This window comes from Apium graveolens, chromosome 2 (genome assembly GCF_009905375.1).
Source record: "Apium graveolens cultivar Ventura chromosome 2, ASM990537v1, whole genome shotgun sequence".
In the NCBI taxonomy this organism is placed as follows: Eukaryota; Viridiplantae; Streptophyta; class Magnoliopsida; order Apiales; family Apiaceae; genus Apium; species Apium graveolens.
This window is the reverse complement of record NC_133648.1, coordinates 138,703,334-138,847,512: the sequence shown is the minus strand read 5'-3', so window position 1 is coordinate 138,847,512 and position 144,179 is coordinate 138,703,334. Positions and strand designations below refer to the sequence as shown.

The following is a 144,179-nucleotide window of genomic DNA, read 5'->3' as shown; positions in this document are numbered from 1 at the left end:
GTACCACTTCATTAGGGAGCATGTCATGAATGGTACAGTGGAACTACATTTTGTTCCAAGTGAACAACAAATTGCAGACATATTTACCAAGCCACTTGATGAATCAACATTCACAAGATTAGTAAGTGAGCTAGGTATGCTTAATTACTCTTAAAATTCATGTCCTTATTGCAATTTGAATTGAAGCCTGAAATATATTAGTTGCTAGAACAAACTTGACTTTTAACAAAGTTTATACCATCAACGGATGTTTCCTATCCGTTGAAAGTCAAAATTGCTCTATCAACGGATATTCATTATCCGTTGAAAGACAAATACATTTCTGGAATTTTTATCCGTCAACGGATAAAACTGAAGTACCTTTCAACGGATGACAATTTGCCTTATCCGTTGAAATGTCACATCAGTCAATTCAGGTGTTTCACAGCCGTTGATTCTATTTTCTTAACCGTTGATACTCATACATACATCTGTATGTATTGGTTTTAAAGGTAGTTGTTAGAATACTTACAGTTTATTCTTAAACGGCTGAAATTCACTAACATATACTTATTGATTAATCTTTTACTAATTTTTTTTTTTTTTTTTTGAAAGCATATAAGCCCTTCTGATTTTTCATTTTTACTTTACGCTTTCTTAAAATTTCAAGCATTTACCATTTTCTCTCTGCAAAACCTTCAAGTTATTCTCTGCAATTTCTACTCACAACAATGGCACCAGTCGTGAAAATTATGTCTCAATCTGGGTTCATCTATGAGAAGAACAATTTCATAGCTTTGGTAGAAAAGAATGAAGCCCATTCAGACTATCACAAAATGATGGACTTCATCAAAAACTGTAAACTTAGCTATGCAATGCTGGAAGCCCCAACGATTTACTGTGAAGTAGTTGAGGAGATTTGGAAAACTGCTGAGTTCAACTCCAAAGATATGACTATCTCCTTCACTCTCAAAGGTAAAAATCACTGTATTAACTGTGATGATTTACAAGCATGTTTTAAATTACCTGAGAACAATGCCATGACACCACACACTGATAATGATGTATCCAGCATGTTAGATTCCATAGGTTATTCTCTTAACTCTGCTAGTTTAGGGAGTATTAGAAGAAAAGGCCTTAGGAAAGAATGGAGTTTTCTTGGGGATGCCTTTATAAAGGTTTTCTCTGGGAAAATTAGTAATTTTGATGCCATAACTTCATCTCTTGTTAATATGCTCTATATGCTTGTTTCTGATAGGTATTTTAACCTTAGCAACTATGTGATGCTAGAATTGGGTACTAGATTAGGTAACAAAGCTAATAGACCTAATAACATCTATTATGCTAGATTCTTTATGTTATTGGCTAACCATGTTGCTGAAGGTTTGGTCATAATCAATGAGAATAATAAACTCAAGTGCTGGGCACAAGAGAAAAGAGTTCTTGCAGATTTATTGAGAATGGATCTCAACAGCAGTGTGCCATTGGTATATTTACCAATCATGAATGCACCTCAGGTAGGTGAGGTAATTGCTTCTACAACTCCTACTTCTTCCAACCCCTCTATTTCTTTATCTTCTAGTGTGGCCATGAAATCTGTGACAATGCCCCAACAGATTTCTACCAAGGTCACCAAAACTAAACTTTCAAAATCAAAGACAAAGAAAACCACCTCTGTTGTTTCTCAAAAGACAACAGTTGTAACACCAACCATTAACCCTGAGGGGAGTGAACAGGGTGTGAGTGGTGAGGGGAGGGGTGAACATCAAAGAAACCCCCAGGATAAGGAAGGAGAGTTAAGTGCTTCCCAAGCTAGCCAAGCCACAGTTTTTCAAAAACCTGTGGTGGTTGAAAAGGTATCTAGCACATCCCTAGTTGCATCCTCCCAAAAGGATGTTACTATTGAAAATAGTTCCCAACCAGGAGCACAGAACAAACGAGGGAGGGACACTGAAGCCAAACACTCACCAACAAAAGCTTTTATTAGAAGAAAGAAGGCTAGAACCCAATCTTCTACACAGGGTGCACACACTGCACAGATACATCCATCTGTATCTATGCCTTCTCAAACTCAGTTTGATGTGGCTCCAATAAATGAGGAGTCACAGCCCCATTCTCTCACAATAATCACACATCAATCACCAAACACTTCATCACCATCTCCGGATGTGGATATGTTATTCCCATCAATTCCTGATTCTCCCTCTTTACAACTCAGGGAGGAGCCCCACTCAAATACAGGTGATCATCATCTCTTAGATGATTTGTTGGATCACCCGCAAATTCTTTCAGATATAATTGAAGGATCTGTGTCACCACATCTCAAATCAATCTACACAGATTCAACAGTTATATCACTTTCAATTTCAACTTCTTTTCCTTCTTCAACGGATATCACTCATCCGTTGACAAGTGGTTGCTCTTCAACGGATAAGCTTAACAGCAGTTATCCGTTGATAACATCAGTTTCACCTTCAACGGATATTCCACATCCGTTGATAGTCTCTCCACACATAACTGAATCAATTCCAAGTGTAGAAGACATGAATACTGTGCAATCACTCTTAGGATTGAGGGAAGGGGGTGAAAATTTGAGTGAGAGGCTGGGTTGCTCCCAGGCAAAAGGAGAGATTGAGAGCTCAAAAATGCATGCTATTTCTTCCAGCATGGCAAAAGTAAGTGAGAGGAGTACCACCTTAGTAGGTGAAGGTGAGGGAGTGAGTTGTGTGAGCCAGGGGGAGCCCCTGATGCAAGAAAATAGAGAAAAAGAGAGAAAGGCAGGTACAGTAGATATAAGGGTGGAACCAGCCATTGCTAGTGAGTCAATGATTGTGGATGATGCTGAAAAGGAAAGACAATTTCAGCAACATTACAAAGCTGTAATTGATAACATTTCCTTGGATGCTGACACTTTTACTCATCCTGTGTCAACCTATCAAATGTTGGCTGCTCAGGGCAATGAGGAGGCAGAAAAGACACTACATCTAGTACACACAACAGAATCTCTTCAAAGGGATAAAGCTGCTATTAACAAGATGCCTTCTACAGCTGGTGAGCCATCTGAGGAATTTGGAGTAAATTCTGATGATGATGACTCTGTTTCTTTTGATGGAAGCATGAACTTAGGGGGAGATGAAGGCCCTAGTTCAATTCCAAATCTACCTGAATGGGCTTTGACAAAGGAGTATAGATCAGGGGAATTCAATGTCTCCTTAGTCAAACAAATCAACACTATTCAACAGGCCATTCAGAACACTTCACATGCAAGTATCAAGGCTATCCTTCAAGCTCACCTGGACTCACTGCATCTCATGAAGTTGCAGCAAGTAAAGCAGAATCTGAGTATGGATGATCTCAGGAAGGATATTGCTGACTTGAAATCCTACAGTTCTGAAAAATTGGATTCAGTCATGCCCTATGGTACATTGCAGGACTTGGTTTTGAGATTAAAAAAGGAATCAGTTACTGAGAAAAGGCTGGCCAAGTTGGAAGACAGAGTTCAAGTTATTGAAGATTCTGTGGCCACCATTCTTCACAACCAACAATCTCAAACCAGTCTCCTAATGCAGCTGGCAAAAGCCCAAGGCTTGACCCCTCTCCTTGATGATAACAAAAAGGGGGAGAGTAAAAGGGAAGGGGAAGGAGAGCCATCTACAAAAATCAAAATATCTAAAGTGCTAGTTCCTGCCATCACTACTTCTCCAATCATTCAAATCAAAGGAAAGCCTGATGGAATTGATTTGATTCAGCTAGCAGCAGCTGAAATTCAAGTGAAAGAGCAAAGGAGGAGAATTGATGAAAGGTTGCAACTGTTGTTTGGCTCTACACAAGATAAATTAACATCTGTGAAATATAGCACAAAGATTGAACCAATCAACATGGAGCTCAAGCCAGTAGGGAGACATAAGGACGGAGAAGCTTCTTCCAAAGAACTACAAGCTATAATTCTCAAGCCCAATAAAAGATCCAATAAGGACTCTACAAAGAATCCTTTAAAAGAAGTGGACTTTCCTCCTCCAAAAGCTGATGAGAACAAGCTTTTAGGTAGGAGTATTGCTTATCTCAAAGAGACCATGGATGAGGCTGTAAGGAGAAATAGGGCTATTATCTCTAGAGAGGGAAAGAGCATATGTGTGATGCAAGGACATCCCAAATTCTCAATAGCCAAGAAGGAAGAAGTCAAGCAACTAAAGGCTGACAAAAGAGCACAAGCAAAGCTTGAACAACAGCTAAAGTCAAGTCAAGTTGAAGAAGAGAAAGGAATTGAAGTCAGGGGTGAAGACAAGATTGCAAACCTAGATGAGGTTTTTGGGAGTATATTTGGTGAGAGTATGGAAGAAAGAGAGGAATGGCAGAAGGGAAACAGAAGAAAGGCCAAGGCACATAGAAGGAGTGAAGATAATACTGAAGTAACCAAATCTATATCTAAACCACTACCTTCCATACCTGAACCTCTTGTTGCTAATCCCACTATAAACATCCATGGTGAACCAATCATTCCAAAAGAGGAACCTATTGATTGGGACACCATCAAATTGCCTACCTTTCTAACCACTCTTCCACTACCAAAGAAACAGAAAAGAAAACCCAAATCTACACCTCCCATAACCTCTAAGAAATTCACTCAAAAACAAAAGCCTAAGCCTAAGCCATCCATTTCTAAAGATGATTATGTTCACATCTGTGACATAAAAGAAATTTCAGACATTGAACTCTATCTGGATGAGCTGGAGGATGTAAGAGGAATAGCTGCTTACAGACAGCTACCAGAGAGATTAGTGTTCAGATACAAAGGAGCTGGGGAAAGAACATGGCCTCTCCACAGGATTCTGAATGAAGGCTACTCTACCTTGATTAGAGTCTTTTCAGCTATACAAAAGGATTCTGGCTTTACCAGAACTGCCAAGACTGAAATTCTCAACAAGATTGCCAATATAAGGAAAATTTGGAGGGAGCCCAATGCTTTACCCAGGACTTTACTCATTCAAGAAAGGGGAATTACAATTCACAAATCACCTCATTGGTTGATGGAATTTAGAGATGATAAAGGAGTCAGAAGATTTTTCAGACTTGAAGACCAACTCAAGATTGCCAGCAATGAAACTCTCAAGGAAATGCAATCTAAGTTGGATATCAGTGTTGAAGATGAAGCTGAATTCTTCAGACAACTCCAACTCCAAATTGAGGAAAATGACAAAGGGCTAGGAAAGAAAACCAGGGAACAAAGAAGAAAAAGATGATTTGCTCAGGCTAAAGGAGTATCCTTGGAAATACTGTAAATCTTCAATTTCCTCCTAGTACATACATTTTTGCAGCATTTTCAAATTTCTACTTAGTTTCAATTCATATATCTGTTAAGTGTTTTGTTATCATCAAGTTAACCCTGAATTTATGCCTACAATTCTTATAGACATAAATAGGGGGAGATTATTAGGAATATATGTGCATTAGTTTGATGATATGTTTAACAAAACACTTAAGTAGAAATTCAGTGTCTGTAGCCTCAACGGATAAGACCACTTTGGCTATCCGTTGATGGTGTAGCTTTACTTAGAAATAAGTCTAGTGTTGTAGCATATTTCAGTCTCTGTATTTAAGATGTAATTCTTAGAAGTTGAGAGAAACTATGAGTCATGTTGACTACTAGAAGATATGCAGATAGGAAGGCCAATTGTAAATATTTCATGCCTTGTAATTTTGTATAAATGAAGTGGTATCAACGGATGACTTAAAGACCTTCAACGGATGAGAAGCTAAGCTTCAACGGATGTCTCTAAAGCTTCAACGGATAACATCCTTCAACGGATGAGTGCATCAATGGATGAAAGCTTCAACGGATGTTCTGTTGATTAACCGTTGATAAGTGGTAGTTGTACCTACAAACAGAGGCACGTGGGTGAACAGAGATAACTGAAATGTGGCAGCCTAATTTCAGGAACATCAGAAAAAGCAGCCGTTCTACTCTAGTATAAAGAGACATTAAGTCAACAAAGTACTGGAGTGAACTGGAGAAGAAACAAGTGGAGATCTTACTTTATTATTTTATTATATCCTTGTCTTCACTTGTAAACTTGGTAATATATAAACCAAGTAGTAGCTAGTAATTAGATAAGAATTTTTCCAGAGCTGTTTAGAAAAATCTTGAGAGAAAAATTATCTAGTTTGTACTAGGATGCAGCTGTGATCAAATTCTTAGATCACAGAATTTCTGAAATACCATCTCTGGTGGAACAACAAATCCACCAGAAAAGTTTTTAAAGGTTTATTGTGTTCTTTACATTTGTGTTTGAATATATATCTGTCTGTATCAGCTTAAAGCAATTCACACACTTGTTCATCTTGAACACACAGTCTTTATAAACTGCTCAAAACTTGAAAAAGTTTTGAGATTTACATTCAACCCCCCTTCTGTAAATCTCATTGTTAGTTCTCTAGAAATAACAGAATTATTTCTTAAAAATTGTTGCAATTAAACCATCATACCTTTACCTCCACTTATGCCTTTTCATACTGAACTTCCTTCACCGGTTCGGTTATGAGAATCAAATTTGCTATAACTCATTTATTTAAGTGGGAAAACCCCACCATTCATTGAAGAACACCCTTGAAGTTTATTCGTAACTAGAATTTCTTCGATCTTGAATCTTCATGACAAATATCTCCCACATGGTTGAGGTATGCTTCATCTTCACAATGTATTAATCGATTATCTGGTTATTGTTAAGAATTTCTTCATTTGCTTCTGCTGTCCAATCAATCATTTGCCTTGTCTGATATATGCAGCTTTACTTTCTTATTTCTATGGTTAATTTACCTTATACTGTTCGCTAATTACTCTAATTCACACCAAATTTCATACTTGCAACGTATCATGTATACGGATTTCCACTTCTGAGTTGATGTCCTCGTAACAACCACGTTGTTGACATAATGATTCTTCTTTGCACGTATATGTCCACCATTTATTGGCTTGCCATTATCCATACTCAACATATAACTCCATCTGCTACACGGGATTATTTCATTTCCTCTTAAAAGATTCAAAGAATAGATCTTACACAAGAAGGGAATTTGTGTATATGATTATGATTGGAAACTTTTTGTAAGGGATAACAGTACAAGGAAACAATCGAAAGGATCCATGAATCAATAAATCATAATTGAAGAGGAAAGAATGAATGATGATTTGGATATGAGTGAGACAACCATATTTGTACTCAAGATGGCCAGTCTTTCATAATATATGGCATACAACACATGATTAGGTAGCGTCCCACCAGACTCTTTGTCATTTCGATAAAGCATCACACCATAATACTACTTGTCTCAATCAGAAAGCAATATTTTAAAGGAGGAATGATTTGAAAGGGATACAATAATTTTCTTATCACCTCATAGAGCTGATCATGAAAGAAGTTCATACTTTACTCGAGATTCATAAGAACGAATAGTATTATAGAAAAGAATGATAGCATTGGTCGCTATCCACATTTCATCTATTTACACCTTCAACGCTGATTCGATCAATATATCCCATTCCAAGTCATATATTAACTTTAGAAGTTCTCTGAAATGCTTTCTTAAATAGATCATTAGAATGAATTCCCATTTATTAGGTCTTGTATCTTTAGCATCGCGTTTCCCTGTTCAATATTTTTATGATTCGACTCTATTTCCAATTTTTACGAGATTTACAATCATAACTTCAAATTTTGATTACGCTACTGATCATTCAACATATCAACTTCTTTGCTAATAACATTCTTCCTTTAGAAAGTCTGAAGATTTCCTCAATCTTCTTTGCTCGTACTCGGCTTCTTGTAAATCGACGTATTCTTTGAACTCTAATTGTCTCAGATATTGAATGAACAGTTTCTCCATTCATTGGTTCCGTCGTCAAACAAGATTTTCACTCTTCTGTTAGGAACAATCAAATCTTCTCCAAAATAGTGGTCCACTTGGCCTTCTGAATGAACCATACTAACTTCTAAAACGGGTATTCTTTTGGATAATCTAAATCTTATAACCAACCAGAAACTTAAGTACTATTTTAACAACCAAGTTCTCAAAACTTGTTTTGTCGAAGGAACTTTTTAGAAAAATTTTGTTAAAAAAATCTCTTTTGAAAACTGGTTTAAAATTTTGAAATCATACACTTGGTCGTCATTACTATATGAGTTGGTTGTCATCCTTCTTAACTATCACAAGGAATTCAATTAGGAAAACAATTAGATAAGTGTCCATTCATTTCCATATATCTTCTACCCCTTATTGGGTCCATTTTGCTTTCATTAATCGACAAAAATTACAGTTACCGTTGCATATTATCTTATTTGTAGCCTCTCTTCATGTGTTCTATACTGGTAACACTCTCATCATCATCTCTTACGATTACTAAGTATAATAGGTCTATCAAACCTATTTTATAAAACAAGATCGGCTAATATCACATCACATGACTACTATACGCATCATGTTTGGTCACAACACCGTCATCTAATTCCAACAAAACTCTCTATCTTCAATCTTCTCAAATTCCTTTATAATCCATCTAGCCCACTCCCCAAGTTCGTCATGGGTGGCATACTTACTAGTAGCTTTATATATCCTGATAGCAGTTATTTTTCGGAACACACGAATCATCTCTGTAGATTTCTTCTCACCTTCTTTAATAACTCGTATACTTACTATATGCTGTAGCTCTCGAATCCATCCTCATAGGTGTCGTTTCTTCATAAGACGGGTTTTAAACTAATGGTATAGAACAAGGTGTAGGGTAGATAGAAAAGATGCACTCACGGCTTAATATCCGGTAGAACTAGAATCGGCATGTGGGGGATCCTCGAATAAGTAATCTCACATCAGGGGATGGGATAATAGCTTGAAAAGGTGCAACCGTCACAACAAGAGGTGATATGGCTAACATCAATTGAAGAGCAGGGCGTGAATCGAATGATGGTCCTCCGACTGAAGGCTCTGAATGATCAGACGATCTTGGGATAAAATAATCTGCCATTGCCGTTATTTGACAATCGCGCCGCTAGATACGAATCTCGAATCTCATCACGAATCATACCAAAACCTACTATTTAGTCGCACTCAACCTCTCGACATTCTATCTTTCTATTTCCTAACTTTTATGAAAACAAGCCACAACCGCAACCTTAACTTTTATTACATTGTACCAAATCCCAACTAGGTTAATTTACAACTGATAATAATATTGTTCTTACAATCTTGCATAACTCATCTAGAATATACAGCTCCTGCTAGCTCGATCCAACTTAACCGGGAATCATAACTCGCACACTGGACTGCGAATCCTTGTTACCAATAATTTCCTTTTTCAACTGTTGAAAATGTAAAGAGGTTTGCAAGAGTGAGCTAACTAGCTCAATAAGTCATAATAGCAATAACTGAGGTTAAACAATGACCAATTGAAATGATTCAGAAGAATCAAGTTTCTGGATAAACAAAGATTAGAATTGGATATTCACTTTTCATTTTAAAAACCAAGGTTAGGCTGCTGATCAGTCACGTACTAACCCCGAGGAAGGCTCTCAGCTTTGCTCTATATACTGGATCCAAGGCACACATTGGCCTATTATTACCACGAATCTGGTCCGACCACGAATCTGGTCCATATTTTAAAAACAATCCAATTCCAGAATAATAATATGATAAACAATGTAATTCAATAAGCTAAATCATAAACAATATTTATCTTGAAGCATTGGGTGATTCACAATACCATGAAGGTATAACAAGGAATTCAAAAAGATTGGCTTTCAATTAAGGAAAGAATCATAAAGTAGAAGACCAAGGGTTCAAGGGTTACAAGGATTGGTCTTCTGTTAAACAAGGCATAAAGGTAGGTATGTCAAGCAATTCAATATCAGAAATCAGTATGTGGTAGATATGTATTTGTGGAGTATTATCGTATATGTCTGGCTCATATCTGAGAATTCAACAATCAATGAGTTATGAATAATAAGGTTTATGGCTCAAGATCAATAAGAATCAGGGTTTAAGGTTGAATAATTTGAAGCGCTTGCAATATAAAACATGATTTATTTTAAATACTAGCAACATGTTATGAGAAAGTTCAAAATTTTTTGCAATATATCTTGACGAAGGTTCAGAAGTACTTGCCTTGTCACAGATGATTTCCAACTTTACTTATACTCATCTTACAGTTTTACTTTTCAATCATTTTCCTTCTTTTTCTATGCCTTGCCTCTATTCATCAATCACTTTCTTTCTTTTCTACACTTCAGTTCTATTTACTAATCCCTGGCCTTCTTTTCTATGCCTCGCTTACTCTGCTAGGAATCACAAGTTTCTATCAATTTTCAATCTCATATCATTCTAAACTTCACATAGACGTCATAACCATTTATCTACCCTTCGTTTTACCCGAATCTGATTTACGGATTGAAAGTTATAGCAAAAACCGTCGAACAGTAACCACATAGGCATATAACACATCAGTTAGGTAGCACGTAGCACATAGCATGCAAGATATTTGATCAAAATAATTTTTCAAAGAAGATTCGGGGTCAAAATGATCTTTTAGGTATTTAATACGAATTTTTGAACATTTTTCGGAATTAAAAGGGACTCCGAATCATTTTATAATTAAATAATAGGGTTCGAACACCTGAATCTGACTTTAAAATAATTTTGTAATAATTATCGATCCTTAAAAATAATTTTAAATAATATTTTAAAGCTTAAAACTATTTTTCAGAATTTTTAAATCCAAATAAATAATTAAATCTAATTATTAGATCAATTAAAATCAATTAATAATTAATTAAAATAATTAATCAATTAATTAAAATAATTAAAAACTAATTATAGTTAATTAATAAAATAAATCAGATTTATTTTTGAATTAATAAATAACTAAAATGAATTTTGGAATTAAAACTGAATTTTTAGTAATTAAAACTGAATTTTTAGTAATTAAAACAGAGGTTTTTTGAATTATTTATAAAAAGAAAATCCAGAAACATGATTTTGGAAACCAACTTGAGAAATCAGGATCAAACTTGGGACATGCAACTGGTCAAGGATCGGGTAATCGGGTCGCGAAGAATGCCGCCTAGACCCGCCGACCACCTGCAGAAAATGGCGAACCGCCGGAGCTCCGACGAGGCTCCGTTTTGGGTAAAAATAATTGATTTCAGACTGGTTTTTGCTTATAATCACAACAGAAATTTGATGGCTGCAATAATAACCACAGATCGTGCCCGGATAAGAAAATCCGGCGATACCTTCATTAAAACCGGTCAAAAATCCGGCCACCTCAACTGACAACTTCCGAGTATCATTCCATACAATTAAATACTTGAATCGAATATAAATGATTCCATAAATATTTTTACATCATCAAAACTAACCCATAACCCTCAAATCAGAAAATCCTAAATCCCAACTAAGAACATTCATCGCCTATAAACCCTAATTTAACAATCCGAGAATCGAACATCAATTTCTATATGTTATTGAACTCTATTTTTGACCTATAATATACCAAATTGACCAGGAAGAAAAGATCTACATGATTCTAGCATTAAATCATATCAACAACATCAAGAACAAATTTTTATAATTTAATCTTTAATTAATTCGAAATAAAATAATTAAATAAGAAAAATACCTTGATACTAAAATAGTGGATTGATTCAGAAAGAGCTTTTCGAGAGGTTCAATTTGATATGTGGCACGCTTGAATAGGAGTTCGATAACGCCTTCGTTTGTACGTTTGATTTTCAAGAACTTAACGTTTAATTAGGGTTTTCTCTGTATTTCACTGGATTTTACTGACTGATTATGATTATACGAATAAAATGAAATAATAAAAGGGCTATATATATTTATGGAATATTGGTTCGTGTTGGATCGATAAATTAGTTACTTAGCCGCTAAGTAACTACAAAAACGATCTGATTTAATACCTGTATTGGATAATTATCCAAACTGAGCTTCTTATAAAATACTTTATACGAAAATAATGTAATATTATCCCGTCTTTTGAGAATACAGGTTTTGTTGCTTTATCGAAATGATTATCGTATCGAAAATTTTGCGCCGGGCCGAGCACAGGTCAAACCGTAATCTAGATCAAAAAAGTCAAAACATAAAAAATCTGGAATTATCAGATTAGGTTAGAAAGGAGTTTTCGGAAGAGTTCGGGTTGTAAAAACGTAAATACGATTGATGTTTGACGATTCTCAGCTTTATAAAATAATTTTGTAATATTCAGAAAATAATTAATAAATTCATAAATCAATATAAAATCATATAACAGTCCAAAAATTACAAGAAAAATACCGTAATTATCTATATTTTATTCTGGTCATAATAAAATTAACATACTTATACTTTACCACATATAAGCATCAACATATCCACACCAATTATTAGATAATTCACCAAAAATCACATAATAATTATTTATCAATAAAAATAATTACACGCTATGTCCCGGATATTACATGGATTCTTTGGCCTTTTTAAGTTTGTTAACATTTGCAGTAGAAGACTTTGAATCGCAGTTTATGCTAACATTTTTTAATATCAGAGTTTACACATACAAAATTAACTTTTGATTTATTTAAAGAGGGTTTCAGTTCATAATAATCATAGTACAAACTGTGATACTCTTTACATGTGTAAATTGAATGCCAAACACTACCACAGTGAAAACATGGATTCTGTGATTTATATCTAATTGTTCTATTCCTAAAATCTGATGTTGACGGAGGAATCTGGTGACAACAAAGATTGAGGTTTCTCGCCGGAACTAAGATCTGTGACGGTGGTTCTTTATCGGAAAATTAAGCGGTGTATGGTGATTTGTGGTTATTTTAGGCTGAGATTGATCAGAGTAAGTGGTGGCTCTCTTATCAGCTCTTAACTTCTTACCCTCTCAATGTGCCTACGTACCCTTTATATAGGGATCAAGCCTGATGTAGTTCTCGTAGAACAAGAAATCTAATGGGCTTAGACTTCTTATTCCTAGGTCCAGTAGAAGCCCATCCAAAGTCCGTCTTCCGCTAGCTTTAGGAATGTTCAACTATGAGGCCCAACCGCAAAGGCCCAAGGCTCGTCCGTAATCGCAGGACTTCACGGATAATGCATCTCCCTGCGCAAGGATAACACTCCGCTACAGCTATTTCCCTTGATGTACAGATGCAGGTATAGCCACGGTTCACCCCAAGTGCCGAACGCATCCCTGTCCCCCGAATGAGGATAACCCACCAGATAACAGGACAGGTGATCCCAAGCTCTTGGGTGCAAAGTGCAGGATGACTCCAAAGTTCTCCAACGAGGACACTCGTTGAATGTAAAAATAGAGTTCCCAAAGCACACACCAAAGTTAACCCCACATCCCCAACGAGGACACCCGTTGAATACATGAGGAGGCCTTCAATCATCAGGCATACCCCTGGAGGCCTTCAAGCTTTTCACGGACATCCCCCTCCTTTCCCGTCTCAAGGAGGGAATTCTTCAAAGAGTACCTGCAACAAATACATTAGTAAAAATAACTTTCATTGCTCCTCTCCATACAAGCTTTGCCCTGAAGTCACCATCAAACGTATATTAACCAAACCCAGGACGCGTCCTAAGGATCTGGGCGCGTCCTCACCTTTATAAAACCAATCCTTATTTCTTCATCAATCGTTCCTTACAGCACGCCACATCCACAAGACGCGTCCTGATAGAAACAGGCGCGTCCTCCAATTTCCATTGCCACAAGATCACACTAGCAAGGTACTTTCACCATGATTGACGCGTCCATATAGCTTAGGTGCGTCCTTCCCTGATCATGCACTCCCATGCACCCTCATTATCAGACTAACATATCTTCTTACAAGTAGACGCATCCTGTAGGCTTGGACGCGTCCTCACTTCCACAATGCAATACCGAGTTTGACCGTAACTAGCCTGCGTTTGGCCCGAGTCAATTCAATGCCAAATTTTGGGTATAATAACTACCCCCAAATTCCATTTGCAGTTAAAAACAAAATTGGAATTTTTATCCTTGAATCCGAGCAACGAAATTTGGCTCAAAACAATTGGACGCGTCATGGCCGGAAGACGCGTCTTGCTTTCACCTTATACTTGTGGCATACAGCCACGCAGCCGTCCTTCTCCTATAAATCTCCTCCCAACTCACAATTATACCTTATTCTCTTTCTTCCCCAAAACCGCCATTGCCGTCGCTCACAAGCTTTTGGTCCAAAATCCCGACGATTTAACCGCATATTATTTGATTTCTTTTACTCAATCAACTCCCCACCTCAAAAGGTACACAAATCTCTTCTTATTTCTCTATTTGGCCGAATATATTGGTTTCAATGAGTAAAAACTGTTCATATGCTCCATGTTCATGCCAACTGTTCGTTATTTTCTTTTGTGTGTATATCTGTATGTATATGTGAAAATACCATATTTAGCCTCCTTAATTCTTTAGTTACATGTTTCTAAGATTTTAATTGGATTTCCCCAAACTATTAACAACCGGTTAAAATTCTATTGCGTTGCAACCGCATAGGACGCGTCTACCCGTCTGGGCGCGTCTTTTGTTCCCTTTTTAAGTCATATGTTTGTGCCGTTTTAACCAAAGGCCGCATAGGGACAACACTTTACTAGGACGCGTCTCTGTAGTACATCCCACAGGATAGATTCCTAGGACGCGTCCTTGAATATCTCTAGTATCTTCCTTCTTCATCATCACTCTCTCATTTTTTTTGTGGGCGCGTCCTCAAATGTTTATTCCTTCTTTTGCAGCTGGAGGACGCGTCATCTTCATCACCTTTTCATCCATTCAAGGTTCTCAATAAACGTCTTGGGATCTACTCCCCACACTTAATCTCTTTCAAACCCGATTTCCCTGAAATTCACAGGATGAGTCCCTTTCTTGAAGTAGAAAGACGCGTCTTCGACTCCCTCAAATCAAGGAACTCTATAATGTCTGATTCCAGTTCTGATTCCATTGATCATGTCCCCATAAGCTCAAGAATGAGAAAGAAAGGGATTAAAAGACAAAGAACTCCAATTCTCCACGCTAGGGCCGCCATCGAAGATTGGACAGATGATGAGATTATACCCACCACCAGCCAACAGCCCCAAGGAATGGTTGTTCCAGACGAGGACGCGTCCCCTTCTCAGGACGCGTCAGTTTCTCAAGGCGCGGTCCCTTCTCAGGACGCGTCCTCTCTTAGTGTAAGCGAGTTCGAAAGGAGGGTTCCAGAGCCCGATACATATCCCGTGTCCCACCAGAAATTTGATTCTCCTCTGGAACACTGGGAACCCTCAGATGTTGAAGTTGATTGTGACTGGGCAAGGATTGGTGCCAAAAAGAAGATAAGGTGGCATACGTAGCTCTTGATTCTACTGCAACTGACCTAGAGATCCAGTGGCACATGAAATATTACGATATGGAGGGCATCTGGGCGCGCCCTCTTCGAACCATGAGGCCTCACATCTTCAATATCGGGAACCAAAGGATCCCTAGAATGGTTCTTACTCCAAAATTGATTTCTCTAGGCGTGGGCGCGCCCTTACACCCATACATCAAAAAGATCTTAAAGTGGTATGACGTTGCCCCGATCCAATTGTCTCCAAACTCATACAAACTGGCTTGGGCTTTGTACATGATGTACCACAACCTCAGGCTGGGCGTGCCCTCTATGAAGGAGTTCAGCTTTTTTTACAGCATAAGAAAATCAATTCCTGGTTATCATTTCTTTGTAGTCAACAAGTGGCTAATAACAAGGGATTTAATGAGGGCAAGATCAGCCACAAAAGGGATTAGAAAGAACCTTTCTTTTATATCTATGACGTCAAGAGATGCCGAGTTCGTTTCAACCTAGAACCAAGTAAGTGATTCCCAAAGCATGACCTCATACACTGGACACGTCCTCTATAGAGGGCGCGTCCTCCCCTTGATTACTTTCTTTAACAAACTTTTCCCTCCCCTTTAAACAAATTATTACTATCTTTTATCTCTAGACAAAAGAGTTTAGAAGGAATTAACGGGGAAAAGGAAAAAGAGAGCCGATAAAGTTCTTCAGTATGCAGAAAAGCACTTTCACCTCAAGGATATGATTACAGAAGATAACTCAAGCTGGTGGGCACGTTATCATCCCGGGTCGGCTCTATCTGCAAGTTCTGTGAATTTCACAATGGCAAACCTGTTCTCACAACCTCAGAAAAAACCAGGGGCCTCAGCGCCGCGGAGGTGGTTGAGATTGACATTAGTAAGCAATTCAACTTAGAACAAGGTAAGTTTAAGTGAGGGAGGACGCGTCCTAAATCTTGGACGTGTCCACAGCTACAAAATTAGCTCCCCATTCAAAAAATATCAATTTACATAAGTTTTACGGGTGTTTCATACACACATATCTTGCTTTGGGGCGCGTCCTCCTTTTTTTATGTAGGACTTGTACTATATCCCTATGACTTATGCTTTTCCCATAACTTGTTATAGCTAATATGTCCTTAGATAGGGTGCACAATATATGTAGGACACGTCATCCTTTAGTTGACACATACACGCATTATTCATGTTTTACTCGGCATCTTTTCATGCACTTTCATGTCCTTAACTGTATGCATGTAACATTTGAATATTATAATATGGGCGCGTCCTCTATCTTGACGCGTCTACTCTACTCAACTGATACCTTTTTATGTTTATATCACATATATGGCCTCCCTTCCCAAAGGATTTGCCATTGGAGCTTCCAAAAAGCTAAGGGCCAGGAAACAGGCCCCTGCAAAATCTGACCCGAAGGCTAAAAACCCCACTCCTGCTGTGACCCCTTCTCCTCCACCAAAAACAATTGACACTACTGTGCTAGACATTTTTGAAAAGGAGGAGGACGCGCCCTCCAAACGTCAGAAAGTAGTGCCAGACGATCAATCCTTTGTGCTTCGATACCTGGGCGCGTCCTCAGCTGGAGATTTCTTCGAGGATGAGGTCAGAGGCTGGACTTTCAGGACAGAGCAGCAGACAGAAGAGGCTATGGTGAGGGATGCGGTTGAGCTTCATTTGTACGCCAGGCAGAGTGCTAATATGTCAGCAAGGCTCAGGGCGCGTCTTGCCGCCACTGATACTGCCAAGAGCCAAGCCGAGGATAAGGTAAAATCTTTGGAAAAGTATATCAATTTGCTTTCCCAAGAGAAGGATGCTGAGATCAAACGCCTGGAGGGGGAGAGGGCGCGTCTTGAGGCAGAAAAGGCTGTGTTAGAAGGTAATGTCTCCTCTTTGGAGAAAATGATGGACAGTGTTATCGTACTGAATTCCACCATGCAGTTGGAGCTTGACACCCTGAATGATGACAGGCTGCATGGATGGACAGAGGAGAAAAAGGTAGTTTACCAGCATGGCTTCCACGCTGGGTTTGAAGAGTGGTGCTCTGGGTTTATTGCAAATGACCCAGAGTATACCTTTTCAAAGTTTGATGCAGACACGCAGATATGGGTCAAGGATTTCAGGGTCAGGGCCGCAGATTCTATCATAAGTAAGAGGATTTTTCTGGGCTTAGAGGAAGAGGACGCGTCCCCTACTCCAAATCCACTTCAAAGTCAACCTCCTCCTGCAGGCGACCAAGACAAGCCACAGGACGCGCCTCCTGCTTAGGACGCGTCCTATGTTTATTCATGAAGTTATTTTTTGAACTACTTTAGGGTGCAGGCCCCTTGAAGCCTTGCAAGTTGTAATGATTATTTTTGAACTTCATTCGCTTGCACTTTTATGAAGTTTCTCTGCCTTAATTATGCAGATTTTTATTTAAGTATTCTATTCTGTCATTTATATGGGCGCGTCCTGTGTTGCAGACGCGTCACCTTTGACCTATTGTTATTTTTTTTTTATCACAGGTCAAGCAAATGTCCATTGTGGGCGCGTCCTCTCTAGTTGAACGCGTCTTTGTTTGTTTTGGAAAATACATGAGCATGGCACCATGCTGTACCTGTGTATTTAGTCAAGGCACAAAGCACAATGGGGCGCGTCCTAATATTTTGACGCGCCTCCCAAAAAATACTTCATCCTTCAGGCAGGACGCGTCCTAAGTAAGGACTTGTCTTCCTTTTTTAGTTATATTTTATCAAAATTAAAAGAGCATCAAACAAGATAACTTGGGCGCGCCCTTGGAAATAGTACACGTCTTAGTTCCATTTTTACTTGAGTTTTATTGTCCCGTTTGACAGCCACTACTTCAACTAACATCTGTGTAGAACTTTTACTCAGGGCGCGCCCTATAGCTAGGATGCGTTACGCAACCAAGCAAACCAAGCAAATAACTTTTGGAAAATTTCATAAATTTTTATTTATAATGCGCTCTGGTGTCAAAAGTGCACCAGTCCCACGGCTACTATGCTCTGTGGGGAAATTATTTCGAAAAAAAGACCCTTCAACTAGTTCTAAGGTAAGTAGTACATGCACTACCCCCCTAAGCTAGGAGGAATTTATTTAATTCTAGCCTATAATCCGGGCATAGCCCTAAATATATAATAAAAGAGGTACGTAAGGGGCCAAAGCCGCGCCTTACTGGTAATACTTTCGGAGATGTTCCGCGTTCCACGCTCGCGGAACCAGCTTCCCTTCCATATCTTCAAGGTGATATGTTCCTTTCCACAAGATGGCCTTTATTTTGTATGGTCCTTCCCAATTAGCTCCAAACACTCCATGTTGGGTGTTTCTCGTATTGGGCATCACTTTCCTAAGTACCAAATCTCCCACCTTCAGCAATTGTCCCTTTACCTTCTTGTTATAATACCTTGCGGTATGTTACTGATACGATGCGAGCCTTAGCTGAGAATTTTCCCTTGTCTCCTCCAAGAGATCCAAATGAAGCCTTTGATTAACCTCGGCATCTTCCTCTATGTACCGGTCTCTGCGAAGCGATCCCGAACCAACTTCCACGGGGACCATAGCTTCATAGCTGTAAGTCAGCATGAATGGAGTTTCTCCCGTAGTAGATCGTGGTGTAGTGTTGTATGACCACATCACCTTCGGGAGTTCTTCAGGCCAATTTACTTTGCGTTCTTCCAGTTTGGTTTTGAGGGTATGCTTTATTATTTTATTAACAGCTTCTGTCTACCCATTGCTTTGAGCATGATAGACCGCTGCAAACTCCTTCTTAATTTTCAACTCCTCACATAGTTGTCGCAACTCCTTGCTGTCAAATTGCTTTCCGTTGTCAGAGACAAGCTTGTAAGGAATTCCAAACCTGCACACGATGGAGTTGAAAACAAAATCTCTGATTTTCTTTGCGGTGATGGTAGCCAATGGCATAGCTTCCGCCCATTTAGTAAAGTAATCGACCGCAACCACTGCATACTTGACGTCTCCTTTAGCTTTAGGTAATTCTCCGATAAGATCGATTCCCCACATGGAAAACGGCCATGGGCTTACCGTAGATATCAAGAGCATCGCCGACATAGATGAGTAGTTTGCAAAGCGCTGGCAGCGATCGCTTGCCCTGACAAAATTTGTAGCATCCTCTTTCATAGTAGGCCAATAATACCCTTGGCGCAAAACTTTCATCGCCAACGAGCTACCCCCCGAGTGATTGCCACAGATTCCCTCATGTACTTCCCTTAAGATGTAATTTCCTTCTTCTTCATCAACACCTCTAAGTAGCGGTTGATTGAAACCTCTCTTGTATAGAACTTCGTCATATATCACATACCTTGCAGCCTGATAGCGGAGTCGACGAGCCTTAAACTTATCCTCGGGGAGTGTTCCCTCGCGAACATAGGCCAGAATGGGCGTCATCCATATTTCCTTGGGAGCCTCATCGACTTGCATAATTTCTATCTCTGGGATACTAGGAATCTCCTGGATTTCAAGGGGGATGGATCCTAAAAACACAGCCTCTTGTTGCGACCCCATTTTTGCTAGAGCATCCGTGTTACTGTTCTTCTCCCGTGGAACACATTCCAACCTAACTTCATTGAACATTCCAATCAGGCGTTGTGTGCATCTCAAGTATAATTCTGTCCGCGGGCCTCACACTTGGAATCCCCCGTTCACCTGATTCACCACCAGCTCTGAGTCACTTCTTGCAATTAGGTTTCAAACCCCCATTTCCAAAGCGATCTTCAGGCCATTAATCAACACTTCATACTCCGCATCATTATTCATTACATAAAACTTGAAATAAATTGCGCTCATCAGATGATGGCCTTTGGGAGACACAAGTACTATACCCGCACCTGCTCCTCCATTGTTAATTGCCCCATCCACATGCAAAATCCACCAGGGATGTGGAAACTCCTCCACAGACTCCTCCATATGAGTAGGATGTAGTGTCACTAAAGCTTTGTCATCAACTTCAGAATCAAATTCCAACAAGAAATCAACTAAGGCTTGCCCTTTAATCGCTGTCCGGGGCACATATTCCAAATCAAACTGTCCCAACTCCACAGCCCATTTCAGCATTCTTCCTGATGACTCTGGTCTATGAAGGACCTGTCGTAGCAGATACGCCGTACGGACTTCAATTCTATGGGCTTGGAAATACGGCCGCAATTTTCTTGATGCAAGAATCAGGGCATAAACCAACTTCTCCATGCTTGTGTAGCGAGTTTCAGCATCGTGCAATCGCTTGCTCACATAGTATACTGGTGACTGCTGCCCGTCTTCCTCTCTTTCCAAAACTGCGCTGATTGAGTATTCAGACACCGCGAGGTACAGTATTAAAGATTCTTCATCTAACAGTTTTGACAGCATGAGAGGGTTTCCCAGTTGCTCCTTGATTCTTTTAAAAGCCTCTTTGCATTCTGATGTTCATACAAAGTCTTTCCCCGCTAACTTAATCGCCTTGAAAAACTCCTTGCATCTATCGGACGACTTGGAAATAAATCGATTTAATGCGGCAATTTTCCCAGTCAGACTCTGCACCTATTTCACATTGGTGGGTGACTTCATATCCAACAATGCCTTAATCTTTGCGGGGTTGGCCTCAATTCTCTTATGGTTGACGATGAACCCGAGAAACTTGCCCAACTCCACGCCGAACACACATTTTTGTGGGTTTAATTTCATGCGAAACCTCCTTAGAATGTTAAACATTTCCATGAGGTGCTTGATGTGGTCATCCGCCACCTTGGACTTTACCAGCATATCGTCCACATACACTTCCATGGTTTTCCCAATTTGATTCTTGAACATCATGTTTACCAACCGCTGGTAGGTTGCGCCAGCGTTAATCAAACCAAACGGAATTCCTATGTAACAGTATAACCCCCTATAAGTAATGAAGGATGTATGCTCTTGATCAGGGCCATACATCGGAATTTGATTATAACCGGAGTATGCATCCATAAAACTCAGCAATGCATGCCCCGCTATCGCATCAACCAACTGATCAATTCTTGGGAGCGGGAAGCTATCCTTTGGACAGGCCTTATTGAGATCTGTGAAATCCACACATGTCTTCCACTTCCCGTTCGGCTTTTTCACAAGCACTGGATTTGCAAGCCATTTGGGGTAGAATGATTCTTTGATTAGTCCCACCTCCAACAACCGGTCTACATCTTCTTTTAATGCTATCGCCCTTTCCCCACTCACCGGGCGGCATTTTTGCCGTATGCCAGTACAATTCGAGAAAATATTCAACCGGTGACACATTACTTCTGGGTCGATTCCTACCATGTCCGAATGACTCCATGCGAAGACATCAAGATTTGCAATTAAGAAGCGGGTAAGACTTCCCCTCGTTTCATCATCTAACTGGGATTCCACCTTCAAAACCTTGTTCGGGTCATCTTTTTCAACCAGAATAGATATTGTGTCTTCGGCCGGCCCCGTCTTTTCGGCGGGCATGGGGACCCTGGGATCCAAATCAAAATCAAAGTTTCGGGGGTCCTCGACTTCCACTTTTACATTTGAGGGCGCGTCCCCATAAGCGGGAGCATCCACCTCAAGACAGGGCATAGTTTTGTGCAACGCAGATGAAGAGGGCGCGTCCTCATTTGGAGGAGCATCAACCTCAATTCCATTTTTATTCTTCAAGGGCGCGTCCTTCTTTTGAGGAGCATCCACCTTGAAGTTATTCCCGAGACCTTGCAAAATCTCACTTCTTCCTTCCAATTTTTCCCCGTTAACCTCCTTCTGTATGATCTCCTCTGCATGGTTCACCACCACTTCTTCCACGCTACAGATCTTCGAAACATTCCCCAACGTCCAAACAGAGTTCCCAGTGACATAGGTTTCTTCCTCTTCGGGGCCTTCTACGAAATAGTGGGCATGAACCTCTCTGCTCGGTTTTGTATGAATATCCTCTACATCCTCAAATGGAAGACCCTTTCCTTCGTACTTTCTCCTACGGAATTCTTTAACAGCCTTATGATAGCAGTCGCGTGACTCATATTGCGACCCTCTCAGACTGCCCACTCCGTTTGGTGTTGGGAACTTTATCTTCAAGTGATGTATCGAGGTTATCACCCTGAACGCTCGTAACCAAGGTCTGCCGACCAACACATTGTGCGCGGAATCCTGATCCAGCACTTTGAAGTCAACCATTTGAGTGACTGACAAAGCTCCTTCCCCGAGCATGACGGGAAGCCTGACCGAACCCATAACTCTCACTGCTTCCCCAGTAAAGCCATAGACGTGCGCATCTTCAAAATACATGTCGCTATCCGAGAAACCTAGCTTTTTGTAAGTGCTGTAGTACAGGATGTTCATAGAACTCCCATTGTCCAAGAAGACTAGATGTACATTCATTGCCCCAATAAGCATGGTAATCACCAGCGCATCATTGTGGGGATGATGCACCCACCTTGATACGTTTTCCTTGAATATAATATCGGCGGACTCTCCCTTAAAGACCTTCGGAGGTCTGTCTTCCAAGCTGTGAATGTTGGTGAGCGGTGGATGTCGCGCCTCTCTCGCGTTTCTTTTCAGTGCTCGATTAATATCTCCAACAAAAGGGTGTCCTCCAAAAATTACCCTGATGCTGCCAGCCCTCTGAAACTTAACTTCTGATATTTTTTCAAGATCTTCCGCCCGCGGGGGCTGTCTTTCATCCTTACCCTTGTCATCGATTCCCCTGCGTCGCTTCACCTTGTCAATCCACTCTCCTAGGTATCCAGTCTTGATTAATTCCTCAATTTTATCTCTCAGGTGATGACACTCATGGGTGTCATGGCCGGTAGACTCATGTTAGTCACAATACTTCTTTTTGTCTCTGCTCTGCCATGAAGTTAGACAGTCGGGATTTTTGAAGATTCCTCTATCCTTATTTACCTCAAAGACATGATCAATGGATGCCGCCAGCGGCGTATAATTGCTGACCCTCCTCTCGTAGTTCGATGGCAGGCTCCACTCTCTCCGCGTGTTCACGGTGTTCACTCTATTGGGGCTTCTGGCATTCCGCCGATAATTTGGGCTCAAGGATCAATCCCTTCTCTTGGATCGCCCCTTGGAGTTATGGGTGTTGTCATTCTTTTTTGTTTCTGCAAGTGACTGTTCAATTGCTTTGAATGATTCCGCATGCGCAAGCACATCAGCTAGTGACACAGGGTCTTTCCCTTGCAGGTGCTTCCAGAAATCCGTTCCCACACACAATCCAGCTATAAGAAGTATTTTCAGCGTCTCATCAGTTGCACCCCTCACCAAAGTGGATTCTGCATTAAACCTCTTGAAGTATGAAGTCAAACTTTCTCCTTCCTTCTGTTTCACATTAGCCAGGGTGGTAACAGGTGGTGTGTACTTCACTGCGGCTTGAAATTGTGTCAAGAACAAAGTTTTCATCTGTTCCCAGGATGTGATCACACCTGGACCCAGTTTTTGGAACCACTGCTGAGCGCCTTTTCTAAAAGTGGCCGCCAGAAGACGGCATCGAGCCAAATCAGGTACTTGATATACGTCCATTTCAATGTTAAAACGCCCCAGGAATTCCACAGGATCAGAGTTCCCGTGGAAACGCAAGTCATTGGTTGTGTTTCTGTATCCTGCAGGCAATTGCGCCTCCCTCACAACAGCAACAAAAGGAGAAGGAGTTTGTGCAGTCGCCATTACTCTTCCTCCCTCAAGATGGTTGAGCAACCTCTTGAGATTGTTCATATTGAACGTCCCTACTTCTGGAATAGTTTGAACATTAGGCTATTGGGGTTGCTCTGTGACTTGCTGTAATTCCCCTTGATTACCCCCTGGTGCGGTGGTGGATCTCGCCGCCCCTCACCCTGAGGCTGTAGCTGTGGCATGTTTTTACCTTGGTTTTGAATATTTTCCCGCACGCGAGGTTCCTCCTGACCGCGTCGCGGGATTTCATCATTATTTTGCATTCTTACTTGAATTCGTCCGCCGTCCTGGTCCTGAGGACGCGCCCTGGATCCATTGCCTGTAGCACTGTGGGAAGCTACGGGAATAACGGCAGGGGCTTCTTCAGCGTTGGGTACTTCATCTCTCCTACCATTGTAGAGAGCTCTTCCATATTGATATTCCATCCTTCCTCGTCCATTCCTCTGATATCCCCGATAGTAATTCCCGAGCTTTCCTCGCGGAGGGGCACGCTCGTGCTCACGGTGCCGTGCCCTGTCATTCCTTTGGAATGCAGGGGGCACACGCGTTGTGTCGCGGGGTCTCGCTTCTCCGGCGTTTCCTTCCTTTTTCCATTCTACCAGTAACATCCTCAAATCGTCATCTTCCAACTTTATGCCAAGCCTCCTTTTCAAGGTTGAAAGATCCCTTCTTTCCTCATCTTGATTTTGGGTATTCTCCGCACGACGACGCTCGTCCATCATACGCCCAGACCTATGTGGGTGTGGCACTACCTGGTTACCAAGGCGAGGCCTTTCCCTACCATCAGTGTCCTCATCAACAAGCTCCATAATAGGCTCTACATCATCAGAATATTCCAAGAGCCGCGGAGTGATTCACGGGTTTTCCCCGCTACCCTGGGTATCTCCTTCAACTACTGGCACTTTCCCCACAGTATGACCGTGACAGGGAAAATGACGACCTCTCCTCGTCCTCCGACGCTCCACCGTATTCAGTCTTGAGTGAAAACTGTTAAGGGTATCCCCCATGCGGTACAATTGCTCCAAGATATCAGTGTTGCTAATGAGAATTGGAGGTGTCCCTCCCACATCTGGAGCTCTTGGTGGATCCGCCATGTTTCTGGGAACGTAGGGTTCATGGCGAGTGTAGCATCCCCCTCCTTCTCCTTCAGATCTGCTGTCACTTCCATCATAAGAACTTCCATCACGATTACAAGATATCTTTTCCTCCTAAGATTACGACCTTAATTAGCACCCCTCCTTCTAGCACCAATTTATTGACGGAGGAATCTGGTGACAACAAAGATTGAGGTTTCTCGCCGGAACTAAGATCTGTGACGGTGGTTCTTTATCGGAAAATTAAGCGGTGTATGGTGATTTGTGGTTATTTTAGGCTGAGATTGATCAGAGTAAGTGGTGGCTCTCTTATCAGCCCTCAACTTTTTACCCTCTCAATGTGCCTACGTACCCTTTATATAAGGATCAAGCCTGACGTAGTTCTCGTAGAATAAGAAATCTAATGGGCTTAGACTTCTTATTCCTAGGTCCAGTAGAAGCCCATCCAAAGTCCGTTTTTCACTAGCTTTAGGAATGTTCAACTATGAGGCCCAACCGCGAAGGCCCAAGGCTCGTCCGTAATCGCAGGACTTCACGGATAAAGCATCTCCCTGCGCAAGGATAACACTCCGCTATAGCTATTTCCCTTGATGTACAGACGCAGGTATAGCCACGGTTCACCCCAAGTGCCGAACGCATCCCTGTCCCCCCAATGAGGATAACCCACCAGATAACAGGACAGGTGATCCCAAGCTCTTGGGTGCAAAGTACAGGATGACTCCAAAGTTCTCCAACGAGGACACCCGTTGAATGCAAGAACAGAGTTCCCAAAGCACACACCAAAGTTAACCCCACATCCCCAATAAGGACACCCGTTGAATACAGGAGGAGGCCTTCAATCATCAGGCATTCCCCTGGAGGCCTTCAAGCTTTTCACGGACATCCCCCTCCTTGACCGTCTCAAGGAGGGAATTCTTCAAAGAGTACCTGCAACAAATACATTAGTAAAAATAACTTCCATTGCTCCTCTCCATGCAAGCTTTGCCCTGAAGTCACCATCAAAAGTATATTAACCAAACCCAGGACGCGTCCGAAGGATCTAGGCGCGTCCTCACCTTTATAAAACCAATCATTATTTCTTCATCAACCATTCCTTACAGCACGCCACATCCACAAGACGCGTCCTGATAAAAACAGGCACGTCCTCCAATTTCCATTGCCACAAGATCACACTAGCAAGGTACTTTCACCATGATTGACGCGTCCATATAGCTTAGGCGCGTCCTTCCCTGATCATGCACTCCCATGCTCCCTCATTATCAGACTAACATATCTTCTTACAAGTAGACGCGTCCTGTAGGCTTGGACGCGTCCTCACTTCCGCAATGCAATACCGAGTTTGACCGTAACTAGCCCGCATTTGGCCCAAGTCAATTCAATGCCAAATTTTGGGTATAACATCTGACTTAGGAGGAACAATGTTTATCCCTTTATTCATCCTGTAAGCAATAAAAAGATGATTAGTACTATCACAATTAAAACATGCCTTTCTAGGTGCATTATGAATGGGTTTGTATTTGTTCTCCTTATTGACATCTACTTTCCCATTTCTTTCTTTCTAGGCTATTTTTTGTCATTTTTCATTTTGACTTCTTTCAGCTTTTGCTTAAGCTGTTTCTGAGTCATTAAACCAACATTTACTGACTTGGTGTAAACTAGTTCACACTTATCAGTTTTTAAGTTTGACTTAGATGCTGATGTTGACCCTTTTTTATTTACTGACTTAACAACATCACCACTTAAATTAAACTTGATAGGTCTTAACTAAGACTTATTCAGTTTTACCTTCTTATCAGTATTTATTGGTTTAATTTTCTTAGTTTCTTTTTTATTTAATTTATCAGAATTAATTCTATCAGCATATTCTAATCCTGATCCCCAACAACCATTTTCTATTAAACCCTGAGTTATTTTTCCTGAATTAGTCCAAAGCTTAATGACCTCTCTCTTTTTAGCTAATTCTTTTTCTAGATAAGCATGCTTTTCTAACAGTTTTTCCTTAACATACAAAGCATGATCTCTTTACTTCTGAGTTTTTAGCATGAAAATCAACTCAACTTCTAGGTGATCATTCCTTTTCTTATGATCATAATTTTCAATTCTAATTTTAGCATTTTTAAGTATTTGATCCCTATAACTGACATGTAGTGATTTAAGAAATAGCCTTAGTTCACATATATCATTAGTATCAAAAGCAAGTGTAGTTTGAGGTATCTTTATCTCAGTAGTCTCAGCCTCACTATCAGCATTTGACATGAGAGCATAGTTGACACCCTCATCTGATTCTGATGTATCATCCTAATTCTTCTTCTTGGTAATCAAGGCTTGTTTCTTCTCAGCCTTTGACATCCTGCAGTCAGCTGCAAAATGTCCTACTCCATTACATTTGTAGCACTTTGTCTTTGACTTGTCATATTTCCCAGATTTTGACTCTTTCTTATAAAATTTTCTTCAATAATTTCTCCTATCAGTATTTGAGGAACTGAGCCCTTCCTGGAAAACCTTTTTTGCTTTTTAAAGTCTTTGTAGATTATCCTCTTGAAACTTTTAACCAATAAAGCAGCCATATGTTGAATATCATCATCATTGCTATTATCACTTTCAATGTCTGATTTACTTTCATAGTTTGAGTCATCATCAGAGTTTGATGACTCAGTATTAGACTTTGCAATCATAGCTTTGCCTTTAGAGTTGCTTTTTCTCCTAGCTTTCTCTCTTGTTTTTTTCACCTTGAATGCAACATGTCTTGCTCTAGGTCCTTTCCTCTTACTTTTTTGCTCCATTTCCAGTTCATGAGTCTTCAATATACCATAGATATCATCTAGAGATGTTTCATCAATATCATAGTTGTCCCTAATTAATGTGACTTTCAAGTCCCACTTTTCAGGGAGAGCAAGAAGAAAATTCAAGTTAGAATCTTCTGGGTCATACTCTTTATCAACCAGTGATAAGTCATTCATCAGCTTTTGAAATCTGTCATAGATTTCAGTCAAGGACTCATCAGTTTTTTAGTCAAAGTGTTCATACTCATGAGAGAGTATAGCTCTTCTATTTATCTTGATACCAGTGGTTCCTTGACACTTAACCTCCAAAGTGTCCCTAATTTCTTTGACAGTTTTACGTCCAATAACCCTATTGGACATGACACTATCAAGACTGCTATGCAAAATATGTCTTACTTTTGCATCTTTCATAAAATATGAAAGATCCTCGGGAGAATGGTCATTCTTCTCTTTATCAACCATCTTTTCCTCTTGGCCAATAACAGCAATAGCTAGTTTCATTGGCCTGTGAGGACCATCATAAATCATGTTCAGGTATTCAGGATCTGTTGCTTCCAGATACATGGCCATCTTCACTTTTCAGATTAGATATTCATTAATCTTCAAGAATGGAACCTTGATAGCCTCATATCTACTCATATTGTGGCTGATTTGATTTGTGGTTGGTGGAGGTGGGGGATTTTGTTGTGCTTCTTTAACTGCCATTAGTGATTGTTATGTGGATCTTAAACTGTTTGTGTATCAATAGCAAGCTCTGATACCAATTGTTAGGCCTTTAATTAACTTTACAGGAGGGTGAATACAGTTAAACAATCAAATCGAAATAACAGACACGATTGAAAGAACAATTTTTATTATTGATGTATAAAAACTGATTACAATACACTCTCAAAGAATGAACAGATATCCTTGAGAGCTGCTAGATTATGTGAATAATATAACAATATTCGAGCACATCAAGTGTAACCTAACATGTGCTTATATACTGCACAACTACACAATTAATAAGGAATCCTAATATAATACAATAAGGAATCATAATATATATATCCATTTATTGATTGCTACAATAAGTAAAGTCATATACCGACATATTTCTGCAAATATTTTCTCCTCTGATATCTCCTGATTTTCAGCTTTACAATTACTGATGTGACTAAAAGTTGATGTTAAATAATGATCAGCAAATAGTGATGGTAAATACTGATGACGTCAACTCTATCAAACACTGATATCAAATGCTGAATAATAAACTCTGATAGTTTAAATAATGATATCATCAATTTCTTCTAATAACTTTAATCTTCTATCTTCTAATCTTCCAATTTTTAGGTCTTTAAAATTAAATCCTTTGACATTAATCTTGATTATGAGTGCTACTTAACGGTTTTTCAGAGAATAATACTTAGTTTCCTTTCACGGATCACTGATGCCTAATACAATTGGTATGATTCACAAACGACTAGTTCCGCTCTCAGCCCTTCGTATTATGAACTATAAAATCCACTATTAAGTCTTTTATATTATCCATTCAGCTTCACTTAGAATCTTTCAGATCTTCACACTAACCCTAACAACTGTTTCAAATGACTTGAACCTTATTCCTCCGCTGTCGTTTCAAATGACTTGAACCTTATTCCTTCGTTGTCTGATCATATTAATAAACTTCATACGGACTTCTGTTGACGTCTTCTTCACTGCAACTATCATGATCATTATGTATATACCAAATCATCATTCTGAACTGCTTCTAGTGGAACATAGATTATTTGCAAATCCTTTCTTTTATGTTGAATTATCCAAATCAACATTGTTGAGTTAAACATTCGGCTTTAAATAATATTATTAAATATTATTAAATAATATTATTTATTAGTCAATAATTAATGTAAATTTTTTTTATTTAATAATGTGAAATTTTGAGAAAATTATAAAAAAATTGAAACGATATGAAATGCGCCACCTCACCACCACCGTCTTCTACTTTACATCAATATAATATAATGATGTAATGATATTAGAAAATATAAAAAATATTGAAAAAATATATTTGTAGATACTTGTCTTTGTAGTATTTCATTGGGTAAAAAATAAAAATATTATATAGTAATTGATTTTAGGAGAAAGAGGATAAATGATATTACAAAAATAGGAGACTATCTAGATAGTAGGGGTGTACGCGGTGCAATTTAGTTCGGTTGGAGGGTAAAAACCAAACCAAACCGCAACTTGCAGTTTTCCAATATCTCCATCCGCAATAAAACCGTGGGTATATAAAAACCAACCAAATCGACCCACGTAATTTCGGTTGGTTGCAGTTGATTTTACGGTTCAATCGTTCAAATAATTAAAAAAAACTAACTTGAATAAATATTGCATATGCGAAATTATAAGGCTTTACAAAACAAATTCAATAAGTCTAAAAAAATTAATTAATAAGATTAAATGACAAATAAATTCAATAGTCTAGTGGCATATTACAAAAGAAAAACTAATCGTGTAATAATAAAGTTGTTGCAAAATTTTCCGGGATTTATTTATATTTGGCCAAGTCCAAATTTCAATACTTCGAGTAATTTTATTATTATTTATATTTCAAATATTTTTTAAAAATATATTAATTTATATAATTGTTGTTGCGGTAGAATTTTCACGGCTTTTAAAATAATGAAACTGCAACAAACCGCAAATTAACGGTTTTTAAAATTGCATCCACGACCACCCGCGTTTTATGGTTATCCATAATATGCGGATCGGTTGCAAGTGGTTTTCGCGATTTATGCGGTTTAGCGGATTGAATATTCAGCCCAACTAGATAGTAAGTTGATTTAAAAAGAAAATATAAGTTTTAGGAGAATATTTGAGATACGCCGCCTAAATATATAAGTGTAACTATTACATTTATCTTTTACGATAATTTAAATTATCAAAACTAAATTGTAAAATATTAAAATAATTACAAGTATCAAAACCAGTTATTTTTAAAAAGTATCAAAATCGTTATTTTTAAAAAGTATCAAAACCGGTTATAAGTAGAACTGTAAATTCGGATAACCGGGTCGGTCTCAGATCATATCAATTTCGGATCGAATGCACTTTTGGATTATGATATATTTGGAAAATCAGATTGGATTTGATTCAGTTTGGGCCTAATTCGGATTAAGATCAGACAAAATTCAGTTCGAATTAAATTCGGTTCAAATATTTTGGGGTAATAACTTATTCATTTTTCAATTTTCTAGACTCAAAAAAATACATTTTTCATTAAATATAGTATTTTTAATATATTATATGATTTTGATCGGTTCCAATTTATAATCGGATCTAGTATTTCAAATTATTTTCGGTAAAATTTTCACTTTGAGTAATTTTTGAATCTGATTAATTTAATTTTTAGATAATTATCAGATTATATGATTCAGATCTCAAATTAAATTTCGATTTCATAAATTTTGGTTCGATTATTCGGATCCATATCAAGCTACTGTAAAATGAAAGGGAACATTATTATCTTACGCTATTTCTCTGGCCTTTGCTAAAGCATTTTTTTAAATGATTTCACTAAAGCATTTGAAATGTATTACTTTAAATATAAAATATGTAAGAAAAGAATATTAATTTTTTTCGTCATCTCATTTGGTAGTGGCTAAAATAGATACTCGCTCTGTCCCGTTCATTTCTATACACCTTCCTTTGTGGATGTCTATTTCAATTTTATACATTTCAAAACATATCAAAAATAATATAAAAAATTATAATATAAAAATTAACTATACCCACTTACATCCACTACTTTTTCCAATACACTAACTTTATACATTAAATATTAATTGACCCAGCACTTTATCCTATTTTCTTACTTTTTTCTCTAAGAGCATCTCCAACGCTCTTCACCTGTTAGGTATAATATCTAGTTATTATACCTAATATGTAAAAAATGGAACACTTCAATGGGGAGACCTCTTAGGTATAAATTTAGATAACAAAAAATAAGAACGCCAGATTTGTTGATTGCTCAGCCATCATCTATAATACTCAACGTCATCTCCTGCCTATATTAACCCTAATCTAGCCTAAATTTTATTCTAAATTTTATTATTTATAATTTTTTATAACATGTTTAAGATTTAAATATATAATATTATAATATGAAAATGATGTATATATCTTCGTAATTATTATCTATATAGATGTATAGATGTACTGCTTGTATTTTTATTTATAAAAAAATGTTATGTAATATTAAGCATGATAAATATTTTATTGTTAACTCAATTTATAAAAATTCTAATATATTAATATATGTTTTAGTCATATATTTTATTTTATATGTAAGTAATGTTCATAATAATTACTCATTTTTATTTCATAATGTTTACTTTAAAATATTATTATAAATATAAAAATGTTATAATATTATTATAAATATCCTTTTATTAAATATATTATTTTATTTCCACTAATATAAAATATAACTAATTAAACTCCTTTTCAAAAAAAGAAATAATTAAACTTTTTTATTTATATATTTAAAATTAATTAAAAGAATAATATTATAAACCAAACCAAACATACCCACTAAATCCAGCATATCGCAGGGTCTGGGGAGGGTAAGATGTACGCAGTCTTCCCTTCATTCAAAGAATGAAGAGGCTGTAATATCCGGGACATGGCCTGTAATTATTTTTATTGATAAATAATTATTATGTGATTATATTGTGATTTTTGGTGAATTATCTGATGATTGGTGTTGTTATGTGGATGTTTATATGTGGTAAAGTATAAGTATATTAATTTTATTATGTCCAGAATAAAATATAGATAATTAAGGTATTTTTCTGGTAATTTTTGGAGTATTATATGATTTTATATTGATTTATGAATTTATTAATTATTTTCTGAATAATTACAAACTCATTTTCTAAAGCCGGGAATCGTCCAACATTAACCGTTTTTACGTTTTTACAACCTGAAACTCTTCTGAAAACTCCTTCCTAACCTAATCTGGTCATTCCGGACATTTTCCGTATTTTGACTTTTTCGATCCGGATTACGGCTTGACCCGAGCGCGGCCAGGCGCAAAATTTTTAATACAATAACCCTTTTCGATAACATTATCTTCGTACAAATCGTTTTATAAAAGCCCGGTTTTGATAATTATCCAAAAACGTTTAATGTTTATCCAAAACAAGATAATGCTTATCCATAATAGGATATTACTTATCCAAAACAGGATAATGTTTATCCAAAACATTTTCCGATCAGATCATTTTTATAGTTACTTAGCGGCTAAGTAACTTATTTTTCGATACAACACGATCCAAAATGTATTAATATTCCATAAATATAAATAGCCAAATACAGGATTGTATTTTGTACAGAGAATCATTTGTAAATAGTAAATCTATATAATTTCCAGAGAAAAACTTTAAAATTCATCACGTTCATCATAATCAAACGAGGATTCGAAGGCGTTATCGAACTCCGATTCGGGCGTGCAATATATTAAATCGAAGCCCTTGAAAAGTTCTTTCTGAATCAATCACCCATTTTAGTGCAGAAACCAAGAGTAAACGAGGCATAGAAAAAGAAAGTCAGTGATCCGTAAATAGAATTAAGCGTAGAAAGAGAAGGCAAGTGATTGATGAATAGAAGCAAGGAATATAAAAAGAAGGAAAGTGATGGTAAAGTAAAATTGTTAGATGAGTACGAGTAAAGTTGGAAATCATCTGTGATAAGGCAAGTCCTTCTGAACCTTTCCTCGAGATATATTGCAAATATTTCTAAACTTTCTCATAACATGTTGCTAGTATTCAAATTAAATCTTGTTTTACATTGCAAGCGCTTTAAACTATTCAACCTTGAACCCTGATCATATCATTGAACTTCAGATGTAAGCTATATTTCCTGTAAACCACCAATGATTGATTTCCCGATATTAAACCATACCAATACAATACTACTCTGCAATACATACACACCATAAACCAAGTATTTCAACACAATTTCTTGAGCATACAAAAACTTATACACCCCGGAATACCCTATCATATAAAAGATCAATACCCTGTATTAACATTGAACCATTATTCTTCAGATACTTGATTCTTCATTAGGCTTGAAGCCGTTCTTCATACCTACACCCTGATACACCCTGGTGATACATGTGAAATGTTTTATGCTCTGAGATAAATGCTTTATCAATGTTAATCATGATTATGTTTTTATTGAACTGTAATGGTTATCATATTGAATTATTTTAGAATTGGATGGTTTTATAAATATGGATCAGATTCATGGTCAGACCAGATTTGTGGTCATATTAGGCCAATGCGTGCCTTGGATCCAGTATATAGAGCAAAGCTGGGATCTTTGCTCTGGGTTAGTGCGTGACTGATCAGCAGCCTAACCTTGGTTTTTAAAATAAAACGAGAATATCCAATTCTATTCATTGATTATCCAGAAACTTGATTCTTCTGATCATTTCAACTGATCATTGTTGAACCTCAGTTATTGCTATTATGACTTGCTGAGCTAGTTAGCTCACTCTTGTAAATCTGTTATGTTATTTTACAGTTGAAAAGGAAATTGTTGGTAACGAGGATTCCCAGCCCAGTGTGCGAGGTAAAATTCCAGGATAAGATGAACCGAGTTAGCAGGAGCTTTATAATGTAGATGAGTTATATAATATTGTAAGAATGATATTATTATCAGTTGTAAGCGGAACTAGTTGGGATTTGGTACGATGTAATAATAGTTAAGGTTGTGGCTTGTTTTCATACTTTAACCTGTTGCGATCCATGGTTATGGTATGTAGGGTCTTTATATATATTTTACTTTCATAAGCAGGTATATATATTGAGTGTGTGTGTGTGTTGTGAACCACAAACTTCTGACTCGGGTTTGGAGGGAGTCACTGGTTTGGTATCAGAGTTACAGGTTATAAGTCACTTAAGCAAGCCTAGATTGTCGGGAATGGGTAGAGGGTAAGATTAGAATTAAGAAATAGAGAAATAGAATGTCGAGAGGTTGAGTGTGACCAAATAGTAGGTTTAGTGTGATCCGTGATGAGATTCCAGATCCTTATCTAGTGACGCGATTTTCAGATAGCGGTGATGGCAGATTCTTTTATCCCAGGATCGTTTGATCATTCAGAGCCTTCATTCGGAGGACCATCATCTAATTCACACCCTGCTCTTCCACCGATGTTAGCCATATCACCTCATGTTGCGACGGTTGCACCTTTTCAAGCTATTATATCATCCACTGATGCAAGACTACCTATTCGAGAATCCCCCACATGCTAATTCTGGTTCTATTGGATATTCAGCTGTGAGCGCATCTTTTCTGTCTACCCTATGCCTTGTTCTATACCATCAGTTTAAAACTCGTTTTATGAAGAAACAACCCCTATGAGGATGGATTCGAGAGCTAAAACATATGGTGAGTACACGAGGTATTAAGAAAGGTGAGAAGGAACCTAGAGAGAGGATTTAGGTATTCCGAAGAATAGCTGTTATCAGGTTATATGAAGCTACTAGTAAATATGCCACCTATGATTATCATGTGGAGTGAGCTAGATGGATTTTAAAGAAGTTTGAAAAGATCGGGAATCGAGAGTTTTCTTGGAAGTAGATGATGATGTTATGACCAAACATAATGCGTATAGTAGTAATGTGATGTGATATTAGTCGACCTTATTTTATAAAATAGATTTGATGATTACTGGATAGACTTGTTATACTTAGTAATCGCAAGAGATGATGATGGGAGTGTTACCAGTATGGAAGACTAGAAGTGAAGTTATGAATAAGATAATATGCAAAGGTAACTGGAATTTTTATCGACTAATGAAGGCCAAAAGGACCCAATAAGGAGTAGAGGATATACGGAAATGAATGAGCTTTTATCTGATTTTTTCCTAACTTGATACTTTGTAGTGGTTGAGAAAGACGACAACCAACTCATATAGTAATGACGACCAGGTGTATGATTTTTAAAATTTTAAACAGTTTTCAAAAGAGATTTTCTTAACAAAATATTTTTAAAAGTCCTTTGAACAAAACAAGTTTTAAAAACTTGGTCCTCAAACTACTACTTGAGTTTCTTGTTTGTTATAAGATTCAGATTATCCAAAAGAATACTTGTTCTAGAAGTTGGTATGGTTCGTTTAGAAGGCCAAGTGGACCCGCTATTATGGAGAAGATTTGATTGTTCCCAGCAGAAGAATGCAAATATTGTTCGATACATTTAACGACAGAACCAATGTACAGAAAAAATATTCATCCAATTTCTGAGACTATTAGAGTTCAAAGAATACGTCGATTTACAAAAAGCCGAGTATGATCAAAGAAGATTGAGAAAATTTCCATACTTTTCTAAAGGAATAATGTTATTACCAAAAGATTCGATATGTTGATTGAAGCGACATTTGAAGTTATGATTGTAAATCTCGTAAGAGTACAAATAGGGTCGAATTATTAAAATATTGAACATGGAAGCGCGACGCTAAAGATACAAGACCTAACAAATGGGAATTTATTCTAATGATCGATTTAAGAAGGCATTTCAGAGAACTTTCTAAAGTAAATATATGACTCGAAATGGGATCTACTGATCGGACAAGCGTTGAAGCTATAAACAGATGAAATGTGGATGGCGACCAATGATATCATTCTTTTTCTATGAAACTATATATGCTTATGAATCTTGAATAAATTATAAACTTCTTTCGTGATCAGCTCTATGAGGTGATAAGAAAATTGTTGTATTCCTTTCAAAATCATTTTCCCCTCAAGTCTTGTTTTCTGATTGAGACAAGCAGTGTTATGGTGTGACTCCTTAACAAAGAGTCTGGTGGGACGCCACCTAATCATGTGATGTATGCCATATAGTATGAAAGACTGGCCATCTTGAGTACAAATATGGTTGTCTCACTCATATCTAAATCATCATTCATTCTTTCTTCTTCAATTTTAATTTTTTGATTTATGAATCCTTCCGATTGTTTCCTTATACTGTTATCCCTTACAAAAGTTTTCAATCAAAATCACATACACAAATTCCTTCTTGTGTAAGGTCCATTCTTTGAATATTTCAAAAGAAAATGAAATGAACCCGTGTAGCAAATGGAGTTATATGATGAGTATGGATAATTTCAATCCAATGAATGGTGGACATATACATACAAAGAAGAATCATTATTCCAATAACGTGGTTGTCACGACGACATCAAACTAGGAGCGGAAATCTGTATACATGATACGTTTCAAGTCTGAGATTTTGGCGTGAATTAAAGTAGTTAGCGAACCGTATGAGGGAAATTAACTAGAAAAATAAGAAAGTAAAGTTGTGTATATCGGATAAGGAAAATGAGTGATTGGACAATAGAAGTGAATGAAGAAATTCTTAATAATAACCAGATAATCGATTAATACATTATGAAGATGAAGCATACCTCAATCATGTGAAAGATACTTGTCATAAAAGTTCAAGATCGAAGAAATGATAGTTACGAATAAACTTCAAAGGTGTTCTTCAAGGAATGGTTGGATTTTTCCACTTAAGTAAATGAGTTATTGTAAATTTGATACTCGTAACTGAGCCAGTGAAAGAAGTTCAGTATGAAAAGATATAAGGGGAGATGAAGATATAGTGATTCAACTGCAAGGATTTTTAAGAAGTGATGCTTTTTAACCAAAGGAATTCTTTCACAAGATTATAAGAGTGTTGGTTAAGACCATGTGTTGGTAATCAGAAGTTGAATGAGTTTACTAATAAGAACAAGTGTATATTGTCAAGGATAGACGAATTGTAAACGAGAGAGCTTGAATTGAAACATGAACTAGAAGAATTTTAGAATAATTTGTAATTGTACTCAGTAATGGTATTTTGTTATAATCAGAAGATATAAGAAAAGGTATGGTATGATAAGAATTGTTTGCTATAATCTTAAGTTGAACTAAAAATATGGGTTTACTGGTTAGTATTATATGTGATGGTGAAATGGTGAGTTAGAAGGTGGCAGTTGATTGGTACACTTGTGGATTGATTGTTGGTGTCGGCTTGAGTCCGACTATTAATCAATAATATAAAGGAGATGCTGCCCAAATTTTCGGAAAATACCCTACTCTTAAAGATAGAAAGCATACTTCCGTGTGTTATTGATATTCATGTTAATACTCCAAATGATTATGATCTCGGTTCTTGAAAGAGGTTGTTACAGCCAATCCGACTATATATAATTGGTCTTTGATTTCATTTAGCTAGTCATCACTTGGTGCAATTGATCAATTAAGTAAGTTAATTGGTTAATTTTACCAATTAATGGCCAGTTAGATGAAAATTGATTTCAATTAGATTAAGTTAGATTTTGATGTGACTTTAAAATCCGAAATCAAAGCAATGAGGAATTTGGAGAAGGTAAAGACACCAGTAGAACTCAGAAATTGCTACAAGTGTGTGAGGCTTTACTCGGATGAATATGCCCTTAGTAATGGACAAGAGAAATAGAAAGTTATTTGTATGGACAGGCGAGAAGAATGTTTTTAAGAACTAAAGATTTAAGATAGAGCAAAGAGAAGAAAGGAAGGAAAGGAAGAAGGGAGGGGAATGAAGAAGAGATTAGTACCTACACCAATATGGATTTTATTAGCTAATCAAAGAGATTTTATCATCTGCAATAAAGTTTTATTAAAGGACGTCTTGTTTCTAAATTGTTTTGATAATCTTACAATAAATGATTTATCAAGTATTTCTGTTTTGGATAAAATATGAGATACAGCTTTAATTCAGTTTCCGATTGATGTTGATACTTAGGTTGTTGTTAAATATCAAAAGTGGTATTAATATAGATGATTGATGTTTACTTCAGTATGGGATGTTGTGAGCATCAAAGTTCATATTGATATCTAATTTGATATGACATCAAAATGAGTATTAATATCAAGAGTTCGGTTGTGAATGAGCTATGAGAATGAAGAACGGAAATAAGAAAGAAAGTGGAATCAAAAGAATGATAAAGAAACTTTATAAAATGCCATGATATAGGTAAGATTTGGGTAATATGAAGGACAGAAGTAAGGTGAAAAATTTAGGAAACATTGGTAAATTGAGATAGGGAATGCATCCCAGGAGTGCAATCAAGTACTGAAGGTTAAAAGAAGATATCTAGTGACCAGACATGAAGAGGAAATGGGAGGAAATATGTAAATAAATGTTATACCTACCCAAGAATTAAGGCGGGACATCAAAGACTAGATGGATACATTTCGCCAGGAGACGTCGTAGTGAAGTCACCTGAGAGCCAAAGTTTGTCCAATAAGTGGGTTAGTTGCTGCTTGAAGAAATGGTGGTACGTCATCAGATCCAGAAATTGATTGTAAATGATCGATATTATTTGATTTGAGATTTGACAGGAGTATTCAGAATACGATGAATTATGTTGAACCAGAATAGTATATACCACTCCTAGATGAACGGGCAGTAAGTAAGGAAGAACTAAAGGATATGAATATTGGCTACGATACCTCAAAGGATTCAAGCTACTCCGAGAATATGATATGAGACATAGATGTCCAATAAGACTTTCTGATAATATGGCACAATGAAAGAATAAGCGTTATATGCGACTAGACGTCAAGGAAGAGCATTGCAGTCAGTTTCGTATTAGAACTCCCTCAAACCAAAATAAATGATAATATGGGTTAGAATATGCGGGTGATGCCTCCAGACTAGTGTATTTTCTTCTACGAAATAAGAGATTTTTGCTCGGAAAATATACTCGATTGTGATTCAAGGAAATTAAGGTATGATGATACGTTTGTGCGTCAATCGTATCCAGTCCAGATTTTCTCATTAATTCTTAACTCTAGTGTAATTTCGAGAACGTTAGAAATCGAATACGCCATGGTTTCAGTATATCATTCGCAGATAGACGAGAAGATTAAGAGAACGATTAAAGAGCCTTGAATGCGATTGGAAGCGATTACAAACTAGGTTAATTGAATAGAGAAACATGTGGAAATGGGGTTCAATAACCAGTAACTATTGCAAACGTTCATGAGCACGAATTACAAGAATTAGAAAGAAAAGAGAATTAATAGGAATTATGCTGGTCCTTTTGAAACAGTAAAATAGGCAAGATAAGTGTAAGTGAGTTGGTTTCACCGCCACACGTATAGCTAGTTCATATGTGGTAAAGTATAAGTATGTTAATTTTATTATGTCCAGAATAAAATATAGATAATTAAGGTATTTTTCTGGTAATTTTTGGAGTGTTATATGATTTTATATTGATTTATGAATTTATTAATTATTTTCGAGATAAATGCACTTTGCACCCTCAAACAAAGTTGAAAAAACAATTTTATACCAGAACTTTCGGAAATACAACTTGCACCCCTCAACTTCAACTTACTAATTCAGTATGCACCCTTTTGTAGATTATAATTAAAATAATAAGGGGTAAAATGGAACTTTATTTAAAATGTAAATAAATTTTAGTTAGAATTTCAAAAATAAGTTAAAATATTTTTAAAAATGATTTCTTGTATATTATATATTAATATTGATCAGAATATTTTCATTAAATGCACTTCAAAATCATACGACGTCAAAGACTTTAAAATGAAATAATTACATTAAATTAAATATATATAAAATATTTATAAAAAAAGTTATTTTGAATTTAATTTTGGTAGAATTATATAATTTTTGGCATTAATAATATTACTAAAATTCAAAACTCAACTATATAATATTATTCAAAAAATTTAAAGATATTATTTTATAGCTATAATAATAAATTCAATTTTTAATATAATCTAAAAAATAAAAAAAAATAGTTTAGTTAATATTTTACTGAAATTCCCATTCTACCCCTTACTTTTTTAATAATAATCGTCGAAGGGGTGTTTTCTGAATTGGCAGGTTGAAGTTGAGGGGTGCAAACTGAGTTTCCAATACTATTGATACACATTTATTTTTGAAACAAAATAAGAGGGTGCAAAGTGCAATTTTCTCATTATTTTCTGAATAATTACAAAATCATTTTTTAAATCCGAGAATCGTCCAACCTTCACCATTTTTACGTTTTTACAACCCGAAACTCTTCCAAAAACTCCTTCCTAACCGAATCTAGTAATTCCAGATATTTTCCGTGTTTTGACTTTTTCAATACGAATTACGGTTTGACCCGTGCGCGGCCCGACGCAAAATTTTCAATACGATAACCCTTTTCGATAACATTATCTTCGTACAAATCGTTTTATAAAAACCCGATTTTGATAATTATCCAAAAACGTTAATGCTTATCCAAAACAGGATAATGCTTATCCAAAATAGGATAATGCTTATCCAAAACAGGATAATGTTTATCCAAAACATTATCCGATCAGATCGTTTTTATAGTTACTTAGCGGCTAAGTAACTTATTTTTTGATCCAACACGTTCCAAAATGTATTAATATCCCATAAATATAAATAGCCAATACAGGATTGTATTTTGTACAGAGAATCATTTGCAAATAGTAAAACTATATAATTTTCAGAGAAAAACTTTAAAATTCATCACGTTCTTCATAATCAAACGAGGATTCGAAGGCGTTATCGAACTCCGATTCGGGCGAGCAAAAACCAAGAGTAAATGAGGCAAAGAAAAATAAAGTCAGTGATCCGTAAATAGAATTAAAGCGTAGAAAGAGAAGGCAAGTGATTGATAAAAAGAAGCAAGGCATAGAAAAAGAAGAAAAGTGATGGAAAAGTAAAACTATTAGATGAGTACAAGTAAAGTTGGAAATCATCTGTGATATGGCAAGTCCTTCTGAACCTTTCCTCGAGATATATTGCAAATATTTCTGAACTTTCTCATAACATGTTGCTAGTATTCAAAATAAATCTTGTTTTACATTGCAAGCGCTTTAAACTATTCAACCTTGAACCCTGATCATATCATTGAACTTGAGCTTTATTTCTTGTAAACCACCAATGGTTGATTTCTCGATATTAAACCATACCAATACAATACTACTCTGCAAATACATACACACCATAAACCAAGTATTTCAACAGAATTTCTTAAGCATACAAAAACTAATACACCCTGGAATACCCTATCACATAAAAGATCAATACCATGTATTAACATTTAACCATTGTTCTTCAAATACTTGATTCTTCATCAGGCTTGAAGTTGTTCTTCATACCTACACCTTGATACACCCTGGTGATACCTGTGAAATGTTTTATGCTCTGAGATAAATGCTTTATCAATGTTAATCATGATTATGTTTTTATTGAACTATAATGGTTATCATATTGAATTATTTTAGAATTGGATGGTTTTATAAATGTGGACCAGATTCGTGGTCGGACCAGATTCGTGGTCAGACCAGATTCGTGGTCATATTAGGCCAATATGTGCCTTGAATTCAATATATAGAGCAAAGCTTGCTCGGGGTTAGTGCGTGACTGATCAACAGCCTAACCTTTGTATTTAAAATGAAAAGAGAATATCCAATTCTATTCATTGATTATCCAGAAACTTGATTCTTCTGAATCATTTCAACTGATCATTGTTGAACCTTAGTTATTGCTATTATGACTTGCTGAGCTAGTTAGCTCACTCTTGCAAATCTGTTATGTTATTTTACAGTTGAAAAGGAAATTATTAGTAACGAGAATTCCCAGTCCAGTGTGCGAGCTAAAATTTCAGGATAAGATGGATCGAGTTAGCATGAGCTTTATAATGTAGATGAGTTATGTAAGATTGTAAGAATGATATCATTATCAGTTGTAAGCGGAACTAGTTAGGATTTGGTACGATGTAATAAAAGTTAAGTTTGTGGCTTGTTTTCATACTTTAACCTGTTGCGATCCATGATTATGGTAAGTAGGGTCTTTACATATATTACTTTCATAAGCAGGTATATATATTGAGTGTATGTGTGTTATGAACCTCAAAATTCTGACCCGGGTTTGGAGGGCGTGACAGAGGCTGTTTACCAAAAGACCCTCGGCTTATGTGTGTGCATGTGCAAAAAATATTAAAATGGTAGCAATTACAAATACACAAAATTTTGCTAGTATAAAGTACATATAGGTTGAAACAAACCTTAGCCCATGGTTTTATTCACATAGGACTTACCGGAATCAGATGCGCTTTTTTTTAACACGAAATTAGAGAATATAGTACCTTTAATAATTGCACTAATAATTGGAAGCCGCTACATGCAACGAATAAAAAAAATACCGTAATAACTGCCAGAACCGCCTTCTTGTATGCAACTTCAGCCCTCAACAAAATGTTGATCCATCTGCAATTGTTGATCCCTCTGCTGAAAAAGCTGGTGGCCACAAATGTCAGGCATCGACCATACTTTCTTGTTTTTATGAATGTTTTTCATAATAACCCGTCACACACTTTCAACGGTAGGATTCAAAGATTCACTCCACATCTTTAAAGCAGATACTTGTATGCCTACCCCACACGTCCACTTGTAGGAATCATCCATAGAAATGAAATTACGTTCAATAAAATTTTAGCTAACCATGTTTTAACTAATAACGGTTGGAAATGCTCTAACATTCCGCTTTTTATTATAGAGGCAGTAATATGCAAGTAGGATTCCCACTTTTTCTTAGGAATCTTCTTTATTTAGGTAGGCCGTAGGCATGATTAGTTTCACGAACATCCTCTCACATGCTCACACGTACACTGGGTCCTCACAATGAGTTTGAAGTTAATAGATTTCCCCCTAATCATACACTGATATATTAATATTTGTATCAGATTAAGTAATTATAAGAATGAGCGTCTCTATAAGTTTGTCTTTTTATAATAAACGTGAAGAAGTACGACTGCTTTAAGCCTTTGGTAATATTTTAAGGTGAACATACTTTAACGAATTGGAAAGCCGTAGTGAACGCCTTAATGCTTCTACTTTCAGACGTGGATTAATAATATATTCACATATTATATGATCACTCATTAGTTTTGGCGCTATAATCATTAATTTATATAGGCTGCCAAAATTAAGTGTTTTAGGTGTTCTACACAATTCTGCGGTTTGACTAATCATACCTAGGGTCGATTGCTTCGCAAGAGAAATCGAAATAAGGTGGTATGGTGTTGATAATTTATTTTAATATTATATTTTTGGTTTAATGTTGTAATGACATTTATTAAATTTAAATTATTTTTGATTCATTGACTGAATCAAATTTTTATACAATCTATATGTTGAATTTAAGTAATTAAACTTTTATACAATCTATATACAACTTAAAAAAATATAAGCGATTAAAAAATTAAAATCTTGAAATTTCAGTATTGACTAAATTTTTTTAAAACAAAGAAAATATTAATAATTATAAATATCAATAAACACAATTTATTTAAGATTAACAAAATGATATTTAAGATATATATTTTAAGATTGTATTTAATTTAATAAAAAAATAAAAAATAATAAAATTTAATTTATACCTTATATCCCTCTTTTAAACCCACCTCTCCTAGGTTAATTTTAAAAAAAGTCAACTAAATATCAGATATGAGTTTAAAATCAAGAAACTTATACACGATATCACAATACCAAAATAAGCCGAAGTAAACGTAGCAGAACTGATTTGAATATCGATTTTAAAATCATAAATACTGATTATGAAGATCCCTTAGAATGCTAAAGTAAAATCCCGAAAAATGGATTCCTCTGAAACTTTAATGTTCAACTGGATTTCTAACAATTAATTAATAAGTTATAAAGATTAAAGTCAAAATTATGTCTCAAATATCTGATCTATTTTTTGACTTAGAACTTTTGAGAAAGTGTTAGAATACTAATATAAGATCTTATAAAAGATTTACATCCATTCTTCGATCCACATATGAGCTTCTGAGTAAGGGAGATTGTTAAAATACTAATATATGTAAGGGAAATTGTTAAAATACTATTATATGTACAAATATTGTATATAATGACATGTGATATGTTTTAATTGGAATAATCCCCTATTTTATATCAAGAAAATCAATTAAAACACTTCACATCAAATGTCATGTAATTATATACAAATATTATGTACAAAATTCTGTACATCTAACACTACTGTTTTGAAAAATCACTTCTTCTATAAAAGCGCCACGAGAATAGGATCGGATTAGATTGGAACTTCGTTATATCGACAAGCCTAGCTTAATTAGAAGTATTTAGTTTCCAGTCTGTTGTAGCATAATATCTTCATATTGATTGCATGAAGTGGCCACCAAAGAATATTCAAACTACGGGTGTTAGGGAAAGGAAAGTAAATCTCACATGCAATTTCGGGGCTCCATGTAGCTGAAAGGAAGGAGAGAAATGCAAGGCTTTTTGATTGGAAATGGAGATGGTGGTGGGGAAATTCATTGGCGCGCATGAATTCATGTAATCAATCGATCATACCACCAGAAAGAAAAAAAAAGGAAGCAAGGCGTGCTCCAGAACCTGGTTTTGTAAATTAAATGAAACATGGTGTGGCCCTGTTTCATCATTCATATTTTTAATGTTGTGCAAGTTACAGGTTGTGTTTTTGTATTTGCTCTCCGGATATAACATGAAATTTACACTAGATACACTAGATATCCTGTCGTAATCGAGAAAGAATATTAACCTATCGATCACCTAATGTAATTCGTAAAATTATATAACTATAAAATTCAAAATAGTGGCAGCGGCAGCTTGACCAACAGTGTACAGGTGCATGCAGTGCACGTGTATGTATCGCCCGAGATGAAACAAGTAGAATATATATGTGGAAGAACATGATGATACGTGTTCTGAGCTACTTAGCCAGCTGCAGATCTTGTTGTTGGGACATGAATAATGAAAAGGTCAGAAACATTCTCCATTATTATTGTTGATGAAGCAAAGCGAAAGCATAATTTACATAGAAAACCGTCATGTAGATAGAGAGAGAGAGAAAGAGATTTGGTTCAAGACAAACCCAAGAAAAGATGATTTTGTAAACGTCAAAAATTGGGTCCAAATCAAAGGGAGGCAAAAAGTGGCCTCTAGGCAGGCAATTTCTGATTGAGAAGACTATCATTGCCTTTGCATGCCTCCCAACTCATCAATGCACTGCTCTTAATTTCTCTTCATATCATCATGCATGCCTTTGATTTATTTTGAATCTCTTACCTTAATTATCATGCATCTTTTCAGCTACCAAACTACTAGTTCATTAGCTTCTTAATTTTGATTTCATTTTCACTTTTCATTATTAACCCAATGATCAGAAGTCTCAATGTATCCGGGTTTTTGTTATGCCTAAATGTTGGTATAAACAATATTCAGATTAAGATTGATAAAATAGGTAAAATTGAAGGAGAAACGCCTAAAAACTAGGAAAAGATAAGATTAACTTTCCATAAACAGATGGCACGCTCTAAGAACGCGCTGCATTGGTTAAACAGTTGAGTGGCCCGTGACCGTTTTGCCTTAAAGGCGCGCCCTTGAACATGACGAGGCGCGTCCAATCGTTGAAAAAAGATAGATGAGTGGCTTAATTGGAGTCTGTCCTATAGTGAGCCTTAGGGCGCGCCCTAGGTAAGGAAGGCTCCTTGGGTGGATCATTTGGACATGATTACTTCGACATGTTCATACTGTGGCTTGGGCAGAATTAAAGTCAGCCCCAAAGATGAATAGTTTAGGGCGCGCCTTATGATGTAAAATGGTATGAGAAACCAAAAGCTGGTGATACAGGGCGGCGCCAACATACAGAGATGTTAGGGCGCGCCTTGAATTTCTACTTGGACATAAGTATAGCTTTTATGTGCTGATTAGGTGGATTCTCTAGAAGGATCAAGGAAGATGGAGATTATTATTACTAATCTACTTGATGCAGGTACTCTATTGAGGAACTCCTTCCTGTAGCATATCTACAGGAAAGGCGGTGTCCGTGGTCAGAGACCTCCAGGGGTATGCCTGGACTGAAGGCCTCCTCCTGTAGTCAATGGGTGTCCTCATTGGGGATGTGGGGTGAAATCTGGTGTGTGCTTTGGGAGCTCTGTCTCTGTAGTCAACGGGTGTCCTCGTTGGGAGACTTCGGAGTATCCTGCACTTTGCACCCAAAAGCTTGAGATCATTTGTCCTGCAATCTGGTAGGGGCTCCTTATCGGGGGACAAGGATGCGTCCAACATTTGGGGTGAACCACGGTTATACCTGCGTCCACGGACTAGAGAAACAGCTGGTAGCGGAGGGTTATCCTTGGCCAGGGAGATGCCTTATCCGTGAAGTCTCGAAGCCGCGGACGAGCCTTGGGCCTTTGTGGTTGGGCCTCATCGGCGGACATTCCTAAAGCTAGTGGAAGACGGTTTCCAGTAGGTTTCCTATTGGGCCTCGGGATAGGAAATCTAAGCCCATTAGGTTTCTTGTTCCCCAAGAACTACGTGGGCTTGATCCCCTATAAATAGGGGTACGTAGGCACATTGTAAGGGGTGAGAAGCGAGAGCGCAAAGGAGCCACCACTAACCCTAAGCAATCTCAGCCCCCAATAATCACCACCACCAAACACTGTTCATCTTTTCCGACGGATACTGTTCATCAGATCCACCGACTACTGTTCACGTTTCCGACAAAGAACCACCGTCACGGATCTTGTTTCCGGCTACGAACCTCAAATTTTGTTGTTACCAAATTCCTCCGTCAACAAATTGGCGCTAGAAGGAGGGGGCCTAACAAGATCTACATCTGGGAGGAAGGATGTCTCAATATCACGATGGAGGTTTTTACGATGGAAGTTCTGAAGAAGATACCGATCATGGCTATGAATATGAACCCTACGTTCCGCCAATGATTGACCGTCCCACACCGGACGTTGGAGGACAGCCGCCTGTGCTCATCAGCAACGCTGACTTGTTGGAACAACTGTATCGCATGGGCGATGCGTTGAATGGTTTCGATTCAAGGTTAAGCACCGTGGAACGACGCAAGGGCAGGAGAGGTCTTCGCCACAACCGAGGGGCTGAGGCGCCTGGAAAAGCACCCATGACAGACAGGGATGTCTCGGCCGGCCATGGCCACACTGAAAGAGGGCGCGTGCCGATAACCCTGCGACGCCTGGACTATTCTAATGACACGTCCCCGATCGTTGAGCTAGTGGAAGAAGATGCTGATGGACGGGAAATTCTACGAACAGATAACCGGGGAGCCACCCATCCACACCGTTCTGGACGTAGTCTCGAGGAACGCCGGCAGGCGGAATCAATACCGGAGAATCAGCCACGAGGCTTCGCAGTTCTGAAAGATCGCTTGGGGATTCGCTTGGGCGATGACGATTTGAGAATGGTGTTACTTGAATGGCAGAGAGAAGCTGATAACGGAGATGTGACGCCCCATGATACAACGCGTGTGCCCCTGAATTCCCAGGAAAATCGGGAGCGGCACCACGATCCAACACGTGTGCGCCTGAATTCCCAGGATAATCGGGAGCGGCACCGCGATCCAACGCGTATGCCCCTGAATTCCCAGGATAATCGGGAGCGGCACCGCGATCCAACGCGTGTGCCCCCGAATCCCCAGGAAAATCGGGAGCGGCACCGCGATCATGGATGTGGGTATGGAAACGATCGATGGAGAAGGCCTCAATGGAGGGGAAGAGGTGGAGGCTGAGGCAGATATTTAGACGGATACCGTCGTGACAATTACCGCAGACACCTCGATTCCCGCTGGAATAACCAAGCAGATGGCTATGATTATGTGGAACATGATGACCCCAGGAATATAGAAAACTATGACCGCGGTACGGTTCGAGGCCGCAGCCAAGGTGGAGAAGAGAATCAAGGGGGAAATCAGGGACGAAATCCTGAAATAATTGTAATACCTGAAGACGCCCAGAATACAAACCAGCAGCAAGCCCCTCCCGGAGGGAATCAAGTGGAAATACCTCCATTGCAACCCCAAGGTTCACAGACTCAAATGCAGACCATTCCCGGCATGGGAACTTTCAATGTAGGAGATCTGAAAAGGCTACTTAACCATCTCGAAGGCAGGGTGGCGGCTACAGCTGAAATCCCGTCCCCATTCTCGGCAGCAGTAAGGGATGCGCAATTACCGGCCGGGTATCGCAATTACCGGCCGGGTATCGCAACACTACCAGCGATCTCCGCTTCCACGGAAACTCAGATCCGGTGGAATTCCTGGGTCGTTTTAATATAGAGATGGATGTGTACCAAGTCCCGGACTTGGCTCGATGTCGTCTCTTGGCGGCAACCTTTAGAGAAAGCGCCCAGCAGTGGTTTCAAAAGCTCGGGCCAGGAGTGATCACCTCGTGGGATCGGATGAAGAATTTGTTCTTAACTAAGTTCCAAGCCGCGGTGAGATACGCTCCTTCTGTCACAACTCTTGCCAATATTAGGCAAAGAGAAAATGAAAGTTTAACATCGTACTTCAAAAGGTTCAACGCCGAGTCTACTAGCGTGAGGGGGGCCTCAGACGAAGCCCTAAAAAGTTTCCTGATCGCAGGATTAAGGGTCGGTTCAGATTTTTGGAAGCACTTGCAAGGGAAAGATCCGGCCACTCTCGCAGATGTCTTCGCTTTGGCAGAATCCTTTAAAGCTATAGAACAATCTTTGGCAGATGTACAACCAACTTCACAGTCGAGTCAAAGAAACAAAGGAAGGAAGAGGGATAGGTCACCAAGCCCGAGATACAGAAGGAATAGTCGAAGCCCAGACCGGATAAATATAACAAGCACAAGGAGGGGATGGAGCCCTCCCTCAAACTATGACTACAAGACAAGCCGGTACACACCTTTGGTCGCATCTATCAACCATATCTATGAGGTAAACAGAAATAAAGGGCTATTTAGGAAACCTGAAGCTTTATCATCATGGCAAAGCAAAGACAAGAAAAAATATTGTGAATACCATGAATCATCTGGACATAACACGCACGAGTGCCGACATTTAAAAGATGAAATCGAAGCGCTTATCAAGGAAGGATACCTCGGAGAATGGGTAGTCAAGGAAGTAAGGAATCACAAGGATGACAGGATAAGGGAAGAGGAAAGACGAGCCCCACGCGGGACAAACAATGATACCCCGGAGGAAAATAAATTTATCAGAGATGGCAGTATCCGAACAATCTACGGGGGAGATCCCGGAATGGAATGCAGCAACCGAGCCTTGGCAAAATACGCTAGGGAAGCCCGGTTTAGGCCTCTCACAGATATTCATAGGGTGGAAACCCGGCCACCCAAAGTGTTTAAAGGGGAGTCCATGGATATCACTTTCAGAGAAACAGATGCCCGATGGGTACATCACCCACACAATGATACGTTGGTTATTTCCATCCAAATCGGTACAAAGAATGTCCATAGAGCCTTCGTGGACAATGGAAGCTCCGCAAACATCCTCTATTACAGCACCTTCAAGAAGATGGGACTGCCTGATCAGGATATGTCGGGGGAAGATTCGTGGGTCTATGGTTTTTCAGGTGCAGGAGTTAGAGTCATGGGGTCAATTCGGCTCCCATGCACACTAGGGGAAAGCCCACAATCGGTAACAAAGATGCTCGAATTTAAAGTTCTGAATCAGGAATCATCCCACAACGTGTTATTGGGATGACCTTTTCTACGGGAGATGAGAGTCATCACTTCAATTCATCACCTAACAATCAAATTTCCAACGCCAAATGGAGTGGGAAATATCAGGGGTTCCCAATATGATTCACGGGAGTGCTACAGGCAAACAATGAAAGGGTTCAGAAAAGACTCCCACGCCGATGATACTCCGGACGTGGATCGAGAGAAAAGCATTGAGCAACCAACCGAGGAAATCCGAGTCCACTATTATGTTGAGCAAGAAGAAGAACATCCCTCTGAGTTGCCCTCGACAATGTTGTACCTGGAAGACACAATCAGAATTAAGATGTTGGAAGAAGAAGAGGAGGCGATGTATGCCATAGTCCAAGCAGATTTCCATGGGGAACGTTTAGAAGGAAGATTCGGTGTCTTGCAACGCCTCGAACAGGGTGACGTCATTCCTCTTGCAGAAGCACCCCCGCCCGCAAAATATACTGAAAAAATTGATAACTCTACTACGCAAGGCACACCTCCTGAAGGGAATGCACCCTCTCTACAAGATCAGGAGATCTATAATCCCCTTGACTTGGATCCCCGGATACCAATGCCGACGGAAAAGATGGGGCCAACAGAAGATACGATCAAGATCCCCGTTGATGAAAAAGACCCGAGTAAGGTTCTGAGAATAGGGTCCCAATTGACACCAAGGTTAAAGGAAGGTCTGTCAATATTTCTGTTATAAAACCTTGATGTATTTGCATGGAGCCATTCTGATATGGTGGGGATTGATCCAGAAATAATGTGCCATCGATTGAATATCGACCCCAAGCATAAAGGGGTTCGACAAAAACGAAGGGCCGTAAGTGGAGAAAGAGCTATAGCCCTAGCAGAAGAAGTAGAAAGGCTCCTAGACGTCGGACTAATTCGAGAATCTTTTTACCCAGAATGGCTAGCAAATCCGGTATTGGTAAAAAAGCCCAACGACAAATGGAGAACGTGCGTGGACTTCACTGACCTAAATAAAGCATGCCCAAAAGATAGTTTTCCCCTACCAAGAATTGATCAGTTGGTCGACGCCACGGCGGGGCATGCCCTGCTCAGCTTCATGGACGCATATTCCGGGTATAACCAGATCCTTATGTATGAGCCTGACCAGGAGCGCACCTCTTTCATCACTGATAGAGGGCTCTACTGCTATATTGGAATGCCATTTGGTCTGATCAACGCGGTGCCACTTACCAAAGGTTGGTAAACAAAATGTTCAAGAAGCAGATTGGGAAGACTATGGAAGTATATGTGGATGACATGCTCGTGAAATCGAAAAGGGCGGAAGACCACGTCGCCGACTTAACTGAAATGTTCCATATCCTGAGAAAATATAGGATGAAACTAAACCCGCAGAAATGCGTGTTCGGCGTAGAATCGGGAAAATTCTTGGGATTCATGGTCAATAACCGGGGGATTGAGGCCAACCCGGCAAAAATAAAAGCTCTGCTAGACATGAAATCCCCCACCAGTGTCAAACAGGTACAGAGTCTAACAGGAAGGATTGCGGCCCTAAATCGATTTGTGTCGAAGTCGTCGGATAGGTGCAAAGAATTCTTCAAAGCAATCAAAGGGAGAGGGAAGGATTTTCTGTGGACCCCTAATTGTGAAGAAGCTTTTCTGAAAATCAAAGAACAACTGGGAAATCCGTCGATGTTGACCAAGCCAGAAGACGGAGAAACATTAATTCTATATTTGGCGGTGTCAAAATATTCCGTCAGTGCCGTCTTGGTAAAGGAAGAAGCAAGCTACCAGTGGCCTGTATACTATGTAAGCAAAAGGTTGTTGGATGCAGAAACCAGATATACCAACATGGAAAAATTAGTGTACGCTCTTATTCTTGCGGCACGAAAGCTAAGACCGTATTTTCAGGCTCACCGAATAGAAGTTCGCACCGCTTATCCGCTCCGGCAAATTTTACATAAACCCGAATCGTCGGGAAGAATGTTAAAATAGGCCATAGAGGTAGGGCAATTCGATTTGGAATATTGTCCACGCACGGCAATCAAAGGACAAGCGCTGACCGATTTCATACTTGAGTTTGATGAAAAAATTGATGATAAGGCCATAGTACCGGCAGAACCAACCTCGCAAGAAAGTTATCAGGACGAAAAGAAACAGGAACTCCCCCACCCGTGGTGGACATTACATGTGGACGGGGCCGTAAACAACAGCAGGTCCGGTGCCGGGATAATCCTGATCACTCCGGAGGGGCACCGCTTGATGAGTGCTATTCATCTCAAATTTTATGCTACCAACAATGATGCTGAGTATGAAGCTTTGATTAACGGTCTGAAGTTAGCTCTGGAGGTAGGGGCCGTGAATTTGATAGTTTGAAGTGATTCCGAATTAGTTGTCAATCAAGTCAACGGAGGATTCCAAGCCCGAGGACCGCGGACAGAGCTGTATATGAGATGTGCAAGACGCCTACTGGGAAAATTTTCAAGGGCTAGACTGGAAAGCGTGCCACGAGAAGAGAATAGTAATGCGGATACTTTGGCCAAGATGGGGTCACAGATGGACAGCGTCCAACTTGGACAAATCCCCTTGGGAATCCAGGAAGTTCCAAGTATCCCAGAGGTGGAGGTGTGTCAAATGCAAGAAATCCCAAAAGAAAGCTGGATGACCCCCATCCATAACTATATTCAATCAGGGGTTGTACCGGAGGATAAACTATAGGCTCGACGTCTTCGGTACCAAGCTGCAAAGTATGTCGAGTACGACGGGGTACTATACAAGAGAGGATTTAACCAGCCACTGTTACGTTGTGTGGACAGGAAAGAAGGAAATTATATTCTCAGAGAGGTGCATGAAGGGATTTGTGGCAATCACTCGGGGGGTGGTTCCTTAGCATTTAAAGTGCTCAGACAAGGGTACTACTGGCCGACTATGAGGGAAGATGCTTTCAATTTTGTCTGGGCCTATGATCGCTGCCAACGGTTTGCCAACTATTCCAACATCCCGACAACCACCATTACCTCATTAACAAGTCCCTGGCCTTTTGCCATGTAGGGGATTGATCTCATTGGAGAGTTACCCAAAGCAAAGGGGGGTGTGAAATACGCTGTGGTGGCTGTGGACTACTTCACCAAATGGGCAGAGGCCATGCCATTAGCCATGATCACGGCAAAAAAGATAAGGGATTTTGTGTTCAACTCCATAGTATGCAGGTTTGGTATTCCTTACAAGCTCATTTCAGACAATGGGAAACAATTTGATAGTAAGGAGTTAAGGAAGCTCTGTGAAGACCTAAAGATTAAAAAAGACTTCGCTGCGGTTTATCATCCGCAGAGTAATGGTCAGACAGAAGCCATAAACAAAATCATAAAGCATACCTTGAAGGCTAAGTTGGAAGAAAAGAAGGGAGACTGGCCAGAAGAAATGCCCATGATCCTCTGGTCTTACAATATGACTCCTAGAACGACTACAGGGGAAACCCCATTTCTACTAACTTATGGATATGAGGCCATGGTTCCCGTGGAGGTAGGAGCTGGATCCCTCCGGAGAGATGTCTTTGTTGAGGAAGATGCAGAAGTTAACCAGAGGCTTCACCTGGATTTGCTAGATGAAGCCAGAACGAACTCTCAATTAAAGCTTGCTGCATACCAGCAGAGGGTCGCAAGGTATTTCAATAAAAGGGTTAAATCTGTACCATTCAAGGTTGGGGATCTTGTGTTGCGAAAGGTTATGCCTAATACTAAGATAGCTCAACACCGGGTGCTTGGGGCTAATTGGGAAGGACCGTACAAGGTCAAAGCTATACTCTGGAAGGGAACCTATCGCCTAGAAAACCTGGATGGTAAACTTATTCCTCGAGCATGGAATGCAGAACATCTACGAAAGTATTATCAGTAGGGTGTGGTTGTGCCCCCTTGTTTTCTTATTTGATTCTCATGTAATAGGCTAGTAGCAAATAAATTCCTTCTAGCCTAGGGGGGTAGTACATGTGATTGCGAACCCTGGAACTAGCAGAAGGAAGAAATTTTTTTTTTTTCAAATAACTTCCCCATAGAGCATAGTAGCCATGGGATCGGTGTAATTTGAACACTAGAGCGCATTATCAATCAAAAGGAAAAGTTACTTCAAATTGTTTTATCTGCCTAACATGAAATTACTCATTTGAAAAAACATCCAAGGCGCGCCCTGTCTAGTAATTGTTGATTCATAATCAAGATTAAATACAGTGTACGAGGGTGAAAGGAATAAGTGTTCATGGCCATCAAAATAAGCTAAGCTCCCTAGGTTAAGGCGCGCCCGTGGACTAATACTTGAGTAAAATATCGCAAAGGGATTACAAATAGGTGTCATTTGCAAATTCAAGAAATAAGGCGCACCCTATAGTCACAAAATCCATGGGAACGTAAAAAAGGCCAAGTGAAAAATCGAAATGCCTTAACAAAGTTTTTATAAAAAAGATATTAAGCCATGCAGAAAGTCACGATGCAAAAAGGAAAAGTAGCAACAAAATAAGTCATACAACTTTGCACAGCATCAAAAGAGGGCTGGCTCCTCATAAGTATCTGAAATTTAAAGACTATAAATGATTAAGGCGCGCCTTGGGACTGGTCTGTTGGAGGAATAGATTGGAGGGGGACAGTTGGATCAACTTCAGGCGCGTCCTTGGAGAATTCCTCTTGAGGCGCGCCCTCCCTCTCTTCTTCTTCTTCTTCTAATCCAAGCTCTATCCTCCTTGCCTTGATTTCAGCAGCATGCTCTTTTTTGAATTCCACCATCTCAGCAACAGTCTCCTCCCCAAATTTCTCAAAGGAATAGTCAGGATCATTGGCCACAAAGCCCACCCTGTAAAAATGAAAACCATTGGCAAATGCTTCACCGGTCATTTCCCTCTTCTCATCAGGCCAGCCTGTTTTCTGTTGCTCTTCGAGGTACTCTATCCTCAAGTTGGCACCAACAAGCTCAGTATGGAGAGAGGTAGCCTTCTTGTTGGCAATCTCTAATTGAGAAGTGAGATTGGCCACCTCATCCTTGAGGAAAGAGATCTCAGAATCCTTAGCTTTGATGTCTTTGGCATGCAAGAAGTCTTTATCTGTGAGGGTATTCTTTAGAATGTTGTTATCATCTTGCAGCCTCTCTAGGTGCGCCTTCTCCTCAAGTAATTTGTCCACCACTTGGGTGGAGTGGATGAACAGTTGGCAAGAAGCTTTTATAGAAGCACGGGCAGCATCTCCCAAATCCATAGCCTGCCACTGTTCCACTTTTTCATCTGAAACATGAAGGGCACCCATGGGGCCAAGAGCGCTGAAAGCAGCAGAAGAACCAGAAGGCGCGCCCTCTGTTCTATGTCTATTGGGCGCGCCCTGTTTTTCTGTAAGGTCAATTACGGGCCGTTTTTGAACAGGTGTTGTTTGGGGAATGGGAGCTGAAGTGGGGACGGATGTCTGTGCTGTAGGAACATCTTTCTTCGACTTCGGCCTAGGCTTATCACCAGGGCGCGCCCCAAAGGATTTAGGGATTCTTGGAGGGGCCATTTCTGCACAAAACATGGGACATAGTAGTTAAGCATGGCAGTTAAATATAATAATAATAATATTGACAAACATGTATAAAATGTTATGCCTAAGATGTAAAGGGCGCGCCCTGGAAGGTGGAGCTTAAATAAACAAAAATTTACATCTAGTGTGATTATTAAAGATGACAGAAGAAAAGGACGCGCCAATAGGATAAGGGCGCGCCTCTATATCCTACGGTTAGTTAACCTGAAGGATCCGGGCCTTGTAAAGAACCGTCCTCTGTTTCTTCTTCTTCTTCTTCTTCAGCTTCTTCGCTACCTAAGTCGATAACACGGGAAACAGGAGCACCTTTCCTAAATTTTACATATTTGCACTTCACTCCTACTTGGTCAGAAAGAATCCCTACTCGCATCAAGTTGGATCGAGTAACTAAGGATTTTAAGTTCCACCTGTCAGAAGCCACTCTAAGGAGGGCTTTAGCTCGTTTTTTGGGCTCGCCTTTAAGGAGTTTTGAAGATGGTCTGTCTGGAAAAGTATAAGAATGAGAAAAGAAAGAAAAAATGTAAAAGTAACATAAGGGAAAAGATACAAAGGCGCGTCCTTACTTGGTGACTTGTTGAATCTTATTCTTATCCTGGGAACGTCATACAGGTAAAAAAAGTTCTCTTTCCAACCTTTCTCGTGGCTAAGCTTGCCAGAGGAGAAACCCTTCTTATTATGCTGCTTATCCACCACCAAATAATAGTACCCGTGGTCAGACTTTCTTAGATTGAAAAAATAAGCAACTTCGGCCATGGACGGTTGGGAAAAACCCAAGTCCGTATAGAGGATGAACAAGGCCAGGACGAACTTGTAGCTGTTGGGAGAAAGTTGGAGTGGAGCTACGTCGTAGAATTCTATCACTTTCCTAAGGAAGGGATGTAATGGCGCGCCTATACCTAAAGACACCAGCTTGGGGCTGGTCACCATTCTGGGAATTTTAAAGTTTCTCCCATAATTGAAGATATGGGGCCGCATCATGCTCAAAGGGCGCGCCCATATGCCTTCCATGTCATAAAACTCCATGAGCCATCCTAGTTGTTCGTCTGAACAAGTCGAAGACAGGCCCACGCAGAAAAGCTTCCCATGTTCCTTCCTGAAACGTTTCTTCACAGCTTCATTACACAATTCGAATTCGTCCCAATCAAAATCCAATTCACTGTCAGAAACTTCCCAATGTTGGAAGGGAATTGGAGAAGGCTCAGGAGAGGTGGAAAATTGAAAGGAGTCTTCATCAAAGAAGTTTTCTTCATCACAGAGTGGTGATACATTTGCTTCAGGCGCGCCCTCGTGAGTAGGAGAGGTAGGCGCGCCCTTTGGTCGCTGAGGAGATAGACTTGGGGAAACAGCCTTGTAAAAAACCTTGGAAGGCCCAGCGTCTATATTAACACCCCTTTCAACACCCCTATACATGTCGGCATTTAAGCTCTCAAACCAATCATCATCGTCTAGCTCTGTACTAGTTGGGGCTGGAGACCTCTCTTTTTGGACTAATTTTTGTTTTCCGTGTCTACGAGATAAGGGAATGTTGTCCGTGGATGAGCTATCTGAAAAATCTGCCATTAAGGAACCCTTTTTGGAGTCTTGAAGAAGGCGCGCCACCCGGTTCAGGAATTCGGGAGTATGGTGAGCGTTTGGAAGCTGGGGGTCCAAGTAAGCGTTTGGAGGAGAATAGATTCCCAAGTTGGTAAGGAAATCCTTGAAGGGGTGAAAAGGAGAAGACGCGCCCTCGTCTTCCAGCTGCCAAGAAAACCAAAAATGTTGAGGGCGCGCCCAATACGAAAGAACGAGATACAAAAATATGAAGGAAACAGAAAAGGTAGGGATAGACTTAAAGGAAGGGTGAGGTGAGTCATACACTATGAAGGCGCGCCCTATTCTGTCCTAAAATCTATAAAAGACTGGAAGATTGGATGACATTGGCGTGGCTTAAAGTAAAAGGAACGCGCCTCGTATCGATAAAGAGGCGCGCCTTATCATGGGACGTATATTTTTAATTTTGAGGATAAAACGGTTGGGATTCCTAGAAACATAAAATTAAAAGCTAGACCCCATGATTTCAGATCTAGAGCAACAAAATTTGGAAGTATAAGATATACATACACAGATACATACATCGTTTTGTGTTTATCATCAAGAACAATTAAGGAAGTTGAAAAGACAATGTAGCATGCAGTATTATTTGTGTGATGAAATCCCGAGAAGAAAGAAGATTTACATACCTTTTCAAATGGAGAAGACGTTGACTGGAAGAAATCGAGAATACGGTGACGGAGAAGGCCGATTCTGAGCAAGAGTTCGTCGCCGGAGTTGAAGTCTTTGGTGAAGAAAGAGAAAATGAAAAGGAAGGGGAAAGTGAAAGTAAAAATGAAAATGACTGACGGTGACTTGTATTTATAGGTGAATTTGACAGCTGTTAAAATAAATCACACCAATCATGTCAGGCACGATTTCCGAATAAACAGGGGAACCATTTTAAAAATAATTCAAATTGAAGGACGCGCCCTCTTGAAGACGCGCCTCGTATAAATTAACTCAGTAATCCTGAATGCAAAATCCGAAACTTTAGGAATGCACACCCTTTTTAAGGCGCGCCTCATAAGTGTGATATTTGGGATGCGCGAAAATGGGAACTCTGAACAGATCAAGCCCTGTTGAGGGCGCGCCCCAGTAAGTAGTACTAGGGAATTGTTTATACAGATTTTGTTAAAGATAAAGAGAAATTCCAATCCCATTCTCAAATGACATATGGAATTTGGGGGGTAGTTGTTATGCCCAAATGTTGGTATAAACAATATTCAGATTAAGATTGATAAAATAGGTAAAATTGAAGAAGAAACGCCTAAAAACTAGGAAAAGATAAGATTAACTTTCCATAAACAGATGGCACGCCCTAAGAACGCGCTGCATTGGTTAAACAGTTGAGTGGCCCGTGACCGTTTTGCCTTAAAGGCGCGCCCTTGAACATGACGAGGCGCGTCCAATCGTTGAAAAAAGATAGATGAGTGGCTTAATTGGAGTCTGTCCTATAGTGAGCCTTAGGGCGCGCCCTAGGTAAGGAAGACTCCTTGGGTGGATCATTTGGACATGATTACTTTGACATGTCCATACTGTGGCTTGGGCAGAATTAAAGTCAGCCCCAAAGATGAATAGTTTAGGGCGCGCCTTATGATGTAAAATGGTATTAGAAACCAAAAGCTGGTGATACAGGGCGGCGCCAACATACAGAGTTGTTAGGGCGCGCCTTGAATTTCTACTTGGACATAAGTATAGCTTTTATGTGCTGATTATGTGGATTCTCTAGAAGGATCAAGGAAGATGGAGATTATTATTACTAACCTACTTGATGCAGGTACTCTATTGAGGAACTCCTTCCTGTAGCATATCTACAGGAAAGGCGGTGTCCGTGGTCAGAGACCTCCAGGGGTATGCCTGGACTGAAGGCCTCCTCCTGTAGTCAATGGGTGTCCTCATTGGGGATGTGGGGTGAAATCTGGTGTGTGCTTTGGGAGCTCTGTCTCTGTAGTCAACGGGTGTCCTCGTTGGGAGACTTCGGAGTATCCTGCACTTTGCACCCAAAAGCTTGGGATCACTTGTCCTGCAATCTGGTAGGGGCTCCTTATCGGGGGACAAGGATGCGTCCAACATTTGGGGTGAACCACGGCTATACCTGCGTCCACGGACTAGAGAAACAGCTGGTAGCGGAGGGTTATCCTTGGCCAGGGAGATGCCTTATCTGTGAAGTCTCGAAGCCGTGGACGAGCCTTGGGCCTTTGTGGTTGGGCCTCATCGGCGGACATTCCTAAAGCTAGTGGAAGACGGTTTCTAGTAGGTTTCCTATTGGGCATCGGGATAAGAAATCTAAGCCCATTAGGTTTCTTGTTCCCCAAGAACTACGTGGGCTTGATCCCCTATAAATAGGGGTACGTAGGCACATTGTAAGGGGTGAGAAGCGAGAGCGCAAAGGAGTCACCACTAACCCTAAGCAATCTCAGCCCCCAATAATCACCACCACCAAACACTGTTCATCTTTTCCGACGGATACTGTTCATCAGATCCACCGACTACTGTTCACGTTTCCGACAAAGAACCACCGTCACAGATCTTATTTCCGGCTACGAACCTCAAATTTTGTTGTTACCAAATTCCTCCGTCAACAGTTTTTTTAATGGGAATGAAGAAGTCGAGCCCGGGTCCCCCTTCCCCCGATTTTCTCTAATTTTCTTATCTGTCTGTTGATTAATAACTATGCCACATTCAATTGTTTGATCACAAGAAATGTAAAAAACGGACCAATAAAAAAATATGGAATATATTACAGAACACAGGATGAGATTGAGAGTTGCACGACATCAGGGACTAGCTACAGAAAAGTTAAACTAACCTCACGTTCCAGGGCGGCTAGGAAGGCTAGCTAATTTGATGGATTGTACATGAATGTGAACGACCACTATGTGAGCCCGTTTGAAATTTCTTAAAAAATGTAAGTTATCACTTAAAGTTGAAAAGTGTCGTATAAGTGTTATGAACATCGTAATTTATAAGTTATTTAGGTGTTTGGATAATTGTACTAATAAGTTGGTGACGTGTTTGCTAAATCATGACTTATAAATTATATTTTTTAAAAAAGAATTCAAAATTTAATATAATTATTTTAATGCATGTATATAAATTTCAAAAAACAAAATTTATAAGATTTACTATTGAAATATAAATTACTAAAAGCAATAAACAAGGTAAATGTGTATAAAAATAATATATATGATTTGATCGGATCAATCTTTTTCTTTATTTGTTTGAATTTAGAGTAGAAATTATGAAATAAGTTGAAGTGAAAGTTAGCCTGACCAGCTTTTCAGTTATGAATTATGATCATATATAGACCAAATATGATCGATCCATTTATTTGTCAATCAGATTTGTTAAACGGGCTTTAAGCCCATATATGATGAAATTTGATGTTCCCAAACATGCACAATGACTCTCAGAAGTCAGAATGTCCTGATTTTAGTGCTTGTTTGGTTTGTAATAGGAAATTATTTACTATGGAAGTTATATTTTCTAAGAAAATTAGAATAGCTAGAGAGTAGTAATTGTTTGTTTGATATATGGGTACTTACTTGTTATTGTGAAGTGTAAGTAATTATCAAGGGGAGGTGGGTGAGCAAGTTCCAATATTTGATGGGTATTCAATCTTCCAAGTCAGTTTAACTTCTATTACTTTTGTTAATCAAATAATTTTATCAAATAACAGTTCCCGATGTTTCAAGTTTGTGTGTGTTTTATTGTCAACCAAACGACCTCAAACTATATATTTCCTATATATTTATTGATTTACCTGGATTGAATTGCCCGAGGGCTTGAGCCGTTCCAGGTTTGGTGTTACCAACATGAACAATCGTATGTTGATCCATTTTATGTCGTATTTATTTTCTCACACTTGTATTCTTACTGAAAATCGATATACTCTTCACCTTATTGTTACATGGAGAAACTACGAGAAAAATGGTTAAAAATATAGATGAAACTAGTTGTTACTCAATTGCTATAATATACTATGAATCACCTTAACTATGACCATAACGGATCAATAATGTTGATTGTATTATAGTTTGGCCAAAATTAATATCTTAGACAAGAATGTATGTTATGACAATCGAGAAAAATCGCCTTAATTATGAACGTACCCTATCAATAATGCTTTTAATGTTAAAATGTTATGATCCTGCAGACGTTTCTTAATTAGTTTTCATGAGAGATTATAGTGTTAATAAGGTTTTATAATCGGTGCAGATACGGGTGTTGTCAATTGAGTTGCCGTAGGATTTGGTGTGAAGACTAATCTGGTTCAACTAGCAGTAAGTTAGTTAGCAAGATGAAGATGAATATTCAAGTAAATAAGGTCAAGGAAGGAGAAGAGAATAAAGGGAAGAAAAATGCAGGCACAGAGTGACACCCAGGTGACTCCAAAAAGGAGGTCCCCGCGCGCTCACCCCCTCGTGGGCACTATTATTACGACCAGCCAACCTTGATTCCTTCTCCTTATTATGCCCTCTACTTTTCTTCCCACCCCTCTTTTTCTATCTCATTTCCCTTTATTTGTCCTTCTTAATTACTATTTATTTATTTAAATGATTACTACTCCTAATTTCCTAATCAAGTCCCTCACGTTAATGGAAATCCTCGTTACAATCATCATGCATCTTATCAAACAACACTTAATTATATTACTAATTAATCACAACATTAAGTAATCTATCCTCTCTCTCCACTCCTCTATTTATACTTTCTAAACCCCTCTCCATCTACACACACAAACACGTACTCATTCTAATTTCTTAGTTTCTGCTTTTTCTGTGATATTCATTTTCTTTAAAAATGAGAACCATGATAGACTTGGGAAGCCAAAGAGGCCCAATAGTACTCCACATAATGGACACAGCCACCTCGGTGGACTGCGGTCGCGACGTCCGTCTCCGGAGAACATTCCGTTCACTTATCGAATGCATGGTTCCTGCATGTTGTGGCTTCCAGCCCACGTTATCTGACTACTCCTCTTCCTCACCTACTTCACTCTCTTCCACAAGCAGCATGGACTCCTCCTCCGACTTCTCTTCCAGTTTTAGTAGCTCAACTAGTACTCATGCATCCACAGTTACTGGAACGTTTTTCGGATTTCGGAAAGGCCGAGTGAGTTTTTGCATCCAAGAAGACACAAAAAGCTCTCCACTTGTTCTTCTTGACCTGGGAATCCCAACTTCTTATCTAGCCAAAGAAATGCAATACGGAGTGCTCCGTATTGCACTTGTCGAATGTGAACGTAGGCATCATGTTAAACAAGAAAATGGCCCACTTTTTAGTGTGCCTCTTTGGTCTGTGTTTTTTAATGGTAGAAAGATTGGTTTTGCTAACCGAAGGGTTGCGACTGAAAAAGACGTAAGAGTTTTGAAGCTTATGCAATCAGTCTCTGCCGGTGCCGGAGTTCTGCCGTCGGTGTCAACGAAGGGATATGATGAGGATGATAAATTACATGATCAGAGAATGTATTTGAGGGCTAAGTTTGAGCGGGTTAGCGGATCAGTGGATTCGGAGTCTTTTCATATGATTAATCCGGATGGGAGTTCTTCGGGCCAGGAGCTCAGTATTTTTCTTCTTCGATCATAGATACAATTAATTGTTTTGAAACATCTTGTGATAGTACATGATCAAATGTACACGTATCTAAAACAGTAATTTAGCAAATCACATGTATATATGAAGCTAGATTCTTATATTTAGTGTTAAAGTCGAACATGTTATCTCAGAGTACAGTAAGGACTTTTGTATTGAACAGATCGATGTATATTAAGCTTTTTCACCAGACTCAAATTGAAGTTAATTTGTAACAAAGTAATAGCTTTATTTGTATTCATCTTTGGATTGTTAACCAAATGATTGGCTATATACGGAGTATGAACACTAATTTAAAGTTAGGATGGTACTGGAACTCCATGCAGTCCTAAGTTGTAATTTGCGAACTATCTGATTAAGCATACTTGTAACTTGAAACTCAGACTGGTATATAACCAACTGGATCGAAAGAATTTCATGCATTGGTCTTGTTCCATGTCAGTTGGATTGGGGGTTGAACGGGGACGTTGAACCAATTAGTTGAGGTGATTGTAATGTACAATATGCCACTTCATTGTTGTCAAAAAAGTTTAGAGAAGTAATTGACACAATTCTACAAGTATTTAAATTTGCATACCATATTAGCTAGATTAATTCAAGTGTTTTAGATTGTCGAATGATTCAATATGCGTTATACTTATCAAGTTCTCATGAACTTAAACATTGTGATGATACAGTTTTAGCAATATATGGTAAAGAGTAAAGACTGGGAACTAGCTCCCTAGCTGCGAGTTTCAATGACAATTCATTTTTTATAACCCGATTCCTAGTCAGTTTGTTCCATTTTCTACACCAGTCTGGTATAACTGTATCCATAATTTAATTTGAAGTAATGAAGAGACCGGATTTCTTCTGTTTGCACAAAGAAAGAAAAAGAAAAGAAGAAACAACAGATTCAACCGTGAACCATACATTTTGAGATCAACTTAGATAATAGAGGAAACGAAGATGGGATTGCTTGGCAGGGCCGGCATATGTGATATGTTGGCAAGACAAGATTTATTGTTCTGTCTGTCTTGTCCCCCTGATTATTTCAGATCTACCTCTGAGAACTCAGATATATATGTTGATATTAATCTTAAAATTCTTTTACTATTCTCTTACAGTGATTATAAACTTGCCTAGGCAATTTGCATATATTTACATAATTGAAGTATGTTCCTTGACATTGTTCATGTATCTCACTCAATCTCAATCATAGTGGTGTTTGAGGATGGAATGGTTTTACACAACATTACAAAACTGCATAATACAGGCCTCTGTATCATGGCTACTTTTATGTGTATGTCGTAATGCAAGTAACGGCATCTGTAATACCTATCCTGAATTTGGGTGGTGCGTGTATACAGTCTTCTCGCCAACAGTTGACTGAGACCCCGGCATGCAGTATAATATCAGTGTCCCCTTTGCTCGTTGTCACATCTTCTCAAACTGCAATAATTCATTCTATGCCATTACGGTCATAAAAAATTGTGTAATATGCATGGTCTACATGGAATACATTCACTACAAAAAAATTAGGGTATTTTCAACCAATTAAATTCGACCGCGCGTAAATTCTACTATATTCGGTCGAATTTAGTAGGGGCGGCAAAATTCGACCGATATTCGGTCGAATTTAGCGGCGGTCGAAATAACCCGGTCGAATTTACGGTTATTTTCGACTAACTTCTCTTTTCGGTCGAGTTTAGCACGAGGGAAAAAAATGCGGGAACAATCCTGCCAAAAAAAAAATTCCCGCGTAAAAAATTCCCGCGTAAAAACTTCTCCATTCCAGTAGCCGTTTTCTCCATTGTTTCTCCCTCCATACTTTCTCCCCATTTCACTAATTTTTTTGCTTTTCTACTAAAAATTACTTCTTCATGTGAGCATCTCAAATCTCAAGTAAGTGTAATTCTTTTACAGTTTTTTGTTTTAAATAGTTTAATTGTGATAATCTTTATAAATTTGAGTAGATTAAATGTTTTTTCAAGAATAATGTGATTATTATTTGTTTATTTTTTGTTGACTAATATGGTATTTAATAATGAGATAATCTTAGTTTTCATAATTAAATTGGTAATTTATTTTTATTGATTATTTTGTAGATGACATCTGATCGTAGTTGAATTGGTCGTCATCGATTTAACGAGGCAAAATATTTAACGGAAGATTACAAAAATGGAGTGGATAATTTCATTAAATTTGCTATTGAAAATCTTGATCCCGAAGACAACGGTCTTATAAGATGTCCGTGCAAAAATTGTGGTAATGAGTACTACAAGTATCCTAGTACCGTGAAAGTTGATTTGTATCGACATGGTATTATGCAATAGTATACTAGATGGGATTGTCATGGGGAAAAAGATGTGTTCCGCAACGATGTTGGAACGAGTTTTGGCAATACTAGCTACAGAGATGATGATATGTATGATGCACATGATGATGATTTTGAGGATTGTGAAGATTTTGATGAAGAACCGAATGCAAAAGCAAAAGAATTTTACGAGATGGTAAATACCGCTTCCGAACCAATATATCCAAATAATACCAATTTTACAACATTGGAGTTTGTAATGGAGTTGCTTCGTTGGAAAAATAGGCATAATTGTAGTAATAATGGTTTTGATGACTTGCTACACCTCATTGGATTAGTATTGCCTAATGATCATAAGTTGCCTGAGAAGTACTACACTGTACGAAAGATGATTAGAGGATTGAACATGGAGTATGAAAAGATTGATGCTTGTGAGAATGATTGCATGTTATTCTACAAGGAACACAGTGAGAAGACCAAGTGTGATATATGCAAAAGAGACCGCTACAAAGTGCAAAAAGATCCTAAAAAATAGAAGATCCCGCGTAAGATCTTGCGTTATTTTCCTATTACCACGAGATTGCAGCGTTTATTCATGGCTGAGAAAACTGCAAAATGTATGAGATGGCATCATGATAGAGTTGTTGTTGAAGGTCAATTAAGTCACCCAGCAGATGGAGATGAATGGAAACAATTTGATCGTAGATTTACACGATTTTCAAAGGAGATTAGAAATTTTAGACTCGGACTCTCTACTGATGGATTTGATCCCTTTCGCGATGCTCATGCCAAGGAGTATACTGTATGGCCTGTGGTGATTGTTGTGTATAATCTTCCCCCCTCTATGTGTACTAAGGCTCCATACATGTTCATGCCTCTTCTTATTCCCGGACCAACGGATCCTACAAAAGACTTACATGTTTATCTTAGACCGCTAATTGATGAGTTGAAATTATTGTGGCATACTGGGGTGGAAACATATGACATATATTCACGTACAAATTTTATGATGAAGGCTGCACTTTTATGGACAATTAGTGACTTTCCTGCACTTGCCATGCTGAGTGGGTGGTCCACTAAGGGTACGTGTTTTATTTTATAAACACACACATGTGCACATATTTTATATAATTTCACATATGTTTATTTATTGAGTTTTTCACATATGTTTTAGGTAAGTTGGCATGTCCAGTTTGCATGGGAGAGGTAAAAGCTAAACAACTCAAACATGGTGGTAAATCTACTTTTTATGGCACTGCTCGATATTTTTTAGAAGCAGATGATCCCCTGAGAAGGAGTACAAGGTTTGGAATTATTGAGACCCGATCAGTCTGCGCTCGACATTCAGGATCTTTTGCAAAGACCATGTGCGAGCAGATACAATTCCCCCCTCCAGGAAAGTCAACAAAGAGAAAACCAAGGGATTATGGTGTGACACATAATTGGACTCACAGTGCTCCATTTTTTGAGCTTCCATATTGGGAGACACTTAGCCTTCGTCACAACATTGACATTATGCACACTGAAAAAAATATCTTTGACAACATATTATACACAATTCTTGATGATAGAAAGAAGTCCAAAGATAACACAAAAGCGAGGAAAGATTGTAAAGAATTAAGTGTGCATCGTGATTTGTGGATTCAAGATGATGGTACGGAACCACATGCGCCATACGCTCTTTCCAAAGAACAAATTCATAAGTTGTTCAAGTGGATTGAAGAATTACAACTTCCAGATGGGTATGCCTCAAATATATCAAGGTGCGTAAATTGGAAAAAAAATTGCATTCGCGGGATGAAATCACATGACTGTCACGTCTTCATGCAAAAGTTGTTGCCTATTGTTTGTCGTGACTTACTTCCGAAACATGTAGCTGATCCTATTATTGAGTTGTGCAACTTCTTTCAAGATTTATGCTCGTCAAATCTCAAATACTCAGATTTGGAAAAAATGGAGAAAGATATAGTGAGAATAATGTCAAAACTTGAAACTGTCTTCATTCCAGGGTTTTTTGATCCGATGGAGCACTTGCCACTCCATTTAGCTACTGAGTGTAAGTTAGGGGGTCCGGCTAATGGGCGTTGGATGTATTTTGTTGAGAGATACTTGCATAACCTGAAATTGAAAGTTGGAAACAAAGCTCGAGCAGAAGGTTCCATGGCACAACGCTATATTGAGGAGGAAAGTGTACACTTTTGCTCAGTATTTTTTGATTCAAAAGTTGTGTATGGTCAGTTACGTCAGAATGAGGCACCTCGAAAGTTTCATGATGTCGAATTGTTAGAAGTTTATACATATCCGACACATCCTAGTCTACGAAGTAGAGATAGAATCTTGAACGGTGATGAACATGAACTTGTGGCATACTATGTTCTTATTAATTCGCCGGAAGTTGGAAAGTACTTGCGGTAAGATTTTTCTAAACCCTCTTTACTTCAAAAATTAAGAATTGAGTTTACAACTTAATTTTTCTTATTTTTGAACAAAAAAATGTAGTGGATTCCAGAAGTTAGTGCAACAACATTACCCCCTTCTCAATGACGCCGAAAAAGAACAATACCAAAAAGAAAAATTTAAAGATTGGTTTGAAAGAAGGGTATGTGTTTTGATTTATATATAAACACTTATACACATATTATATATATTTCTCATGCAATCTTTAAATTTATTCTTATATTTATGTATCATGTCACACATGTTTTAGGTACAAGATGATGAAGAGCTCAAAAAGAAATTTGTAGACCTAATAAGATGTCCGATGTTTAAAGTGGAGTCTTATAAAGCGTGCAAATGCAATGGTTACAAATTTAGTTGCGCAAAGGATAAGGAGCTCACTTCACCAAATTCCGGTGTAGTTGTCATCGGTGAGACTTTTACTCATAATATTTGAAACATACTTTTTCTTTATCTTTTAATCCAAATTTTAAACAATTATAATTATAGGGACTTCTTACAATGAAAGTTATGGAAACTATTATGGAAGGGTGGAAGAAATTTTAAAACTCTTCTATCATAATGGACATCAAGTGATTGTCTTCAAGTGTCATTGGTTTGATCATACGACACATGTCAAAGTTGATAGACATCGGATGACTACCGTGGATGTCAAATCAAAACTAAATGCCGACGACGTGTTTGTGTTGGCTAGCCAAGCTCATCAAGTGTACTATGCACCAAATATTTTAAATACAAAATCATCATGGTACACGGTTCTAACAACAAAGAGTCGACAAGTTGATGAAAGTGTGTCAACCAAGAAAAATATCAAAATCATCGATAATGCTTTACAAAATGAAGTGTCAAATGCTTCATCTTCCCATGTCGAAAGTGTTACTATTCGTGATCCTTCAAATTTTTTATTGATTTAAGGATGTTTGAAAATGACTACTCGATACATCATGATGATGAAGAAGAAAGTAAAAACGATAAGGAAGCCGAAGATGAAGACGAAGAAAATGGAACGGAAAATAATGAATTTAGTGATGATGATGACTTGGTGTAATTCATTATTTTTAATAAAATTTGTATCAAAACAATTGCTACTTTATTTATAATTTTTAAATTTGAAATTTAATTAAATGTTTGTAAATTTTTGTAAAGTGGATGATAGTGTTTGTATTTTGGTTGATAACAGGAGGTTTTATACAGAAGCTTAACTGGGATAACACTCTGATTCATTTTTTTCAACCAAACAAGGTCTTATTGCACGACACGGCTAAATTCGACTATTATTAGCCGACTTAGTTTTTAGGTATATACTTTATTTACCCCCAAAATTTCATTTACATCGTTTCCCCTCTTTCTCTTCTTTCTTTCGCGGCGCAGCTAGGGTTTACAAACGATGGCTGAAAGCTCAAATCAGAGGCTGAAACTGGCGAGGCTAAGTACACAGGTGTTCTTTCTCTCTCTCTCTCTCCCACTCTCTCTCTGACTGTTTGTGTGTCTCTCGGACTGTATATATGTGTCACTTTGTTGCTGTTCTCTTTGAAAGAACCCCAAATTAGTATCTGTGTATAGTCAACATATACAGAACATCTGTGTATAGTCAAAGCTGTGGTGGTTGACTCTGTTTTGGCTGCTCAAAAGGCCTTTATTTGTTTTATTAATTGTTGATTTTGGTTTAGTTGTTGTGGTTTTCGAATCTTTCGTGTGGTTTTAATTGTGAATTCTTTAATGGCCATGTGTGATTTAGTGATTTTGGGTGTTTGTTTAAAGTGATTCTGTTAGCAGATATGTAACTGTTTTAGGGCAGACTAAAGATTTGTCAACAACTTTAGGAGTAACTTGTGATTGTTAGTCTGAATTACTGTTATTTATCTGAAAGAACAAGTATGGAGTTCCTCACCTGTAGAAAGGATGGCCATTGAGTATGGTTGGCGAACCAGAGGCTTGTTTGAGAGCTCTACATTTTGAAAACAAGCCTGTGTTTGTAGGATAGTTTTCCCCAAACATGATAGTAGAAAACACATGGCATGTGAAATCCCTCGCATAATCATCCACTTTTATCTCTACAATTTTCCCACTATCCCCAACCACATTCTCCAAAGATTTGATTAGTTTGCTCCCGGACACTAACACTATATTTAGCATGTCCTGCGACCAATTATTACATAACGTATATAATCTCAACTAGTCAATCAATAGATAATATAGCACTAAAGCTTATGAATAAGGAGTACCTTGACTTTGTCTACAAAAAGATTATGAGCAATGTTTTTTCTCTGGTAAGACCAAACTTCCCGATTTGTTGTAATCAGACCTTTGCCTAGTAGAGGCCCCCTATCCTTCTGTAAGTAAGCAGGCTTTCCCAAGTCTAATGTTTTGCTTATATTAATTTCTCTCACCAAGACGGGATCTGCAATATACAGAATTTGTACCTTACCAAGTGCAAAGGTGAAAGTTTTGCCTGCATTGTTGATTTACTAATATGAGTCTTTGACAAAGGTGTTAACTTGTGATTGTTGATTTTCTGAATACTTCCCAATTTGCTTTTGAGTTGCTTGTGTTTAAGAAAGGAACGAGCCCTGAAAACTGACACTAGTATCTATTAGTCTGAATGTTCACTATATTCTTTTTATGCTATAAGACGAGTTAACATGAGATCCTTGTTCCATTGTTATTTTTTTATAGGTGACATGGTCAGGCCCGAATTCGAAGAAGGGTATTGGAGACAAGGGTAAGGGAAACAAGAGGGTCAGGACCAATGAATGGGATGGTGAAGGGCAAAATGCTAGTGCTAAAGAGAGTGATGCAGAAGGGTCCTACAATCTGGAAGAATATATTGAAAAATGTATTAAGCAGAAAATTATATATGAGAGGAAAAGGCGCAGCTGTAGTGATGGGGGTTACAACACAAAACCAGCTCCAGACGCGAAGCCAACACTTCATTTGCTTAAGAATGGAAAAGGGTATTCCTCTCATTTCTCCGTTTTAAATTAATATCTACTTAAATAGTACACCTGAACTAACTCCCTGGAATAACCTATACGGTGACCTAAATATTAGACCTGAACTAAATCATCTCTGTTGTTAATTTATTTCTTTTTTCTTATTACTTTTTTTACAGGTTCATGGAGTCTAAACCCAAGCACCTTTTGAGCTACATTGTGAAGATTAGATTTGATGATAAAACCATTGATACAAAGGGTGCTCAAAGGGAAGCTTTTTTAGATGGTTGTATCGAAGAGTTTAAAGTAAGTAACAACTTGTGTTTTTTTAATTCTCTCATTTTAGTACTTCCTGTCTTGTGAACCGTTTTACAAAAGAGCACTATGGAACATAGGGGCTCTTAACTCTATTCAAGTAACACTACGCGTGGTCTGATTTGCAGGAATATTATAACTATCCCAAGGGTTGTGGACCAGAAACAGGAGATAGAGTTGTGAGAGCACAATTAAAGAAAAATTGGAAGCATATCATTAATCCAGAGAAGGCACGACTGATGGCGCATGTGAATGAATTATTGAAGAGTGGATATCGTGAAGAAGAAATTGATATTAAAGAGTTAAAGCCACATTACTTCTCTCAGCGAGCGTGTAATTCTCTCTGTGCTTATTGGGGAACACCCCGATTTGAAACGAGGTCCAAAAATGGAAAAAAGGGCTAGAAAGATGGTGGAATTTACCTCCCGTACCGGGGCCAAATCATTTGATCAAAGACGGGAGGTATGATTTAGTTGTCTCGTAGTATATGATAATTAGATATCAGATTGAATAACTGCATCCTATGTCCTACACTGCATGAAATATTATATCCCTACAAAATATATTACTTAATTTAAAAAGAAGGGGAAATATATAACATATACTACGTGATACTATCTGCTTAGTTGATTTATTTGTACTGAAATTGACGTTGCAACTTTGATTTATTTAATATTGGTTTGTTATATCAACTATAAGATGATTATGACCTAGGTTTTTGTAATATTAGCTTATTTATCTACATCATCTGATGGGGTTTTTACCTATCTTAAAGGAAATAGATGCTGAAAGAGAGGCAAGGGGCGAAGATCCAATTGGTGAAGAGGAATTCCTGGGTACTGTTTACGATCCTAGTGAACCAGTTGTGAAAAACCTCCAGGTTTCCTCCCATTTTACTAGATGTGTTTATTTTACTAGATGTGTTGAATATTGGTATATATTGATATGTTATGCTTGCCGTGTATTCGGTCGAATATCATCTTATTTGCGTAAATTATAAAGAAAAAGCAAGTAAATATACAGTGATAATAATCTTAATCATCTTTTTTGCGTTAGGTGTGGTTTCTTAAGTATATTTAATCAGGACTATTATTGTTCGTTTGCGTTAGGTGTGGCTGAAATATTACCTGTGAACTAACCAGACAAAGTATGTACACTAGTATGTCCTACCTTTGCAAACTGTTATAAAATGTTCATTGAATTTATTAAAAAAAATCACAAGTGGGCTGAAGACAATGCAAATAATGGCGTTAGAATTTGTTTGGGCAGTAGAAAGTTGCAGAAAAAGAACATAAAGAGGATGGTGCAATGAATTGTAAAGCATTTAGACTTAAAAATATTTTAACTATAAGAATATATTTATAGGCTTAATGTGTAAATTACTGAGGGTAATGTTCATTCTCAGCTAAAGGGTCATGAGATCTGTCCCTCCCTATGTTTATACTGAAAGTGATGCTACACCATATTTGGCAACTTCCTAAACCACATCTTATAATTATGTGTATTTACAACATATATCAGTGGGGCATCAGGGGGAACTTTGAGGGGAAAGAGTCGAAAGACTGCCACATGCATCTCTGCTTAGACACCATACTCTGCTTTGACCAGTTGTTCCGGTCATTAAACTCGTTCTGTGTTCATCGTCCCAGGACTCATATTTGCTATACTTGATTGTATTTGGTTCACGAAACTGGCCATCTACAATATTCATCTGATTGATGAGAGAGTGTCTCAATTTCAGACTCGGCATCCTCTTATCACTTCTGTTAAGGTTTACTCCGGGAAAGTTGCATGTTGCAACAGGGGAATTCGGATTACTTAAAACTTCTTCCTGCAGAATATCTCCTATCCTAGAGAGTATGCTGAATGCTAAATTTGCAAGAACCCGAGAATAAGCCTCTAGGATTGACTGGCCAACATCCTATAAACATGCAAACACATTGTTGTGCCTTAAGTATTAGACCCTCTGAATTATTTGTTCCTTGCATCTTGGCTCCATATATGTAGTTCGTAGTCTGAAACTGGGTCTTGGTTAAAACTTAAAATTCACAATACAGTTTGCCATTTTTGGTTGTTATTCCTAGTGGACTAACAATGAGATTTACAGAAGGGGGGTTGAATGTAAATCTCAAAACTTTTTCTAGTTTTGAGCAGTTTTAAAGGCTTTGTGTTCAAGATAAACAAGTGTGTGAATTGCTTTAAGCTAATACAGACAGATATATATTCAAGCACTAATGTAAAGAACACAACAGACCTTAAAAACTTTTCTGGTGGATTGTTGTTCCACCAGAGATGGTATTTCAGAAAATCTGTGATTCTAGATATTGATCACAGCTGCATCCTAGTACAAACTAGATAATTTTTCTCTCAAGATTTTTCTAAACAGCACTGGAAAAATTCTTATCTAATTACTAGCTGCTACTTGGTTTATATATCACCAAGTTTACAAGTGAAGACAAAGATAAAAATACAATAATAAAATAAGTTCTCCACTTGTTTCTTCTCCATATCACTCAAGTACTTTGTTGACTATTGGCTCTTTGTACTAGAGTAGAACGACTGCTTTTTCTGATGTTCCTGAAATTAGGCTTCCACATTTCAGTTATCTCTGTCAACCCATGTGCCTCTGTCTGCTGTTATAACTACCACTTATCAACTGCTATTTAACAGAACATCCGTTGAAGCCTTCATCCGTTGATGGCTTTATCCGTTGATGTGTTAGCAGTTGAAGCTCTATCCGTTGAAGCTTTAGAGACATCCGTTGAAGCTTTGTTTCTCATCCGTTGAAGGTCTTTAAGATATCCGTTGATACTACTTCATTTATACAAAATTACAAGGCATGAAATATTTACAATTGGCCTTCCTATTTGCATATCTTCTAGTAGTCAACATGACTTATATTTTCTCTCAACTTCTAAGAATTATATCTTAAATACAGAGACTGAAATGTGCTACAACACTAGACTTATTTCTAAGTAAAGCTGCACCATCAACGGATAGCCAAAGTGGTCTTATCCATTGAGGCTACAAACACTAAACTTCTACTTAAGTGTTTTGTTAAACATATCATCAAACTAATGCACATATATTCCTAACAATCTCCCCCTATTTATGTCTATAAGAATTATAGACATAAATTCAGGGTTAACTTGATGATAACAAAACACTTAACAAATATATGAATTGAAACTAAGTAGAAATTTAAAAGTGCTGCAAAAGTGTATGTACTAGGAGGTAATTGAAGATTTACAGAATTTCCAAGGGTGCTCCTCTAGTCTGAGCAAATCATCTTTTTCTTCTTTGTTCCCTTGTTTTCTTTCCTAGCCCTTTGTCATTTTCCTCAATTTGGAGTTGGAGTTGTCTGTAGAATTCAGCTTCATCTTCATCACTGATATCCAACTTAGATTGCATTTTCCTTGAGAGTTTCATTGCTGGCAATCTTGAGTTGGTCTTCAAGTCTGAAAAATCTTCTGACTCCTTTATCATCTCTAAATTCCATCAACCAATGAGGTGATTTGTGGATTGTAATTCCCCTTTCTTGAATGAGTAAAGTTCTGGGCAAAGCATTGGGCTCCCTCCAAGTTTTCCTTATGTTGGCAATCTTGTTGAGAATTTCAGTCTTGGCAGTCCTGGTAAAGCCAGAATCCTTTTGTATGGCTAAAAAGACTCTGATCAAGGTAGAGTAGCCTTCATTCAGAATCCTGTAGAGAGGCCATGTTCTTTCCCCAGCTCCTTTGTATCTGAACACCAATCTCTCTGGTAGCTGTCTGTAGGCAGCTATTCCCCTTACATCCTCCAGCTCATCCAGATAGAGTTCAATGTCTGAAATTTCTTTTATGTCACAGATGTGAACATAATCATCTTTAGAAATGGGTGGCTTAGGCTTAGGTTTTTGTTTTTTAGTGAATTTCTTAGAGGTTAGGGGAGGTGTAGATTTGGATTTTCTTTTCTGTTTCTTTGGTAGTGGAAGAGTGGTTAAAAAGGTAGGCAATTTGATGGTGTCCCAATCAATAGGTTCCTCTTTTGGGATGATTAGTTCACCATGGATGTTTATAGTGGGATCAGCAACACAAGGTTCAGGTATGGAAGGTAGTGGTTTAGATATTGATTTAGTTTCTTCAGTGTTATCTTCACTCCTTCTATGTGCCTTGGCCTTTCTTCTGTTTCCCTTCTGCCATTCCTCTCTTTCCTCCATACTCTCACCAAATATAATCCCAAAAACCTCATCTAGGTTTGCAATCTTGTCTTCACCCCTGACTTCAATTCCTTTCTCTCCTTCAACTTGACTTGACTTTAGCTGTTGTTCAAGCTTTGCTTGTGCTCTTTTGTCAGCCTTGAGTTTTTCAGCTTCTTTCTTCAACCTTTTGGTTTCTTCCCTCTTGGCCTTTGGAAATTTGGGATGTCCTTGCATCACACAGATACTCTTTCCCTCTCTAAAGATAATGGCCATTTTCATTCTTTCAACTATGTCCTTGGTCTCCTTGTGCTTTTTGATGTTAGCACCCAAAACTTTGTCTTCATCAGGCTTTGGAAGAGGAAAGTCCACTTCTTTCATCTGAGCAAAGTCTAGGGGGTTCTTTGTGGAGTCCTTGTTGGATCTAGTGTTCGGCTTGAGAACTATAGGTTTTAGATTCTTGAAAGAAGTCTCTCCAACCTTATTCCTCCTTTCTGGCTTCTGCTCCATAATGATTGGTTCAACCTTATGCTATGTTTCACAGATTTTGATGTATCTTGTGTTGAGCCAAACACTTGTTGCACCCTTTCATCAATTCTCCTCCTTTGCTCTTTCACTTGAATTTCAGCTGCTGCTAGCTGGATTAGGTCAATTCCATCAGGCTTTCCTTTGATTTGCATAATTGGAGAAGTAGTGATGGCAGGAACTAGCACTTTAGATATCTGGATTTTTGTAGATGGCTCTCCTTCCCCTTCCCTTTTTCTCTCCCCCTTTTTGTTATCATCAAGGAGAGGGGTCAAGCCTTGTGCCTTTGCTAGCTGCATAAGTAGACTTGTTTGAGATTGTTGGTTGTGAATAATGGTGGCCACAGAATTTTCAATAACTTGGACTCTGTCTTCTAACTTAGCCAGCCTCTTTTCAGTATTTGAATCCTTTTTCAATCTCAACAATAAGTCCTTCATTGTACCATAGGGCATGACTGAATCCAATTTTTCAGAATTGTAGGATTTCAAGTCAGCAATATCCTTCTTGAGTTCATCCACACTCAGATTCTGTCTGACTTGCTGCAACTTCATGAGATACAGTGAGTCTAGGTGAGCTGTAAGGATTGCCTTGGTACCAGAATGTGAAGTTTTCTGAATGGCCTGTTGGATAGTACTGATTTGTTTGACTAAGGAGACATTGAATTGCCCTGATGTAGACTCCTTTGTCAAGGCCCATTCAGGTAAATTTGGAATAGAACTAGGGCTTTCATCTCCCCCTAAGTTCATGCTTCCATCAAAAGAAACAGAGTCATCATCATCAGAATTTACTCCAAATTCCTCAGATGACTCACCAGCTGTAGAAGGCATCTTGTTAATAGCAGCTTTATCCCTTTGAAGAGATTCTGTTGTATGTACTAGATGTAGTGTCTTTTCTGCCTCCTCATTGCCCTGAGCAGCCAACAACTGATAGGCTGACACAGGATGAGTAAAAGTGTCAGCATCCAAGGAAATGTTATCAATTACAGCTTTGTAATGTTGCTGAAATTGTCTTTCCTTTTCAGCATCATCCACAATCATTGACTCACTAGCAATGGCTGGATCCACCCTTATATCTGCTGTACCTGCCTTTCTCTCTTTTTCTCTATATTCTTGCATCAGGGGCTCCCCCTAGCTCACACTCCTCACTTCCTCACCTTCACCTACTAAGGTGGTACTCCTCTCACTTACTTTTGCCATGCTGGAAGAAATAGCATGCATATTTGAGCTCTCAATCTCTCCTTTTGCCTGGGTGCAACCCAGCCTCTCACTCAAATTGTCACTCCCTTCCCTCAGTCCTAAAAGTGATTGTACAGTAATCATGTCTTCGACACTTGGAATTGTTTCAGTTGTGTGTGTAGAGACTATCAACGGATATGAAATAGCCGTTGAAGGTGACACTGATGGTATCAACGGATAACTGTTGTTCAGCTTATCCGTTGAAGAACAACCACTTGTCAACGGATGAGTGATATCCGTTGAAGAAGGAAAAGAAGTAGAAATTGAAAGTGATATAACTGTTGAATCTGTGTGGATTGATTTGAGTTTTGGTGACACAGATCCTTCAATTACATCTGAAAGAATTTGCGGGTGATCCAACAAATCATCTAAAAGATGATGATCACCTGTATTTGAGTGGGGCTCCTCCCTGAGTTGTAAAGAGGGAGAATCAGGAATTGATGGGAATAACATATCCACATCCAGAGATGGTGATGAAGTGTGTGGTGATTGATGTGTGTTAATTGTGAGAGAATGGGGTTGTGACTCCACATTTGTTGGAGCCACATCAAACTGAGTTTGAGAAGGCATAGATACAGATGGATGTATCTGTGCAGTGTGTGCACCCTGTGTAGAAGATTGGGTTCTAGCCCTCTTTCTTCTAATAAAAGCTTTTGGCGGTGAGTGTTTGGCTTCTGTGTCCCTCCCTTGTTTGATCTGTGTTCCTGGTTGGGAACTATTTTCAATAGTTACATCCTTTTGGGAGAATGCAGCTAGGGATGTGCTAGTAACCTTTTCAACCACCACAGCTTTTTGAGAAACTGTGGTTTGGCTAGCTTGGGAAACACTTATCTCTCCTTCCTTATCCTGGGGGTTTCTTTGATGTTCACCCCTCCCCTCACCACTCACACCCTGTTCACTCCCCTCAGGGTTAAGGGTAGGTGTTACAACTATTGTCTTTTGAGAAACAACAGAGGTGGTTTTCTTTGTCTTTGATTTTGAAAGTTTAGTTTTGGTGACCTTGGTAGGAATCTATTGGGGCATTGTCACAGATTCCATGGGCACACTAGAAGATAAAGAAATAGAGGGGTTGGAAGAAGTAGGAGTTGTAGAAACAATTACCTCACTTACCTGAGGTGCATCCATGATTGGTAAATATACCAATGGTACACTGCTGTTGAGATCCATTCTCAATAAATCTGCAAGAACTCTTTTCTCTTGTGCCCAGCACTTGAGTTTGTTATTCTCATTGGTTATGACCAAACCTTCAGCAACATGGTTAGCCAATAACATAAAGAATCTAGCATAATAGATGTTATTAGGTCTATTAGCTTTGTTACCTAATCTAGTACCCAATTCTAGCATAACATAATTGCTAAAGTTAAAATACCTATCAGAAACAAGCATATAGAGCATATTAACAAGAGATGAAGTTATGGCATCAAAATTACTAATTTTCCCAGAGAAAACCTTGATAAAGGCATCCCCAAGAAAACTCCATTCTTTCCTAAGGCCTTTTCTTTTAATACTCCCTAAACTAGCAGAGTTAAGAGAATAACCTATGGAATCTAACATGCTGGATACATCATTATCAGTGTGTGGTGTCATGGCATTGTTCTCAGGCAATTTAAAACATGCTAGTAAATCATCACAGTTAACACAGTGATTTTTACCTTTGAGAGTGAAAGAGATGGTCATATCTATGGAGTTGAACTCAGCAGTTGTCCAAATCTCCTCAACTACTTCACAGTAAATCGTTGGGGCTTCCAGCATTGCATAGCTAAGTTTACAGTTTTTGATGAAGTCCATCATTTTGTGATAATCTGAGTGGGCTTCATTCTTTGCTACCAAAGCTATGAAATTATTCTTCTCATAGATGAACCCAGATTGAGACATAATTTTTACTACTGGTGCCATTGTTGTAAGTAGAAATTGCAGAGAATAACTTGAAGGTTTTGCAGAGAGTAAATGGTAAAAGCTTTGAAGTTTCAAGAAAGCGTAAAGTAAAAATGAAAAATCAGAAGGGCTTTTATACTTTCTCAAATTAAAAAGCATAAATAAAAGATTAAACAATAAATATATGTAAGTGAGTTTCAGCCGTTTAAGAATAAACTGTAAGTATTCTAAAAACTACCTTTAAAACAAATACATACAGCTGTATGTATGAGTATCAACGGTTAAGAAAATAGAATCAACGGCTGTAAGACACCTGAATCGACTGATGTGACATTTCAACGGATAAAGTAAATTGTCATCCGTTGAAAAGTACTACAGTTTTATCTGTTGACGGATAAAAATTTCCAGAAATGTATATGTCTTTCAACGGATAATGAACATCCGTTGATGGAACAATTTTGACTTTCAACGGATAGGAAATACCCGTTGATGGAATAATCTGTGTTAAAAAGTCAAATTTGTTCTAGCAACTAATACATTTCAGGCTTCAATTCAAATTGCAATTAGGACATAAATTTTATGAGTAATTAAGCATACCTAGCTCACTTACCAATCTTGTGAATGTTGATTCATCAAGTGGCTTGGTAAATATGTCTGCAATTTGTTGTTCACTTGGAACAAAATGTAGTTCCACTGTACCATTCATGACATGCTCTCTGATGAAGTGGTACTTGATATCAATGTGCTTGGTCCTTGAGTGCTGCACAGGATTCTCTGTTATGGCTATGGCACTTGTGTTGTCACAAAAGATAGGAATTCTATCAACATGAAGTCCATAATCAAGGAGTTGATTCCTCATCCATAACACTTGAGAGCAGCAACTTCCAGCAGCAATGTACTCAGCCTCAGCTATAGAAGTAGAGACTGAATTTTGCTTTTTGCTAAACCATGATACAAGCTTGTTTCCCAGGAATTGGCAGGAGCCTGTTGTACTTTTCCTGTCTATTTTGCAACCTGCATAGTCTGCATCTGAATAACCAATTAGATCAAAGCCAGATTCTCTAGGATACCAAATACCTAAATTTGGTGTACCCTTGAGATATCTAAAAATCCTCTTGATAGCAATTAAGTGAGACTCCCTAGGATCAGCTTGAAATCTAGCACACAGACATGTAGCAAACATTATATCTGGTCTACTGGCAGTTAAATATAAAAGTGAACCAACCATGCTTCTATAACTTGTAATGTCCACAGACCTTTCAGTCTTATTCAATTCAAGTTTGGTGGCAGTGGCCATGGGAGTTTTTGCAGATGAACATTCCATTAAGTCAAACCTTTTTAGAAGATCATGAATATATTTAGTTTGACTAATGAAAATTCCATCACTAACTTGTTTAACTTGTAAACCAAGAAAATAGGTTAGTTCTCCCATCAGGCTCATTTCATACTTACTTTGCATTAGCTTAGCAAACTTTTTGCAAAGTTTATTATCTTTAGAACCAAATATTATGTCATCTACATAAATTTGAACAAGTATACTAGAGCCATTAACATTCCTAAAGAAGAGAGTTTTATCAATAGTACCTCTAGTGAAGTGATTCTCCTTAAACTCAGTGAGCAGGGAGAAATCTCCTGTCATGTGTCTTGAACAGCCACTGTCCAAGTACCATAGATCTCTTCTTTTTCCCTGCACACCATAAAATCAATCAAGTTGATTTTGGTACCCAAGTTTCCTTGGGTCCATTCTTGTTAGCCTTTCTCCCAGACTTCATTCCTCCTGCATCTTTAGACTTAGGTAACTTTGAGTCAACCTTGATCTTAGATGTAGTTGGTTGAGGTGTAGGGTTAGTCACAGAATCATTTAGCACATTTGGAATTTGATAAGGCATGGATTGTGCAAGCATGTTATTCCATATTGGCATATTGTATGGCATTTGAGGCATACTAAATGCAGCAAGATAAGGATTGTTAAAATATGGCATGTTTGCAAAATGTGCATAAGGATTCTGTTGAGACATAACAGGCATAACATGCAGAGGTGATGCAGACATATTAGGCATGGAAGAGGGCACAGGTATGGGAGTTTTCTTAATAGATTTGCAATTAGCAGATAGATGATTAACACTACTACAATGCACACAGCTTTTTCTAGGAGCATACTTATCAGGTGTGTAATTGTTATGTTTGTTAACCCCTACCTTCCCATTTCTATTAGATTTCCTTTTAGTTTCCTTTTTATCCTCAACCACTTTGAGCCTATTCTTTAACTGTTCTAAGGTCATGTGTCCTATATTCACCTTACTGAAATCTTTGGATGTGCTTACTTCTTCTTTGACAAAGTTCTTGGAAGTTGAACCAAACTTTTTGTTGAGTTTCTTTAGGTTTTCACTTTTAGAAACATCTGCCTGTTTTAATTGAGGAACCTTCAACGGATGCTCCTTTTCTTCCTTCAACGGATAACTTTCATCATCCGTTGATTCCACATCCGTTGACAGCCCATCAATTAATTCCAGTTTCTTTTTGTTTTTATCCCAGGCAGTCTCACAGAATGATTCAATTCCTTGGACCTTGGAAATTTGAGCACTAACATCCCTAGATGTCTTCCAGGCTTTAATCACCTCTTGCTCTCTCTCTAATTGATTGAAAAGTATTTCTACTTTCTTGACAGATTCAGCTAGTTCATTTTCAACAGATATACAATGTAGCTTAGTTTTCTCTAGGTCAATCAACTTATCTTCTAACACAACATTTCTATTACTTAAAAACAGATTGTTCTCTTTAATCCTACTATTTTCTTTAGCAAGAGATTTAAGAGACACACGCAAATGATATAATTCAGTAGACATGTCATTAAAAGCATTATTGCACTCTTCTTTAGTAAGCTGTGTTAAATCAGTAGTGATTACCTGGTTGCTTGATGAACTAACTTCATTTTCCTCAGAATCAGCCATGAGAGCCAAGTTGACATATTTCACATCTTCATCCTCTTCTTCTCTATCAGCTGCCCAGTCTTTTTCTTGAGTAATGAAAGCCCTCTCCTTTTGCTTGAGCAGATCAAAATATTTCTTTTTGTAATCTACTTGGTCAAATTTCTTTTTTTCAGAAGTTGGCTTTTTGCACTCACTTGCAAAGTGTCCACTTATACCACAATTGAAACACTTGAACTTGGATTTGTCCACCATGTTCTTATGAGGTTTAGTGGCTCTAGTGTTTTTCCTAAATTTCATCTTTGCAAATCTCCTGGACAGAAATGCAAGATGCTCATCAATACCATCAGAGTCATCTTGGCTGGAGTTGTCTTCATTCTCAGCAACTTGCTCCTTACCCTTGCTTGATTCTGATTTGCTTGTGCCATCTTTGGAGTTTGATGTAGATCTCACAGTTTCTTGTCTGCATTCTTTCTCATTTTCAGCTACCAAGGCAATTGAACCTCCTTTCTTTCTTCCCTTCTCCAATACCTCATCCTGTTCCAGCTCTAGTTCATAAGTCTTCAAGATTCCATATAATCTTTTAAGAGTGAAGTCCTTATAATCTTGAGAGTTTCTCAAGGAGACAGTCATGGGTTTCCATTCCTTTGGCAAGGATCTTAAAAATTTAAGATTTGAATCCTTCACCTGGTACACTCTACCATACAACTTCAGTCCATTCAACAGCTTTTGGAATCTATTAAATGTGTCATTTAAAGATTCATTTTCTTCAAAATGAAAATACTCATACTGTTGAATGAGAAGCTGCATTTTGTTTTCTTTTACTTGTTCTGTACCTTCACACAGTAGCTGAACTGTGTCCCAAACCTCTTTGGCAGTTGTGCAATTTATCACATTATCAAACATATCCTTGTCAAGACCATTAAACAAAATGTTCATAGCCTTCTTATCCTTGTGGAATTCTTCTGTGTCTTCCATTGTCCATTCTGCTCTAGGTTTTGGAATGGATTGACCAACAGCAATTGTGGCCGTAGCAACTGTGGCTACTTTGTGGGGAATGTGAAGACCATTCTCAATGCAGTTTACATAACCTTCATCTTGGGAGAGTAGATGAAGGTGCATTTTCACCTTCCAATGGTGATAACTGTCTTTGTCAAGAACTGGGATTTTTACTCCAATATCCTTCTTACTCATCTTTGTTAGTTTCCAAGATCTTTAAACTCTTTGTGTGTCAAGAGCTTGCTCTGATACCAATTGTTATTCCTAGTGGACTAACAATGAGATTTACAGAAGGGGGGTTGAATGTAAATCTCAAAACTTTTTCTAGTTTTGAGCAGTTTTAAAGGCTTTGTGTTCAAGATAAACAAGTGTGTGAATTGCTTTAAGCTAATACAGACAGATATATATTCAAGCACTAATGTAAAGAACACAACAGACCTTAAAAACTTTTCTGGTGGATTGTTGTTCCACCAGAGATGGTATTTCAGAAAATCTGTGATTCTAGATGTTGATCACAGCTGCATCCTAGTACAAACTAGATAATTTTTCTCTCAAGATTTTTCTAAACAGCACTGGAAAAATTCTTATCTAATTACTAGCTGCTACTTGGTTTATATATCACCAAGTTTACAAGTGAAGACAAAGATAAAAATACAATAATAAAATAAGTTCTCCACTTGTTTCTTCTCCATATCACTCAAGTACTTTGTTGACTATTGCCTCTTTGTACTAGAGTAGAACGACTACTTTTTCTGATGTTCCTGAAATTAGGCTTCCACATTTCAGTTATCTCTGTCAACCCATGTGCCTCTGTCTGCTGTTACAACTACCACTTATCAACTGCTATTTAACAGAACATCCGTTGAAGCCTTCATCCGTTGATGGCTTTATCCGTTGATGTGTTAGCAGTTGAAGCTCTATCCGTTGAAGCTTTAGAGACATCCGTTGAAGCTTTGTTTCTCATCCGTTGAAGGTCTTTAAGATATCCGTTAATACTACTTCATTTATACAAAATTATAAGGCATGAAATATTTACAATTGGCCTTCCTATTTGCATATCTTCTAGTAGTCAACATGACTTATATTTTCTCTCAACTTCTAAGAATTATATCTTAAATACAGAGACTGAAATGTGCTACAACACTAGACTTATTTCTAAGTAAAGCTGCACCATCAACGGATAGCCAAAGTGGTCTTATCCGTTGAGGCTACAAACACTAAACTTCTACTTAAGTGTTTTGTTAAACATATCATCAAACTAATGCATATATATTCCTAACATTGGTGTTATGCTCTATCAACACTTGAATTTTATGGTTGATCTTTTATCTTTTACAGATGTAGTGATATCTTGATAAGCAGATTAATTGTGTATTGGATATGTCTGCGACATTTTTGTATGTTACATATGCATGAAAGTTTTTTTTGGGGGGGGGGGATGATGATGAAGAATATCAATTTTAATCAAGCATTAAGTAAACAGTTTGTGGTTAATTTTTACTACCAATAAAATGTGAGATACATATAATAGTTTGTGGTAATAATTAACAGCTTTATGCAATTGTGACATAAAGTTGAGCGATTTTGTAATGATCACTATGCTATTTACAGTGAACATGAATCCTTATGCCCCATTAAAATATGTACAATATTATGTTATTGCAATTCGGGGTTAGGTTTGATTCGAAGTATTGCATATTTCAGGAAAAAATGAAAACTTTGCTTGCTGCTAAAGCTGAATCACCTGAGTTGTCATCTGGTGATCAACCGCCATCCCCTCGAACCAGAAAAGAAATTCGGAGGAAGAAAGAACTCGAAGTGTTGATTCAAGCTAAGCCTCCGAACAAGGGGATCGTCTTTCTTCATCCCCGTGAAACACTGCCAGAGCTTATTGGAGCAGAGAAAGCATCACAGTGGATCAGCAGAGAAATGTCTAGAAATTCTCAAGTTCGAGCTAGTGTTCCAGATGAGATTTGTTTGAGGATGGTAAAGATTTTAGATGAAATGAAGGAGATGGTCCAGTCCTTGCCTATGCGTGAAGTGAAACAATCTGTTTTGGATGAAAATGTGCGTAACTTAGCTGTTGCTGCATTTTCGGACCCAAGTCAACATGTATTGCAGGCATATTATGCACAGGCAGCTAACAGTTTGCTTCCTCTAGTGTTGAAGGACAATGATAAAATCATTGCGGAGGTATAATTTTACAGTGGTTATGTCGTATAATTTTACAGTGGTTATGTAGCATAATTTTCCAGTGGTTCTGATATGAAACAGTTTTTTAATAATTGCATTATTTTCCAGGAGAGTCTAGTAGAGAAGGATACTGCGATGGACGGCACAAAGGCTGTGAAGGTGGATGACATGGACGACTTTGAAAATGAAGATCCACTCGCACATATGTATCCTCTCCTTTAGGCCTTACTGCCTTATTTTGGACTTATCTTTTGCAAAATTCAGTTCAAGCATGTAATAAAAAATATTAAGCGGTGTATGTAATGAAAAGTACTGGGATGATTTAGCGGTGTATGTAATGAAAAATACTGGGATAATTTAGCACTTTTCTTTATTAATTGTAATTTTACTAATGGTTACATGTTTGTATTTTTATCATTTTTGAATGCTTACTTGGGGATTATAATTGCAAAATGAGATGTGAGTGGTATTACTATAAATAGGTAGCAAATTTGTAAGTTGCATATTTAATTTGATTGGAAAGCAATTAAAGCTTTAGCATGTTAAATACGACTGAACTTAGACTAATATAGCTTGAAAAAAAATCTGGTATATTATATTCGACCAGAAAAAGTAAATTTTATAGCTAAAATCAACCAAAGCTGGTCGGATTTTTAATGACAATATGTGGTCGAATATAGTGTGTGACCATATCAGGTCGAATTTATATTTAACCAAAGATAGTCGAATTTGGTATCTGACTATATTAGGTCGAATTTAGGTACGACCAGATTTGGTTGAATTTAGTATTTTGGCGGGATTTTTGATTTTTTTTTAAAATAATTTGAAATTTCATTCAAAAAATTGCAAAGTAAATTAACACAAAAAATAGTCGAATTTAGGGTGGTCGAATTTAGTCGGTCGAATTTAGGGCGGTCGAATTTAGATAAATTCGACCGGATTTGTCATTTTCGACCAGCCTCTGTTCGACCAACACAATGCCGGTCGAATTTTTCGGTCGAATTTAGCTAAATTCGACCGAAAAAATTCGGTCGAATTTAGCCGAATTTCTTGTAGTGATTGTCTATTTATTATTACAACTTATTTATGAATCTATTTGGAAAAATGATATCTAAAACCTATCAGACTGCAAGATGTGGACATGCACACGGTAGGCTCAGTTGTTATCAGGCGACACAGGGATCGCGGTGGCCACACCACACCCATTTGACTAATCACGCTCATGCTACATTTCAATCCTCTCTTCCATCCATCTCGTACACAAATACTTTCATCATCTTAACTTCATCTTCCCCGCTTTCACTCAAATTTCATTAAAGTCTGTTACAAATATTAAAGACAGGGGGGCCGGTTCTAAGAAAAGTTAGATGGAGCTTGACTTTATGTTCTGATTGTTTCGTTTAAACATCTACGGAGTGCCAAGTTTGTTACAGAAATTGCTTCTAGAATCTAGATATTAATCCAGGATTTGACTCTCCAATCGTGTGCTTCTGCTTAGCGCACTACATGGTTAAATTAAGGTCTCTGTTGTATCTACCACTAAAACAAATCTGGCCATTTACGACGGTTTTTTTTGAACTGAAATCGTCATAATTGAGTCATTTACGACGGAAAAAAATCATCGTTTTTTGTCGAGTAGTAAGTTCGTTTTTTCGTCACAAAATAAAATTGCGTCGCAAGTTAGAAAGTAGGGGCCCACATACTCAATAAAATAATAAATCTACTTACGACGGAATATTTCTTCGTAAGATACCAAAATACGACGAAAAATAACATCGTAAGTTTTGTACTTACGACGGAAAAACGTCGGATATTACTTTACAGGACCCACTTTTAATAAGATAAAACATAAGTTTACGACGGAAAAATGCGTCGTAAGTTAGAAATTTCCGACAGAAAAAACGTCGTATTTTAGAGGGTGGGGCCTACAAGCTTGGAAAATGAAAATTCAAAAAAATAAATATGAAAATGTCTACATTACGACGGAATATACGAAGAACAACTGTCGTGAGTTTGTTTTCCAGAATAACCAAATACTGATTTTCCAGTTTTCAGCCTTTTCGGATTTCAAATTTGATCATAAACATGTACAATCACAAATACCGATCTACATACAATCATAGCTCAATCCGAAACCAAAATCAAATAACAAGCAATCATCCACACAATTGAATAAATCTAAATTTAGAAACATCTATGAATTTTCTTCCGTAATCACAAATTAACTGGATTTTTACAATTTTTTTTTGGGTAAATGAGGTCTAGCCTCGTAAAATATAATAAGAGAAAGAATATACAAAGAGAAATGCTAGAATTCTCATCTCTCAGAACAAGCCTCTAAGAGACAAAAAACTAGCATAAAAAGAAAATAGATATACAACCAATAATAGAACCAAAAGAGAGGCCCCAAAACATAACCAAAACCATCTAAAAAACAAACCAAAAATGTCTGGAACTCCAAGTGTCAAGCAAAGAATGACCTCGAAATAAATCCAAGGAAATCAGAAAAAGACGGGAGCTCCACCCACAAAATCTGCAGGTCCAGAAATAAAATCCCCAGATTGTGCTTACTGGAAAACCAGTGAAACTCCAGGGCCTCCCAATCTGAAGAACCAAAGCCGCATAAGTCTTCAAAAACCCACAGAGATTACAGCACCACACCTTAGACACCAAGCAATCCCATCCCGAAAACCAGCTGCTCGCAAACTCTTGGAAACAAAACACACAGAACCCAGCTTGAGAGCTCCAAAAACTGCTACCTCCGACTCCTGCACCCGACCTAAAATTACCCTTAACCCTCAATCTCTTCGAACACTCAAACCAACCCCCCTCCTACGCAAAAAACTACCCAAGTCAATGCTCAAAAAACCCAGCTCCAGAATGCCTAAATCCACTAAAAACATTAAACCAAAACTCCCCCCTCGAAAACCAGAGACATCGCACCCTCCTCTCCTTACACCAACTAAATCAAACCACCACACACCCAACTTCCCAAGCAACAGAGAAGCAGACCCCTCAAAAACCCCCTTGGGAATCCACCAAACCCAATAATTCTACCCAAGAAAAAATGACCCTCCCAAGAACACACACACACACACCCACACACCCAAACACCCACACATTCACACCACACACACACACAGCAGAACAGAGAACACAGAAATATGCGACACCTACAGCCAGAACTTCTCCAACAACGCAAACATGCTTCTCGAAAACATTAGAGGCACGAATATTCCAGCATAAATGATCACACCCAATAATTACTTTTTTTGATGGCTAGGCTGTGAATTATATATACTGTGGCAATGCTAATATATACTCCTAGAAGGCTAGAAGTATTATGTAACTTGGGGACTTATCGTATATACGAATCGCAGTCAATAATTGTTGGATATATTTGAGAGATCTTTCTCCTCGACGTTGGGCAGGATATTATGTTTTTATGGTTATAAAATTTAATTCTTCATGTATTGATAACCAATAAGTACAATATAGTAAAGACATACTAATGTTTTCATCTGTCACTGTTGCGCTTGGCCGACGACATTTTATTCCCCTCTATTTTAATTAATTTATTCCTCAAGAAAATATAATAATGACTCTAACGTAAGCTACCCTACTAATTGACTACAGTTTGGTGACCTACATTTAAGCAAATTACGTAAATTACCTTAAAATCCCCAACTCCTTCAAGGCTAGGGTAATAGTTTCATTGGAAGCATTTTCGTGATTGAGCTGAGAGAGTGCATCCTCAATTATTTGCTTCTCTTTGTAAATATCGAGTCCTCCTTCTCCGTTAAGTGTCTCCCCCATTTTATACGGATCCTCCATTATGAGTCCACTTTTTTCTCCGCAAACATATGCTGCAACAATCATACGTTACATTTATAAATAAATCAGTCTCGTAAACTTTTTTCTAATTTAAATCAATAGGAGGACCATTAGTTACAATCTGCAGACCATCAATACAGGTATTTCAGATGTAACTCATTATAGGAAATTGAAAATTACTCATCAGACAGTTAATTACCAGTGGATACATGCAGAAGAAACTTCATGTTGCTACACTTGAGGGCGAAGTTGTATACATGTTCTGCTCCAAATGTGTTGAGAGCTAGTGAAATGTCATACCTATATCCAACATTTCAACAATCAAGTTAATAGTAATACCTATATACATATAGACTAGTGATTATTCGTACGTATATATTATGAAATTAAGCATCACATGTACGTCGACAAGGAAATTATAAGCTATTTAATATTATTCAGAGTAGTATAAATTAGTTTCTGAAATAGAAATAAAATTAATAAGAAATGGAGAGAGTAGCAATAACATATAATATATCTATACATATATTAAAAAAGTTGATAACGAAATGAGCAATATAGGTACAAGATAATAGAGACCTTTCGTCGAAGTTAGTTGTAGTAGCTATGTTAACAACAATATCAACGTCTCTCCACATTTCTTCGAGTATCGTCAAGTCTTCAACTCCCATGATCACAGAGATAAAAAGTTAAATTGTACTCATTCTGTTGACAAAAACAGCTATTTATATTCTGCGATAGCAGATTAATGCATCACATTAAGATGAAAATCAAAGAAAAAGTTGTTGAAACTTTCCTGAAACAATCTACATTGAATTTACATGCACAAATTTAAGTATGTAATTACCAATTGCCCTGAAATTTCTCTTAAAGCTTCTGCCCATCGGGATGTTGAATTTGCCATCATACGAACATTGTAATCCATATCTCTGAAGTATTCTGCTATAGTGATTCCTGAAATAGTTTATTTTCATGATTTAGAATATATTAGAGCTTAATCCAACCACCACAATCACATAGTCAACTGAATATTCAATTCAAATGATTTACTTCATCCAATATATAAATTTTTTAAAGACAATCTCTTCCCAATAATAAAAGTGGGAATGTTGTCACTAGAACAGCAGCGGAAATGCACTTGTTCTGCTTCTTATGATTAGTAATGCTTTTAAAAAAATTTTAGCTGCAGGATACTGAAAAGAAATTTTAGGCATTATTTTGATAAATTAATACAATAAATCATTATCGTTTGCTCTGTTTAAGCTTATAGCAGGCCTACTTAAAGATAGCCTTACAAAAAACTGACGATATATATCAAGAAAGCAAATCAGTACATTTTGAGAATGAAGATTCAGTACATTTATTTTGTTTCACGAGAGAGAGAGAGAGAGAGAGAGAGAGAGAGAGAGAGAGAGAGAGAGAGAGAGAAAGATAGAGAGAGAGAGAGACTCACTGTTAACCGTCTTAGCAGCGAGCTTGTATTTAGTAACAACTTCAGGAGAGGACAGATCCAACTCCACCTCCTCTCTCTCTTCATCCGACATCTTCTCCAAAACTTATCACACCTACAAATAAACAGACAAACACATCAATTAAAATCAGTATCAATTAAATTACAAAAAGTATAAGAAATGAAATTGAGAAAAAACAAACACAATTTACCTCAAATTCAGGTAGAATAAATCAAAATTAGGGCTTCGAGAATGAAATAGTGGCTTCATAAAAGAGGAGAGTGTGGCGATAGTGCTAGGGTTTGAAGACAGAGGCCAGAGTGAGGGTGAGAAGGCCTTCAGAAAGATATTAAAATAAATAAAGAAGATAAATAGGGGTTCAGGGAGAAGAAAATGAAAATAGTCAAATTAACAGGCACTTAGAAATTTCAAAATATTTACTCCTCGCAATTCCGTCAATGAAACTAAAATTATAGTTGAGTCTATATTTAAAAATACATAATTTTTTTTCTAAGCAAAAAAAATATTTACTCCCCGCAGTCCCGCCATTTAAAATTTTAATTAACTAATATTTCGTATTTAAGAGAGATCATTTTAAAAATAAATGATTAATAACACTTTTAAGAGAGTTTTGTTTCAAATTTTAAAAAATATATATTTTAAGAGAGTTCTTAATAGTTCTGCTTAAGAGGGTATTTTTATTTATTTTTTTAAAATATTTTATAAAGATCCAACTATTTGGATGTCAATATATATATATATTAGTAAGATAATAAAAGTTTTATATCAGAATAATTTTATTGGGTTTGTCATTTTAACATTGAAGCATGAGTTTGACTTGTACAACTAACTAGTGTTTAATCCTCAATTTGTGTTTCGATTATTTTAAAAATATTTTTCAACGATCCAACCATATGGATGTCAATAGATATATATATTAGTGATATAACCAAAATTTCATATAAAAATAATTTTATTCGGTTTGACATTTTAACAGTCAATCATCAGTTTGACTAGTACATGTTAACTAGTCTTGAATCCTGAATTAGTGTTTCGATTATTTTAAAAATATTTTTGAACGATCCAACCGTATGGATGTCAATAGATATATATATTAGTGATATAACCAAAATTTTATATTAAAAATATTTTATTTGGTTTGACATGTTAACAGTCAAGCGTCAGTTTGACTAGTACAACTAACTAGTGTTGAATCTTGAATTAGTGTTTCGATTATTTAAAAATATTTTTCAACGATACAACCGAATGGATGTCAATAGATATATATATATATATATATATATGTATATATTAGTGATATAACTGAAATTTCATATCAAAATAATTTTATTTGGTTTGACATTTTCACAGTCATGCGTTAGTTTGACTAGTACAGTTAACTAGTGTTGAATCTTAAATTAGTGCTTCGATTATTTTAAAAATATTTTTCCACGATCCAACCGTATGGATGTCAATAAATATAAATATTAGTGATATAACCAAAATTTCATATCAAAATAATTTTATTTTGTTTGATATTTTAACAGTCAAGCATTCGTTTGACTAGTACAACTAACTAGTGTTGAACCTTGAATTAGTGTTTCGATTATTTTAAAAATATTTTTCAACGATCCAACCGTATGGATGTCAATAAATATATATATTTTTGATATAACCAAAATTTCATATCAAAATGATTTTATTTAGTTTGACATTTTAACAGTCAAGCATCAGTTTGACTAGTACAACTAACTAGTGTTGAATCTTGAATTAGTGTTACGATTATTTTAAAAACAAATTTTAACGATCCAACTGTATGGATGTCAATAGATATATATTAGTGATATAACCAAAATTTCATATCAAAATAAATTTATTTGGTTTGACATTTTAACAGTCAAGCATCAGTTTGACTAGTACATGTTAACTAGTGTTGAATCATGAATTAGTGTTTCGATTATTTTAAAAATATTTTTCAACGATCCAACCATATGGATATCAATTGATATATATATTAGTGATGTAACCAAAATTTCATATCAAAATAATTTTATTTGGTTTGACATTTTAACAGTCAAGCATCAGTTTGACTAGTACATGTTAACTAGTGTTGAATCATGAATTAGTGTTTCGATTATTTTAAAAATATTTTTCAACGATCCAACCGTATGGATATCAATTGATATGTATATATTAGTGATGTAACCCAAATTTCATATCAAAATAATTTTATTTGGTTTGACATTTTAACAGTCAAGCATCAGTTTGACAAATACAATTAACTAGTGTTGTATCTTGAATTAGTATTTCGATTATTTTAAAAATATTTTTCAACGATCCAACCGTATGGATTCCTATATATATATATATATATATATATTAGTGATGTAACCAAAATTTCATATTAAAATAATTTTATTTTGTTTGACATTTTAACAGTCAAGCGTCAGTTTGACTAGTACATCTAACTAGTGTTGAATCCTGAATTAGTGTTTCGATTATTTTAAAAATATTTTTCAACGATCCAACCGCATGGATGTCAATTGATATATATATTAGTGATGTAACCAAAATTTCATATCAAAATAATTTTATTTGGTTTGACATTTTAACAGTCAAGCATCAGTTTGACAAATACAACTAACTAGTGTTGTATCTTGAATTAGTATTTCGATTATTTTAAAAATATTTTTCAACAATCCAACCGTATGGATGCCATTAGATATATATATATATATATATATATATATATATTACTGATGTAACCAAAATTTCATATCAAAATAATTTTATTTGGTTTGACATTTTAACAGTCAAGCGTCAGTTTGACTAGTACATCTAACTAGTGTTGAATCCTAAATTAGTGTTTCGATTATTTTTAAAATATTTTTAAACGATCCAACCTTATGGATGTCAATAGATATATATATTAGTGATACAACCAAAAATTCAAATCAAAATAATTTTATTTGGTTTGACATTTTAACAGTCAAACATCAGTTTGACTAGTATATGCTAACTAGTGTTGAATCCTGAATTAGTGTTTCGATTATTTTAAAAATATTGTTGAACGATACAACCGTATGGATGTCAATAGATATATATTAGTGATGTAACCAAAATTTCATATCAAAATAGTTTTATTTGGTTTTCCATTTTAATAGTCAAGCGTCAGTTTGACTAGTACAACTAACTAGGGTTTAATCCTTAATTGGTGTTTCGATTATTTTAGAAATATTTTTTGACAATCCAGCCATATGGATGTCAATATATATATATATTAGTGATATAACCAAAATTTCATATCAAAATAAATTTATTTGTTTTATCATTTTAACAGTCAAATATTAGTTCGACTAGTACAACTAACTAGTGTTTAGTTCTGAATTTGTGTTTTGATTATTTTAAAAATATTTTTCATCGATCCAACCGTATGGATGATAATATATATATATATATATATATATTAGTTATATAATCAATGTTTAATATTAAATTATTTTATCAAAATAATTAATTTTTTCTGAAATTCTTAAAATGACACCCAAAGAAATAAATGTTGACATTAATATGGTTTGATCAAGAAATATTTTTTTAAAAAAATTAAAATTATCAAAAATCATGTGCTAATTTACGACGAAATCCGTCATAAATTATTATCTGCAAAAAATTTGAGAAAAGTCAAATTTACCGCCAAAATTTTGGGTAAGAGGTTAAATTTTCCTCTTTTATAACTTACGATGAATTTTAATTTCCGTCGTAAATTGGATATTTAACTTACGATGAAATGTTCAAATCGTCACAACTTCAAGTGATTTTCATTTTCCCGCCAAATTTTTTTGGGAAAAAGTTAAATTTCCCTCTTTGATAACTTACGACGAATTTTAATTTCCGTCGTAAATTTGACGATCCGATTTTTTCCGACGCAAATATTTCGTTGTAAATTTAGATAAAATATTTTTTTATTCAATTTCAATTTAAAATTTAATAAAAATAATTAACTTACGACGAAATGTTTAAATTGTCGCAACTTCAACTATTTTTCATTTTTGTTTAATCGTGTCGTGCATAATTTTATTAATAAAATACTAAACTTATGACGGTTTTGGGTTTCGTCGTAAATAATTACGACATTTTATCTTTTTCCGTCGTAAGTTGGGCGCACATTTTTTTCCGTCGTAAGTTGGTCGTCGTAATTGACCTATTTTGTTGTAGTGTACTGGTGAGAAACATGCCAATGCTGATGTCAGCTAAGTTGTCATTCAAGTTAGTTACAATATTGTCAGGATGTATAAATATAGACTCTGTGTGTTCATTCTGTAACAACCTTTCATTATCAATACATTTTTTAGTTCTTCATCATTATCATCTGCAATGTAATCACAGTATACTCATCTTCTTCAATTCAACTTAGAGATATCTGTATAATTAGTTTGTCATGGTATCAGAGCCTTACATCGTTCCTTGTTGTTTATCTGCTGCTTACTGATCTTCATCTGTTGATTATCATCTTCCTCAAGATTTTGATATTTCATGATTTCAATCTCTTCTGCGATTTCGATCTCTCTCGCTGTTCTTATCTCTCTCGTGCTTACAATCTCTCTCACTGTGTTCATTTCACTTACCTCTTAAACTTGTCAATCTAAGAGCTGTTTTGTGTTCAGATCTATTACTGTGATGGCCTCTTATGCAACTGCTACAATTGGTACTACTTCAGGCTCCATCTCTACTTTATCATCTACGATCATTGATGCAAATCATCCTTATTTTTTGCAAACATCAGACAATCGAGGTACTCCTCTGGTTACTCAACTTCTTACTGATCAGAATTACTATCAATGGAGTAGATCTGTATCAATTGCGTTATCTGCTAAGATGAAATTAGGTATGATAGATGGAAGTCTACCTAAACCTCTTTCTACATCTAATCATTATGCGTTATGGTCACGATGCAATGACATGGTTTTGTCCTGGTTGCTAAACTCCATGACTACTGAAATTCGTAATAGTGTTGCATATTTTTCAGCTGCGAAGGAGATTTGGGACGATCTCGCTGTGAGATTTTCACAGTCAAATATTCCTCGTGTTTTTCATCTTCGAAAAGAGCTTAGTTCTCTTACTCAAGGCTCAATGAGTATAACTGCATATTTTATCAAATTTCGTACTTTACTTGCTGAAATTGACACTTTGAACCCTATGCCTAAGTGCATATGTGCATCCTGTAACTGTGCTTGTAACAGTGCTAAGAAACTGGACAACTATGCAGATATGCTTAAGCTCAGTCAGTTTCTTATGGGGCTTAGTGATGAGTACACCTCTGTGCGTGGTCAGCTTTTAATGATGCAACATATGCCTTCTCTCAGTCAGGTGTTTTCATTGCTATTGCAAGAGGAATCTCAAAGAGGATTTGCTAAAATTGGTCAATCTCCTCTAGCTGACAGTATGGCTCTTACTGTCAAGTACAACAATCTTTCCAAGTTTAGGAATAATACCGGTCAATAATCAGGTTCTCAGAAAAAAGCTAATACTGATGTAGTGTGTGATTACTGTCACACAGCTGGTCGCTCTAGAGATAAATGTTTTTGTTTGCATGGTTATCCTGATTGGCATAAGCTTTATGGCAAGCCCAAGCCTAAACCTCGAAAGAATGTTTCTGCTGCTGTCAAATCAACAGCTCAAGTCTCTACAATCTCTCATTCTTCAGAAGTGTCTACTGATATTTCTGAGAAACCTACAATGCTCTTCACAGATGCTCAGTGTCAACAATTATCAAAAATGATTCAAGACTCTCTTAGGCAAACAAATACTTGGAATACCAATTCTTCTGCAGCTCAAATGACTGGTACTGATATATGTCCATTTAATAATACTTATTCTTGTTCAGTTGTAACTGTGCATTCATTTGTCACTCCTGACAGCTCTCAGTTTACTACCTGGATCCTTGATTCAGGAGCCACAAATCATATTACTTGTCATCAACATATTCTGCATAACTTGCAACCTATGCAGGCTGACTTGTATTTACCAAATGAAAAATCTGTTGCCATTACTCATTCTGGAAATTTGCAATTATCCAAAGACATTTTATTAACCAATGTCCTTTGTGTTCCTGGTTTTAATTGTAATCTCATTTCAGTTGCAAAATTACTTTCTCATCCTTCACTTGCCATTGTTTTTTCTGATACTACTTGCATTTTTCAGGACCTTACTTTGAAGAAGGAAAGAGAGATTGGTAGCCTACAGGATGGTCTTTACAAATTCACAGTCCCTAGCTTGTTTCAGTATGCTGATGCTACTACTTTTAGAGTTCTTATTAATAGTGCTACACCTACTCTTAGTGCTAAGCCACTTTGTAATTCTGTTTCTGATTCTGAAATACAATTGTGGCATTTTAGACTGGGCCATCCCTCTGCAATGATTCTTAATAAAATTTCTATTATTCCTTCTCACTCTCATACATTTACTGATTGTGATACCTGTCATTTCTCCAAACAACATAGACAACCTTTTCCTACTAGCACTCATCACAGTACTACTATATTTGATTTAATTCATTTAGATGTTTGGGGGCCTTATAGACAAGCAACTCATAATAATTTCAGATATTTTTTGACAATTATTGATGATTTTTCAAAAGCAACTTGGGTTTTTTTGTTCACTTCTAAAACTCAAGTCCCTACTCTTGTTAAAAATTTTCTTGTCTATGTTAATAATCAGTTTACAAAATCTGTAAAAATAATCAGGTCAGACAATGGTAACGAGTTTACCAATACTGATCTTCAATCTCATTTTCAGTCCTTAGGCATAATACATCAAACATCTTGCCCTGTTACACCACAACAGAATGGTCAGCCTGAAAGAAAACACCAACACATTCTCAATGTGGCTAGAGCTTTAAAATTTCAGTCTCATTTACCCGCATCATTCTGGGGTGATTTTGTCCTTACAGCCACTCATATAATCAATCTGTTACCTGTCAAATCTCTGCATTTCAAAACTCCATTTGAATTATTGTATCAACAATCTCCTGATTACATGAAACTCTAGGCATTTGGTTGTTTGTGTTTTGCTACTAAACTAAATGTTCATGATAAGTTTGAGTCTAAAGCAATCAAGGGGGTGTTTTTGGGTTATCCTTTTGGGAAGAAAGGATGTAAAATTCTTGATCTGCATACCAAGAAGTGTGTCTACTCTAGAGATGTTGTTTTTATTGAAACAGTTTTCCCTTATGCATCTTTACCTCAATCTTCTGTCATTCCTTGTGACTCTCCCCTATTTTCTCCTACTTCTGACTCTTCCTCACCACCTTCTGTAATTCATGTGCCTTCTGATAATACTCTTTCCTCGGATCATTCAGATACTTCTGTTCCTCAGTTGTCACCTAATTCCCCTGTGCTTTCAGATGCATCAGTTCCCTCACCATCTACTCATGACTTACTTGATACTGAGAATACCAACCCTATTGTTCCTTTAGTCAGTGCTAGACCTCTCAGGACTAAACAATTACCTGCTCATTTTAAAGATTTCACTGGCTTACCATCTTCTACTGTAGGGCTTCCATCTCTGTCTACATCTTCACCTGCAGCAGGTATGTGTTCTGTTCCTTATCCTATCCAAAATCATCTTTGCTATACTCATTTTGCACCTAAATATCAAGCCTTCATTGCTGTTATTTCCACTATTCCTACACCCTATACTTTTCAACAAGCTGCCCCTCATGCTCACTGGTTTAAGGCTATGAAAGCTGAAATTCAGGCCTTGGAGGACAACCACACTTGGGATTTGGTACTAAAACCCAAAAATCAACATATTGTTGATTGTAAGTGGCTTTTTAAAGTCAAATATCACTCTATTGGAACTGTTGAACGTTACAAAGCTAGGCTTGTAGCTCGAGGTTTTACTCAAACTCTGGGTATAGACTATTATGATACGTATGCTCCAGTTGCCAAGATGGTCACAGTTCGTTTACTTCTCACCATTGCTGCCTCAAAACAATGGAATGTGTACCAACTCAATGTAAATAAAGCGTTTTTGAACGGTGATCTTCGGGAGACTGTGTATATGAATCTTCCTCCTGGCTACTCCTTTCTGTCCACTTTATGTCCGGCTAATCCTCAGGATTATGTTTGTAAGCTATGCAAGTCTTTATATGGTCTTAAACAAGCCCCACGGTGTTGGTTTGTGAAATTCTCGAAGGCTCTTAATAAATATGGTTTTCAGCAATCTCACAGTGACAATAGCCTATTTACTTTCAAGACTCCATCTGTGTTTCTTGCTGTTCTTGTGTATGTCGATGACATTCTCTTTACTGGTTCGTCTGAGTCACACATTACAGATGTCAAGCAGTTTCTTAACACACAATTCAAGATTAAAGACCTTGGACCACTCAAGTACTTTCTTGGCATTGAGGTGGCCAGGTCTGCTCAAGGTTTTTACTTGAATCAACGTAAATATGCTCTTGATTTGCTTCGTGATTCTGGTCTTACAACAGCCAAACCTTCTCTCATTCCTCTGGAACAGAACCATCATTTGCTGGATAATTCTTCAGCTCTGCTGTCGACTGCTAATGCATCTACTTATCGCCAACTAGTTGGTCGTTTGATTTATTTGACCATTACTCGCCCTGATCTTTCTTACACTGTCCACATCTTATCTCAATTTATGAATGCTCCTCGTCTGGATCATATGTTAGTTGTGTTCAAAACCTTGCGATACATCAAACAGTCTCCTGGCAAAGGTCTCTTTCTTTCTGCTCATTCCACTTTGTCTCTTACTGCCTTCTGTGACTCTGACTGGGGGAGTGATCCTGTTTCTCGACATTCCTTAACTGAATAATGTGTGTTACTTGGTCAGTCTCTTGTTTCATGGAAATGTAAAAAGCAGCACACCCTATCTAGATCCTTAGCTGAAGTGGAATATCGTGCAATGGCTGACACTTGCTGTGAGATTTTATGGTTGCTTGCTGTCCTTAAATATTTTCAGGTTGTCCCTCCTCTTCCCATTCCTTTTCACTGTGACTCCAAATCAGCTATCTATATTGCATCCAATCCAGTATATCATGAACGCATCAAACACATCGAAATTGATTGTCATTTGGTGCGTGAAAATATTGATAAAGGCTTGCTTCTTCCTACTCACATTTCTACCACTGCTCAACCAGCTGATATATTTACTAAAGCTATTGGTTCCGCTGCTTTAGCTGCTCTGAGTTCCAAGTTGCAAGTATGTGACTATTTTAAGCCTTCCAACTTGAGAGGGGATGTTATATCTACTGGTAAGAAACATGCCAATGGTGATGTCAGCTAAGTTGTCATTCAAGTTAGTTACAATATTGTCAGGATGTATAAATATAGACTCTGTGTGTTCATTCTGTAACAACTTTTCATTATCAATACATTTTTTAGTTCTTCATCATTATCATCTGCAATGTAATCACATTATACTCATCTTCTTCAATTCAACTTAGAGATATCTGTATAATTAGTTTGTCAGTCTCCTTCTGATACCCCAACGTTTTGGGAGAGTTGATCACTTCTGTCCACTCACATGAGCAAGGAAACTATTGGATATAATATATGAACTAATTAAGGACATATTCTAAGACATTTTAGGACACCATGAAACAAATATCTGTATATCTTTGTTGAATTAGCAAGGTTTCTGGGAAGAGTTTGCTTTCGTAGTTGCAAAAGCTTGTTATAGTAAGTTAGAGGCCTTGATCAGGATTTTGTTATAAGCAAATAGAAGCTTCACTGTCAAGTGCAGGGGCCGGCCCTTGGGTAAGGCGACCAAGGTGAACGCTGATAGTGGCACCATTTCAAACAAAAGGCACCGGTTTCAGAAAAAAGCTAGCTCTTACATTTCATAAAGATGAGCAATTTGTTTTAAGATTTGTTAACTTTAAACAATCAAAAGGCACAGTGTGCGTGACAGTGGCAAGCACTGCTAGAACCCTGTATAAATATTTTCAAATTACAGGACTTCAGCTCCAAAGCTACCAATAGAGTCTGCTCTGCATATATAGCAATTAACATAAACATTGCTTGCACAAACAATACCATGTTTACTTGTACTTATTGTTAGAAAATTAGGATTTTAGAACTTAATTTAATTATGTTCTTGATGTTAATCCTAAAATCTAATGATTGGAAATTGTTCAATGATATTTGAACTTAAATTTTCATGTATGGTTTTAAGAATTTTCTTAATGAAATCCATATGAAATGAGAGATGAAAGTAGCTTGGAAAAGCTTGGAAAATTTGAGAATGTTTGTCCCACATTGAAATAAATAAAGGGGGTTTTGTGCTTTATATGGTATTACCCACATGAGTAGTATACAACTACTAAGGTGTGTGATGGTCCATTGTGTTGTTGTGTGCTTCACGCGCACACACACACACACACGCGCCCCGCCACGCACCGCACCGCACCGGACCGGACCGGACCGGACCGGGTCGGGTCGAAGGGCGATTTGGGCGAATGTCTCGGCGTCTCGCGTACGCGAGGCGACCTGGGCGAGGATTTTATTTATTTGAGAATTATTTTAATTCAAATTTATTTATCGGTGATTGGATTATTGGGCTGGGTTCTGAAATAGGCTAAGTAGTCTAAATATATTGAACCTGCAAATAATCTGATCTGTAACAAGTTCTGATATAAGAATCAGAACTTAAGAACTGATGAATAAAATCAGAACTTAACAAGTTCTGATATCAGAATCAGAACTTAAGTACTGATGAGTCGAATCAGAACTTAAGTACTGATGAGTTAAATCAGAACTTAACTTAAGTTCTGATAATAATGTGGGTGTTAATGTGAAAAGCTGTTACAAATAATTTAAATTCAAAAGCTGATCAGTTTTGATTTTTTTCATTAATGAATTCAAAATCTGATCAGTTTTTTATGTTTTATTAATGAAGCAGTTTAATTCAGACATTAAGTGTGTTGACAGTTTCATTTTTCCTCTCCTATAAATAGAGGCTAAACTGAATGAATAAATATACAACACACTACATTCTCATCTCTTCTCTTCAACCTCTCTGCATTTCTCTCCCACAAGAACTGAAGTGCTGATATTTTCCGGCGACTGAGGTGCTGGTCGAAGTGGAGGTTTTGTTGCTGCTGTTAACATAAACTCCGAGCTGTTTTATCCTGGTGGAGATATTGCGTACATCCCAAACGCAGCAGGTAGGGGGCAATAATCTCTTCAAGAGCAGCCAGGACTTCGAGCAAGGCCTGGTGACTCAGCTGTGATTATTTTCTTGGCATTTTGTATCTGTAAACCTTTATTTCAGTCACTGTTGAAAGCTATGGTTTCGGGTACATCTTTCTTTCTCTCTTCGTTATTTCAGTTACTGATTTTGTTTACCTGCATGTTTTGTTTTGTTAACTGTGGTCTTGGCCTAAACTTGTTAAATTCTTTATACACTTGCCTCTATGTTGCTATACTTGTTAGTGAGATTCTCAACATTCTTGAAGAGATTATTGGTTATATAGAATTTAGCATAATGGTTAACGAAAGTGAGGTTATCGTTGGTGGTGGTAGCAGTTCGGGTGTAACTGCTGGGGCCATTGATTGGACCACCTATAGTTTCCCACAAGCTGTTGAACTAACCGGTTTACCGGAGAAATTCAACGGTGGCATTGGCTTTTCTCGCTGGCAGAAAAGGATGAAGTTGTGGTTGACTATAAAGGGTCTGTGGCCGGTTGTGGAATATGAGAAACCAGTAGTGGATCAAGAGAAGGCTGACACAGTTAAGGCTTTTGCGAAGTGGGCTGAGAAGGATGGAGTGGCTAGAGCGGCCATTCTGGCGGCACTAACAAACACTTTGTTTGATGTCTATTCTTCTGATGCCTACTCTGCAAAACTCTTATGGGAGAAGCTGGACCAGACACATAATACTGACTCACAAGGTCTAGAAAAGTATTCTGTGGCAAGGTTCCTCGAGTTCAAGCTGGTGGACAATAAGTCCATGACTGAGCAGGTGCATGAGTTCGAGATGATAGTGCATGCTTTGAAGGAGTCTGGAATGAATCTCCCGGAGAAGTTCAAGGTGATGAATGTGATTGAAAAACTCCCGAAGTCTTGGGAAGAGTTCTCTCTCTCCCTGAAAAGACAGAAAGGAGAGATCACCTGGACCAACCTTATGCTGGACATCTCGGTACAAGAACAACACAAGTCCAAACAGGGACATGTGATGCCAATTGAACACGGTACCTCGAAGGTAAACATAGCAACTGTAGGACAAAAGAGGAAGGCTTTTGCTAAGAAAGCTAATAGTAATAAACCTAAGAGTGACAAGGACAAGGCCAAGAAACCCAAGGCAAACAAACCATGCTGGTCTTGTGGGCAGGTTGGGCACTGGAGTAAGGACTGCCCTACGAAGAAAGCGAAGAAAACCGAGGTAGCACAAGCAAATGTTGTGCTTGGAACCGCAAGTGGGCCTGTAGTGAACATGGTTGTTGGTGAGGCTACGGCTTCTGAAACCAACGTTGACCGGTATGTATCCTACAACCCTGTGATATTTTCTACCTATCTGTCAAATGAATGGTTGATAGATACTGGAGCTAATGTACATATTTGTGCTGATATTAGTTTATTTGTATCTTATCAACAGAGTCATAGCCTGACTGTGAAGATGGGGAATGCTAGTGTTGCTCAAGTACATGGAGTTGGAAACGTGGATCTGAAGTTCCCTTCAGGACGTATTCTATCTCTGACGAGAGTGCATCATGTTCCCGACATGCGTAGAAATATAATAAGTGGAAGCTGTTTAGTTTCTAGTGGTTTTGAAATTTCGTTCAAGTGTAATAAAGTAGTTCTTATTCACACTGGTACATTCTTTGGCAAGGGTTACTTGTCAAATGGTTTATTTGTTATTAATGCGGATCCCGTTTTGGGAAGTTTGAATAATAATGTTATTCCTACTGTTAATTGTATTGAATCCTCAAATATATGGCATGCTAGACTAGGTCATTTAAACTTTGGTGCTCTTAAGAACATGATGAACTTAGAGTTGATTCCAAAATATACCATAGAAAAGAATTCTAAATGTCAGGTATGTGTGTCTGCTAAACAGATAAGGAAACCTTTTCATAACGTTGTTAGGGATTCAGACTTGTTAGATTTAGTACACACTGATATTTGTGAATTTGGTGGTGTGTTGACCAAGGACCAGTTTAGATACTTCATTACTTTTATAGATGATAGTAGTAGATATTGTTATGTTTATTTACTTAGACATAAGGATGAAGCACTTAGTAAATTCATTATATATAAAACTGAAGTAGAAAAACAAACTAGTAAGTTACTTAAAAGATTGAGATCTGATAGAGGTGGTGAGTATACGAGTAATGCTTTTAATGAATTTTGTGCAAACAATGGTATAGTTCATGAAGTTACTCCACCATACACACCTGAGTCTAATGGGGTTGCTGAGCGAAAGAACAGAACATTTAAAGATATGATTAATAGTATGTTTATTAACTCTGGGTTGCCTAAATACATGTGGGGAGAGGCTCTAAATACGGCTTGCCATATTTTGAATAGAGTCCCTCTGAAACACATGGATAAAACACCCTTGGAGTTATGGAAAGGCAGGATGACTAGTCTTAAGTATCTTCGTGTGTGGGGGTGCCTTGCTAAGGTGCTTGTTCCTGAACACAAGAGAAAGAAACTAGGTCCAAAGACTGTTGACTGTATCTTTCTGGGCTATCTTGAAACCACTACAGCTATGAGATTTTTAGTGTTAAAATCTGACATAGATGGTATAGTGGCAAACACGATAGTTGAATTTCGAGATGCGACATTCTTTGAGGATGTCTACCCTATGAAGACTGGAATACCTGAAACGACTTCTGAGGAAGATCCTACTCACACATCAAGTTCTATTCCTGATCATGTGGAAAAGATGACAAATGTGGGGGCGGAACCTAGTAGTAGCTCTATTCCTAAGGAATTAGAGGAACCAAGGAGAAGTAAGCGTGCAAAATAGTCAAGGATTTTGGAGGTGATTTCATCACTTACAATATCGAGGACGAACCTTTAACTTTCCGGCAAGCTATGGATTCTTCTGAGTCAAGGCACTGGAAGGGCGCTGTCAAGAGTGAAATTGACTCTATTGTTTCCAATGGAACATGGGAGTTGGTTGATCTCCCTCCTGGGTGTTCTACTATTGGGTGCAAATGGGTCTTTAAAAGGAAGTTGAACCCTGACGGCTCAATAGATAAGTACAAAGCTAGACTGGTAGCTAAGGGTTTTAAGCAAAAGGAAGGAATTGATTATTTTGATACATACTCTCCGGTTGCAAGAATGGTAACAATCCGAATGCTTATAGCATTGGCTTCAGTCCATGGTCTTATCATTCATCAGATGGATGTAAAGACGGCTTTTCTTCATGGTGAACTTGAGGAAGAGATTTATATGGATCAGCCTGAAGGATTTGTTGCATCAGGCAATGAAAGGAAAGTATGTAAGTTGATCAAGTCCATCTATGGCTTGAAACAAGCTCCCAGAGATTGGCATAAAAAGTTTGATGAAACTATATTGCCTTTCAGTTATAAGATTAATGAAAGTGATAAGTGTGTCTACACTAAAGTTAAAGGTAATGAGTGTGTTATCTTGTGCCTATATGTGGATGATATTTTATTGTTTGGAACCAATATTGAGATTATTAACGAGACTAAAGAATTCTTGAAAAGGCATTTTGAAATGAAGGATATGGGTGAGGAAAGTGTGATTCTTGGAATCAAATTGATTCAGTCCACTGAAGGAATAACCTTGACTCAATCTCATTATATAGAGAAATCTATACTTGAGAAATATGGTTATTCACAGTGTAGAATCGCTAGTACACCTTATGGTTCGAAAGTTGCCCTTGTCAAGAATACTTCAGGAGTGCCTGTGTCTCAGTTAAGGTATTCTCAGATTATTGGGAGCTTGCAGTATCTTGCTAACTGTACTAGACCAGATATTTCATATTCTGTGTCTAAATTGGCGAGATATACAAGCTGTCCAAACAGAACTCATTGGGATGCTCTTGATAGAGTACTTAGATATCTAAAAGGCACAATGTACCTTAGTTTACACTACAGGAGATTTCCTGGTGTGCTTGAAGGGTACAGTGATGCAAGTTGGATAGCTAAGAAGTCTGGTTCCAATGGAGTGACTGGATACGTGTTCACCTTGGCTGGTGGAGCAATATCCTGGAAGTCAAGCAGACAGACTATTGTTACTCGGTCTACTTTTGAGGCTGAGTTGTGTGCACTTGATGCCACAGGGACGGAGGCTGAATGGTTACACGGACTTATGTCTGCAATACCTGTAGTAAGCAGACCGCTCCCTGCTATTGCTATTCACTGTGATAGTCGAACAACTATCGACAAGATTAGCAGTAAAAAGCATAATGCTAAAACTAAGAGACACATCCAAGTTAGACTCAAGTCTATAAGGGGTTTAGTGACTGATAGGATCATAGCTATAGAGTTCATAGGAACTCAGAATAATATAGCTGATCCTCTTACTAAAGGACTGGAACCTGCAGTGGTCCTTAAGTCAAGGTTGGGGATGGGATTGTCAACCCATCATAATTCATCAACAGTGGGAACCCAATACACATGAGAGGAGATCCCTCGAAGTGTATTCAATGGGTAATAACAAGCTGTAAGGATGAGTTGGTAGTACCTTTGCTACATAGATGATACTATAGTATCTGAGTCTATCCCCTGTAAACCTAGAAGGTACTGACACTGCCAGAAAAGCAAGAGTGTTAAAACTCTGAATGGGATCAAGTCATTTGACGAGATAGAGGCAGTATATCTCTGGAGATGCCCAGCTAAGCGAATGTAATTGTGTGGTCGCAATTAGAGGATAGGGTTAATCCTTGAAGCATTCGACGAACAGGATCGAGACATGACCATTAATGTCTCAAAGCCGTAGATTGGCACCATAACCTTTGACTTGTCGTCGTCTATGGAATATGGTTATACTAAACGGATTAAGATTCAAGGTGAAACATTCCATCTGAGTCCGATAGCCATTGAAGTAGAGGAATTAGGAGGGTTCAAACCCGGAAGGGTACCGACTCTGAAAAACAAGTCATGATGGGAAATTGATCATATTTCTGTATGGATTTGTGGGGGATTGTTAGAAAATTAGGATTTTAGAGCTTAATTTAATTATGTTCTTGATGTTAATCCTAAAATCTAATGATTGGAAATTGTTCAATGATATTTGAACTTAAATTTTCATGTATGGTTTTAAGAATTTTCTTAATGAAATCCATATGAAATGAGAGATGAAAGTAGCTTGGAAAAGCTTGGAAAATTTGAGAATGTTTGTCCCACATTGAAATAAATAAAGGGGGTTGTGTGCTTTATATGGTATTACCCACATGAGTAGTATACAACTACTAAGGTGTGTGATGGTCCATTGTGTTGTTGTGTGCTTCATGCACACACATGCGCGCCCCGCCCCGCCACGCACCGCACCGCACCGGACCGGACCGGGTCGGGTCGAAGGGCGATTTGGGCGAATGTCTCGGCGTCTCGCGTACGCGAGGCGACCTGGGCGAGGATTTTATTTATTTGAGAATTATTTTAATTCGAATTTATTTATCGGTGATTGGATTATTGGGCTGGGTTCTGAAATAGGCTAAGTAGTCTAAATATATTGAACCTGCAAATAATCTGATCTGTAACAAGTTCTGATATAAGAATCAGAACTTAAGAACTGATGAATAAAATCAGAACTTAACAAGTTCTGATATCAGAATCAAAACTTAAGTACTGATGAGTCGAATCAGAACTTAAGTACTGATGAGTTAAATCAGAACTTAACTTAAGTTCTGATAATAATGTGGGTGTTAATGTGAAAAGCTGTTACAAATAATTTAAATTCAAAAGCTGATCAGTTTTGATTTTTTCATTAATGAAATCAAAATCTGATCAGTTTTTTATTTTTTATTAATGAAGCAGTTTAATTCAGACATTAAGTGTGTTGACAGTTTCATTTTTCCTCTCCTATAAATAGAGGCTAAACTGAATGAATAAATATACAACACACTACATTCTCATCTCTTCTCTTCAACCTCTCTGCATTTCTCTCCCACAAGAACTGAAGTGCTGATATTTTCCGGCGACTGAGGTGCTGGTCGAAGTGGAGGTTTTGTTGCTGCTGTTAACATAAACTCCGAGCTGTTTTATCCTGGTGGAGATATTGCGTACATCCCAAACGCAGCAGGTAGGGGGCAATAATCTCTTCAAGAGCAGCCAGGACTTCGAGCAAGGCCTGGTGACTCAGCTGTGATTATTTTCTTGGCATTTTGTATCTGTAAACATTTATTTCAGTCACTGTTGAAAGCTATGGTTTCGGGTACATCTTTCTTTCTCTCTTCGTTATTTCAGTTACTGATTTTGTTTACCTGCATGTTTTGTTTTGTTAACTGTGGTCTTGGCCTAAACTTGTTAAATTTTTTATACACTTGCCTCTATGTTGCTATACTTGTTAGTGAGATTCTCAACACTTGTGATATGCTGTAAATTGTATTTCAAATACAATAACAATTATTAATTCATGAATATGGAAGAAGTATATAATTGAACTAAACAAACATGTGTTATTGAATATACTCAAGCTACTGCTGCCACTTGCACAAAGAATCGTCCAAGTCTAACCACACACCCTCCACTACTTTAGCATTAGCTGGCATTGCAACATTGCAAGCTGTCATTTCTATTTATAGTAGTACTACAACAATTAGTTGTTGCTGGTTGCTATATATATAGAATATAGATTAGAACCTGGTTAGTGAGTTAGTTACAGATTGTAAAAACACATTTCATTTTCTACTGTATCTTCTTCTTCAAGCTATGAATATACATTGAACTTTCAGTTCATTCCTCCGTTTAACATGGTATCAGAGCAGTTTTATTTCACCACTGCTTAGTTGTTGTTTTACTGATGTTTTCACTGAGATTTTCATCGATGATTCACCGTTGATTCACCGTTGATTCGCCGGAGTTTCGATGTATTTCGCCGTAATTCATCGTTGTTTCGTTGCTGCTGTTACTCATCGATTTATCGAGATTTTCCATCAACAATCATTCTAGATCTATACATCGTTGTGATTACTATCAAGGTGTCATCTTCTTACTAACAATCTCTTCCGATTTCTCTGATAATTGTTTCTCTACTAGTTGTTGCTATCTTGTGATTACTATTCGTTGTTGTTTCTGATATGAAATTGTTCGATCTGCGATCGGTTATTTGTTATTTTATTTTGATTTGTTCATCTCTCATAACAAGTCAATATGACTACACAGAGCACAGAAAGTATAAATACTACTCAAAGTAATACTGATTCTTCAAGTGTTTACTACATTCATCCATCGGATGCTAGTATTACTCAACTAATTTCAGTGAAATTTAGCGGTGTGAATTACAATAACTGGAAACGTTCTATGATGCTTACTCTTGCTGCTAAAAACAAACTAGGATTTGTTAATGGAACAATTCTTATGCCTGCATCAACTTCGGTTGATTTTCCTGTTTGGGAACGCTGCAATGCTTTAGTCACATCTTGGTTATTGTTCAATCTTGATGAGAAAATAGCACGAAGTGTTCTGTTTCTGAAAAGTGCTCGCGCAATCTGGAAGGATCTCGAAGAGAGATTTGGTTGTACTTCTGTTACTGAATTGTATTCTCTGGAGATACAATTAGCTGAAATCACTCAAGGAAATCAGACTGTCTCGAAATTTTACACAAAGATTAAGACAGTTTGGGACAGCATTGACGATATTTCTTCGCTTCCTGTTTGTTTATGCACAAATTGCACTTGTGATTTAAGTCACAAATTTCATCAAAAGGTGCAAGATCAACGCTTACTGCAGTTCCTGATGAAGTTGAATGACAAATATTCTGCAGTCAGGGCTCACATAATGATGATGCAACCTCTTCCCTCTGTGTCTCAGGCATATCGTTTGGTAGCTCAAGAAGAGAATCACAAAGATATTTCTCAACTTTCTGCTCAAGTTGACAGTATGGCCTTCTTTGCAGACAAAAGGTTCCAGAGAAATTCTTATCCTGGTGCTAATTTTCAGAAACAATCTCCAGGAAATCAATTCTATAGACCTAATTCTGGAACAAATAATTCTACTAATTCTGGTTTCAAGAAACCACACAAGCCTGGTGCTAACTATTTTTGCACTCACTGCAAAGTACAGGGACATAGAATTGACAGGTGTTTCAAGTTACATGGCTATCCTGATGGTTTTAAAGGTTTCAAAGAGAAAAAGGTTATGCTAGCTTGTACTAATAATCAGGAATCACTACCAGCTGCTAATAATTGTTCAGAGACTACTTCTCCCATCTCCATGGAGCAGTATAACCATCTTCTGAGCTTGATTACTAATCAACTGAACACTACTACTGCTGCAAATTCTCATTCAGAATCTCATGCCTTGCTTGCAGGTCATTCATTACTTGCGGGTAATATCTGTCTTTTGACAATTTCAAATCTTAGTTGGATTCTAGACAGTGGTGCAACTGACCATATTTTCCCAGATATTACTAAGTTTTTGACTGTACAATCAGTTCTTGAACCTACCTTTATCAATATCCTAGATGACACTAAAGTATCTATAAAGCATAAAGGAACAGTTCAGTTAAATAACCACATAATCCAACAAAATGTTCTTCATGTACCTGATTTTCAATTTCAATTGATATCTGTACATAAACTTTGTAGAGATTTAAATTGCAAAATATTTTTTTCTGATGAAGACTGCTGTATTCGGGACCCTTCTCTGAGCAAACCTCCGACTGTTCTTGGTAAGCTGTACTCAAGCCTTTACACTGCTGCAAATCTACAGTCTCCAACTTCCTTGGCATGTCTCTCAGCAACTGATGAAACTAAACTTTGGCATACTCGAATGGGACATCTACCTTTCTCTCAATTGAAGCTTCTACAACCTAGTTGTGATGTTAAAATTTGTCAAGAACAAGTCATTTGTTCTATATGTCCACTTGCCAAACAATGTCGACTACAATTTTCTCATAGTAGTATAAAGACAAATGCTGTTTTAGAACTATTACATATCGATGTTTGGGGTCCGTACAAAGTAAAAACTCATTCGAATTGTAATCAGTTCTTAACAATAGTTGATGATTACAGTCGTTATACCTGGATTCATTTACTAAAACATAAATCAGATGTGCCTTCAATATTTGAAAAATTTGTGAGCTATGCAGAAACTCAGTTCAACAGCAAAGTTTTGTGTGTCCGTTCTGACAATGCCTTGGAACTTACAAAAGGGCGTTTAAAAGCTTTTTATACAAAGAAGGGGATAGTCAATCAAACCACCTGCAGTTATACTCCTCAGCAGAATGGAGTTGTTGAACGTAAATACCGTCATTTACTTGAGACAGCTCGAGCATTATTTTTCCAGTCCAAAGTTCCAGACAAATATTGGGGGGAATGTATTCTTTGTGTTGCCTATCTCATCAATAGAATGCCCTTACGCAGCATAGGTAATCTTACTCCCTACTTTAAAATTTACAAATCTGATTCCTCTTTGACTCATCTTCGTAATTTTGGTTGCTTGTGTTATATTGCCACTATTCCTGCTCATCGAACTAAGTTCGATCCCAGAGCCATTCCTGGTGTGTTTTTAGGATATACTTCTTCTCAAAAGGGGTATAAAATCTTAAATCTAAAAAATAACCAATTATTAGTATCTCAAGACGTTGTCTTCTTTGAAAATCATTTTCCATTTCATGTTAATGATTCTACTCCTAGCTCTATTTTTTTGCCTACCGTCACTAATCAGATTTTTGATGATGTTCCTCATGACATCACTGATAACACCATTTCTAATAACATCACTGATAGTTCTGCCTCAAGCCATTCTCCTTGCAATTTATCGCATTCGTCCTCTCTTAGTCATCCAACACCAATCACTTCCCCTCTTCCTTCTGTATCCTCCACATCTCAAACTTCTTTGAATTTTTCTGATAACAATTCTCACCAGAATGTTCTCAGTAATGACATTGTGGATTTAAGTATCCCTATTCCTATTCGACAGTCCACACGACAACGAAATCCTCCAGCATATCTCACTGACTACAAATGTAATTTCAGCAATTCTGGGTATTGTTCTATTCCTTCTACACTATTTAATACTGTGCATAACGCTCTACTTTCCAATGTTTGTCACATTAAAGAACCCCTCTCATACAAAGAAGCAGCAACTAATCCACTGTGGATAGAAGCTATGGAAAAAGAGATTAAGGCTCTAAATGATAATGATACTTGGGATATAGTGCCTTTGCCATCTAATAAGAAGGCAATAGGCTGTAAATGGGTATACAAAGTAAAACTAAAAGCTGATGGAACGCTTGAACGGTGCAAAGCTCGTTTAGTAGCTAAGGGTTTTAACCAAAAGTATGGGATAGACTACGAGGAGACTTTCTCTCTTGTTGTTAAGATGACAACTATTCGATGTCTAATTGCTTTAGCTGCTAGTAGGAAATGGGATCTCTATCAGCTCGATGTTAACAACGCGTTTCTTCACGGAGTTCTTAACAAGGAGTTTTATATGCGCGTTCCTGAGGGCATCACTGCTGCACCTAATATGGTTTGTAAACTAAGAAAGTCCATTTACGGTCTTAAACAAGCTTCCAGGACTTGGTTTGAGAAACTTGTTTCAGAATTACTTGATCAAGATTTTGTTCAATCAAGAAATGATTATAGTTTGTTCACGAAAAAATCTGGTTCGTTGATTACAATTTTTGTCGTTTATGTTGACGACATAGTTGTTACAGGGAATGATTTTCCTACCATCTCAGCTATCAAGAGTCATTTACATCAACTTTTTGGTATCAAGGATTTAGGTAAGTTAAACTATTTCCTTGGTATCGAAGTAGGTTATTATCCAGATGGCATAATGTTGACTCAATACAAATTCACAAGAGAGCTACTACATGATTGTCATTTTGATTTGACACCACCTGCTGTTACTCCTTTGCCTCTGCATCTCAAATTAACAGCTGCTGAAGGTGATATTCTATCTGATCCAGAAAGCTATCGATCATTAGTTGGAAAACTGAATTATCTCACAAACACAAGACCTGATCTAAACTATACTGTACAAATGCTTAGTCAATTTATGCATCAACCTCGCACCAGTCATAATGTTGCATTACATCATACCTTACGATATCTCCATCATTCCTCTATTCAAGGCATTTTGTTGAAAGCATCAGATACTCTCACCCTCCAGGCATATTCAGATTCTGACTGGGCTTCCTGCCCTGACTCTCGAAAGTCTATTACTGGATATGTCTTATTGTTTGGCCACTCTCCCGTTTCTTGGAAATCCAAGAAACAATCAACCATTTCTCGTTCCTCTTCCGAAGCAGAATACCGTGCTATGGCCTCTGCTGCATCCGAAGTAACATGGTGCATTCGTCTTCTAGAAGAGCTTGGCGTTGACAATCTCAAGCCTGTCAGTCTTCACTGTGATAATCAATCCGCATTGCATATTGCTCGCAATCCTGTCTTCCACGAACGAACCAAGCATATCGAAATAGACTGTCACTTTACTTGTGACAAGGTCTTGGAAGGATTATTACAACTTATATATCTTCCTACCAAACATCAATTAGCTGATATTTTTACAAAAGTTTTACCCTCACTCCAGTACACTCATTTGCTTTCCAAGTTGGGATTATCTTCCATACCTCCCAACTTGAGGGGGATATTGAATATACTCAAGCTACTGTTGCCACTTGCACAAAGAATCGTCCAAGTCTAACCACACACCCTCCACTACTTCAGCATTAGCTGGCATTGTAACATTGCAAGCTGTCATTTCTATTTATAGTAGTACTATAACAATTAGTTGTTGCTGGTTGCTGTATATATAGAATATAGATTAGAACCTGGTTAGTGAGTTAGTTACAGTTGTAAAAACACATTTCATTTTCTACTGTGTCTTCTTCTTCAAGCTATGAATATACATTGAACTTTCAGTTTATTCCTCCGTTTAACATGTGTTCAGAGTAGATGCAAGATGTGTGAGATCATATTTGGAGAACTGTAAGCCAACGCTACCTGAATTAGTAACAAAGAGCCAAAGCTAATTGCTCATACCGTTGAGTAGAAATGTAGCAGTATCCAGTATATACCCAAGTACTAATTGAATCAACCGAGGAGAATCTAAACATTTTAACCATACTCTTCAGTAGAGCAACGCTAACAATATTGTTCTACGTACTACAGTACATCAGACTTGGTATTTTTGTTACTCCGCAATATACAACCTTGCCAAGTAGCCCACCAAGAATCCTTCTGATAGAAGTAGCACTAGAAAATAGAAAACTGATAGAAGTAGCACTAGAAAATAGAAAACAAAAATAAAGACCAAGTAATATATGACCTCCTTAATAGTAGGCACCCCCGGTCCTCCTTAACAGTAGGTAGCCACGCTTGATCCTTAAATTTGGCATCAAGTTTCAACCTGGTTCGCCACTTTCCTCTCTAAAGAATCACTTGTCTTTGATGCCGTACTAGCTAATTACTATTTTTTTGTCAAACAAAAGCACATTAAAATATAATGGATGACAAAGACATTGCTCATGACATATCTCCATTTTTTGTAGTGTACAAAAATGGCAATATTAAGAGACTTATCGGCGGCCCTCTCATGATCCCCGCACCTGAAACTCTAGACGGCGCTAAAATAAAAGATGTTATCATTTCAGCAGAACCCAAAATCACCGTACGTGTATTTCTCCCGGTATCTATTTCCCCGGGACAAAAGCTTCCGGTGATTTTTTACATTCATGGCGGCGCATTTTGTATTGAATCCGCTTTAGGGCAAGGCTACACTTGTTACGTCGCAGCTGTTGCCTCCAAATGCAATGTAATTGCTGTTTCGGTTGATTACCGGCTTGCTCCCGAAGCCCCCATTCCCGCATGTTTTGATGATTCATGGACAGCTCTCAAATGGGTGGTTTCCCATGCAACTGGCTCAGGAACCGACCCGTGGATTAACGAACATGGTGATTGGGGACGGTTTTTTATAGCAGGGGATAGCTCGGGCGGAACTATAGCAAATACTATGGCCATATGGACAACAGTAAAAGGGCTGGAATGTGCTGTAAAAGTTACTGGTATTATTTTGCTATGTCCATTTTTCGGACATGAGGTAGAGCTTGATAAGGTGTGGAAGTATTGCTGCAACGAGGAAACGGGTGTAAATGATCCGAGATTGAACCCGGTTGCGAATCTGGAATTGTTGGCGAAGCTTGCGGGTGACAAGGCATTGATATTTACGGCGGAATGTGATGATTTGAGAGGAAGGGGAGTGAGTTACTACGAGGCATTGAAAAAGATTGGGTGGAAAGGGCAAGTTGAGCATATGGATACACAAGGTGAAGATCATGTGTTTTATCTCTTCAAACCGGAGTCTGAGAAGGCCGCGGCAATCATGAAACGCTTAAATTCTTTCATCAACAATAACTAACAAGTGCTATTGCTGGTTTTATTTAGATATATCTGGTCATGCTCGAGGTTTGTTAGGGAGTAATAAAGATATATATTGGTATCACAAAGATCTGGAATTTTGCTTATTGGCCTGATCTTCACATTATAGCATGACAAGATATTTATTATAAAACGTTAATATAAAAATAATCATAAAATTAGAACTTTAGAAAATAATGAAGTCAACAAATTAATTACTAATTCCACATATACAAAACAAGCTATTGAACAAGTTATGCAGGTGATTTTAAGCACAGCGTATCAAGTGCTACATCTATATGATTTAGAACTCCCCAATCCTCATGCACCTCTTTGGGGTTGGAGCTAAATTCAAAGTTGTTCATCATTAGTTGGAATGTTTTGTGCTCAACCAAAATCAATTTTCAAAATAATTCACGTGGTTTACAGCCTTACACACAAATTACATTTCCTTTTATCATCCTTGCTAATCATCCCGGCAGATAAATTTGAAGCATTGGGCATCACAGAAGCATTGACATTCTACTTTTAATGAATTTCACCCTCCTGCCCCAAGTTTAAGAGCTATAATTCACCCCTCCAAACCAAATTTCTTCTACTTAATGTAATGATTAATTTCAAAGCCACCAACACATTGTCACATATATTTCGACGCGAGATAAAGGCTTACTAGAACAAATTTGTAAAATCAGCAAACATAAACGGCCTAAAAAAATGCAAAAGTGCAATTGTTACATAATACAAATTGTAAAATATTTAAGAGAAGTTAAACTATTGCATTTGTTTCTGCACTACAGAGTACAGCCTACACTACAGGGACGAACGAATGAACTAACAAAAAACGCATGACCATGAGGTGAAGAAGGAAGGAAATCTGGAAATCCAAATAAACGGCTAAGATTGAGCGATGTCAAAGCATCATCAACCTAAACTCGTCAAAGTTGAGAACGCCATCACCATTGAGGTCAAACTTAGAAATAATAGCCCTACAACTCTCAACTGAAGTAGACTGTCCGAGTCGACTAAGCATCTTCTTTAAACTCTTGGCAGTTATAATTGTTAATCTGTGATTTCTGATGATGCATTGAAAAATTCTACAACAAATCACATTGTTAGTTAGTTAGATAAATATTAGAGTTTTGTTTAAATGTTAACTTAGTTAACTGGATAACCTTTGACTTATCTTTTCAAAACAAACTCTATCTTAGATAAACCCAACATATTTCAAATTGCTTATCTCTCTCAGGTTTATCTCTTTCAAGAAACAAACTAACGGATTACTTGTTTTACACATTCAAATATTTCAAACCTAATCTTATCTTTTATTATCTTTAAAAGAGTTTGAAATACATTATATCCATTACATGTTTTCTATATAAACCGACTTGATGTTTTTCAGAAACACACAACTCTCTGCACTTTCCATCTTATATCTTTCTGAGAAAAACATCCTCTTAATTACATTCATTGATTATCCAGTTAATTAAGAGTTTATAGTCGAGTTGTAATCTTTCACATTATTATCTTTGTCTTTGAAAGAAAGGTGTATTGTATCACTTGTCCCGGGTTGTGGGAATATTGATTACAAGATCAAGGCCAAGTAGCTGTGTGCTAGGTAGCTGTGTGCTAGGGAAAGGGTTCTTTCATTCAGGGCCAAGATTGTAATCAAGGAAAGTTTGTAAGTACTTTATTTAAGTGGATATAATACATTCTCTATGCTAGTTGGCATGGGGACTTGGATGTAGGCCATAGACTAGGTATAGGGGCCGAACCAAGTGAAAAGATTTGGTGTTCTTGCATTAACATATTTCCAGCATTACATGTTTATATTTCTGCAATTTACATTCTGCTAAATATATAGTATCTGTCTCATTTAGATTCAGCCTGTCTCATTTGCTAAGACAAAAGAGACTGTCTCATTCGTGAACAGTTGCACTTTAACTAATTCTGTTGAGCCTACGAATTTCATTTGGTATCAGAGTAGGTGCATTTAATTCTCTTTTTAGTGTTTATTTTGCTAGCGATCCATGGCTCAACTAGATAGGTATTCAAACAATTATCCACCACTGCTTCATGGTGCTGAAAACTACAATGACTGGAAGTTTCGGATGAAAATTTTTCTCCAGTGTGATGCATTTGAATGGGATGCTGTAAAAAATGGTTTCACAATTCCTATGAAAGAAGGGAAGCCAAAATCTCTCAAGGATCTTTCTCCCGAAGAAGTGAACGAAATGAATTCCATTGCTAAAGCTATGAACTCACTTCTCAATGACATGATAGCTACCGAATTAAGAAAAGTATCAGCATGTACTACTGCCAAGCAGATCTGGGATACGATCAAAGTCAGCCACGAAGGCACGTCTAAGGTACGTGAAGTAAAATTAAGTATGCTAATGAGTGACTATGAAGGTTTCAGGTTGGAAAGAGATGAAAGCATTCGAGATGCTCAAGGGAGATTTCTGACATTAATGAACTCTACCTCACTTCTGGAAAGGATCATTCCTCAATCTGAGATCAATAGGAAAATCCTCAGCTCTGAGGATTCGACACTACTTTCGACTATGGACACTCTAACATTGTTCAGTGAATTGGAAGAATTCGAAAATCAGCTACGCAGATATGATGAAGAAGATGAAGCTCCTCGCAAGAAAACTCTTGGTGTTCTGCATTGTTTAATTTCTTTATTACTGCATTTATATTTCAGTAATTTACTTTCTGCAGTTAAAAGAGACTGTCCCATACCCTGTCTCATTTGTAAAGGGACTGTCCCATTTGCATAAGAGACTGTCCCATTTGCCTTGACAGTTAGAATATTATTTTATCTATCGAGCCATCGACCTCCAGGTTTCATTCATGAAAAATATCCACACTATGTCTACAAGCTCAAAAAGTCTGTTTATGGATTAAGACAGTCCCCTCGATGTTGGTATGAGCGTCTCAGTCAGTTTTTGCTAAAGAATGGCTTCACTCTTGGTACACTCGATCCAACTCTTTTTATTTTTCATAAACGCCATCATTTTCTATTAGTACAGGTTTATGTAGATGATATTGTGTTTGGATCAACTGATGAATTTTTGTGTAAGTGGTTTTCTAACTGCATGCATAAAGAATTTGATATGAGTTTAATGGGTGAATTGCAATATTTTCTAGGCTTGCAAATTAACCAATCTGATGCAGGTATTTTCATACATCAAAGTAAGTATGTGAATGATTTGCTTAAGAGATTTGCATTAGAAAATATTTCTGCTAAAGCTACTCCGATGAGTACATCTGTCAAGCTCACTAAAGATGAACAAGGTACACCTGTAGACATTACTAAATATCGAGGTATGATCGGCTCGTTATTATATTTTACTGCTTCTCTTGAATCAATAAATGCTAAGTTGGAGATTTTACATATCCATGATAAGAAGGTGAGTAGGGCTATAGATTTTGAGTTTGGTGTGCTTCATGAGGGGATGGTTACCACTGCCAAGGCTTGGGAGGAAGAATTTGCCAAGCCAGTGGTGATATGACTCTGGCCGAGATTACTTCCCCTTTGCCCCTGCCTGCAGTTCCTCCACCCGAAGCTTTTGGGATGACTCGTGCTGAATATCGTTCGTATATTTTGGAATGGCTTCGCAAGAGGGATGGGAAAGCTCCAGATGAAGGCAAGTTAGACAAGCTGTTCTCCGAGTATGGTGCTTCTCCAGTTTACCACAACAAGGGAAAGAGAAAGACTCGAGATTTTGCTCCTGTCGATGTTGATGATTCTGACTAGTTTCTTTACCCGCCTTTTATGATGTTGAGGGGGAGAATTTTTAATGTGTTTGTTTGTTTAAGACGATTGCTTCTTGGTTTATTTATCTGGATGATTGGATGATTTTGGTTGGATAGCACTGGTTTATGTGCTGGATTAAATATTTAAGGTTTTATAACTTTAAGTACTGTTGAGTGCTTCTTTTTTTTAATCTTGGTTTTTAATCTTATTTGCTGTCCCATTTGTTTACCTGTCTCATTTGATTAGTCATATGTTTCATTTGCATATTCTCATGATTATCAACTGATTGTTGCATATATACACTGTTACTATCTAACATATTGCAACAGAAGATTAAAGTGTTTTTGATAGGGGGAGCGTAACACTTCTTTACCCTTGGCATCATCATAAAAGGGGGAGAATGTTAATCCGTGATTTCTGATGATGCATTGAAGAATTCTACAACAAATCAGATTGTTAGTTAGTTAGATAAGTATTAGAGTTTTGTTTAAATGTTAACTTAGTTAACTGGATAACCTTTGACTTTTCTTTTCAAAACAAACTCTATCTTAGATAAACCCAACATATTTCAAATTCCTTATCTCTCTCAGGTTTATCTCTTTCAAGAAACAAACTAACGGATTACTTGTTTTACACATTCAAATATTTCAAACCTAATCTTATCTTTTATTATCTTTAAAAGAGTTTGAAATACATTATATCCGTTAAATGTTTTCTATATAAACTGACTTGATGTTTTCCAGAAACACACAACTCTCTGCACTTTCCATCTTATATCTTTCTGAGAAAAACATCCTCTTAATTACATTCATTGATTATCCAGTTAATTAAGAGTTTATAGTCGAGTTGTAATCTTTCACATTATTATCTTTGTCTTTGAAAGAAAGGTGTATTGTATCACTTGTCCCGGGTTGTGGGAATATTGATTACAAGATCAATGCCAAGTAGCTGTGTGCTAGGTAGTTGTGTGCTAGGGAAAGGGTTCTTTCATTCAGGGCCAAGATTGTAATCAAGGAAATTTTGTAAGTACTTTATTTAAGTGGATATAATACATTCTCTATGCTAGTTGGCATGGGGACTTGGATGTAGGCCATAGACTAGGTATAGGGGCCGAACCAAGTGAAAAGATTTGGTGTTCTTGCATTAACATATTTCCAGCATTACATGTTTATATTTCTGCAATTTACATTCTGCTGAATATATAGTATCTGTCTCATTTAGATTCAGCCTGTCTCATTTGCTAAGACAAAAGAGACTGTCTCATTCGTGAACAGTTGCACTTTAACTAATTCTGTTGAGCCTACGAATTTCAATAATATCACTCCCTTCTGCCGCATACATTACAAATGCGGTGTACATTCCATTCTCCTCAGACCCACTCTCATTTTGCAGGATCTTCAAAAAGTCTTCCAAACCCAGCATCCCATCCCCGTCAGAATCCGCTGTTTCCACCGCCATCTCCGCCTCTAATAGTGACATTTCGCGGCCACCAACTGCCGTCATACATGTCATCAACTCGGCTGCCGTTATTTTTCCGTCTTCATCTGCATCGAAGTAGTTGAACACGCGCTGTGTTAGCTCCTCGTTAAATGCTTTTTGCGAGGATGACGATGATGATGATGCATTGCTAAGTCTAGGAGATTGTTTAGGTGAAAATACTTGGCATAGTCGTTTAAAAGCCGAAGTAGAAGGAGAAGAAGAAGATGAAGTTGACGAAGTTCCTGGAGACGACATGGATGACTAATAGATATAGTTATGAAAATATTTGTTAATGCTTGTATATAAATGAGAGAGTTGTAGCGTAAATGTATATATGTTTGTAGATGAATTTAGAGCTTGAGTTGGTTGAAGACCTGGGGAAGGAAGGAATCGTATATATAGTATGCGGTGTTATGATTTATGGATATGATGTATGTTAAAAGAGTGTTTCTCACGACTAATATTATGGATAATGCGCGTAAACCGACTACGGAGAGTAAACTCTTTTAAAAGACATGCGCGTTCAAACTGTTTGGTTATTTGTTTATTCATTCATTTGGTACAACGATGTGCTAAGTGAACGTTTAAGGTATTATTATTATTATGATTTTTTTTTATTTGATTGACCTTTTTTTATATTATTACTTTTATCGTAGAGTGAAGTCGCTATCTTTCGAGTACGCACTATGTAAACCCCACGGCTCACGTAATAGCCTGAAAATCCCGTGAATCAAGATAAAGCACATTTAACGACATGTTTTGACTGACGAGACATAATTATAAATTTGCTGTCTGTTACGACCAAAATTCTGATGAGGGTAGAACGTCCTTCGATCGTGTGGAGCGTCCTTCGGTCGGACCTGCAAGGAGAAGAATGCGAGGGTTTGTCCCCCGATTCACCTCCGGTGTGAGAATCAGTAATCGGCCTTTCATGAGTAAGATGGAACGTACAAGAGCTATGATTGTACCAAAATTATAAATGCCATTGTCGTTAAGATTGTGTATATGATTATGTGTATATATCAAACCTTGGGTATCAATGCTTCAGCCGTTACACTTGGAGGAAGATCAATATTGGAGGGGGGTTACGTTTCTGTAGTTTGCTAGTCCAACTGTCGGCCCATGACTGCTTAATGGGCCTTCGGCTATTGGGCCTCATAAATCGGACCACTATCACTAACATGTCCACGTCTATTGGGCGGACTAGTGTGTGGGCCATAGACAATATGTGTGGCCCATTTTTGGGTAGTAACCCTAAGACCACTTGTCGTATAATGCTCAATCAAGGAGATCGAAGACAAACGGAAGCTGGGAGAAAACTTGGAACAGACCGAAGAGTGGTGTTTCCATTCGGATTTGACTATGATGTTGACAAGGCTCGTGGTCCCGACTGGAATCCAGTCGGTCATGCTGCAGAAGAAGGTCCCCTTGTGGTTCCTCGGCGAGGATGAAGACTTTTATGATAATTGATTTTTATTTTATCAATCTCCTTCCTTCGAGCTTACAACTTCTGCCTTCGGGTTGTTTATGCGGTGTTTTTTCATATTTTTGGATGTTTCTTTATCTTGGCGCATAATTATTTCTCTTTTGCATTGCTTCTTCGGCTTCTTTATACCTTAGCAATTTTTGCAAAATTTTAGTATATCACATCTTTCGCTTTCACGTCGCTTCAACAATTGTGTCTTCGGCTTCTGCCTTAGTAATTTTTAATTTTCATCGCATCTTCGGCTTTTATTTCGCCTCAGCAAAGGTTCAGTTTTTATAGCATCTTTGGCTTTCATTTTGCCTCAGCAATGGTTCAATTTTCATCACGTCTTCGGCTTTTGTTTCGCGGTAGCCCCTAGATAGGTGTTTGTTCGCCCCCCTTTTTAGAGAATGTCTTGTGTAATGTTCCTTTCGAACGAAGGAATATTGTGAGGACGAAGGACTTATCTTCTTCGGATGGCCCCTGGATAAGTGTTTCGTTCGGGAGATAAAATTTTAAAGAGGGATGAACGAATGATCTATCATCTTAGGGTGGCCCCTAGATAGGTTTTCGTTCGCCCTAACTAGTGTAAAAAGCATATTTATCTTTAGATAATATAGATTTAATATGAAGCGACTCTATTTATGCCTTAGCATATTTCGAGGAAATTTTACGTTACTTCGACTATTTTCGTGCCTTGATAAAATTTTCTTCCTTTACGGTGCTTCGGCTATTTTGGTGCCTTAGTGTAATTTAGAAAATTTTATATGTGTCTTCGGCCTAGCCTTCAAAATTATCATTTTTGTCCTCGAGCTTTTAGGGGACCGAATAGTTCGGATTCAGAACTTCAATTTTTGACCTAGCATAATTTATTTTTATGCTTCTTCGGTCTCCATTCTATATTTCAATTATTTTACATTTTTCCGGTTTTAACATTACCTTAGCGTAATTTATTTGATTGACGCATCTTCGGTATGTGTATTAACCTTGACATAAATTGTTTATTTTACTCATCTTTGATATTTAATCTAGAGTATTTTTTAATTTACCCATCTTCGGTATTTTACGTGGCATAATTTTTAGTTTTCACATATTCGGTATTTTACCTAGCATAATTTTTAATTTACGCATCTTCGGTGTTTACCTAAAATATTTTTAGTTACGCGTCTTCGGTTTTTGACCTGGCGTAATTTATTTAATTTACGCATTTTCAGTATTTTACCTAGCAATATTTTTTAATTTATATATCTTCAGCTTTTGCTTCGCCCTAATAATGATTCAATTTTCATCGCATCTTCGGCTTTTATTTCGCCTCAACACTGGTTCTCTTTTGCATTGCATCTTCGGCTTTCGTTTTACCTCAGCAAATTTTCGAGGTTTTAGCATCCATCTTCGCCCCGAGTGTTTGAGGGACTAGGAGCATCGTTCGGAAAGGATGTTCAGCTTTGTTTGCCCTTTTTCCGAGGGATGGGTCTTGTGTCTTAAAGACTTACTAAAAATTACATGCAAAGTATAGCTGATATAGAGACGAAGGACCTATTATATTCGAGTAGCCCCTAAATAGGTATTTCGTCCGGTTTCTAAATCTTAGAAAGGAGTGGGGGAACGAATGAACTATTTTTTTCGGGTAGCCCCTAGATAGGTATTCGTTCGTCCCCTTTCTAGAGGTAATGTCATGCGTAATGTTCCCTCCGAACGAAGGAATATTGTGATTACGAAGGGCTTATCTTCTTCGGGTGGCCCCTGGATAAGTGTTTCGTGCGGGAGGTTAAATTTTAAAGAGGGATGAACGAATGATCTATCATCTTAGGGTGACCCCTAGATAGGTTTTCATTCCAAAGTTAAATAATACTAGAAAAGTAAGAGACGAACGACCTTATCTTCTTCGGGCGATTGCCTAGATAAGGTGTTTGTTCGTCTTTCCTAATCTTATGCATAACTAATCTGAACATAATTTTTAAGGGATTGAATACTTCGCCTTCGGGACTTATGTCGTCAATTTTTTCTCGAATTTCGAATGCAACAGGTCGGTGTCTTATAGACTTATTTTCTTTCGGGTTATTTGAGCAATTGTTTATCTTCTTCGGGATATCCCCCTAAATATTTCATTCATTTTTTTTAACCTTTCTACGAAGTAAGATGCTTCGTTCAGCCTTAATAATATGCATTTTCGGTGTTACCTCAGCATAGTCACAGTTTATAGTCTTATAGCGCAATAAAATGCTTTTTTTGGCTTTATTAATATGCATCTTATGTGTCACCTCAGCATAGTCAGATATTATAGTTACCTTCTTTGCGCCCAAATTTTTAAGGGACTAAGTAACTTCTGCTTTGGGATTTCAAGTAATTAGGTCGATTTGTTCTACCCAATCCCGAAGGAAAGATAATTAGTGTTTTAAATACTTATTCCGCTTCGGGGTAAATATTCCCCTTGGATACTTAAGCAAGTTCCTATATTATTTGGGATATACCCTAAATAGGTATTTTGCTAATTTATTTGCTATATTAACGTGCTAAATTCGGATGAATTTACTTAATTCAAATTAATGCACTTAAACAAAATAGCGTACTGCATCCGAAAAAATGTATTTAAAGTAATGTACTGAATCCGAGACATGTAACTTAGTCGGATCGAGGCTAGCTTTCAAGAATCTGGTTGCCTTGACCTTGTCAAACTGGGCTATGCAGTCGTTAAACTTTCATTCGGCCCTTATTTATAGATGCAGTGTATTTTCGCAAGTCTAGACAGCTTGACACCTACTTACTAAAATAGCCGTAATTTTCTGTAGAAAAATCATTTTCACGAACCGTTTTTTGCATAAGAAAGAAGACTCCAAGATCTTTCTAATGGTATGTAGCTTGCTGTCCATAAATGCCCAGAGGAAAGCAGTTTATTCTGCAAAATTTGACATTTCTGCAGTTTCTCCAGAATCTGGACAGCTTTACACCCTGTCACTAAAACAGTTATAGATCGCTGTAGAAAATTTTGATTGACAAACCGTTTTTTGCACAAAAAACTAGATTCAGAGATCTTTCCAACGGTATATAGCTTCATATCCAGAAATTTCCATAGAAAAGCAGTTTTTTACTTGAAGTCAGACCTTGTGCACTTTCCAAAATTCTGCGATTTTTTCAATGACATTTCTGGTCATTTTCTGCAGAATTTCTGGTTATTTTTCTGCAGCGCTGTAGATCATTTTTCAGGAGCGTTTCTGCTGGTTTCAGACCCTTTTTCAGCAGCATTTTGTGGTTGTGTTTCAGACCCTTTTTCAGCAGCTTTTAAAGTCCATTTCCAGCAAATTTTCTGGTGCTTTTATGCAGATTTTCTAATGCTTTTCTCAGCCCTTCGTCATAATGACCTTAGCAGCATCGGATTCAAGCATCCGGTATATTACATAGAGGAACCCCCTATTTTTAGAGTGAATTTTGTAACCATGCCTCGTCACTTTCTTCATTTCCAAGAGCTGCTTCCCACATGGAGCTTTTTTCATATGTAACTGAACTGGATTAAGTTGTCCAGACTTGTAGCTTTGTATCGTGATCGATCATCTTCTTGTAGTTAGATGATGCCTAGTTTCTTCCCTGATATAGCTTGTGAGCAATGATTGAGACTTCATTTGTCTTCCATGTTTAAAAGGACCTTTCAATTGGTTTTTATACATAATCGAGGGACCCTCAAGTTGTTCGTTTGCTTTGGTTTTACTTGTTCCGGGACTAGATATCATCATTCCGACATAACTAACTCCTGCATATCTTGGTCACAATGCATCATCTTATGAACATGGAAGTAACAAATTGAGTTTCACAAAATAACATGACCATAAATTTGATATCCGTTTATGATACGTCGAGTTTTATGCTTCACCCAAAGAGTCCATAAAATTTATAAAACAATATCATTTCTCTCATGGGGCACACTTATGCTTAACTTCATTATGCAAAATATATGTCAAGCATAAAAAGATATAGATATTTGGTTGTTAAATGCATAAAATTAACCAAATCCACACCTTTTCCCATAAAATTGCAGGCTAGACTTAACCATTATTACCTCTGGTTAAATCTTGAATTAATACATATATACAATGAACTAATTATCACACAATAATCATGTGCACGGTAATCAATGTCCTCAAATATTTGTCTAGCCACTTTGTTAGCACATCACAATAAATAGCTATCAGAAATTATCATTCCATGCCCCTGCCTTTAAATATCTTAAACGTGTATATGGCCAACAAAAGATAGGCTTGGAGACATATGAGTGATTGCAAAGATTACACAGAATAAATAAATAAATTATTATAAGGAAAGACTATTTCTCATCTGGTTGTTATTTGTTCAGAACAACCATGTGTGTATTATTTACACGCGACCATCAACCATCAGCCCTTCTCAACGCCGTTAATTTCAGCCGTTAGAGTTGAAACCAATTTTAGTTTATCTTTGACACAATCATCCTTAATTGTTGGATTTTCGATTATGGCACTTGTACGTTCCCACAGACGGCGCCAATGTTGTGACCAAAATTCTGATGAGGGTAGAACGTCCTTCGATCGTGTGGAGCGTCCTTCGGTCGGACCTGTAAGGAGAAGAATGCGAGGGTTTGTCCCCCGATTCACCTCCGGTGTGAGAATCAGTAATCGGTCTTTCATGAGTAAGATGGAACGTACAAGAGCTATGATTGTACCAAAATTGTATATGTCATTGTCGTTAAGATTGTGTATATGATTGTGTGTATATATCAAACCTTGGGTATCAATGCTTCAGCCGTTACACTTGGAGGAAGATCAATATTGGAGGGGGGTTACGTTTCTGTAGTTTGCTAGTCCAACGGTCGGCCCATGACTTCTTAATGGGCCTTCGGCTATTGGGCCTCATAAATCAGGCCACTATCACTAACACTGTCCATAAACATGTGATCAAGAGTATAGTTATCAACTGTTTAACCACCTTGCGGGCTTATTTGATTGACCTTGATCCTTATGTTTGGTCGGCCTTGATTGATCAATTATTTTAATACAAATAACTGTAACATCTATACTATATTATAATAATCGGAATGGGGTATAATTTGATATGCATTTTTTTGGTTGGTTTGGTTATCCCTTTTTATGACCGTCGGATCGTTTTGATCAAGTAATTAGGACCGTTAGATTGAAATACTAAAAGAAAATACACTACTCAAGCTCTCAGGTTCGAACCCCGTGAACAACAAATATATATATTAGTATTTATAAAATACTAAAACTCTCAGGTTCGAACCCATCAACAACAAATATTTATATTATTATTTATACACTACCCAAAGATTCAAGTTCGAATTATGTCAATAACAAATATTTATATTATTATTTATAAATATATTAATAAGGTAATGATCTAAAAAGAATTTTATATTAGGTTTATACAATACTAAAACTCCCAGGTTCGAACCCATCAACAACAAATATTTATATTATTATTTATACACTACCCAAAGATTCAGGTTCGAATTCCGCCAATAACAAATATTTATATTATTATTTATAAATATATTAATAAGGTAATGATCTAAAAAAAATTATTATAATTTTAAATAATATAAAAATATTAATAAAGATCCGCGCACAAGTTGTAAAGCTAGTATTTTTAATACTATGATTTCCTAGCTTTGATCAAATAATCCTCTATTAATGTTTCTAAATTATGTAGCAACTATTTTAAAGATCGGAAAGTATTTATTGATCTATATTTTTTTAACTTCTTATTTAATTTTTTTGTGAAGTATATATACAAGACAAACGCACTGCATCTCAAGAAAGTACCTTGGATAACGATGCTTCCTTTTTCTCATTGTTCTGGACCCATATGTTATTAATTTATTATTTATATTACCGGGGATTTTTGTCCGCACTAAGCACGTTTATTATCTGATATTTTAAAAACGTAAAAAATAAATAATCACTCTTCTAATTATATTATCGGACAACAAAAAATATATAGATGCACCGTATTCTTGAATATTCATGAAATAAATTGCTACACCGTATTCTGAAATGATCGTCCTCTTAATTCTTTGACCATACAATTAAAAAACATATATATGCACAAAAAAATATCATCGTGATAGGCAAAAAAAATATAGGAACTATTACTTGATAAAAAACTTGAATACAATTGAAAGAATTTTCTTCTTCAAAAAGGTTTGAGTGTTAAACAAAATATGTAATTAGATTTTTAATGGTCACATGTGTTCTTATGAATTATAAGAAGAGACCTCGTTTACAATTAGAAAACTTTGTTCAATAGTATAGCATGTATGATATCTCATTAACCTTGCTTAATTAACATGTATATTTAGTCGCGGAAATGTTTCATATGAATGAGTCATAAAAATTTGATATACTATTTAAGACCTCCAAAATTCGCTACACATGTGCCCGTGCTACGTAATGCACACTAACTCTTAGTAAATTTGTTTAACTTGATCAAAATTTTACATATTACATTATTTTACATTATTTAGTTTATTATTTGCAGACAACACTACGCCATAGATGGCTTTAACCAACACCAAAAATGTGTTGCTACAGACCCCTAAAAATGTTGTTGTAGGCGAAAATTGGTCTTTTGCAACACTTTTTCGGTATTGGGTCTAAAACCATCACTATAGGTATCTAACCTTACACCAGTGTCAATCTATAGCAACATAGCAAAATGGTTGCTATAGATATCAATTGTAACAGAATTTTCAGAGTATAGCAACACAGAGATGGTGTTGCAATAGGTATACTAACTGACAAAAAGTGGGCCCCATATGTGGTGTAATAACCCCAAAAATTTTGAACTTTTTGTAACCCTTATGAATAGTGATTTTGCTGATTATGCTGAATAAGAAAACTTTTCATGCCACACTTTGTAGAGGTTCTTTTATTGTTATTCTGAGATCTTATTAGTACTCTATATGGTATATAAGTGTATGTAAAGATCGTCAGAATCCAAATTCGAACACTTTGATTTTTCCCGAAAATCCACCAGATACCGAAAGAATTGAGTATAAGGTAATATGATTAAAAGGATTTAAATTCAAGGATTATAAGAGAGGATCATAAAAAGGAATATAAAATATTGAGAAAGGTTTAGGGGAACCCAGGTAATAAGATCCCGGGTATGATCCCTCAAACGATAAACGAGAACGAAAGTTAAGCGAATCGTATAACAGATCAGCGATCATTAGCTAAGTAATTAGGAGTTAATCAAAGGGGTTATAGTTAATGAAACTTAAGTATATTTAGTAGTTCATGTTTGTGGTTGATTAAATTGGAAAATCTTGAGGATATGGACTGATGTATTAAGGTTTGGATGAAGTTTGGTTGTATTGGTGGTTATGGGTTGAATTGTGGTTGAATTGTGGATGATTGGAGTAGTTAAACTTTGGTAATCGCGTAAACATAGCCGTCGTAATGCCCGATTTACCTTAGACTGCTTTTGTTCTTAACATCAGGACCCGTGAACTCACTGTTAGGTTTTGACCATTGCCATGATTAGATAGTTCATGTTACGAGCTTCATTTTGATATGTGGTTCGCTTGAATCCGATGTGCGGTTTAGGAGAAACGACCGTTTTAAGTAACGGCGTTTCGCGAACGAACCATTACCCCTCGCCTTACTTTGAAACCTTGGTTAAGGTCCTTAAATGACTAATTGGAGTATGAAACAATTATGTAAAGTAGATTAGGAAGTTGGTAGGGTACTCGCGAAAGAATCGCCTTAAAATTCTTAAATGTTAATTTATTAAAAATGGTGAAGCCGAGGGTACTCGAACGACTTATGTGATTCGTTAAGCGTAGGAGTGACCATAAGCGAATGTTAGGGTTCAATTGGTTAAATTCTAGTTTCTTAAGCGACCGGGGTTTAATTCTGACTTATGTTGTTGTTCATAGGTTATCAGACCCACTCTAAGCTTAAGTCTATCCGGGAACACTCAGGCAAGTTTTCTACCCGTTATACTGTTGTTGTGATGTATATATGTATATACATTATCTTGTGATAGATGCATGATGGTTAATTAACAAATTTTGCGATATATTGGAGCATGCTGATATGATATATATGCATGTATGTTTCGTAATCTTGATATCTAATTGTTGATTCAAATGCTTATAAGTTGCATAATACCTATGCTAGAGATAAGCAGTAGTTACGTATACCCTTAGTATAGGGGACCCAAAGGTGAACATTTTCTAAACCGAGAGTCGATGTTCCCGAGTATAATATATATATATATATATTTATATGTATATATATTGATATAGTTTTTAAAACTATTAATCGAATAAGGTTTATTCGATAACTTTATTTTTATTAATGAATATTACTTTGAATATTCATTCGAGGACTTATGACTCGGTTTATTTTATTTAATGAATATTATCTTGAATATTCATTCGAGGACTTATGACTCTGTTTATTGTATTTAATGAATATTATTTTGAATATTCATTCGAGGACTTATGACTCCACTTATTTACTAAATAATATTCTTTATTTTATTAAAGAATAATGTTTCGATAATCAATCTTATTTTCGATTATCCAAATAAAGATCGTACTTCGTATAAGTATACCTTTGGTTATTTATTATTCATTTCAAGTATGAGTTTTAAAACTTCTACTTCAAATTATTTATATAAAGATTATCCTTATGGGAATATTATTTAAATAATAATATTCAGATATTTTCTAATATATCGGGACTGATTTATTTCATTAAATCAGCATTACTCCAAATATTCTTAAAAATGTTTTCGAGTCTTCAAAATGATTTTAAAAGTTAGAGCGGATCCCAAAAATCATTTTTATATGTAAGTTCTTCCTTCAGAGGGGATTTAAATACTCGCTCAAAACCTGAGGGATCCGGCTCTGTGGTGTATTTTATATTCGCAACGAGGTTGCTGTTTTGATAAATGAATTGATTACTTACCCAACGTTCGGGAAGTAAGTCCATCTATTGAGTCGGCATAAGCAACATGGGCTCAGTGAGCGTCCATGAAAGTGTAAGTGGCTCAGTGGGAGTCCATCAAATACGTAAGTGGCTGAGTGGCAGTCCAGCATAAGGTCCTATTGCGGCCAGGGTGATGACCAGTGGGGAATTCGTCCATCTACTAGTAGAAAAAGTTACTTATTGGTATATTTGCCTGATCAGCAAGATATCAGGTTTATGCCAAGGTTTTCTCCTTTCCAAATTTATTGGATATTACAACTCTGTTTATAATTTTCATAACAGAGGTATTCAAGGAGTGTATGAAATGTATATATATATAGGTGTATATATATATCGGGACTTATTGAAGTATCTCGTAACTTCATTATTTATAATGATATTTCAAGGATTGAATCTATTCAAATCTTATCTTGTAGTCTCATCTATGTGATGAACTTTTGAAACTAATTATAACTTGAACGGTGGTAGTTCAAGTAGTATTCGGAAAAGATATAAGTAAATTGGAGTATCTTGTAACTTCATCTTTTAAACTTATATCTAGTAAATGATTACCTTATGCATGTCAAAGATTTTCAGAAAAACGTTGAGACAAGGTCAGATATATGAGATCACCTTGCAACGATATTTTTATACAGTTATAAACTGGAACTCTATGTATATTATGCATGGCAGAGGATTTCAAAGATTTTGAAAAGTATATAAACATATATACTAAATATTTTACGACTTGGTCGCATTAAGAGGTCAAACTTGGTTCATTTCTTCTTGACTAAGACTTTCATGAGTACTATGAGAATGCTCATATATTGTTAATTATTATACATATTATTTCGGTGGGCTTGTTGCTCACCCTTGCTTTCTTCTTTCATCACACAATAACAGATAGACAAGATGAACAAGACCAAGCTCCCAATTTACGAGCGAATAGGAAACGTTCCGCAGTTTCCTGTAGGCGTTGATGCCGCTGTAGCTGAGGTAGAAATTACCAATAGGCTAGGCTTTCAACTTCTGATGTACCAGACTTATGTATCTATATGAATTGTAATAATGGCAAAGAAATGTACATTTATTCAGAAACCTTTTTAAGGTGTAACGGTTTATAATTTTGGAATAAAATGACTTGTGTTATTTTTGGTATTCATCTCTGAGACTATAACTTGTGGTGTGTGTGTGTATATTGTGGGGTCACAGTACGCAGTAGTTGGTTGTTTATTAAGGTTAAGTGTTATTAAGGGAAATGGAACTCGTGACAACCCGGATCCCCGACCCCGGATTTGGGGGTGTTACATGTGGGCCCTGCATGGCATGACACGTAACATGACACGTGGCAGGACACGTGGCAAAAGAAGGGCAGGACACGTGGCTGGGACCCACATATGGGGCACACATTATCTATGGCAACAAACCTATTGCAACACCTTTAATGTTGTAAAAAAGAAATTTATGTGAATAATTTAGCATCCTATTAAAATATATTAATAGGCTATTGCAAAACCTGAACTGTAAAAAATTGAAATATACTTCTTAGATACTTGATTTCCCATAAATTTAACAACAATCACAACAAATTCAATTCATCCAACCACTCTTAACCACCCTGCCAACCATTACATTTTGTCCAACCAACAATACAATCTGTTGACGGAGGAATTTGGGAGCAACAAAATTTGAGGTTCGTAGCCGGAATCAAAATCTACGATGGTGGTTCTTTGCCTGAAAAGTGAGCGGAGTGTGGTGGTTGTGATGAATTGGGGGCTGAGATTGCTTAGGGTTGGTGGTGGCTCCTTATGGCTCTCACTTCCGACCCCTTGTGTAACGCCCCCCAAATCCAGGGTCAGAGGATTTGGTCGTCACTATAAAACCTCAATCCAAATTAACCTGTTTAATCAATAAACAAATGCCAGCGGAAGATATTTAGCATAAATGACCCCAAACTAATCCAAGATCTTTTAAGGTTATAGTTCTAGAAACAAGAATTCCAAATTCCATTAATAAATTTTTCTCTTTCTTTTAAAACTCTTTTCAACAATTCCAATTCAATACTAACCCGCTAGTATAACTTCGAAAAGAAGTATACTAGGACCAACTATAAAATAACATAATTATAATATAATATAATATAAACAACTTTTCATAACAGAACTTACACTAGCCTGCAAACCCTGGACCAACCACCTTCCAAAAACTTCTTCTTTGCTTCCTCGAATTACGCGGCTAAACAGCACAAGTTAATCCTCACTGGAGGTTAAATTTGAAAACAGGAAAGTATGAGCGAAAGAAATGCTCAGCAAGATCATTGTAATATATATATGGTCTTTTTGATATAAAACCGACATCAACAATAGAGTAGAACCTTTAAAATCATAATTGTTGAATCAGAAAATTTAGAATCCCAAAATTGGTTCCTCATTTGTATTTAAAATCCTTCTGATATATTCGAGCGAAATGATTCAGCAATATTTTGAATCTTGACGAGGATAAAACTCGTAAAAATAGTGACGGAGATATCGTAAACAATAATAACATGAAATACTGATTATGGAGTGGATCATAAACTGATTCAAAACTAAACTCTTGATATTAATATTCCTTTTGATGTCATATCAAATTAGATATCAATACGAACTTTGATGCTCACAACCTACCCGTGCTAAAATATAGAAGTCAACATCAATCATCTGCATTAATACCACCTTTGATATTTAACAACAACTTAAATATCAACATCAATCAGAAACTGAATCAAAACTGTAACTACCGCTTTTAACCCTGTTTGCATAGGCTCGTTAATCAGAGTAAAAGAATATCAAAAGAATTAAAAATCAAACGGATTATCAAGAATGTCTTGTTAATGCAATACTTGGATTAAAACTGAAAAGGTTGCAAAACTGATATTTCTGGAGAAAAATGAAATCTAGAAAATAAGATTCTGGCACAAAATGATTAAAGGAGTGTTAGAGAATATATCCTCTAACTGATATCTCTTTTTGAGAGATGTCAAAAGAAGTTATAGAAAGAGAAGGTACTACCAAAGTCTGAATACTTATCTTTTATTTGAACTCTTCTGTTGACTCGCCATTCGATTCGAGACACTTTTTGATGTTCTAAGGATATCGATAATCTTCATCGTCGTCAAATCGTAGTAGCCTCGGAAGATTCCACAATAGAAGTTTCCAGCTGCTACGAGTTATGTCCAGCTCAGCACAACCAACTCAACTGAATACGCCTTATTTTAACTTAATCGTTGGTACTATATCCGATAGTCCAACAGGATCTCAATATGAGCTCAAACCTCCTCATATAGCTATACACACTCCTACACACTCTCGTTTCTAGTTTACTATAACCTCAGCTCTGATACCAACCTGTAACGCCCCCAAATCCGGGGTCAGAGGATTTGGTCGTCACTATAAAACCTCAATCCAAATTAACCTGTTTAATCAATAAACAAATGCCAGCGGAAGATTTTTGCATAAATGACCCCAAACTAATCCAAGATCTTTTAAGGTTACAGTTCTAGAAACAAGAATTCCAAATTCCACCAATAAATTTTTCTCTATCTCTTAAAACTCTTTTCAACAATTCCAATTCAATACTAACCCGCTAGTATAACTTCGAAAAGATGTATACTAGGCCCAACTGTAAAATAACATAATTATAATATAATATAATGTAAACAACTTTTCATAACAGAACTTACATTAGCCCGCAAACCCTGGACCAACCACCTTCCAAAAGCTTCTTCTTTGCTTCCTCGAATTACGCGGCTAAACAGCGCAAGTTAATCCTCACTGGAGGTTAAATTTGAAAACAGGCAAGTATGAGTGAAATAAATGTTCAGCAAGATCATTGTAATATATATATGGTCTTTTTGATATAAAACCGACATCTGCAATAGAGCAGAACCTTTAAAATCATAATTATTGAATCATAAAATTTAGAATCCCAAAATTGGTTCCTCATTTGTATTCAAAATCCTTGTGATATTTTTGAGCAAAATGATTCAGCAATATTTTGAATCTTGACGAGGATAAAACTCGTAAAAACAGTAGTTACGGAGATATCGTAAACAATAATAACATAAAACAATGATTATGGAGTGGATCATAAACTCATTCAAAACTCAACTCTTGATATTAATATTCCTTCTGATGTCATATCAAATTAGATATCAATACGAACTTTGATGCTCACAACCTACCCGCGCTAAAATATAGAAGTCAACATCAATCATCTGCATTAATACCACCTTTGATATTTAACAACAACTTAAATATCAACATCAATCAGAAACTGAATCAAAACCGTATTTTACCTTTATTCAAAAACAAAACAGTTGATAAATCATTCCTTATAAGATTATCAAAAGCAGTATAATAATTTAGATTGGAATTCTCGAACGACGGTGTGATGCCGCCGGTGATTAGCCGCGGAGCAACACCGGTATGCCGAAGCATATCCAACTAAACAAATGGGGCACCCAAGGCACATATCGGCCTAAAGTTATTATATCCTGTATAATTCTTAAATCTCCGTTGGACCGCCGCCACGACCTCTTACGCAATTTGTGATCATCCAATCTTAAAATATTTTATTGAGAGGGGTCATAATACTCGACACCCTTATAAAATTTTATTCGCCCAGTCACTTGGGCAGAAAACCCAAAACAACATCATCTTTCTCAAAAATCTAAAACATTGATAAATCCAGTAATTTGATAAGTAAAAACATTTAACTATTCTGAACATAGAATAACAGAGAGTACTTGTATGATAATTCAGCGATATATAAAACATTTATCTATTCTGAACAGAGAATAGGAAAAGCAAATACTTGCATAAGAATATTTAAAATAAATATCACTTGAACAATAAGTGATGATAGGGATACTTGCCTTTGGTGTTTATCAGTTAGTCACTGTTGGATATATTTGATAATGTCATGGCTAATATGATTTATGTTTAGTTTTCAGATCTTACTTAAACAGGATAAATTAGTACTTACTGGAAGTCAGGACTTAAGGATATCAGTACTTATATTATCAGGAGATAATCATCAGAAGATGGATATCAGAACTTAAGTGCTGAAGTACATTCAGATAAGGACAATAGCTGATTAAAGGAAAGAAGATCGAGATAAGCATAAGAAGAGATATGCATGAAGAAGGAATTCTATGAAGAATAGAATACTTGGAAGAAAAGATATATGATTGATATATTTTAGGAAGCAGAATTATATTCCATATCAATTAGTGATTATCTTGTAACTGTGTAGTATATAAACACAGACATAGAGTTTACACTATAAGTGTTATCATATTCGAGAAGATTATTCGTAGTAACCCTAGCAGCTCTCGTGATATTTGTTCATCACTGAGAGGTAACAGTTCCATACTGTAACAGAGTTTATTGTTTTAATAAAGTTTGTTTTCTGTTACTTGAGATATTAAAGTTCGATTTGATTGTACTTTACACTGTATTCACCCCCTCTACAGTGTGTGTGACCTAACAAGTGGTATCAGAGCCTATCTGTTAACGCACATACAGTTAAAGATCCAAACACAATCATGTCTGACACAGAAACTCCAACTAAGCCTACCAAAACTGAAGAACCACCAAAGACACAAATTCAAAGTCGGTATGAGACCATCAGAGTTCCCATACTGAGACCATCTGAATATCCCATATGGAAGGTGAGGATGACCATGTTCCTGGAAACAACAGATCCAGAATATCTTAATAGAATCAAGGAAGGGCCTCACAAACCAACCAAGCTCGCAGTTGCAGTTGCAGGTGAAGCAGCAAAGACCGTACTAAAGGAGAAGAGTGATTATACTGCTGAAGATATAACATCAATTGCTAAGGATGCTAAGGTACGACACTTACTGCATAGTGCCATTGATAATGTAATGTCAAACAGGGTAATTAACTGCAAGACTGCTAAGGAGATATGGGATGCTCTGGAAACAAGGTGTCAGGGAACCGATACAATTAAGAAGAACAGGAAGACAATACTCACTCAAGAGTATGAACACTTTGACTCAAAGGCTAATGAGTCATTGACTGATTTATATGATAGATTTGTCAAACTCTTGAATAATTTGTCATTGGTTGATAATGAGTATGATCTTGAAGATTCAAACCTTAAATTCCTGTTAGCTCTTCCTGAATGCTGGGATTTGAAGGCAACAACAATAAGAGACAACTACAATCTTGATGAAACAACTCTTGATGAAATTTATGGAATGCTCAAGACTCATGAACTTGAGATGGAACAAAGAAGCAAGAGGAAAGGAGGAAAGTCAAGGACAGTTGCTCTTAAGGCCGAAGAAGAATCCCCCAAGGCAGCTACCTCAAGGAAATACAAGGGTAAAGCTCTTTTCACAAAGTCTGATACTGAGTCATCAAGTTCTGAAAGTGATGATGACTCAGATTCTGAAAGCTTACCTGAGACTGACGCTGATGAGGAGATGATGAAGCTGTGTGCTCTTATGGTGAAAGGGATCACAAAGATTGCACACAGGAAGTTCAGGAAGGGAAAGAAGTTTTCCAGGAAAGGCACAAGTTCTGATAAAAAGAATTTCAGAAAATCTGAGGGCAGAGGAGGAAAGTCTGATAAAGGAGATTATACCAATGTCAAATGCTATAATTGTGGTGAGAAAGGCCACATATCTCCTGATTGCAAGAAAGTGAAGGGTGACAAAGGCAAGGCTCTGGTCACAAAGAAGAAAAGCTGGACAGACACCTCAGACTCCGAAAGTGAGGAGAACTATGCTTTGATGGCAAATGCTGATAAAGAAAGTGCTGAGAGCAGTTCTGAAGCTGCTGAAACAAAGTTACCTCCGACTACTTATGCTTTTCATACTGATGATATTAATGAGTTGAGAAGATATCTTAAAACCATGTTTGTTAGTTATAGAGATCAAACTTTAACATGTGAAAGATTAACTTCTGAAAATCTTGCTTTTAAGAAAAGAAATGATTTCTTAGAAAAAGAGTTAGTTATGTTCCATCAAACTCAGAAGGATAGAGATGATGCTTTTTATGTTAGGGATGAAGTGCTAAAAATGAATGAATCTCTAAAAACTGAGTTAGAAAAGGAAAGAGAGATTATCAGGATTTGGACTAACTCTGGCAGAACAACTCAAAATTTGCTAAGTAGTGAAAATTGGAAAGAGGGCTTAGGTTATGGAGAGGATAAGAATGATAAAGGAACTGTAAAAATTAAGCCAATTGTTGTCATGCAAAAATCAAAGTTAAAACCTGTTAAGTTTGTAACTGTAAAGTCTGATAATGAGAAATCAGAAGTTAAAGTGGAATTAACTTCTGACAAACTAAAATAGGAAAAGACAGCTGAAGTAAACATAGGCTTAATGACTAAGAAGCAGCTTAAGCATAAGCTGAAAGATGTTAAGAATGCAAACAAGGTAAAATCACCTAGGAAAAATAGGAATGGAAAGGAAGGTGTGAATAAAAGAAATAATTACAATCCTGTTCCTAAAGCTCCTAGGAAAACGTGTCATAACTGTGGAAGTTCTAATCATCTGGCTTCTTGTTACAGGAAGAATAATAACATAAACTCCTTACCTTCAAAGTCAGGAGTTAAGAGACAGTCTGTTAGATACAAACCACAAAATCCTTGTTTTCATTGTGGTAGTTTATGGCATTCCATTTATACTTGTAAGGAATATCATAGTTTGTACTATGATTATTATCAAATAAAACCTTCTTTGAAGAAAGTTTCCATTGTTCCTTCTAGTGTAAATTCTGATTCAAAGTCTGATAGTGTAAGTTCTGATAAGAAAATTGTTAACATAAACTCTGATGTTAAACCCGCTACAAATATTAACAAACTTGATAAGGCCAAAGGATCCAAGCAAGTCTGGGTCCTTAAAACTAATCATTAGTGGTCTTTGTGATTGCAGGGCAACAGGAAAAATATCCTAGTTCTGGACAGTGGATGTTCAGGACATATGACTGGAAATAAGGCCCTGCTATCAGACTTTGTGGAGAAAGCTGGCCCAAGTGTTTCTTATGGAGATGGCAATATTGGAAAAACATTGGGATATGGCAATATCAATCTTGGGAATGTCATCATTAAAGAAGTAGCTCTAGTCTCAGGACTTAAACACAATCTGCTGAGTATAAGTCAAATCTGTGACAGAGGTTATCATGTTGATTTCTTTGAAGAACACTATGAAGTTGTGAGTAAATCCAAAGGCAAAGTTGTTCTAAAAGGATACAGGCGTGGTAACATTTATGAAGCTAAGCTTTCAACAAGTACTGATGGTTCTGCAATCTGTCTGATGAGTAGAGCATCAATTGAAGAAAGCTGGAATTGGCATAAGAAACTCTCTCATTTAAATTTCAACAATATAAATGAACTAGTCAAAAAAGATCTTGTGAGAGGACTGCCAAAGTTAGTATTTGCTCCTGATGGCCTTTGTGATTCTTGTCAGAAGGCCAAACAAAGAAAATCTTCATTCAAGAGAAAGACTGAATCATCAATTCTTGAGCCTTATCATCTACTACATGTTGATCTATTTGGTCCAGTGAATGTCATGTCTATTGCAAAGAAGAAATATGCGTTGGTCATAGTGGATGAGTTCACTAGATACATATGGGTGTATTTCTTGCACACAAAAAGTGAAACCGTATCTATCTTGATTGATCATGTCAAACATCTGGATAAATTGGTCAAAGATTCTGTGAAAATCATAAGGAGTGATAATGGCACTGAGTTCAATAATTTGATAATGGAAGAGTTCTGCAAAAACCATGGAATTAAGCAGGAATTTTCTGCTCCTGGAACTCCACAGCAAAATGGAGTTGTTGAAAGGAAGAATAGAACTCTCATTGAAGCTGCACGTACAATGCTTGAAGAAGCAAAGCTTCCAACCTATTTCTGGGCTGAAGCTGTGCAGACTGCTTGTTTTACTCAAAATGCAACACTCATTAACAAGCAAGGAAAAACACCATATGAAATAGTGAAGAAAAAGAAGCCAAATCTGAAGTACTTTCATGTATTTGGATGCAAGTATTTTGTTCTCAAGACTCATCCTGAACAGCTATCCAAGTTTGATCTAAAAGCTGATGAAGGAATCTTTGTTGGATATCCACTTTCCACAAAAGCCTTCAGAGTCTATAATTTGAGAACAAGAGTGGTCATGGAATCTATCAATGTCTCTTTTGATGACAAGAAGATTACTGGTCTTGAAGATTTTATTGATCATGATCAGCTGAGATTTGAAAGTGAAGACTCAAATTCTGATATTGAAAATCCTGACAGTCTAAGTCCTGATACTGTAAACTCTGATGGATTAAACTCTGATGTTATTGAAACTGTGGTCACTACGCCAAAGGAAGATGCACCTATGTAGGGGGAGCATACTCAAGAACATATCACATCTCAAGAAGCATCAGAACATACATCTGGCTCGTCAAGTTCTGATAAGCCAAGTTCTGATAGTTCTGAAAATCTAAATTCTGAAGAATCCAACTCAGAGAGCATAGTTTCAGGGGGAGCATCAGAAAATGAAAATGAAGACAGCATGGATCATGGGGGAGCATCGAGTTCTAGAGAAAACCTTCCATCTGCAAGGAAGTGGACTAAATCACATACACCTGATTTGATAATTGGAAATCCTGATGCAGGTGTCAGAACTAGAACATGTACTTCAAACGAATGTCTTTACAATTCTTTTCTCTCTCAGACTGAGCCAAAAAAAGTGGAAGAAGCTCTTCAAGATGCTGATTAGGTGCAAGCAATGCAGGAAGAGTTAAATGAATTTGAAAGAAACAAAGTCTGGACCCTAGTGCCAAGACCAAAGAATAGATCTGTTGTTGGTACAAAGTGGGTATTCAGAAACAAAACTGACAGTGATGGCATAATTACAAGGAATAAGGCAAGGCTGGTTGGAAAGGGATATTCTCAATATGAGGGAATTGATTATGATGAAACATTTGCACCAGTTGCTAGGTTAGAAGCCATAAGGATATTTTTGGCTTATGCTGCTCACAAAAAGTTTACTGTCTTTCAAATGGATGTGAAAAGTGCTTTTCTCAATGGAGAATTGGAGGAGGAAGTATATGTTGAACAACCTCTAGGCTTTGTAGATTCCAAACATCCAGATTATGTCTACAGGCTTGATAAAGCACTTTATGGACTTAAGCAAGATCCCAGAGCATGGTATGAGACTTTAGGTCAGTTTCTTCTGGAAAGTGGATTCAACAGAGGAACAATAGACAAAACACTGTTCTGCCTCAACCATGGAAAGGACTTACTTCTGGTCCAGATTTATGTTGATGATATCATTTTTGGGTCTACAAATGACAGACTTTGCAAGAAGTTTGCCAAACTGATGCAGTCAAGGTATCAGATGAGTATGATGGGGGAACTTAGCTATTTTCTGGGCCTTCAAGTCAAGCAAAATGAAGAAGGCACTTTTATTTGTCAAACTAAGTACACCAGAAACTTGCTGAAGAAATTTGGAATGCAAGATTGTTCAAGTGCATCCACTCCCATGGCCACTGCAACAAAACTGGATAAGGATACTGGTAAATCAGTAGATATTACTGATTACAGAGGTATGATTGGCTCTCTACTCTATCTAACTGCTAGTAGACCTGATATCATGTATGCTACCTGTTTTTGTGCAAGATTTCAAGCAGATCCAAGAGAACCTCACTTAACAGCTGTGAAAAGAATTTTCAAGTATCTTAAGGGAACAGCTGATCTGGGATTGTGGTATCCCAGAGAATCAGATTTTAAACTAATAGGTTACTCAGGTGCAGATTTTGCCGGTTGCAAAATTGACAGGAAAAGCAAAAGTGGAAGCTGCCAATTTTTTGGAGGCAGATTGGTTTCTTGGTTTAGCAAGAAATAAAAGTCAATTTCCACATCAACTGCAGAAGCAGAATATATTGCTGCAGGAAGCTGTTGTGCACAGATTCTTTGGATGAAGAATCAGTTACTGGATTATGGGTTAACATATTTCAAAATCCATATTTACTGTGATAATCAAAGTGCTATTGCTATGACAGGTAATCCAGTTCAACACTCTATGACAAAGCACATCAGCATCAGGTACCACTTCATCAGGGAACATGTAGATGAAGGTACAGTGGAATTGCACTTTGTTCCAACAGATCAACAACTAGCAGATATCTTCACAAAACCATTGTGTGAAGCTACTTTTACAAGATTGGTAAATGAACTTGGAATGGTTTCAGGTTCTTTCTCTAAATCTGCTTAGTTTTGGTCTGTTGCATCAGACTTTATGATCAGTATTTACAGAATTTAATCTCTTTGTGTATTATGTGCTTAATTGAAAAATATGTTTAAGTACTGACTGTTGTCTGATCAATGTTTCTAAACTCTGATAGTGATATGTTTGTTTAGGTAACTATTCAATCCTATGAGGATAACTGTGCTAGATGCTGACCTAGTAGTTTTCAATAAACAAGGGATTCCATGTAAGAAGTAATTATTTCTGTGGAAATCTATTGACACAAGCAAATTCTGATAATTGAGCTTAGTTGAGTTTACTTTGTCTATCTTATTACTAAGTCACAAACTAGAATAATGCTACTCATCTATTAAGTTCTGATGCTAGTAAATCTGTTGAATGTACTAAGTGCTGATAAACCTCACTTATCAAAAGAAAAAGAAAGAGAAACAAGGATTAAAAATTAGGTACCCTTTGAGATCTAGAGTAAAAATGTGGAAGGGAAGACCCAAGTGCATTGCTGGTATTAAGTAATATGCATCAGAAAAGCAAATAAAATATTTTCTTGGTGACTTTTCACACTATATGATTACTGGAGAAATACTCTGATAATAGCATAAATTCTGATAAGCAGTCGTGACTCACTTACACTGAGAAGCCACTGTAAAATAGAATTTAAAAAGATGCACAAAATTAGAACAAAATAGTTGAGGTGGACTCAAGCATGAATTCATTCAATAGTAGGTTTCAGAATATTGATAGGTTTTTAGTAAAGTTTTAGTTATGCCTTATTTCTAAGATGTACTGAAGTGAATCAGACTTTTCTCTTTGTCTGATATTTAGCTTAATACACACACTAACCACTCCATATGAATGATGAAAATCACTGTGGGGATCTATGTTGTTTTAGATGAACAGTCATTGTGTCACATTGCACAAATTATGAGGACAAGTTCTGATGTAATTTAAATTTCATGAATGTATTCTCTTGATATATTAATGAAATTTGTTTTTGTTTCAAGATCTTGTCTCTGAGATATTTTGTAATGTATTGATAAATCCTGATACATATTCATATTCTGATGACCATATAAATTCTGTTTTAACATAAGTTCTGATTTTATTTTATCAGTACTTGCTCATCCGATTTATTATGGTCATTTTCACTCGATTTTTTTTCAGAATATTGATGTTGTAGTGAAAAATAATTAAATAAGTGGGAACAATTTCAATTTTGAATTAAAACTGTTCACCTTGATTAATGGAATAACTGGATAAGTGGAACGGTTTTTTCCTTGAAAAACTGCAAGTGGGTAAGTAATGATTACTGTTTTCTCGTGCCCATTAACTATTCATTTTTACTGCATGTCTGACAGGTGTCCAACGGTTACATTTTTTTTTCAAAAGTACAAGTAAGATAGAGAGAGGATTTTTTAATCTTTTATTTCCTTTCATACTTTTTCTCTCTATTTGCTTTTACTCTCTTTTCTCTTCTAACGTTGGTTTTTCATATAGACATTCTATCAAACCTAACAGGCACTTTTACATCTCGATTATTTTCATGGCACCTAAGGATTTGATCATTGATGGAGCTAAATTTGTTCCAAACAACTATGTTGCAATTCTTGATAATGCTGAAGCTCCGTCTGAATTGCATTTTGTGCAAGATTTTCTTGCACACAGTGAAATCGGGTATGCATTGACCCATGTTTCCGTCTTATCAAGCCAACAAGTTCTGACACTTTGGAGGACTGGAAACTTTGATAATGGTGGTCCAAATGGTACTCCTAGTATTGTTTTCGAAGTGGGTGATTCTTCATATGCAGTCACTCCTGGTATAATACGCAAGGCTCTACATCTCCCAGAAGGATGTACTTTTTCAATTCCAGAGGAATCAGCTCTTCAGGAGTTAATGGCCAGTTTGGGGTATGAACAGAGTTTGACAAAGCTTGGACAGTTGAAACGGGCTCATATCAGAAGGGAATGGAGCTTCTTCTTCGACTGCATCACTAAAGCTTTTGGGAACAAGTGTTTGAATTTTGATGCCATCCCCATAATAAGTCAGCACATCGGGTATGCCATTATAAACCAAACTTATTTTGATTTTGCAACGACTATAATAGGTTTTATTGGGGATAGGATGACAGAGGATAGGAATGTTGTTTACTTTGCTAGATTCTGTCAACTTATATATACTTTTTGTACTGATGAACCTCGACTAACCAGTACCTTAACTTCACCTTTTAAAGTTGCAAAACGTTACTTTAATGACCTGGTAAATGCTGACACTAAGAAACCAGTGGTTAGACCTTTACAGATTCCTCAGTCTGT

The 144,179-nt window shown here is 37.2% G+C and overlaps 8 protein-coding genes across 8 annotated transcripts; 5 read left to right on the top strand and 3 right to left on the bottom strand.

Annotated features, from left to right (window-relative positions):
- Nucleotides 1-20,905: 20,905 nt before the first annotated feature.
- LOC141693750 (uncharacterized) lies at nucleotides 20,906-23,207 on the bottom strand. Its single transcript, XM_074498917.1, has 4 exons — nucleotides 23,184-23,207; nucleotides 22,049-23,101; nucleotides 21,436-21,925; nucleotides 20,906-21,351 (listed from the first exon to the last, which is right to left on the bottom strand). Exons 1-4 carry the CDS (start codon nucleotides 23,205-23,207, stop codon nucleotides 20,906-20,908), a joined length of 2,013 nt encoding a protein of 670 aa, XP_074355018.1.
- Nucleotides 23,208-49,105: 25,898 nt separating this feature from the next.
- On the top strand, nucleotides 49,106-50,512 carry LOC141693741 (uncharacterized). The gene has a single exon (XM_074498904.1). It carries the CDS (start codon nucleotides 49,106-49,108, stop codon nucleotides 50,510-50,512), a length of 1,407 nt encoding a protein of 468 aa, XP_074355005.1.
- An 11,668-nt stretch (nucleotides 50,513-62,180) lies between these two features.
- LOC141707884 (protein MIZU-KUSSEI 1-like) lies at nucleotides 62,181-63,386 on the top strand. The gene has a single exon (XM_074511309.1). It carries the CDS (start codon nucleotides 62,403-62,405, stop codon nucleotides 63,186-63,188), a length of 786 nt encoding a protein of 261 aa, XP_074367410.1. The 5' UTR covers nucleotides 62,181-62,402; the 3' UTR covers nucleotides 63,189-63,386.
- An 8,191-nt stretch (nucleotides 63,387-71,577) lies between these two features.
- LOC141706089 (uncharacterized) lies at nucleotides 71,578-85,467 on the top strand. Its single transcript, XM_074508922.1, has 4 exons — nucleotides 71,578-71,657; nucleotides 71,971-72,075; nucleotides 84,635-85,123; nucleotides 85,232-85,467. Exons 1-4 carry the CDS (start codon nucleotides 71,583-71,585, stop codon nucleotides 85,343-85,345), a joined length of 783 nt encoding a protein of 260 aa, XP_074365023.1. The 5' UTR covers nucleotides 71,578-71,582; the 3' UTR covers nucleotides 85,346-85,467.
- Nucleotides 85,468-88,792: 3,325 nt separating this feature from the next.
- On the bottom strand, nucleotides 88,793-89,628 carry LOC141693714 (fatty acyl-CoA reductase 3-like). The gene is made up of 3 exons (XM_074498877.1): nucleotides 89,537-89,628; nucleotides 89,157-89,257; nucleotides 88,793-88,989 (listed from the first exon to the last, which is right to left on the bottom strand). The coding sequence occupies exons 1-3, from the start codon at nucleotides 89,626-89,628 to the stop codon at nucleotides 88,793-88,795; spliced, it is 390 nt and encodes a 129-aa protein (XP_074354978.1).
- A 12,792-nt stretch (nucleotides 89,629-102,420) lies between these two features.
- On the top strand, nucleotides 102,421-103,290 carry LOC141706088 (uncharacterized). The gene is made up of 2 exons (XM_074508921.1): nucleotides 102,421-102,908; nucleotides 103,027-103,290. Exons 1-2 carry the CDS (start codon nucleotides 102,439-102,441, stop codon nucleotides 103,037-103,039), a joined length of 483 nt encoding a protein of 160 aa, XP_074365022.1. The 5' UTR covers nucleotides 102,421-102,438; the 3' UTR covers nucleotides 103,040-103,290.
- A 10,219-nt stretch (nucleotides 103,291-113,509) lies between these two features.
- On the top strand, nucleotides 113,510-115,100 carry LOC141707883 (2-hydroxyisoflavanone dehydratase-like). Its single transcript, XM_074511308.1, has one exon. The coding sequence runs from the start codon at nucleotides 114,023-114,025 to the stop codon at nucleotides 114,932-114,934; it is 912 nt and encodes a 303-aa protein (XP_074367409.1). The 5' UTR covers nucleotides 113,510-114,022; the 3' UTR covers nucleotides 114,935-115,100.
- A 4,874-nt stretch (nucleotides 115,101-119,974) lies between these two features.
- On the bottom strand, nucleotides 119,975-120,427 carry LOC141693692 (putative calcium-binding protein CML19). Its single transcript, XM_074498850.1, has one exon. It carries the CDS (start codon nucleotides 120,425-120,427, stop codon nucleotides 119,975-119,977), a length of 453 nt encoding a protein of 150 aa, XP_074354951.1.
- Between the last annotated feature and the right edge of the window lie 23,752 nt (nucleotides 120,428-144,179).

Excerpts from the sequence above, each read along its gene's own strand:
- LOC141693750 (XM_074498917.1), bottom strand. The coding sequence starts at position 23,207 with ATGGCAGAGCAGAGACAAAAAGAA. Across the intron at positions 23,102-23,183 it reads CAGAGCAGAGACAAAAAGAA|ACTGGATACCTAGGAGAGTG; the intron begins GTATTGTGACTA and ends GAATTAATCAAG. Across the intron at positions 21,926-22,048 it reads GTCTCGGGAATAACTTCAAG|GTGGATGCTCCCGCTTATGG; the intron begins GTGGATGCTCCT and ends CCCTGTCTTGAG.
- LOC141693741 (XM_074498904.1), top strand. The coding sequence starts at position 49,106 with ATGGATGTGTACCAAGTCCCGGACTTGGCTCGATGTCGTCTCTTGGCG.
- LOC141707884 (XM_074511309.1), top strand. The coding sequence starts at position 62,403 with ATGAGAACCATGATAGACTTGGGAAGCCAAAGAGGCCCAATAGTACTC.
- LOC141706089 (XM_074508922.1), top strand. The coding sequence starts at position 71,583 with ATGGAAAAAAGGGCTAGAAAGATGGTGGAATTTACCTCCCGTACCGGG. Across the intron at positions 72,076-84,634 it reads CAGTTGTGAAAAACCTCCAG|GAAAAAATGAAAACTTTGCT; the intron begins GTTTCCTCCCAT and ends TGCATATTTCAG. Across the intron at positions 85,124-85,231 it reads ATGATAAAATCATTGCGGAG|GAGAGTCTAGTAGAGAAGGA; the intron begins GTATAATTTTAC and ends ATTATTTTCCAG.
- LOC141693714 (XM_074498877.1), bottom strand. The coding sequence starts at position 89,628 with ATGGGAGTTGAAGACTTGACGATACTCGAAGAAATGTGGAGAGACGTT. Across the intron at positions 89,258-89,536 it reads ACAACTAACTTCGACGAAAG|GTATGACATTTCACTAGCTC; the intron begins GTCTCTATTATC and ends TGTTGGATATAG. Across the intron at positions 88,990-89,156 it reads TCTTCTGCATGTATCCACTG|CATATGTTTGCGGAGAAAAA; the intron begins GTAATTAACTGT and ends TGATTGTTGCAG.
- LOC141706088 (XM_074508921.1), top strand. The coding sequence starts at position 102,439 with ATGAATCTCCCGGAGAAGTTCAAGGTGATGAATGTGATTGAAAAACTC.
- LOC141707883 (XM_074511308.1), top strand. The coding sequence starts at position 114,023 with ATGGATGACAAAGACATTGCTCATGACATATCTCCATTTTTTGTAGTG.
- LOC141693692 (XM_074498850.1), bottom strand. The coding sequence starts at position 120,427 with ATGTCGTCTCCAGGAACTTCGTCAACTTCATCTTCTTCTTCTCCTTCT.